General features: G+C 39.6%; 2 protein-coding genes across 7 annotated transcripts; one reads left to right on the top strand and one right to left on the bottom strand.

Moving 5' to 3' along the window:
• Window positions 1–48033: 48033 nt before the first annotated feature.
• kcnq1.1 (potassium voltage-gated channel, KQT-like subfamily, member 1.1) lies at window positions 48034–132346 on the top strand. Of its 6 annotated transcripts, none has more exons than XM_023952475.2 (18): window positions 48034–48261; window positions 48366–48701; window positions 60082–60172; window positions 75173–75299; window positions 75746–75824; window positions 76335–76431; window positions 85755–85895; window positions 91423–91533; window positions 93009–93104; window positions 93276–93392; window positions 96835–96973; window positions 105286–105342; window positions 113696–113825; window positions 119668–119743; window positions 122347–122441; window positions 127082–127128; window positions 127197–127258; window positions 129470–132346. In XM_023952475.2, exons 1-18 carry the CDS (start codon window positions 48233–48235, stop codon window positions 129725–129727), a joined length of 2088 nt encoding a protein of 695 aa, XP_023808243.1. In that variant the 5' UTR covers window positions 48034–48232; the 3' UTR covers window positions 129728–132346. The 6 variants fall into 6 exon arrangements, with proteins under 6 accessions (XP_023808243.1, XP_023808249.1, XP_078801151.1 ...); XM_023952481.2 differs by having other exon boundaries at window positions 127201–127258; window positions 129470–130500; XM_078945025.1 differs by lacking the exon at window positions 105286–105342.
• A 7002-nt stretch (window positions 132347–139348) lies between these two features.
• On the bottom strand, window positions 139349–140339 carry LOC101161382 (cyclin-dependent kinase inhibitor 1B-like). The gene is made up of 2 exons (XM_004066850.4): window positions 139869–140339; window positions 139349–139779 (listed from the first exon to the last, which is right to left on the bottom strand). The coding sequence occupies exons 1-2, from the start codon at window positions 140245–140247 to the stop codon at window positions 139682–139684; spliced, it is 477 nt and encodes a 158-aa protein (XP_004066898.1). The 5' UTR covers window positions 140248–140339; the 3' UTR covers window positions 139349–139681.
• Window positions 140340–144179: the final 3840 nt, after the last annotated feature.

Raw genomic sequence — 144179 nt, 5'->3', positions numbered from 1 at the left:
TGGTCCCATATCGCCATGGATTTTATCACTGGTTTACCCAGTTCTAGGGGTAAGACTGTCATCATGACTGTGGTAGACAGATTTTCTAAATTGGTTCATGCCATACCTCTGCAGAGGTTACCATCAGCCAAGGAACTGGCAGTTTTAGTTTCGCAACATGTGTTCCGTCTGCATGGCCTTCCGCAGAACATAGTCTCGGATCGAGGACCTCAGTTTATAGCCTCTTTTTGGAAGGAGTTCTGTAAATTGTTGGGGGTTAAGGTCAGTTTGAGCTCTGGTTTTCACCCTCAGACCAACGGCCAGGTGGAGAGGTTCAACCAGGATCTCGAGACCACCCTACGGGCAATGTGCTCTAAGAACCCCAACACCTGGTCATCTCAACTACCCTGGGCAGAATACTCTCACAACTCACTCGTCAATACCACTGGTTTTTCACCCTTTCAGGCAGCCTATGGCTATCAACCACCCCTCTTTCCACACCAAGAGCAGACCGCTACTGTTTCGGGTCCTGCAGCATTTGTACGGCGCTGCCGACGAGTCTGGGAAAGTTTTCGACACAAGCTGTTAAGGAACCAGGAGAGGTTTACAGCAGTTGCTAACCGCCGGAGAACTGCTGCTCCCATGTACAAGGTGGGAGATAAAGTATGGCTCTCCTCCACAGACATCCCACTGAAAGGGGGTTCACGTAAGCTCATGCCTCGCTACATCGGACCGTATCCTGTTGTTGGGATCATCAACCCTGTGACCGTCAAGCTTCGTTTGCTACGGACCCTTAGAGTGCACCCGGTCTTTCACGTAAGCAAACTAAAGCCTGCTAGAGACTCTTCCCTACAGCCCGCTCCGGAGCCCCCCCCTGCACTTCGTATTGTGGGTGGCGGTCCGGTTTACACGATCCGGGAGCTCCTTGCCTCCAGAAGAGTGGGTCGGGGCATTCAATATCTGGTGGACTGGGAGGGTTACGGCCCTGCTGACCGTCAGTGGGTGCCGGAGCGCCACGTCCTCGACCCAGATCTGCTTGCCCGTTTCCATCGAGACCACCCTGATCAGCCTTGTCGGGGTCCGTCTGGAAGCCGGACTTTGTGAGGGGGGTTATGTCACGATTGCAGCTGCCTGCTGCGTTCCCCCCCCTCCCTCTGTGTTCTCACCAGGCTTCTCAGCTGTTCCCTATTTTCAATTAGTGTGTTTGGTTATTTAAGCTTCTGTCTTTGTGGTTCTGTTGTCGCAGTGTCCTGTTTAGTCCTGTCTGTTCTCGCTTGGTTTGGAGTATTTTGGTGATTAAACCTTTTGAGTTCCCAAACTCCTTGGATTCGAGTCCTTCCTGCTCCTGGGTCCTTTATGGTTACAAACCGTAACAACAACAGCATAACTTGTACGTCACAATACATTTATCACATGCACAACACTCGCACGTTCTAGGGATGGGCACTTCAATTTTCTTTTTCCGGAAGCCAAATCTTTAGATCCGACTGCTGGGACAGAATCGTCTCTTAACTCTATACAAAGCATTTTTTGTGAGCCTTTATTTTATCAAAACTTTGACAAAAGGTTTGGTTTGTATGCTTTAAACATTGCTTTAATGTGTACTATAATACATGAATGAGAAGAATTGCCTAATTTTTTGCATTTATTCTATTACAAACCGTTCTTTTCTTTAATATTTCAATCAAATGTTGGCACGCAAGTTCTTTTGTTAAGATGACTTTTTGTTGCTTGAGCTTTTCACTTATTTTGTCTCATATTTTTTGGGATCGTTATTAATTTAATAAATGAAATGAATAAGGGTATTTCTCTGTCTGACCGGCAGTCAGCCTCCCGGGGGGCGTGCTCGCTCCAGCTCCATGGGCCTTGCAACAGACTAGCGACCTGTCTAGGATATACCCCGCCTACGCCCAACAGTAGCCGGGACGGCCTTTTGCAGCCCCGCAACCCAGAAAGGGATGCAGCAGGTTAAACATAGGATGGAGTCACTCAACGTGTCACACCCGAAAGCCAAGTCCGTGATTGGTTGGTGCAATGCGGCAACCTCACCAATGTTCAGATATTTGAACTCTCAAACTGCACTGCTGCTGGACTGACACTCAAATCACATCGCAGGGCCTCAGATTACGTCTGAACATTTTGACGAGGAGGCAGAGAGCACGAAGCAAAAAAAAGAAATGGAGAATGAGCTCCAATGATTTTAACCCTATGTGCCATCCTATGACCCCACCCTTACATTGATGTGTTATCCCTGCCTGACAAAGGTGAAGAGGACTTCATGTAATCCATGGACACCAGTGAAAATCACAAATCATTGAAGAAAAAAGGTTCAGAGCACTGTCTAGTGGGTCTAGATGACCCAACTCCCAACGTTAAAGTGCCTAGGATAGCACAAGGGTTACAGTCGACTCTTTCGACTCCCTATCAGGCTGAGATTCTTTGAATCGCTGCTTTCAAGCATGACCCATTTCTAGTTTGTTCCTTTTGTTTTATAAGTTTGTGAGTATAAGGCGTGGATTGCCAAATAACACAAATAGTTACAAAAATGCAACATGTTTTTAAAAAAAAAGTTTTTATGAGAAAACTCAATAAACAAATCTTTTTATAATTGTGGAACAACTTAAAATTCAAATAGATGTGGGGTGGCAACCCACAATGGTGGTGCAGAATAATCCAATGCTGGTGTTTCTCCATAATGAGGGTAATTTTTCCAACAAATCTGTGTCAGTGGGCAGCTCTGTGATCAAAAGCAGCTTGTAAACAGCAGAAAAACAGACAGAGAGGCTGGACTCTTTCAGCCAGAGCACACAAAAACCCCAAGAGCACAAATAATAGCTTGTCACCACAATGGTGCACAGAGGGGCATCTCTGAAAGAAGCGACTCCTTGAACCTTGATAGGCTGCAGCAGCTGAGGCGCGTGCTGGGCTTCAATCCCGAGATGGCAACCACAGAACGCAGAAAATGATCACAAAAATGTGTAAATGAAAAGTGAAAATGTTATGTTATATGACAAATCTTGTGAAATGAAAGTGACCAGCATGAAGCCCTGAAGACATGTATTCTAGAGTCAAATACTCATGTTGGCAATTTTGTCACTAAAATGAGCTTTTGTTTCTTTTAGTGCTAGCATTGCAGCTGAGCATCATCCGAGGCTTTGGGTCCATTGTGCTCATCCTGGGCTATCAGGACGATGATGCAGGAAGCATATCCAAGTGACTTGACCAAACCGACAGAGCCTTCAACATTCAAATGAAAAGTACATTTATTGGAGCTAATTTCTCGTGAAAGGAGATTGTTACAAATGTCGGGCAAAGAGAATCACAAACACACAATGATGTGTTGTGTCGTTGGCGCTCCAAATGTCCTAGCCCTCCAAAATAATTCATCCTTACCCTATTGAGTGCTTTAGTGAACCGTTGGTGACAAATTTGGGCCATGTGATTTGATGATGTTAGTTACATTTTTGTTTGAAATAGAATTCAGGCTAGTTATAAGTTATAAAAAAGTAAAGCTTTTCTTAAAAACACAGTGCTTGTCCTCATATTTCTACCGAGCCCCTAAAGGGCCATTGAAGAAAACAGTAAAAACAAAAAAAAACTGTCTACAAAGAGATTACAGCGTTGCTTGCTTACCGTCACAATTATATGATCTCTGAACGTCATCTTAAACGAGTTTTAAAGTCATGTGGTTTGTTTCGGCCCAGGGGTTACAACACTTTAGAACAAGTTCAGGAAGAATGAAGATCATCGAGTAAACTCTAATAATGTCGGTGGATGCATGCAAAGTGGATTCAAAATGGGCTGTAAATGGACCCCTATGGGTTTCCAAAGGGTCCTAATTATATTTGGCAATTGGATTCTTATGACAAACTAAATTCATTTGGTATATATATTAATGGCTATCAGTAACTGGTGACAAAAACCAAACAATCAAAGTATTGTTTGGTGCAGCATCATTGATAGTACGGAGCCCCTAAAGGGCCATTGAAAAAAAATTTGAGGTAAAAAAAAAAAACTAACTGGTGCGCACATGTTAATAACGGGTGCACACCAGAAAAAACAGAAAAAAATCAAGTTAGCCAGTACTTAGTAACAACTTTTTTTTCTTTTATTTTTTCTTTTTGTCAAATGATTTGAAAATCACAAAAGTATTAAAAAACTGCAAAACCTCCTTTTGGAATTTTTTGGGAATTAAAGTTTGTACATTAAGATTTTAGGTAAATCTAAAAAGTCCTGCCCTTTTTATATCTCCTATCATACCTATACCTCCTATCAGGACTTACTGGAATATTTGGAAAAAACAATTCAGATGGGAGGTTTTGTATTTTGGCCATAGTGCACAACACAATGTGCCTACTATTTACAAAAGAAAAAGTACAAAAATATAGGGTCAAATCATGATCAGCTTAAAGTGAATGAAAAGCGAGATTGTAAATTAGAAAAAAAAATGGAAATCTATAAAATTTACATTTTTTAAACTTGAAGGAAATAATGAAAATTTGAAAAAAAGTTTTTAAAAAGTAACATTAAAAAATATTAAAAATTTGACAAAAATGTCTTTTTTTTTTACTTTTTAAATTTGAAACTTGACTTAAAAAATGAGGGATGACACATGCGGCAAAAAACAGACCAGCTTTTGGAGAAGAAATGACCTCTATCACCAGATATCAATCATGTCCCAGTGGCCAATGGGCTAAAAGTCCCACCCACACGTAAAATGTGCTCAACTCGGAAAATGAAAGGTCTGAATTCAAACTGTAAATAAAAGCCGAAAAGTGAAGAGGGAGGAAACCGAGAAAAGTGAAGTTAAAAATTCAAAACAGCGGTTGTTACAAAAAAAATTTAATTAGGTAACAATTTTATGTTAAAAGTGTTTTTTTAACTCAAGTTTAACATTTTCAAAACTTTAATTACCATTTCAAGTCTAAAATAATTATTTTTTTATTAACAATTTTCCCCCCACTTTTTCAATTTTTTTTCAAATTTCAAATATCTTTGTTTTAAATTGAAAGTTTTATTTATCTAATTTTCAGTATTTCTTTTCTTCAAGATTATAATCTATACTTTTGAGTTTTAAAACTGATTTCAAATAGTCTTATTCTCCCCTTGTTTTCAAATGTTCAATCTGTTTTTTTCTTTTATTTACAGTACAAACCAAAAGTTTGGACACACCTTCCCGTTCATTTGTATGAGAAAGGTATCTCCAAACTTTTGGTCTGTACTGTATTTATTTCAAGCTGATCCTGGTTTAACCCTATAAACCATATTTTAAAGATACAGACGCTATCATTGTCTGTTTCTAATCCCAGTGACAGTGGACTTCAGAAAGAGCAAAGGAAAAAATGGTTTCAGATGGTCTGGCCTATGACATGTGGGTCACCAGCTGTTGGCAGCTTTATCCTTATGTTAGCAGTTCTGTAAGAATGATGGAATAATTGCATGCTCACAAAATCCTTCATTAAACAGCATTAATGGATACATTATTCAATGGTTTGAAGGGTCCTCTGACTGTTATATCTACAGATCTGTAATGTAATCAGCAACCAAGTGCTCTGGCAATGATTGTCTGACACAGACACTCCAACAAAACTTTAGCTTTTGACACAAAGTGCCTTCTCCTTTCAGTACTTTGCATCAGCTTTTTTATTTTTTTGTCTTCACTCATTTGCTGCACTGTGAATCTAAGGTTCACAGAAATTGCAGATCAGACAATAGGTAAAATAAATGCATTCCGTTTCCGTCGTGAGAAGAAAGGAGCAACAGCTTCAGTAAAAATGCTGAACAGCCACTGTGCGAGCCCTCCAGCATGCGATCAACGTGAGATCTAAGCGGTGCTCTTTTCATCACAAGACTAGATCCTAATCTGTCGCAGGGAGCAGAGCAACGCTGAGAGTTGCTACACTCGACTGCAAAACATGCAGATGAGCTACATATGGCTGAGACAGAGAAAATGCATGATGAGGCAGATGGATGCAAACAAATGAATATTTTATCATTAAGATGGCCCCTTTTCAATGACCTCCACAGCAGCACACTTTTTTCATTTTTCTGCTAATGTAAAATGTATTTGATACGCCCGTTTCCGTTCGTGCTAAATATTTTTACACATGCATTCTAATGACCTATAATGCTTGTAGACTTCCTGCCAGATTCAATTTACATTCAATATTTAAGTCCAACCCTGCTGGAAGAGCTCTCTTTGACATCTAAACCCTGGAATGGTGTCAAACATTTACACTTAGGCAAAACTGTAGATTGCAGTCAACGTAACTCAGCTTTTAGTCTTGAACAGTAAAGTAGCTAAAACAGCCTATAATGTAACATTCCTTTGAACCCTTTCCAAACTGTTGCAGTCTCTACTAATGCAGGAATTGCTTACCTTCTAAAAGACAGATAAACACTGAGGAACACTTAACAAGTTGCTGCTGACAGCCCATTTGCAGTGAGTCATAGTTAGATGGACCTTTTAAGGTGCAACCTTGCTCTTTCAATTTGCAGATAAGATTCTAATGGAAAATTTGCGATATGAGACAAAGACTTCACTGAGAAAAGTCACTAAATAAACTGGTTTAAATGGTCTGATATGAGCTTTTTGCCTTTAAAAAGTTAAGCTGAAGCAACCAGAATATAACATTTACAGGATAAAAAAAACTGTAATATCCAAACATGGAAGAACATTTTCAGTACCTTATTTTCCAAACCAAAACACTCACCGGATTCTAAGACGCACTATCATCAAAGGGTCTATTTTTGAAATTATACCATATATATGGCGCAGCGAACTATATGCTAAGATGCATTAAGCGATGCGTCTTAAGGCCCGTACACACCAGGACGAATATTCGCCAGGCGTTATTTGCCAGCGTTTTTCGCCACGTTTTTTGTGTTCACACCCAGGCGATTTTCGCTGACGATGAGCCGAGCGATTGCGAACATGCAATTTCATTCCCTGACATAAGATGGCGCTTAATGTAAAACAGAAATACTCCTGTACACAAGGTGGTGCTGCGCAACTTTACGCTTCTTAAAGTCGCTTTTCACTCAGAAGAAGAGAGCAAGTATTTACGCGCTTGTCAGAATCATACAAAGAAAACATGAATATTTCAAGCTCCAGTAGCTCCAACTGGTGCTTGGTTCGGGGATATTTTAGAATGTCCGTCATTATTTATTCGCGGCAGTGTAGACGCTACTTGGCGTCTATCTTCTTCGCTGGTATATGTGCTCAGAAAGGTAGTTTTGTGTTTGAGCGCCCCTAAGTTGTGTTTTACTGTAACTTCAGAAGCTCCAGACACGTGTGCAAAAGCGCCATTCTCATTGGTCATATAGTTTTCGATGCGGCGCGTCAAACCAAAAAAACGAACCCGAGGCGTTTTTTAAAAAATGACGCTTTTACGCGTGGCGTTTTTCGCGTCGGTGTGCAAACTCACATTGGTGCCCTTTGTTTAGTCACGAGGCGTTTATATATATTATATACATATATATACACATGTATATATATGTATATAATATAAGACACATCAGGCAAGACTTGTCTATATATATATATATATATATATATATATATATATATGTATATATATAAATGAGCTACAAGCTCATATATGGTATATGGTATATTGAGCTATATATTAAAAATTGTTTGGTTGAGACTTTGAACCCGCTTGAAATCCAGATTCTGAGATTTTTTTTCCAACTGAATCTAGTGCTAAATTCGTCTCAACAATTCGTGTATGTTGTCTCAGTCCATATAAGGCGTTGGCTGAGGGGTACGTATCATCATTATTTAACAGAGGGAATCAGTGTTGTGAGGCTACCTGCACTGTACTATAAATCACGTAGTGTTTTGGTTCAGCTACGTTGTTAACAAAGAAATGCTATGGCATCCAGATAAGATGGAATTCATGTTTTTGTCATAGGATTGGGGAAAAGAAATAACATCCACTTAGCCAACAAGTACAGCCAATAGAAGCTCTTCTAAATTATGGTGCTGAAACCCACAAAGCCTTGGGCTAGTTTCTGTGGTGACAGATCCACACAATGAGTCTTCATAAGCAGAAAAATAATCTGACTAGAGAAACAAGTCACTGCCTGTCTGTGTTCACAGGACTCTTATTTTTGCATGCACACTTTATTAAAATAAAATAAAAGTTGATTCAATTTATGTTTTGAAGACATATTTATTGTTTTATGATAGGAAGAGCTGTCAAAAAATGCCAAAATGCAATGGTGCAGGTCTAAATCCCGTTTTTATCATATTATTGTCATATTTCGTGACCTTTCCTTATTTATTTGTTGTCCAGTCTTTAAGGAGGTTTATCTATGTAGGCGGACATTGGCCATTCTGTTTATCTTGCTTATTGATCCACATACATTCTATTCAGTTTGTCTCTTAGCTTTTTGTAATTAAAAACAAAGCATAATTGAAATGAAGGGACAGATGATTGTCTGAATAGGAGTTTTTAAAATGTAGATCTTTTCCTAAGGCCAGACAGGGCATAAATGAGACAAAGGATGTCCTTGTAATATTAAATGACAACACAAAATCTGTGTGTACGTTGACTTTTTTGTGAAAAATTAGAATAGTTTAAAGAACAAATTTGGTGTCAAGTCAGCTATAGATGCACATTTTTTTAATCTTTAAGTTTATTGAACAAAATGTTTTTTCTAGACTGCAGTTTGTCTTCACATCACAAATCGCAGAGACAATAAAGTAAGGGATATTTTAGATTCAGAAAAATCTCATTAGGTCAACCAATATTTTCTCAAGAAATAATTGTTAGAAGTGTTACCACAAATTAGATATTGGGGGTGTCCGAAGTCAAGGGCTGCATCCTTCAACGGTCTCGGCCTTCCCGGGCGACGTTGGCCGGGTCCTTTGTCGAGCGGGTACGCCGGATGTTAATGGCTGTTACTTTGGACAAGTCTAGCCTTTAGACAATTCCAGTCGTTACATCGCCGAATGCCCTGTCGCCTAGCAACCGTGAGTCCCAAACAGAGAGGAGCTGTGAACCAGGCATGGAGCTGAACATTTTCCTGGCCTACTTGATCCAAGTTTTCATCTTGGAGGTGTAAAATGAAAAGGTGCAAGTATCTCCAACTCTGGGTCCAGCTTCACAGTCTGCCATTGTTGTCAGAAAATCGCCGCGTTCGGCCGCAAGGAATTTTGGGATATGGACAGGATAGAAGGATACACCGGACCAATCCATGAAATCAGGAAAAAAGAAGGCCGCGTTTGAAGGAGTCGTTGAGTGTGGACAGCACCTGTCGTGGTGCTGTGACATAAGCAGCCAACAAATGCAGTCCAGGACGAACGCAGCACTCCAATTTGGACACAGCTATAGTCTATAAGGCGTACCATCAATGGATTGTCTATTTTCAAAATGATGTCTTATATAAGGCCCTTTAAGCAAGACAGAAGAGTCAGATTTAACAAATTACAATATCTGTAACTCCCCACATTGTTAGCAACACCAAAAAAAAGAAGACTGCTAAAATAAACATTACTGTGACCACTACAGGTCCCAACTTCAATAGTAACACATACAAAAACACAGTCCAACTCTGTTAGCCACGTTAGCATATTCATAATACGTGTAACTCCCAGCCTTGTTAGCAACACATAAATAGACGGACTGATACAGCTAAAACAAAGGTTACTGTGATTACGCCAACTCCCAACCTTTTAGTAACATGTAAAAAAACAAAGTCCTACAACACAACACATTGGCCGTGTTAGCGTATTTGCAACAACACCTACCATTGTGTTGCAACACGTAAAAAGAAAATATATATTTTAACAAAACACAGTGTATCTCTTAAAATCACTTTGACATCAGTAGCCAAAATTAATCCATATACAGTTTGAGGTGCTCCGGATGTAAAGGCACTTTTACAAGATCATTTTTTGAACCAAATGAAGGCTTATTGTGCGCCCAATGGTGCAGAAAACACAATAATTACCACCCCTCAGTTTTTCCGTTTGAATCTTCAAATTTTATTTCAATCCGGCTTGTTTTTTTTAATCAGATTTCCTTAAAAATACCACATTTTGTTGTGGTTAAACCTTGTTTGCCAGGATTTCTTTTATCCAAAAAGGTGTTTACCCAAACGTCTGCTGAAAAAGAAAGCACTGCTGAATATTCCTCCATGATTCAATTTTGATTTCATTCACATTATTTTGCTATCAACTTTCAGCACGCATGACACATGCCACTGGAGCTACACCATTTCCACCTCTTTTGGATGAAAACATGGTCTCTTGGCAGCCTCCCGAAAAGAACATAACCTCGTGCTACTTTTCAAGTCGCATTATGCAAGTGCCTGCTTGTAAGGCAGCACTAATGTCTGGTTGCTCATGTCCTGTGACTGTCCCTTTCAGGGTTTTCATCTCATATCATTTTCACCTCTCATTTTGGAGAAAGGAAGTCAACACAGGGAGACAGAAGTGTAACTCTCATGTGTTCTGTGGGATCCATTCGTGAAGGTGGAGTCATGTGACGCTGTCGCATCCATTTTGATATCGCATGACCTCACACAGCTGAGGGTCTTGGTATTTGTGTCTGCTGGATGTCAAACTAATGCTAATCCTTCATGATCATTACAATGAGAGCAAAGTAATTGTGCTCTTTGGAAAAGGCATGAATTACTTTATACATTCTGGTCTTTTTATTTGAAAACCTTGTTTATAAAACATTAAAAGAAATGGAATGGAGAAGGAAATGGTTCAAAATATTTTTCAACACTTCACAAATTAATTAAATTAATGTTAATTATTAATGCTCAAAGACCCACTTGGATGAAAAAGCTGTTTTTTGTGTTTGAACATGTTCTTCGGGCATTTTTCCGATGATGAAGGACAACATTTTAAGGTTAAAATGGCATTGGAATTTCTTCTTTCAAATCCCTGTGAATTTGGAGCAGACAAAAAAATACAGTTAAAAAAAAAAAGCACATTTGTGAAGTAGAAAATACATTAAACGGGCTACACGCTTACTCCTACAACACAGACTTTTTGATTTTAGCTAAAAATAATCATAAAGAATAATCTTAATTAAAAGGCCGCTGGGAAGGCTTTGAAAATAGATTAAAACATGATCAGAGAGAGACTTCACATGAGTGGCTAATTAATAACAAAAAAAAACATATTTTAGGCTTTCTACATTGGTTTCCTGTCCATATTTATTATTTCTAAGTCATAACTTTAAGAACAAATAATTACAAATTCATTGTGTTACAGAACATAAACAAATGAAATTGTATTAGTTGTCAAAAGTTCCATTAGCCGTCTGTTCTATTGTCTTATTCTATTCTGTCATGCATTTAGGTGTGTAAAATGTGTTTTTTGCATTTGACCCATTCCCTGGGGGAGCTGGTATCCATTTGGTGGTTCTACCCCCCACACCAACCCTTTCATGCTGAGTGTCATGCAAGGGGGGCATTGGGTCCCGGTTTTACAGTCTTTGACATGGCTCGGCCATGGATTTAAACTTGCAACCTTCCAGGCTTAGAGCGGACCCTCTACCACGAGGCCACAGAGCTAGTTGTGAGACTGAATTGAAATACAGAGAAAATTTAGACAATTAAAAAAGACAAAATTGTCTTGCATTCACATATTTTTTTCCCAAAACATATTATTTTTTTTTTATTTGCTACAGCAGTTAATAGGCCTCCAGAGAAGCCATTGTTTTACTTATTGTTTTTCAATAGATTTTTTGTCATGGTTTGAGTTTGTTATGTCTTGTTTTTCGCTTTAGTTCTTGTTCTGTTTTGTTTGGTTCTGTTTCCTGTTTTATTTTGAAAGGTTTCCTGTCTTGTCTTGTTTATTGAGTTTTACTTCCTTTGGTCCCCATCTGCCCTGATCGTTTTCACCTGTGTCTTGTCTGCCCTGTCTGTATTTAAGTCTTGTCTCTGCCTTCCTCCTGTGCTCGTCCATTACCTTTTGTCATGGTGTTCATGTTTCCATGTTTTTGCCACGCTCATGTTTCCATGTCCCTCGCCACGCCACAGTAAGTTTTTGTTTGTTCTGAAATCCTGCTCTGCAGTGCTTTTTGTTCATTAAACCCCCTAGTCCCTGAACTCCGTGCCTCCGCCTCTGCATCTGGGTCCTACGGGCTCTCGAGCCAACCCCTCATCGTGACATTTTTTAAAGAAAACAAGGAAAGACGGTGATATTATTATGTTTGTTTAAATACTTTTCCATATTTTCAGCAAAATTTATCCGTCCACTCCACATTTTAAGGCCACTGTCATTTTTGGGAAAATGCGGTAAATGTGGAACCTTAAATTTGAAATCTTTAAGATGATATTGTAAGAGGTTAGGAGTGTGAGAACAGAATACCAGTTCATAATTGAAAAGCGATTGCATGCATGAAGAACGCATCTTAAACTTGAAAGCAAATATTCAACATATTTTTCTTTTTTTTTCTTTTTTTTTTTTTTTTTTTTAAACTAGTCCTGTCCAACAGCTGGGCAGACAGATGAGAGCTGAGGGCCTCTTGTGTTGGACATATTTTACTTTAACAAGAGGGGTTATTAATCTTCAGACAAACCAAAGGTATGTCTGAATAAACCCCTTTTGTAATTGAGGCCCAACTTTATTAATTTCAATCATGTCTGAAAATCTTTGGTGTTGGACCGGACGGAAAAGGAAAGAGGGGAAGAAGAGAGAGGGACGTTAGAGAGAGGGGGGGTAGGAGGGTGATAATAGGAGGGGAAGGGGGATAAGACCATGAAGCAGCATAAAGCAACAAGTTTACTGGTTGTTAATCATTATGGTAAGGTTCAAATGTAGAAAAAAAAAAAAAAAAAAAAAAGGGGCGGAGCCTGTCCACACACACACTCAAATGTTATAAACACATCTGCTAGCTGCAAAAATGTCCACCTGTCGACATGTACACAAAACAGATAGTGTTCACACGCATACTTATGCCTTAAAACCTTCTTCTTCTTTCTCTTTCGGCTTTTCCCATCAGGGGTCGCCACAGCGAATCATCCTTTTCCACCTCACTCTATCATGGACATCTTCTACCCTAACATTAGCCAACTTCATGTCCTCTGTCAAAACATCCATGTATCTCCTCTTTGGCCGTCCTCTTGCCCTCCTGCCAGGCAGCTCCATCTCCAACATCCTTCTACCAATATATCCACTATCCCTCCTCTGAACATGTCCAAACCATCTCAGTCTGGCTTCTCTGACTTTGTCGCTGACACAGGCAACATGAGCCGTCCCTCTGATGTACTCGTTCCTTATCCTGTCTAACCTGGTCACTCCTAAGGAGAACCTCAACATCTTCATCTCCGCTACCTCCATCTCAGCCTCTTGTCTCTGTCTCACTGCTACCGTCTCTAACCCATAGAGCAGAGCTGGTCTCACCACTGTCTTGTACACCTTTCCTTTGAGTCTTGCTGGCACTCTTCTGTCACACAACACTCCTGACACTTTCCTCCAACCGCTCCAACCTGCCTGCACTCGCCTCTTCACCTCTTTTCCACAATCCCCATCACACTGAACTGTTGACCCCAAGTACTTAAACTCCTGCACCTTCTTCACCTCAGTCCCCTGTAACCTAACGCTTCTACCTTGATCCCTCTCGTTCAGACACATGTATTCTGTCTTACTACGACTGACCTTCATGCCTCTTCTTTCCAGAGCAAACCTCCACCTCTCTAGCTGTTCCTCCACCTGCTCTCTACTCTCACTGCAAATTACGATGTCATCCGCAAACATCATTGTCCAGGGAGATTCCTGTCTTACCTCGTCTGTCAGCCTGTCCATCAGCATAGCAAACAAAAAAGGACTCAAAGCTGATCCTTGGTGTAGTCCCACCTCCACCTTGAACTCCTCTGTCTGACCTACAGCACATCTCACCACCGTCATACTTCTCTCATACATGTCCTGAACTACTCTGACATACTTTTCTGCCACTCCAGACGACCTCATACAGTACCACAGCTCCTCCCTCGGCACCCTGTCATACGCCTTCTCTAAATCTACGAACACACAATGCAGCTCCTTCTGACCTTCTCTGTACTTTTCCATCAACATTCTCAAAGCAAAAATGGCATCAGTGGTGCTCTTACGGGGCATGAAACCATACTGCTGCTCACAAATCTCCACCTTCTTCCTAAGCCTGGCTTCCACTACTCTTTCCCACAGCTTCATTGTGTGGGTCATCAACTTTATTCCTCTATAGTTGCTGCAGTTCTGCGTGTCACCCTTGTTCTTAAAGATTGGGACCAGAACGCTTCTCCTCCATTCCTCAGGCATCTTCTCACTCTCTAAAATCCTATTGAACAACCTTGTTAGAAATTCCACTGCTGTCTCTCCTAAGCACTTCCATACCTCCACAGGTACGTCATCAGGACCAACGGCCTTTCCGCTCTTCATCCTTTTCAGAGCCTTCCTAACCTCATCCTTTCCAATCTCTTCTACTTCCTGCTCCACAACAACCACATCTTCCTCCCTTCTTTCCCTGTCATTTTCCTCGTTCATCAGCTCCTCAAAATACTCCTTCCATCTTTTCTGTACACTCTCTTGGGTTGTTAGCACCTTTCCATCTCTGTCCTTAATCACCCTTATCTGTTGCACGTCCTTCCCATCTCTGTCTCTCTGTCTGGCTAGCCTGTACAAGTCCTTCTCTCCTTCCTTTGTGTCTAACCTGTCATATAGCTCATCGTAAGCTTTCTGTTTGGCCTTTGCCACCTCTCTCTTCACATATCATACTTATGCCTTAAAACCAACTAGTGTGAAATATTGCAGTCATAAGGGGGACCCGCTCCGCACTCCAGGCAGCCACCCGCCCGGCCCACGGTTGGTCCAGGGAGGAGCGAGACAGGGGCCCGCCGCCCCCCCCCCAGGAGGGGGGAACCCCGGGGAAAAAAGAGGGCCCACAAGGGGTGTTGTAAATATGGCCCGACCAGGCTCGGCCACAGTTGGAAATTTGGCGGGGCCCAGCACTCAGGAGCAAGGACCAGAACCCACCCCCCAGGGACCAGACACCCCCGGCTCAGATGTAATGTGAACCCCCCCACCGCGCGGAGAGAGCACCGCCGGGCCCAGGAAGCCGGCACCCCGGGGACACGGCCGCCGCTGCAATGGGGCCCGTACCCCCCACCAGGGAAGAGGCAGGGGACAGATGGACCCAGGTCCCACCTTCCTTGCAAAATGTGTGTGCGTGTATGTGTGTTTGAAAGGGTGTGTGTGTGTGCATGTGTGTGTGTTTATGTTGGGATGTATATATTGAGGGGGGAGGGGTGTGTGTACTAAGGGGGGTGCGGTTAAAATTGGCGGGTAGGGCACTAAGGGGACATCTCCTGATTACTCACAGTGACGTCCCCTCACCCTCCCCACCAAGGGGCCCTAAATGTCTAAGGTGCGGTTAAAATTGGCGGGTAGGGTGCTAGGAGGACATCCGCTGCTTGCTGGCAGTGATGTCCAAGCACCCCCCCTACCAAGGGCCCTACATGTCTAAGGTGCACAACATAACTGAACAGATAGCTAGTCTGCCCTTTTTTCTATTAGCTGAATTTGCTGCACATTGGGTGTAACGATGCTGTAATTTATGTAGAGCTTTTGATTAAATCTACATTTTCTTCTAATCATAATTAATTATAATCAGTCAAAATCATTTATGCAAACACTTAAAAATCACTAATAATTAAATCTCTTTTTTTTTCTTGATAATCTTTCTTAATTTTGCTTTGAAATGTTCAAAAACATATTTTCTATGGACAAAAAGGGAGAAACAGGAGCACATTTTATGAAGTATGAAGATGAAAGCAATGATAATAATCTACTGATCACAATATTTGATTTTGTTTGCACTTTTGTCCAGCACATGAAAATGACATGCAAAAATAAGAGTAAAGTAACCACAGGTGATGATTACAAAAAACACTCGAGACACATTTCATCAACTAATTCAAAGAGGATACAAGAAAAGCTTTTACTCTAACAAGTCTTAATTTCTACTGAGTGACCCTTTCAACTTGGAGGCAATCCACCTTCAAAGAGAAAAGCGTTCGAAACATCCTGAGAGAACCGGCAAAAGTACAGCTTTTCATCCAAAAATGCTGCATTGTGGGTGTTGAGGGGGAAAAAAAAACCATTTTTGTGGACATTCTTTTAAAGCTTGAATGGAAAATCTCTTGTGGAAATTGGTTATGGGTGACCCTCCACAGATGGTTTCTCACCCAAGCTCGGGTCCTCTACCAGAGGTCTGGGAGCTATAGGGTCCTGCGCAGTATCTTAGCTGTTCCTAGCACTGCGCTTTTCTGGACTGAGAGGTCTGAGGTTTTTCCAGGCATCTGTTATAGCCACTCCTCCAGCTTGGAGGTTACTGCCCCGAGTGCTCCAATTACCACAGGCACCACTGTCACCTTCACTTTCCATGCTTTCTCCAGTTCTTCTCATTGTTTTGATGAAATACAAATAATTTGCTATAATTTGCCATAGTAATTAATCAAATGACACATGTCATAAGAAGCATAGCCATTTTGTTTTTAACTGATGTCCTTTGATCAAAGTTGGCGTTCTAATTGATAAATAATTACATTACACTGAAGTGTTTAATGGAAGATCCGTTTTATTGTTTTTGACACAGCCCACTGGTTAATTTCTTCAAACAAATTAGACTTCGTAACAACCTAATCTTTTTTTTTCTCTCCATAATAAACTGATGGAGCTGAAATTTTAGACAGAGGCACTTCAGTTTTCATAATTTTAAACGAGTTTGGAAACCTTTCGGGTAACAATTCTATTGGGCTCCAAAAATTTGCAATATTGGCTGCTAACAATTTTTTTAAAATACCATTTTCAAAAAGCAAGGTGGCTGATGGTGCAGCGGTAGGGCGGTCGACCCATGTTGTAATATTGCAGGTTCGATTCCCGACTTGCAAGCCCATGAGTCGAAGTGTCCTTGGGCAAGACACTGAACCCCACCTTGCCTCTGGTGGTAGGCGGGCGCCTGTGTTTGGCAGCGGTGCGGCCACCAGTGTGTGAATGTGTGTGTGACTGGGTGAATGGGTCTGTGACTGTAAAGCGCTTTGTCCTTGTAGGAAGAAAGGCGCTATATAAGTATACGCCATTTACCATTTAATCTTGCTTTTTTTCTTTTTTTGGTCAACAATAAAACCATTATCCCTAATAATAAAAATAAATAAACTGCAACGCAATGTAATTACATGAAATGTAATTTTAAAAGTTGTTTTAATCATCTAATGTATTTTATATATGTTTATATATTTTAATACATCACATGTATAAGATCAGCTATTGGAACAAAATGCCAAATTCATGTGGAGACACAGCTCACAACGAAATGAGAAGGGTGCTCAAAAGAGACGTCCAACATAAAAAAAAAAAGGAATTGGTCTGTGTTAAAAAAAATTGTTGTCATTATTTTTTCAAAACTCAAAGGACCACCATATTTTCCAGACTTTAAAAGCCTCCATTTTTTCGAAAGCCAAAGGGTGCATCATAATTTAGAGTACTTCACATATATATATATATGGAATAATTTTGGTTATGATTAAAAAAGCCATATTTCGGGACACATGGCACTTTGTCAAAATATCAGTCAGTTTTTTTACATGTTGCAAACAAACTCGGGTGTTACTGTGAATAAACTAATGGGGCTAACAGGTTGCAGTGTCCGAATTCCCCCCCTAACCTCTATATAGTGCACTATAAAGTGCGTTCACCATTTTGTAGTATTGTCCGAGTCTACAATTCTAAAATCAAGTAGCATGGAAATTTCCCACAAGTCTCTGCAAAAAACCAGTGTGCATCGATGCTCACTAGATCGGCGAATATTTACCCATAAAATGAATTGAAATGTATTTTTTTGACAAACTATCAATGTTTTTATCTTCAGAAGACAGTGGATTCATAAATAATCATCGCAAAACCCTCATTTTAATTAGATTTTAACTTCGTGAAATCGATGACATCATATCCGCCGTTTGAAAAAAACAAAACAAAGTAATGAGCATGGAGTCCGAATAGTTTTTAAAATTCACGACACTACATAGTACCGCACTATATTGTTTTTTAGTAGTCAAGGGTTAGGGCGGGAATTTGGACACAATCTGTGTCTTTTTTACATGATAATTACAGGATTTGAATTTGTCCCACTAATGTTTGATTTAGTGTTGCAAGCAAGCGTGGGGGTTACGTGCATTGTGAATACACTAACACGGCCAACGTGTAGCAGTGCAGGACATTTTTTTTTTAGGTCTTATTAACAATGTTGAGAGTTAGCATAATCACTGTAATGTTTTTCTTAGCTTTACCTGTCTATGCAACAATGACGTAAACACAGTGTGGGTATCTGGTAGTAGACACAGAGGCACTGGGCTGGATCAGAAGTTGTCTGGTTCGACTAAAAGAGTGGAGAAAAAGACTGAAACAGGAATGTATTTGATGGTACCATATACGGGGGGAAAAAACCAAAAATCATCTACACACATAGACTGGCCATTCAATAATTATGTACAACAAAACATAATTCACATTTGTATATGACCGTTCATAGTACGTCAAAACGGCTAAGGTGTCCAACAGAGGGTAATCCAAAGTGTAGGAGGGGAATCGTGTGTGTGGATGTGTGAATAGCTGAGTAACTGAGTAGTGAGGGGACTGGAGAAGAGAAAAGTGGGCGGCTTTAAGAAGCCTCCTACCAGCCCGACCACAGCAGGAGGTGGAGTTCACAGGTAAGGCGGCTGCAGACTAGTTATCCAGAGTTCAGGCTTTAGTTCTGCATCCTGGGCTTTAGCCCACCATCCAAAACACCTGACCTAAATAGAAAAAATAGATCCAAGTCCTATGTGCAAATAAGGATAATAATCCATTCCTAATATCACTAATAAATAAATAATGTTAATTGCATTATAAATAACAGTGTAAACTTCCATATTGTACAATTTTAAATTAGCAAAAGTAGGTCGTGATTAAAATGAATGATGATGACATGTAAAGTTATTCATTAAATAGTTCAAATATCCATTTACGGCCCTTAATGTTGATACACAATGACATTTAAGGCATATCCGGTACTGCCATGACCTTAACGTGCTTGCAGTGCATAAGGTTACATGTTGTAAACAAGTTTGGGTGTTACAGGTTTTGGGAATTTGCTTAAACGGCTAACGTGTAGCACAGTACAAACAAGTTCTAGCCTTGAATTAGTGTAAAAGCAGTTTATAAAAGCTTTCTGACTAACAGAAGTACTGTATCTCCAACTCTTAATGCGCCTCATAATTCAGTGCGCCTTGTTTATGACGCAGGGTTGAAAATGAACCATTCACTGACGGTTCGCTTCATGTTCCAGTGCGCCCTATAGGGAGAAATATACAGCAATACATTTCCATTTTGAAAATAAAGTTTTACAGTTATTAAGGGGGGAAAAAGAGCACAGGACAGGGTAGAATGTCCACAAAAGAGATGTCAAAAGTTAACATGTGGCATTGATCAAAAAAAGTAATATAACAAAATTAATGTCAGCTTGAAAAACCACGTCTGCTTCCATATCAGCTCTTAACTTGTTGTGAAAGCACAAACAATGCAACCATGGGTATGATACGTCTGTCTCCACAAGCTTACCCTGTGGCATTTCCAAGTGTTATGGCTTTATCACCGTTACTTCTATTAACCTCTCTGCTTTGAAAACGGTGACGGCAGCTCTGTGAGCATAAAGTAGAATGATTTTTTTGGTGTGCTCTTCAAATAGAGAAGCAGAATAGTGGCAACAATCCTGCTTCAGGTTTGAGAAATTACATTGTGTGGGCTATTCATGATCCTTTTGAGTTCATGTTTTACTTCGAAGCCCATCGAGACGACTGTTGTGATTTTGGGCTATACAAATAAAATTGAATTGAATTGAATTAAATTGATCTATTGGCGTCTCTCAGTTTTTCGTGTGTTCTGCTAAAAACTCCTATGATATATATTTATCAATGGCAAACATGAACATAGATTGTGCATGCTCCTTTTCCCTTTAAACGGACACAATCTTTTTTTCTCTCCCCACATACTGTAGATGACCAGAGACTACTGATGATGTCATCAAGTGCTAGTAACGTCCAAATTTGAAGACTACTTCTTCCATATCTGTCTGCTTGCAGGGATAAATGTCGTGGTAGGGAAAAGCCATTGGGGTAGGGAACCAATTCAGAATCGGCCAACATGTTGAGGCTGAACACACTTGCACTCCCCTTAAGCTGCAGCTGTCCACCTCTATAACCCTCCATGGGCCCAGAAGACCCAAGAACCAACAGCACCCATACAGGTCAACAACTACATGAATGTATGTGCCTAAAGGCCGCGTCACACAGCTTATGAAATTTTGGTCTTTCATGATACATGTGTGACATTTCTAATGAAAATAATCAAGTGATTCATCATTGCAATGTGATTTATTGATACTTAAGCATTCGTATTGACCTTAAAATATGTTGGTAAGGCATTGATATCTGATAAAAAGTTATGACGATAAATCATGTAATAAACATGGTTACATTGGAACAGCTGTGGGATTATATAAATTTGCTTCCTTCCGCTCCCTTTCCAGCAATCTTTGATTTGATGTCTAAACATCCTAAGTTTGATACGTATTTGTATAACTGCTTGTTTTGTGCATTATTCTTGCTTTATTTACTTGAAATAAACCCTTTCAAATAAAAAAAAATCAAATCAAATATATGTAATTCATAAGCGTTTCTTGTGTTTGTCGTTTGTCAATGTGCACAGATGTGTGTCAAGGGTTTCGGCCAGTGGGTCTTTACAAAAATTAAGTTTTTAAATTTTTGGTCGGTTGAGAATTGTGCAGTTTATGCTTTTTTTAACGTAGTTTATACACAACTATTACATAACTCTAACACAATTGTGCATGATTTTTAAGATGCATACACACCAAACCATTCCATGTATGTCTAACAGACTTTTCACGCATGTTCCACCGATGTACAACTTTTATATCACATATATGGAACTTATTTCATATTAAAATTATGCTATTGATGCACAGATTTTGGGTCACATTTGGCTTTTACGTTGATTTATGTGTTCTTGGCAACTTTTCTCACTTTTTCTTCGTATATTCGTTTATGACCGATTTTAATCCATGCGTTATGCACTAAATGTACATAGTAGCTGTGTCTTACGGCTCAAGTCCCCAACATTTGTTACTCAGACGTTAAACTGTAGTAACCGGCAATTTCATATCTTTGAAAATCTTTTTTCCCTCCCTGTCCTGATTACACAGCTCCATTATTTTTGCTCACAGATCTTTATGCTGAATTCTTTTGAAGGCTGTGAAACTCAGCAATCAGTGATATTACAGTCACAGAGGTGAAACATAAATGATCTTTTATGTCAAGCAGCTTAACGTGTTAATTTGGGTAAATGTAATAGGGTCAAAAATATGAAAAAAATCAGTGGGTTGTTTCTTTTTAATTGCTCCTACCACCCAAAAAGATATGAAATTAAAAATGACCATGTACAGTTTGAAAGCTTCACTTCTGTGCACAACTTTCTCTACAGTTCTTTCACTCTGAGAAAAATGTGTCAAATTAGAGAAAAGTTCTCTTTATTTTTCAACTTTGCAGCCACAGGGATATTTAGCGCCTCTGACTGATATTTTTCTTGACATAAACATACCCAGCATGTACAAAATTCAGCCTGTTTTCTCTCTAAAAGAAAATACTTTTTAGTTTTCTTAAAATTTTTCTAGTACATGACAAATATTCAGTTTAACCAAAGGTGTTGAATTATCACATAAGTCCCTGTTAATTTACTACGGAAACATTTTTGGTTATTACGGAACCAAAAATGGTTCTTGATTGAAAAAAAATGCCCCTTGCTGGTAAAAAAAGTAAAGTTTGTTATAGTAAAATAAACTTCATGAAGCTACTTTTTTAGCTGTATTTTGAATTTTAAAGCCTCGTTTTCACTGAGGTCCAGTCCAGTTCAGTTTTTTCAGCGTTTATGTTATAAAATGGACCAAACAGTACCATTTTCAGGCCGCTGTGGGTTGTCGGTCCATATGGTGAAGCTACGGTTGAAACCGGTTTGATTGGCTGAAGGTCATTACGACAGAAGATGGTGCCAGGAAAATAGCTGGATCTCTCTTCGCCGCCTGCAATCTTCTCTCAAATAACATTAAATGTTTTGTATATATGAAGTACCAAAAGCCCTTACCTTTATCCACCTTTGTCATAGGGATAACAGGTCAATGTAAGCGTTGGGTCATCTGGACCCAATTAGATAGCACTAAGTTTAACAGAAGTGAAATGTCTAAATAACCGTTTTAAATTCTCTGATTTGTTTTTTTCTCTTGTGGTTTAATTAACGTAAACCTAAATGTTACCTACGATTTCCTGTTCACATTCTGATTTGGACCACATTCTGCATCTAAAACAGATTAAAGCAACACCCCTCCTCTTCGTCTCCAAATATTCTTCACGCCATTCAGTGGTGCCTTTAGGCCTCCGGAGGTGATGATGCTAAAGGCAACATCAGAGGCAAAGCAAAGAATCTTAAATCCCAAAGACGTGGAGATGTTCACATTCGCAGCAGAAGCTCTCATTATCAGATGGTTGGTTTGTGTTTCGCTTTGGTTGGATCGAATTATTGTAGCACATTGGAACACAAGGCTCTTCTTTGAAAACACAGTGAGTCATGGTTACTGGAGTCAGTACTTATTCTTTAAAGCATGTTCTCCCTGTAGCTATCTCAGGCATGTTGCTACATTTGCCTGCTTCCTGTCACCTCACTTATAAAAATTTGTTTATTGTTTTTCTTCTGGATTCATTATACATCATTCTCTGGTTTCTGTGTTTTCCTTGTCCTCCTCTTCCCTCTGGCTCCCCCAGCCTCTCATGCAGTTGCTCATATTTCACCTCAGACAGGACCAATATCTGTGATGTTAGGACAGGGAGGGAGAACTTCTGCTCCACAGCACAAGATAAGACAGAAACCCACACAATGCAAATCCTAGAGTGCTGCTCATGTTAGCCGGGCTTGCTCTGGGCTGATGCCCAGCCTTGCTGTTTGCGCTGCCAAACCTTTCATGCATTGTTTCCCTCATTTTCGGTCATGTGAGCAGCATAAAGAGATGCAATCTGTACTGCACTGGGGTTGTAAGTGATGCCTACAAACAGAAAGAATTGTGAGTTCATTTGTAACTGCATGTTTTTCACTTCCTGAATCTAGTGTATATCCATGAATCCCATTTGGCCTCAGCTATCTGGATATACTAAGCTGCTATCGTGTGTCATCTAGACAGTCTACGGCTAAAATGAGCTATTTTTGTACCCGTGTTTACCCAGAATTCTTTGATCAATATTTCTACTTTACACTGCAGATTTCAGCTACAAGCACTGTCCTACACTCAGACTAACATTGTCAACACTTTTCTTTTGTTATTGGTTGGTTAACCTTGTGATTACCATACTTTTCGCACTATGGGGTGCACCAAATTATAAGGCAAACCATCAATAAATGGTCAATTTTTGAACTTGTGTAATATATAAGGCGCATTAAGCGAGACAAAAAAAGTCACAGATAAGTCTGACAGTTAGACTTTATTCACTGCGTTCACAGTAATGCTAGAAGTTGTTTGTAACACGCTACACGTTAGCCGTGTTCAATACCTGAAACTCCCAACCTTGTTTGCAACATGTAAAAAACCGCCTCATACCTCTAAAACAAACATTATACTGTGATTGCACTAACTCACAACCTTGTTAGTAACACGTAAAAAAAAAACACAAGTTATAAGTGTAGCCAAGTGTTAAATAACAGGTCAGACACAAGCAGCTCCAAAATAATGTGGGTTTTTTATTTGCCGACTATTCCAAAGAAAAGTTACAGCATTAATTATGGCTTGATTTGGATGTGCAGCAAAAAACAAAACGCAAAATGGAACAAATAAGGAAAATCCCCAACAAGACAACAGCAGTGGCTTTATTCTAAAATGAAACACAATAGAGGCCACTGATCATTTACAGGTTGACAATATTATGCAAACACTCAATGTCATAACAATAAAAAAAACTCAAACACACAGAAAAATGATGGCAAAAGGGCGGCTCCTAACGGGCCTCACCCACAAGCAAGCTTGAACAACGTTGTCTCCCCTCTGTGCAGAACACGCGTAGGAAAATTACACGTTGTGGACAAAAGCTAAAATTGAACAGTCCCTGAACAGATGAATGTGGAAATTCAAAATCAAACTCACGGCGTGCCGCTATGAATCTAGTGTTAGTGTTAGCCGCTTAAGCGAATTAACAGTGCCTGTAACACCCAACCATGTTTGCATCATGTAAAAAAAAAGACATTAATGTGACTACGGTAACTAAAAGAACCCACAGTTCGACATGCTACACGTTAGCTGCGTTAGCCAGGTTAGCATATTTAAAATAACACCCAACTTTGTTTCTCAACTCTTTAAAAAAATAGACATTTTAACAGAGCGCCGAGCACTTCTCAAGATCGCTTCATATTATCAAACACAACCAGAATTAATACAAATGGGTCGCTCTGTTGCATTTAGCCAATCATTAAGACTTTTTTAAGTGCAGCTTAAAAATACAGTAAACCTTTACAATATAAAGGGTTTATTTACTATAACACTGATGGATTTTCTTTTAGGTTATAGTCTTAATTTTCAATTTTGTTTTCTTTTATCTTTACAAATGGACCAATTTATTAGTGTAAAATCCTTCTGATTAAATAAAAGACTAAAGTCTCAAAAATTAAATGAATCTAAAGGCTTGGATGACTTCCACATGTCTTCAACCACTTTACTATGAAATCAAAGTTGTTGTTTCTGGACCCAAGCTCCTTGGGGATTTTCCAGCTGTCCTAAATATCTTACTGGATTGCATTACTCTGCAGTCATGTTTAATAATGAGAACATGACTTTTATTACACAAGTAAATCTAGTTTGTAATATTGCCTTCTTGTATGATGCAACTAAAATAAGAAACATCCTATTTAAAAACTGGTCCATTAATTTGATATTTATAAATGAAACAGGTTTTTTTTTTCTTTACCAGGCTGAACAATCTTTTTTTGGTTTGTACAAAATACTTTGGCCATAATTCTGATGAGATAAGATTCTGTTTCAGCAATTTTCCTTCTCTCTTTACTGCCTGGTAAAAGTACAGTATTCTTGTGCTAACATACAGTGGGGCAAAAAAGTATCTAGTCAGCCACCAATGGTGCAAGTTCTCCCACTTAAAAAGATGAGAGAGGCCTGGCATTTTCATAAGTAACTAGAAGAGACAAAATGAGGAAACAATCCAGAAACTCCCATTTTCTGATTTCTAAAGAATTTATACAGGAGGCAGACTTCTCCATCTTTAAAACCTAGACCTACTTTTTTAAATAAATGATATTCCTGCAGATAAGCCACTTTAGGCTTTGATAGCTTAGTATCATTTTAGGAAGAACTGCTTCCTTCAGTCTTCAGGGTCTCCAGTTGCATTCAATATTCTGTCCGTCTTGTCTCATAATAGTTGTTCCAGTGTTTTTGTCTTCTCCCTTACTCCAATCATAATCATGTCCATCTTTTTTGGAGAAAAGCACAGCATTTTTATCAGACGTTTTCCGGTCAGAATTTCTTTTAGCATGTCTCCTATCTGTTACCTGAAAGAAACCATGAAAGAGTTGTCAATTTTACCATTTTGATCCCAGAGATGTCGTCGGCGACACCTAAATAATACACGCTCTTTGACCCACAACCCCCTGTCAACGTAGAAAAAATTGCTTTTCATATTAACTTTGCATTGATATGTAGCATTTTGCTATTGCTGAGTATTGCATAAAGGCGTAAAACCACTTTTGTTCACTTCAAGATTATATTAATTGCGTACATCATTAAAGCGTTATGATAGTCGAAAGATTTTCTACACTGGAGCTTAAGCTCTGGTGTTAAAGGGTTAAAATGTCATTTCTTACCATATTGTTTGTTAAAACCTGTTACAATTTTGATTTTCTTTGAAATGTATTTGTGTTTACTGAATCACCATGTACCACTGAATGTGTAAGCTCTAAATCTTGATGTCAAAATGAAGTGACAACCATTAAAACTACAGAAAACTCTCATAACATAAAAAAAGATTTTTGCATTCTAAACCAAATTACATCAAGCCTTAAAAAAGAGCAGGGCTCCAGACTGCGACCAAATGGTCGCATTTTGCGACCAAAATTTGAGAGTGTGCGACTGAATTTTACATCCAGCCGCACATGTGCTACCAGTTAATTTGCCTCTCCCACCCTCCGTATTTTTTATACAGTAAACGTGGAAGGGGCACGTCAATGATCAATGAAATGAGCAATGAAATAATCAATGAGACGCGAGCGCACACGCACACAGACACACACACTCGCACACATACTCATGAGACTCGAGCACACACTCACGTTTCATTGAGTGATGCCTGAGGCGACCAATGCGTGTGAGAAGAATAGGGAATGGCCACTGTAAGTGGCTAAAATGCGTGGAGGGGGAGGGGCCTAGAGATGATTGACCGCGCATCAGAAGGAAACGGAGACAAATATCATCACAACCTGATATGTGCGTGCGTCTGAGCTATGAACAAGCGAACTATTGATTCGTTCTTCCGACCTGCAGCTAGTGTACAAGTGCCAGAGTCTACAGCAGGGGTCTCAAACTCACGAAGCAAACCACGGTTCCCATGCACAGCTGTTACGGCAGCACAACGTTCCTGCGGGAGATGGTCAGCTGGGGAGCATAAATGTCACACACCTACATGCGAGGGCTTGAACTTTAAAAACGTGCGAGCAATAACACGCTTTAGTCTTAGACACACTTAAAACACGTGGGGAAAATGCAACGATAGACGTGTTTAAGATGAACCAGCGCCGCACCTGGATGGTTGGGGTGACGGGGGTGGGGGGGGCATGAAGGCGAAGCTAAAGCGAGACTGAAGGAGAACAGGAAGTTGTAGTCTTTAACATTCAATTTAGTTTTAATATGCCTCTCCCCCTTAGTATGACCTGTGATATTACATCTTTTATAATTATTTTATTGTTTTGTAATGGATGTAGCCTTTTTTTAATCAATTGGTATTTTAAATTATTTTAATTGAACACTGAACTACAAAACCCCATCAGGACACGTCCCATAATGCACTGTTTTGTAGTCTGTAGGGCAGCTTTCAGTCAGTTCAGTACTAAATTTCCAGCTGCGTTCGCTCAGGTTGGGGTCTTGCTTCCGCCCCTTTCTCGTGATATTTTTGTTTTGATTGACAGGTGATGTTAGAGCAAAAACAAAAATATACGTCTCACACCAGGTGATCTGTGCAGCGTTGCGTCCAACTGGGTGATCTCAAACACGCTTATTGTGCATCTTGGCTGCACTTATTTGGTGCCGCCAACATGAATTTCCATCCCCTAATGTTTACATACATTTAAGTATTGTTTGTAACTGTGAAATGACCGAAAGGTTACTACGGTAATCACTTTGTTACTAAAAACTTTCTAAATGCATGGTATTTTGTTTACTATTTGTACTGTCGTGACAGCGATGGTGCTGTCAGTTTACCGTGTTGTTGCATCTTCAAAAGTGCAGAATAAAATGTGACACTGAATTAGAAACAGCACATTGTAATTTCTGCATCTATTCTTAAAGTATTTATTCGTAATACAGTGGTAATTAGTAGATTTGGTTAGCATGTTGATTTACGGTATGCGCCCCTAAATTTTCTGGTTGTGCCCCTAAAATTATCAGTTGGGGGCCACTGTGCTCCTAGTAAAAAAAGTTAGGCTGGAGCCCTGAAGAGTAAAAGTTTAAAATTCTGTTTTATATAACATGTTAAGGATTGAAAATAAGAAATAACACATCATGATATAAATTACAAAACTGAACAGTGTTTTGAACTGAAATAAGATCAAATTTAAATCCGATATAAATATTAACATACTAAAACTTTCAAACCTCAGTGCTCTAATACAAGCATATCAGTATTTGTGCATAGAGTCACAAACATTTTTATTTCTTATCTCTCAAGCCTCTTAGCCTGTTTGTTTAAAGCTTTGACCAGCAAACAAATGCGCTGAGTTCTGCATCGTCCTAAAAACTCTCCTGCTCACCAATAAAATAATCCATTAAAAGTGATAGCTTTATGTCCTTGGACTTTTATTTATTTGTAGAGCTGCGCTTTGACTTGACAAAGAAATACTATGAACTTTCTTCTTATAAAAGCAATGTAAAGTATGGTGAGAATGTTCGATAGAATTAATTAATCATTTTTAAATGATTGAGCTGAGGCTGCTCTCCCTGCTGTTCTTCCTTTTTTCACAGAGATGCTTTAATCTATAAAGATTTTAGGTAACGCTTTCTTTGGGAAAAATTACTTTGTGCTGTTCGTAAATGTTTTTTGTTTGTTCACTTTGGGTAGCAGCGATTGGCAGCAAACAAAAAAAAGAACATAAAAATAACTCAAATAAAAACTAACCAAAACTAGACCCAGTGGGTTCTGTAGGATTAAAATAAAACAATTATTATGTGTTGAACATCTGCAAACGTTAAATACACACTAATGCTATGTCTGAATTCCTTCACTACTCACTTTATAGTGCACTTTAAATATAGTGCGTTCGCCATTTTTCCAGTGCTGTCCGGATCTACACTTCCAAAATCGAGTGCCCTAGAAGTCTCTCTGAAAAATCAGTGTTCATCAATGCTCAATAGATTGGCGAATATAGACCACAATGCATTGCATTTGAACAATTTTGGCAAATAACATGTATTTAAATGTATTTTTTTAAATAAAAAGTTAACGTAACACAGGGGATTTATGGCATGGTCATGGCAAAACGCTCATATCAATGAGAGTTTTTCTTCGTAAAATCGATGACGTCATCTTCGCCTTATAAAAAATAAATAAATAAATAAAAAGTAGTGATGTCGAAATTGCTTTTATAACCAGGGCACTACATTGTCCCGCACTATGTAGTTTTTTAGTAGTTAAGGAGTAAGGTGGGAATTCGGATATAGCATAACTCATCACATACACCTATTCCCTACTGCTCTGCCCTCTATTATATTTATATATATATATATATATATATATATATATATATATATATATATATATATATATATATATATACATATGCTGATCGTCCCGATGGGTTAAACAAAAGCATCAGTTCAGAGAGAGAGTTCACCTCTTACCGGTTATTTTTGTCCAGATGATGAATCCAAAGGTTGTTTTAAACAATGAGTTTTATCACTAGAGGAGACACGCCCGCTTGGGAAGCCTGGCCGACGGTGGCGGAGCGTGACGCCATCTTAGTGAGGTCGACGACGCCCACATGACAATGATTTCTATTGCTTTTAGTGGTGTCTAGGTAGCTTTTATATACTATATATATTTTTACATTTATATATATTTATACATATATGTAAATATATTATATTTATATATATATATATTATATATATAGATACATCATTTGTTGTTGTTAAAAAATAGAAACAGGCAGCCTTAAAAGCTCAAACTTTAATGAAAATGCATTGTTGCAGGACTTCTTACGAAGAAAAAAATAATTTCAAAGAGTTTTTAAAAATAATTTCTAAACATTTAGAAATTTTATACCCCTTTGACATGTAATTTAAATTATTTAGAAAAACCCAACAATGAGTCAATCTTCTTCTTCCACTTTCGGCTTCTCCCATCAGGGGTCGCCACAGCGAACGAGTCGCATGGTAAATTTGGCAATGTTTTTTACGCCGGATGCCCTTCCTGACGCAACCTTCTCAAACCGGGCTTGGAACCGGCAGAGGTAGAGAAGGGAACAGGGAGCAGCCCGGAGTCGAACCCGGGTTTCACGGACGGAAGGCGCCGCAAACCAGCACGAGCTAAACTGGCTCCCATAGAGTCAATAATAATAATAATAATAACAAATCAATAGTAAGTCAATACAAACAATAAATAAATAATAAGCCAATAAATAATAATAACAATAAGTCTATTAATAATAACAATAAGTCTATTAATAATAACAATAAGTCTATTAATAATAATAATAATAATAATAATAATAATAATAATAATAATAATAATAATAATAATAATAATAATAAAATAAATATTCAAAAGAAGTCCAAAAGTGAACAATAGATTTACCCTAAAAAAGCAACAACTACAACAATAAAGAAAAACAATAGATTTATACTGATTCATGTGAGTGATCAATTTGGTATAACACAGATGGTATGGTGTTGGGTTTCAAGCAAACAGTCTGGCCTCTTATCAAAATGTGTTTCCACAAATGTTTCTAACATACCCAGACTGTATTGCTAGTTGGTACCACAGTTATCCATCTGGGTTAGATCTTTTTATTGCTAAGATACGCTTTTTCCTTTAGTCTGAATCCATTGGAAACCTGCAAGAAAAGTTCAGACACTGAGTCAGAAATGTATAAATCTATATTACTATAATAGCCTAGTATGCTGTATACAAGTTTAGCAAAATAAAATGTACATTTATGTCAAAAGCAAATTATATGAACATCATGCAGCATGTTGATAACAGCTCTGCAGCAGCATGCATGTCAACATGTGTATGATTAATGAAGCCCCTGCAGCATTAAAAGAAAAAAAAATTAGTACTTACCTGTGAAATGATATACCTTCCTCCTGCATGGACTCAGTGCTCTGATTTTGGCAGTTGAAACCCGCAAAGTTAACTGGTATTATGCAAAAAATGTGTTCACATGCATGCACTGCAGTAGTAACTTGACCTCACCAAGATGGCGGTGCTCTCCTCCCATGAGGAACCACGTGATGTCTTCTCTAGTGATATAACTCATTGGTTTTAAAGATCCCGGTGCAGTGATACAGAAGATTTGAGATAGGTGACCGGAACTTCTTTTTGGGGCCTGCAGTTATCACGTTTTAACGCACACCCAGCAGCCAATCAGAATCCAGTATTCACCCTGACCATGGTATTAATTATTTTAATTTTTGTTTACTGTACTTTTTAAATGAAGAAAGAACTCAAAGAAACAGGCCTTTTTATAATGAGCTTGAAAAGGAGACAGCAGCACGGTGCATTAAACTGTCATCATCACCCCACGAGAATCAACTGAACAATATATGGTTAAAAAGTGACAAGAGAGGAGAAATTCCTCCGCTTTTATGTTTTGTGAGCTTAGCAGAGCTTGACAAACGATGCAACATCCTGCCGTTTGTGTAAATTTTCTAACTGCTGTCTTTTGTCAAGAAAGCTCAACTTTGCAGTTCTGAAGGAGAGAAAAGGATGAGACTGCAGAAGAAAGTGAGGATAATCTGCACATTTCAGCAGCTCTGGAGCTTACTTAGTCATTTTTAATTTGTGTGTTTTTGTTTCTGCTTCAGACAGTTCTCTTGTCACCTCCTTTTTGCCTGTTATCTTTTAGTCTTTGTAATCTTTTAGTTTTCTTTTCATTTTAGCTGAAGTATTATTTTCTGTTTGGAATATATCAGAGTTTATCACCAATACAGGTGAGATAATGAAAGTGTACATTTTTAAAGGTGTGATGGATAAATTTAACATTTTGTACATGTAACCGCAACTATTGAGAAGCTACTCGGGGAAAAAGTATTGGTTTTAGAATTTGTGATTTTTAACATCATTGCCACTGACTGACTCGCAAAGGTGGCATTTCCCTTTTGCTTGCACATTTTCTACTAGAATATTGGTAAAATTTAAAGCCTAATTCTCTGGCTCAAGCTGAACTGTCATGGTTTGAGTTTGTTTTGTCTTGGTTTTTGCTTTAGTTCTTGTTCTGTCTTGTTTGGTTCTGTTTCCTGTTTTATTTTGAAAGGGTTTCTGTCTTGTCATGTCTTGAGTTGTACTTCCTTGGTCCCCATCTCCCCTGATCGTGTTCACCTGTGTCTTGTCTGCCCTGTTTGTATATAAGTCTTGTCTCTCCCTTCCTCTTGTGCTGGTCCATTAACGTCTTCATGTGTCCTCGTCCCTTCATGCCATGTTCCATGTTTCTCGCCATGCCACAGTAAGCTTTGTTTTGTTTTGATTCCTGCTCTGCAGCGCCTTTTGTTTGTTTAATAAACCCCCTAGCCTTGGAACCGTTTGCCTCCCGCCTCTGCGTCTGGGTCCCACCTGCTCTCCTGCCCCCATACCAGGGGTCGGCAACCCATGGCTCCGGAGCCACATGTGGCTCTTTCATCCATCTGTTGTGGCTCCCTGTGACTTTGGAAAATAATGAGTATTTTATAATAATTAAATTTTATTTTAGTTTTTTCATTTTTCATGGCATTTCAAAGACGCTGGCTCCGCACGAAGCGCGAGCCACGTAAAAAACAGCTTCCTAAATGAGCTCGTATTTATCGGGCGAGACCTGCAGTGCTTATAGCAGGAAGACACACGCGGGGCGGCTTCAATAAACACTCCGATCTTCTGCCGGGAACTTGACGTACCGCGGGGCAGAGACTGATGACAGCCTCAGAGTTCGCGCTAGCGTTGCCAGATAGAGTCACAGGTTTCCAGCCGAAAACTCATCTGAAAACCGCCAGACCCAGCCAAAAACCGCCCAAAACAGCTTTTGTTGATGTTTTTTTTTTTCCGTACTGGACTGATAAAATAAAAGATTTTTCTAAATAAAAGAAAGTTCAGACTGATAATAAAATTTGTACAATATTGAATATTTCTTCAGCGGGCCGCCTTCTTCCATTCATTTGCTTAACCCGCTCTATCCCCGCTATAACCTGCGTCCGGCTCTTTCATCCTTGTGCTGCGCTGGAGCGCCCCGACTATCGTGTCATCCTGCTATGACTGTATTTTGTGCTCTCTGTGTAGGACACACTGAGGAGCGCGGGGAAACCACTCTCAGCTGCAGAGAATGTGAACAGGTGAACAGGTAGAGAGGAAAAGCAGGTAGAGAGGCGGAGGAGGGGCTTTGGCTTCAGACTCTGTCAGAGAGATGCAAACACGGGCGTCAGATTGAGACGCAGCTTTCACTGCGGGAGTTGAAGCAGAGACTTTCTCTGGGATGATTTTATGAACTCAAACATGGAAACATGATTACCATGCAGAACTCTTCAAAACAATAAACCTGATCTCTGCACATTCTCCGTGTCTACCATGCATTGATGCACACATCGCTCCATGCAGCGATAAGACCAGAACTAGTAGCTCATCCAACACGCGGCCGCAGTATCATCCTTTAAAGAACATAGTGTGCATTTGCAGCGATGTATGCTTCAGACGATGTCCGATTGGCCAATCTACATGTCAATCAAGTCCCGTACTTCTCAGTGACGACTTTGGTGGATTTTAAAGAAGTACTTTTTTTTTTTAAATCTTTTCTTGCCCGCGATCTACACTTATGTCATTGAAGATCCACCGGTGGATCGCGATCGACGTAATAAGCACCTTTGAATAATATATACATGTATAATATATATAATGATGTAAAAACGGGTTGTGGCTCCGGGTGCTTTCTTTTTTATTAGGGGAGGTCCCAAATGGCTCTTTGAGGAAAAAAGGTTGCCGACCCCTGCCCCATACCCTGACATGAACAACACAATGCGACATATGAACACATTAGGAATATGGGCGTGGCTAGCAAAAAACTTGCTTTGCCAAGGAAATCCCAAAATTTACTTTTACCAATTCCAAAAGAAAAAGGACAAACGCTTTCTCTGAACTCCCACCCTAACCCCTAACTTGTGATAGATTATATTGTGTGGGACTATGTAGTGCCCTGGATTTTAAAAGGAATTTGGACACCATGCTCTTTTTTTTTTTTTTTAACGACAGATATGACTTCATCGATTTTGTGAAGTTAAAATCTAATTAAATTAAGTATTTTGTGACGATCATTTACTGAATTCTGGAGATTAAAACATTGGTGGTTAATTTAAAAAAATTCATTTAAATAAAAAATATTCACAAAAATTGTTCAAACTCTATGCATTGTGGTCCATATTTGCCAATCTAGTGAGGATCGATGTACACTGGATTTTTGCAGAGACCTCAGCGCACTCAATTTTGGAATTGTAGATTCCAATACAATACAAAATGGTGAACAAACTATATATTGCACTATGTAGTGAGTAGTGAAGGAATTCTGAGACAGTCATATACCTGTTTTTTGCCCCCAGGTGATCAAAAAAAAATGGTTGCTATGGAGATAAATCCAACAAAAAAGCTGCCATTTTGAAATAAGTGGTTTTTTTCTTCTTAAATTTGTCACATGCATTTCTGACCAGGGTGGCAGAGGGAGAGAGTGAGGGGCGTGTAGCCGCCGCTTAGCTTGTGAGGGCGGGTCAAAATGGCGAGGGTAGCGCCTGCGGGCCATACAACGGCAGCTTTAATTTAAATTCTATTTTAGGAGATAAATAAAGTGGCAAACTATTATTAACCACCAAAAGGTTCAATTTTTTTGTACAAAAAAGTCCGAATGTTTGATTAGCTTGATGCTCATTTGAATAGCAAAAACTGATTTATCATGAGAGAAAAGCTCTTTATTCCAGTTCTTTAAGAAGTCTAGAAACACAGTTTGTATATGCTTCCCAGCACTCAAACCCCCTTCCTTTTCACATTAGCGGAACACACAGCCTGACACAAATATGCTTTCACAGTTTCCATCTCTCTCCTGATAGTATCGTGAATGAAAGTCTGCCCTTGTTACCTTTCTGGAGGGCTGGAACAGCACATGCAGCACTGTGAGCAAAAGGCACCCTGAGGACACAACAGCGGCAATTACACTTAACTCCAGGCATCTGAGTGACAAGGGGACCGACTCAGAAATAACCTGTAGCACAGAGCTATGTTAGGTGCTAAAATCCTTGCCTGATGGGACTATCAAGGCATCGGGGCAGCACAACAACCGAGCTGGGTTACTGTTTTGAGGCAAAATGATTCGAATTGAGATGTTTCAGAGGATTTGACACATACAGTGAGAGACTTACGAAGACTCGGGACTTTAACTGAATACGACGACGTTGAAACACGAACTGTTAGTTCCACCCCCACACGGGTCCGACTGTGTGGCGAGATACAAGAACGGCTTTTTTTATGTCACAGAGATGTTTAAATTTAAAAGATTTGGGCTGTGAAAGTATGACCAAATCTAGGATCGTATTCATGTGTGTTGATTCTGCAGCATAAATTATATATTTGTTTCCCTCTGTGGCAAATCTTTGTGTGGTTAATGACTCAGAAAAGCATGTTTTATGAATGCTTATTTACTACTTAATCTTAAATGAAGTTCAGATTTATTTAAATACGCCTTAGCTCGCTGGAGATTGAAAATCAATTTAATGGCTGTGGCAGAATTGACTCCACATCGAATGTACCTTAGGAAAAAAAAAGCTCTCCGTGTTGCTGCATGCAAAAGAGATGCATTACGGGGAAAAAATTGCACCTATTTGTAACCTAATAAAAAAATGCTCCATCAAATATGCCAGCGTCTTATTGCACATGATCAAAACTTCAAACAACACACCCAGATATGCCAAATGTTTACAAGCTTCCATAATGCCTAGGGTGGTTATAAGCTCCTTTGTTCAGCCTATACAGTTACAAATATTGTGTTTGTCACAGCTGCTTCTGTGTCAGTCTCATCCCCCTGTTTTGCTTTGTGCGTCTTTGTTTATGTCTCTTTTTCAGAGGCTGACATTTCCCACCTGTCTGCCAGCCACCTTCAGTGTGTTTTCAACAGTGCCTGTCTCCCCGTACAGCTGGTGCTCCTCTTTGCTGCTGTGTCTCAATCACTCATTGCATGCTAATTCCAAATGCGTTTGGAGTACAGATCCACTTGGGACACCTTTGATTTAAAAGAATCCCCCCAAAAAGACAGGATTTTTTTTTTGGTCTGTATGTAATGTGAGCATGCTCTTTCATTTCCATTTGGCTTGATCTTTGTAGTTTTCATTCTTTTTGAGTAAATGCTCGAGTCCTGTGTGTAAACAGAGCTGCGAGCTAAACTGGGATACATTGATCACTAGCGCAAACCTTGGTGACCCGCATGAAACAATAATCTGCAAATGAAACGTGACTGATAACAGCACAGGCTATTTTCCCTTTCGATTGGAGGAACAGGTTCCAAATCCTCACATGTCAACATTGCAGATGACTGGGAGCATCCCCGTAGGTCACGGTTTACCATTTTCCGAATGAATACTTCCTGGTGGAAAATGCGACTTGACAGTGACTTAGGTCAACTCCCCTGTTCTCTGCAGAGGCTGCTAAAAGAAACATGATAATCATTTAATAGCAACAGGGTGGTTTCTATAATAAGCATTTATTTTACCTCGTAGTTTTAAAAAGTATTACCCTTGTAAAACCGTATTTTCCGCCTTGCAAGCCAAACTTTAAAGTGACTAACTTAAAAGTGAAGTTTTTCTTTTTCTCTCAACTTGTCCTGTCACTTGTCCTTTTACTTTTACAACAGGGGTTATGAATCTTTTGAAACACAAGGTGTATATTTGAATAAACCCCTTTTGTAATTTATACTAAACTTTATTCATATTAATAATAACAGTTTTTTGTTGAGCCGGAGGGAAAAGAAAAGGAGGGAAGAAGAGAAAGGGATGTTAGAGAGAGGGGGGGTTGGAGGGTGATTATAAAAGGTGGGGCGTAAAATAATAAAGATTTTAAAGAAATTGTTGCCTTATTCGTTGCTGGAAGTTTATATTCATTACGGTCAGGTTTAGATGTATAACAATTCTAAAAGGGGCGGGGCCTGTCTACACACACTCAAATGTTACAGACTAACCTTTTGGCTCCAATAATGTTCATATACAGATAGGTAAACATGGACATAAAACAACTAACGTTCACACACGTTCACAACTATTTATGCAAAGGTGAGCTAACACCTGTGCTCGAGTGAGTGTTTGTGTTCTTCTAAGGGGAATGATAGAATGTAAAAGAAAGAGGGAGAGTGATCAGTCATCCCCACACAAAGACACCCGCAGCAGCAGCAGCAGCAAGGACCCCACCAACACCCGCACGGTAGCAGATAGAGAACAACTGCACGCCAGGCATTCACACCTGCGACCAGGGCCAGGCCCAGTAGGACTGCCTTAAGTTTATTAAAAGAAATGTAAAATTTAAAAATGATAGTGCACCTTTCAATCCAATGTGCGTTATATGTGGACTAATTGTGTCCTCAGTAGTGGTGTTTACTAATGACCAAGGGCCTCATTTATAAAACTTTGCGTAGGATTTGCGTCAGAAGTGGCGTACGGATGAAACATAGGACGTGCGTACGCACAGAAATATTCGGATTTATTAAACCGTGCGCACGCACATCCTACGCATCTTTCCCTTTATAAATCACAACCGATTCTAAATGCAGCGCAGCTTTAGCGGCTACATGACACGCCCATAGTTGCCCATAAATAGTCCGTGAAACGCCCACAAATTAATATTCATGGATTGCTAAATCATGGCAAACACAGAGAGGAAATCAAAAAAACGTAACTTCACTCAATGTGAAGTAGAAGTTATCGTTGGTGAGGTGGAAAAGAGGATAAAACGTTGTTTGGAGGGCACAGTGTGGGCATTACTAATGCCAAAAAGGCACGTGAGCGGCAAACAGTGGCAGACGCCGAAAATGCTGTAGCCTCACAACCTCGGACCGTGGCCGAAATAAAAAAGAAATGAAAGAAATGATCGGACATCAAAGTCGAGGCAAAAAAACGTCTAGCGCTGCATCGGCAGAGTGTGTCCGCCACGGGGGGGGGGGGGGGGGGGACCGGAGCTGACCCCTCTTGATGAGAAACTGGCCGCTATTATTGGGGAATCCCTATTAAGTCCCCCTTGGCCTCAGTCACCTGACTGAGACGGAGGGGACGCCGACGCGCCAGGGTCAGGGTGACACAGGTAAGAGAAATAATTCAAATGAATGCAGTCAAGTCACATGTATGCAGGCTACACAATTACAGATTATTAATATAGAACAATTTTATTTTAGTTGCTGGGTGTTCCAGCGGGGCCAGTGGCTACGATGCTGCAGCTGAGCAGCCGTCTGGACCCAGCGTCTCCACGGCACGCGGCTCTCAACCCTCCAGCAGTGGACGTGTCCTCACCGATGCAGTCCTTGAAATGCAGAGGGAAGTCATTAGTTCAATCAGAGAGGTGGCCAAGGAGTTGGGCGAAATCAAGATCGCCCTGACTGAAATAAACTGCACGATGAGGGAATTCTTAAATAAATAATATTTTCCACACCTTTTTTCTTTACAAGCGACGCATCACTTCCAAGCGCTGGCGCACAGCAGTAGCAAATGGCTCAAATGCGTGGGGATGGGGTTCAGGGTCGGGGCCAACACAGCAATCAGCGCCAGGGGGTAGAGGCACGTTTTTAAGCTATGCCACATTGTGTAGCACAGCACATGCCAGCACGATTTGGCACACACTGTCACTTTCACGTGTTTCTTCCATCTGCCGACGGTGTCGCCATTTCTCATTTCACCCGTTTTTGTGCGTACGCCTGGGTCAGAGCTTGCGTGGAGGACCGCACATTTTCCCGTCAAGTTTGCTTTTTATAAATCTCAACTATTGCGTAGAGAGTGGCGTACGCCTTCTTTTGTGCGTACGCAACGTTTATAAATGAGGCCCCTGGTGATTTTGAGGGATACACGCCGCTCTGACAAGATGTAAATCTGTTTTGTTTTTTTTATCAGCTGCAAACAAGGTCTGATGTTATTCGCTATGTCCGAATTCCCACCCTAACCCCTAGAGCAGGGGTGGCGAACACGCGGCTCTCGAGCCGCATGCGGCTCTTGGACAATGAGCGTGCGGCTCTTTGCGTCTCGTCATATTTTCCATATACTGTGCCTCATTTCATAATTTTTTTTCCCTCTCAAACCACACTCAAACCATCAGAGGGTATTAAAAATAAATAATTAATAATACAAGTAATTTGGCAGTGTGTGTGTTTGATTCTGCTCCCGACACATATGTGACCGCCAATCATTTGCGCGGGTTACGCCCACTGCCGGAACACAGATACAGATTTATGTGCGTGCAGACCGTTACCCTCATGGTCAAAATGGTAAAGTATACAGATAAACACAGGATGTTTCTGGAAGAACGGGAAGATTCTTACTTTTTACTGAACAGAATGGCAACTCACTATGTTTATCATTATGAGCTTTTGGAAGCAGTAACATTGGTCATGGCAGAAAAGAACAAAACGTATCCCGGAGAAAATGAAAAACTTCCTGATCTGACACAAATTGTCTCCTTTATTAACAAGTTGAAGCTTTTCAAAGTGCACATTCAAAACGGCAATCATCCCACTCTCCTACTTTGTGGAGCTCACAGCAGAATGCTGCAATTAGAATGAATGAAGCGCAGAACGTGACGCTGCTTGCACAACTGGACGGAAACGACCGCAGATCCCTTTTCTCATGGATCCTTTAATGCCGAGACTGACTCCCTGAGATCCCTGCTGGTCACTGAGGAGGCAGCGAGAGAACCGGAGATAAATGAGCAGAAATCTCTCTGAAAGAAGGCCCTGTTATAATTTAGAGAACAGATATCGGTCCGTTCTGACCGACACCACTCAGGTAAAGGAGCTGATCAGAGAGGCCGCAACTGGCCTGGGGCTTAGCCCCGCCTTCTGCCCCTAAGACTCATGGGAAGGGGGGGGGATTTCCGGGTAAAACCATGAGCCAGGTAGCTGTTAGCAGAATTCAGGTGCATGCCGTTTGGCCGAATGAGCGTGTATTGAAGTGTGAGCAGGGAGGCGAGGACGTTAATGACGCACTCAGTTAAATTATGACTCAACACTTGTTGGAATATTACTCCTTAGTATAAACTGATACATTGCAATGTATTAATATTTTATAAATTATTTGCTTTTGATGCAAATGTCAGTCATACAATTTTGAATAAAAAACATATAAAAGCAAGATATTCTATTGAAGGTCAAAATTAATTTAAGTTGCACACAACTGAAATGTAATGTCTTTAATGTGTTCACTATGAATATGACTTACAGACACCAGAAGGATGCTCTGTCCAGATGTTTTTTTTGTATTTGTTGGTGTAAGTATCATTGAAAGAGGAATGTTGAGACACAAGAATTAACAGTTAAATGCTGTTGGATAAACGATTAAATATTCAATTTTATCATCATAAATCTGACTTCAGAGGAGTCACATTCTCACCGGCATCAACCTTACTGCCCGTCACTGAGTAGTTGTGCGTCAGAGAGAGGCAGAGAAAAGAGTGAGATGAAGAGAGAGAGTGTGTGTATGAAATGAGAGAGAGGTCCCTGTGTGTGTGGAAGGGGTATCTGACCTCTAGGGTAGTCTCTGTGTTAACTCTGGCTAAGCTGCATTGATGTGTGTTGAGGGTGGACACTTTCCTTGAAATAAACACAAGTACAATACTGCTGTTCTGTTGTAGGGAGAGGAGTGTGTTATGGACAATAATACGACTTTAATTGCGTGTGTGTGTGTGTGTGTGTGTGCGTCTTGGCAGGTCAGTGTGTAGTGTGGCTCTTTGACTCTCACAGTGAAAAAATTCGGCTCTTGGTGTCAAACTTGTTCGCCACCCTGGACTTAGACTTACTGGACTTATCTCTGACTCATTTGACCCATTTAATGTGTTTTATATATGACATTGTTTTGAAAATAAACCATTCAATGACGGTGCACCTTATAATCCGGTCTACCTTATAGTGCAGAAAATACAGTAGTTCATATTTTGGAAAAGATTTAACTTTAGCATGTCTTATTTTTGACAATTTTAGATATTTAATGGTTAACAAGAGTAGCCTTTGAAGGTTCATGTGAAAATAACAGATTTTACCATAGAGGTAGCAATCCGTCGGCTCATTCTGCCCTTCACAGGGGGGATATATGGAGGCAATGTTCCAGCAGTTGGTATTTACTCAGGATGATCCAGAGAAGATAATGGGCTTTTACTTCCTGGCTGAGACAGCGCAGCGGCCTGTAATTTAGCTTTTAAGGAAGAACAAACAATAGTATTTTTGCTATTAAGCACTGATACATAGAAAAACAGATTAAGGCTAAAGTTAAACAAACAAACAAAACAAAAAGAGGCAGCAACGGAAAAAGAATAAATAAATACCAAGACCCAAATTGATATTTGTCTTTGTCACAAACTTTGCACTCAGAGGCAGTTGCACAAGGTTCAGCTGTTTCTACAGAACATGTGCTGATGTCTTTCCAGAGCAGACTCTGACCCGGTGGTTTTCCCAGTCAGTCAGAATCTGGTATGGGATCTCAAACTTCCTTGTCCAGCATATTTGTGAGGAATATAAACACACAAGGGGAAATGATTCTATCCAACATGACTGAACAAACAAACTCTCAGTGAGCTTATTAGTGAAAAAATGCCCACAATGAACTATGAGTTTGACTTGCTTATTTTGTAATAGATAACCCAATTAAATATGATAAAGAGTCTCAAGTATGTGCGTCACTGAGCTGCTGCTGTTCTGCTCACATTCACTGTGGCCCAATTCAGGAGCTGCATGCTTTCAAGTCTGTGTTGTCAGAGCAGAAATTACAAGATTTTTGCTTGTTTTTAAAGAGTTCTTGACTCCAAACTAAAAATTTGTGCTGGTTTTTCCCCACTTATAAAGGCTTTTTAGCAGATCTTAAGAACGGTGTTCATTCACCTCTGGTAAAATCATCCAAAAATGATGTCATTGGGTCATTGGTCAATTGTTTGTTCTATTGATTTATAGCTATTGAATAATAAAAAGACATACTCAGCTTTTAAGTTTTCAAAGATGAACACTTTACGTAGATAATTTTCTATAGAAACTCCAGAGTGCGTTGATGTGTTCAGTTAAACATTTCTCAATCCTTTGGCCTTTCCAGGTATTTTTTTAAGTGCTTCATTGATTAGTTGTAGCTCCTAGAAGTTTCACAGACGTTCTTGAAACGATCGTAAGAATCAATTTTGTTTAAGCATGGAATACAGCATCAAAAATAAAAACATTTTTAAGTGACAAACCTTGGGATCGACTGTCACATTTCAATGGACCCATTCAACAAATTAAAATGAACTTTCAATATCAGCAAAATAGCAAATAATGTATGTAAGTTGTAAAAGGCCAGAGAAGTTCTTTGAAAAGGACTGGAACTCAAAATAGACATAAATGGACAGAAGGACCATCTTACAACATATGGATGTTGGTGCCACTTAGCTGAGAAAATAAGGACTTACAAAAGTCACCATGACACTAACAATGTACTAAAAAAACCCAATTAAGGTAAAGATAGCTTCACAATTGTGATTCAACACAACACTAATAAAACACACAAAGAAACAGGTCAAAAAGAATATATTGGTACAACTAAAAAGGACTAAATGAATGTTAAACTAAGATGTGTCCCTTGAAGACCCACTACCAGGAAAATTGTGTTTTTAACTTGTTCTTGTGAAAATTTGGTTATAATGGAGGACATATACTAAGAAAATTGACCTTTAAATTGCATGTATGGGTATTTTTTATAAAAATTGTTGTGAATAGTGAGCAGACGAAAAAAATGCAGTTTGAAAAAGATCATTTTTGCAATGTAGAAAATACACTGGGCGGACCACATGCTCCGCTCCATTCTGATACATCCACTTGATGTCCCCATGTCCAAGAATGTCTTTGTTTTCCACGTCAGTGCGGACTGGACAGCTTCAATATGGCTCGCTGTTTTTTTGTAATAGGTTGGGGATGTGAGGGGTTGTAAGCTAGCAGGAGCGAGTGTAGACAGATGGCTGACAGGAAGTGGGGGCGGGCTTGCTCCATGTCAACTGTCCCCAACACTCCTTAGAGCTGAACTCCTGCTGCTCTGCAGAAACTAGTTCCTAGAAAACGACAAAACGACAGAGTTGGGTTTTTAGGCTAAAAAATGCATAATAATAATAATAAAAACACTGGAAATGCGTTTACAATGGAACAAAAGATGATTCAAGTGGACCAGTTGTTATGCCCTCTTGAAAGGTGATGCAAAGTTGATACATTATTTGGCAGCGTGGTGTGTATAGGAAAAACACAGACAATCATCCCAAAGGTAAAGGCAATAGCATCATCTTTGACAGCTCGATGTTCTATAACTGCAGCTGCACTTTCAGAAGGTCAACAGGCCTTTATCCAACTTTTAATTAAAAGCTTTTGTTTTTTTTAAATGTCCCCTAAACCTATCTTTACCAGTAATTCTCATCATATATGTCTTTTCTCTGCATAGAAGGTACATTTAACTGTAGGAAGTGGTATTCACCAGCAAGAGTCCATTAATGTGGCACTTAATACCTAACCGGCAACAGATCCTGTCATCATATGGAAGCCACTTGACTCCTATTAAAATCTGCTGCGGGGGACTTGTTTCCTCTCGTCTTGTCTACCTCAGCCAAGGTCATGGGGAGGACTTTCACAGCACAACCTTGTTGCACTATGTTAGCTTCCTGAAGGTAGACTGAAGGCAGTGGTTGAAAAAAAACATGTAACCTGATCACACTAAAAGCAGGGATCAGGTTCAAGTCTGTGGACAGATTGGTGTGTTCTGTCTCAGAGGTTATTGTTTTGGACTGTCAATAGTGGACAAAAGAGACAGATAGGACAGTGCATGTAAACTTAATGCAGGACAGCTGCTCCACCTAAATATTTTCCATTTCTGCAGAATTGCTTCTGCAATGTTAAAGTCCTACTGCTGTTTTTGTTTTTTGTTTTTTAAAAAGGAAGGAAAAATAATTGTATTAACAGACTTAGCATAGCTTGATGTAGTTTCTACGGTGGCCCTAAAGTGCAAATTAAATCAACAAATCACTTAATGCAATAAAATATACAAAGATCACAATGACAATTAAAAAAAGAAAACAAATCAAGTAAAAACAAAATTCCAGAAATCCAAGCAAAATTCCCAAATAATGAAATGAAATAAAAATGAAACGTTTCACAAAATAAAAGTTATTCGCAGACATAAAATGTTGCAAAAAAGAAACAATAAGAAACCGGAAAAGGTAGGTATTTTGTGACATTACTGATTTGATGATGACGTTTGAGTTTTGATGTTAATGTTTTTTCAAAAGTGTCCTTAATGTCTAATAAAAGTTTTCTGATTATTACGGAGCAGCTTCAGTATCATTTCATGCCAAAAAACGTTTGAATGAAATGAGGGACAAACTTCATCATCCATTCAGGGATGTTTCATTTTGATTTCTGGAAATTACTTTTTATTTATTTTTTTCACGGTAAACCGGAAAAGGTAAGTACTATGGGACCAGTGACATGTGGTGAGGTTCACGGCTGGTAAGGCATTGATGTCATCAGTCAGATTGACCAACATATAAACCCTACAGAGTCACTTATTCATCATCTGATTGGCAACAGTCAAAGTGTGTTGTTTAATTTTTTTTTTTTTTTTAAACTTGTCCTGTCCAACAGCTGGGCAGACAGATGACAGCTGAAGGCCTCTTGTGTTGGACATATTTTACTTTTACAACAGGGGTTATGAATCTCCTGAAATACCAGAGGTATGTCTGAATAAACCCCTTTTGTAATCGAGGCCAAACTTTATTCATTTTAATTGTTTTTTAAATTATTTTGTGTTGGACTGGATGGAAAAAGAAAGAAGGGAAGAAGAGAGAGGGATGTTAGAAAAGGGGGGGATAGGAGGGTGATCATAAGAGGGGGGAGGGGGGTAAAACCATGAAGCAGCATAAAGCAACAAGCTACTGGATGTTTATCATTACTGTAAGGTTCAGATAGAATACAAATCTCAAAGGGGCGGGGCCTGTCCACACACACACTCAAATGTTATAAACACACCTGTTAACTGCAAAAATGTCCACATGCCAACATGTACACAATACAGATATTGTTCACACACGCATACTTATGCCTTCAAGCCAACTAGTGTGAGATATTTCATTCAATCACGCAAACTATTAGTGCAAACGTGAGCTAACACCTGTGCTCAGTTGAGTGTATATGTTCTTCTAAAATGGATGATGGAATGTGAAAAGAAGGAGGGGGAGTGACCAGCCACCCCCACACCAAGACCTCCGCCGCAGCAGCCGCGGCAGCCAGAAGCCCTCAACGCCACGCGTTGAGGGCAGCCCCCCCGCAGCGCCAGGAGGGCCCAACGCCGGGCCCCACCCAAGAGGGGTGCCCACAGCCCCAGACGAGCACCTCATCACCACCCAGGGGGTCTGGGCATCCCCCTGCCCCAACCCCAGGTACGAGCCAGGACCCCTAAGGGAGACCCGCTCCGCGCTCCAGGCAGCCATCCACCAGGCCCACGGTTGGTCCAGAAAGGTGCAAGACAGGGGCCAGCCGCCCCCGCCCAGGAGGGGGGCACCCCATGGAGAAGGGGGCCCACAAGGGTTGTTGTAGACATGGCCCGACCAGGCTTGGCCACAGATGGAAATTGGCTAGGCCCAGCACCCGGCGGCAAGGACCAGAAACCCACCCCACAGGGACACAGACACCCCCGGCTCGGGTGTGATATGATCCCCGGCTTCTGGCCTTGCCAGAAAGCTCAGGGATCCCTCTCCCTGCGTGGGGAAAGCACCGCCGGGCCCAGGAAACCGGCACCCGGGGGACACGGCCGCCGTTGCCAAGGGCCCCGCACGCCCCACCAGGGATGGGGTAGGGGACAGATGGTCCAAGGTCCCACCTCCTTTGCAAAATGACTGTGTCCGTGTGTGTTAGTGAGGGTGTGTGTGTGCATGTGTGTGTGTTTATGTTGGAATGTATATTTTGAGGGGGGAAGGGTGTGTGTACAAAGGGGGTGCAGTTAAAATTGGCGGGTAGGGCAATGAGGGGACATTGCCTGATTACTCACAGTGATGTCCCATCACCTCCCCACCAAGGGGCCCTAAATGTCTAAGGTGCAGTTAAGATTGGCGGGTAGGGTGCTAAAAGGACATCTGCTGCTTGCTGGCAGTGATGTCCAAGCACCCCCCAAGGGCCTTACATGTCTAAGGTGCAAATAAAACCGAGAGAGGGGGGTCCATTCCATACGGCAACCATGGGAGGGGGACCACTGCCAAGTACCCCCCCCCCCCAGGTGCAACGCAGGCTAAACCCCCCACCCCCTCACCCTAATATGAGATTATATATGAGGAAAGGGGTAAGTTGGGGACAGCTGGTAGACTGTACCCCGGTGGTCAAACAGCCCCCCCCAGCAACGCGCCCAGGACCCCCAGCCCCGGGGCCCCATTCCCGAGGCGCCGACGCCCCAGGCCCAGCACCACCCACCCCACACAGAGACAGAGAGAGAGGAGCCAGAAAGCGCTGCCCCCCCGGAGCAAGCCCAGGCCCCCACCCCCAAGCGCCGGCCCTGGGAGAGCTCTGGTCAGGCCTCTTGTGTTGTTTAAAATTTAATTTCAACGGTTTTCTTGCGCTTACAAACTGTAGCAAAAAAAGTTAAAGTACCATTAGAAATGCGTTCTCCTCGTTTGACCAATCCCCTAGGGGAGCGGTGAGCTGCAGACACAGCTGGTCTCAGAAAGCATTTGGTGAATTAACCCCACCAATCTAACCCCTTAATGCTGAGTGTCAAGCAGGGAGGCATTTGGTCCCAATTTCACAGTCTCTTGTATGACTCGGCCTGGATTTGAACTTATGACCTTCCAGTCCCAGGGTAGACACTCTACCACAAGGTCACTGAGCTTACCAAAGTTATTATTATTATTTACTTATTTTGACTAATAAGAAAAAAAACATGATGACCTGTTTGTAGAAGTTTTACTTTTATTCCGTTTTTCAAAGTCTCTGTCTCCATGGAGATCACTACCAGTGACGTGTCTCCACAAATTCCTGAGTTTAGACACGAAATCCTCCATTTAGAAAATGATGCTAAGCAATATTAAAGAACAAGTGGACGGCTGCACTTGACTTGCTACCACTAACTATTATTATTTTTTTAGCCGCGTTGTCACATTCTCTGGGATCGCCAGCGCCCTCTGCCTTGAGGCACGCGAACTGCGAGCCTCACCTAATGTGCATTTTTAGCAGAAAAAAAAGCCAGAACAGTAAAGTGGGCGGGGGCACGGGCAGCTGGTGCCTCACCTGCCGCTCTCTCGTGTATTTCAACAGGACATTTGTAAAATCACTACTTTTTTATTTGTTTTACTAAAGAAACATTGAAAACCCACATAGAAAAGAAGTAATCATAAAATAGACAGGTCTAAAAAAATCCTATTTGAGTTTTATTTTTTTAATAAAAAAATATATTTTTTTATTGTATTTATGTATTTTTTAAGCTATATAAGCTCCACTGACTGCCCGTCACTGTGTAGGACATCACTGATAGGATGATGACATGTCCACCATTTTAACTGAAAGTTAATTGGCATGAAGCGATAGTCCTTACTGATCATAAAACCTGCAATAGTATGCAGACATTGAAGACACATTAATGAAACCTAAAGGTCAAACATCGATGTTCCACAATTACCTTTTTTGGTTTCTTATTGTGTTTCATTTTGTAACATTTTATTTTGATTTCTGGAAATTACTTGTTTTGTGAAATGTGTCGTTTTTATTTCGTTTTGGAATTGTGTTTTGATTTCTGTAAAAAATTAAATAAAAATTAGTGTTTAAAATGTCATGTTTTTCTGAAATGAGTATTTTTTTTCCTCTAATTGTTGTGATCTTTAATGTGTTTTTGCATCTAGTGATTCATTAGTATTATTTGTACCTCAGGGCCACCGTGCATGTCACAATAAAATGGTTTAAAAGTGAACTGAAAAATGTGAATTGAGTGCGCATGCCCCTGTTATTTTAATATTAACTCTGCAATAATCTATGGGCTACTTAAAGCATATGGAATAGGCTTATATTTCTCTCAGCACATAATCAAATTAACAGGGTCATGAATGAATATTGTAACTTTATACAGTTCTGACCCTGCATATTTTAACTCAGACATGACAGAACTTGTCTGCACAGTTATTTCAAGCTGCAAATAGGACCATGCAAATCCATATTAAGGGGCTCAATGCATTTTGAAAAGAAAAGAATTAGTGCAAAGCTCGTAGCATGAAGAGCTTCATCCTCTGAGGGTTTTTTTTTTTTTTTAAAGCAGTTCCGTTAAAGCCTGAGCAGCTGGCTGGCTGCTCGCACCGCCTCACGACCGCTCTGCCGGCTGGTAAGAGCGAGGTAAAGGGTGTTCATTTAAAGACTGAGCCTCGCCGTGTCCTCAACTACTCAGACAGGCGGAAACCTGGAGTTGGAGAAAGCATTTGAGGCCACCGCGCGCATTAACATGCAAGCTCTGGTTTGATGCGTCTCGGCCGGGCGCGCGACAGAAGGTGAGCGCACATGGACAAACATTTGTCAGCCAGAGTCGGTGACCTATAAGTAATTAGAAAAGTTGGCAGAAGAAAAATTCAAAAGTTTTTCCACTCCCTCTCAGGAGGACACGAGGACGTTTTCTGCTTTTGGCGCGTGGAAGAAGACCACCGGACCTGGAGCTGGCGCAAGCTCCCTATAGCGCGCGTGATCCGGAGACACCTGTGGAAAAAGAGGACTTTCACCATAGAGACGAGATGCAAGTGGATGGAATCCCCCCCATTTGTGCACCCCCAGCTCAGGTCCACCCCTACCCATCCCATCCCCGGATGTCGGTGCGGATGTCGGTGTACAGCACCGGGGTCCGTCCCGTCCTCACCCGCACGTACATCCAAGGACGCGTGTACAACTTTCTGGAGAGGCCGACTGGCTGGAGATGCTTCGTGTATCACTTCACAGTGTGAGTTTTTGGTTTTTAACTTTCAGAATCATCCTGATCCGTGGGGTATTCAAGGGCATAATTGCAACTAAACCCTAATAAAAACGAAGGGAGGGGGGGGATTAATTGTTCTCACAAAGCCCTGGAAGTCCTCAACAAACACCGTTAATCCTGAAAATTTGGAAAGATTCTGTTCAGACATCCGGAGTCCCCCACAGAGCCATTTTAATATCATTTTAGTCTAACAACATCAAATAAAATAAACAAATATGCATAATTCAGTGGGGCATTATGGGAATCTCAAAGAAACTCCCCACATGGGAGCACTAAAGCAATATTAGTTATCTTTTACAGTCTGCTTTGACAGAAATAGCCCCAAATGTTGTGTCTTTATTTGTGCTCTGCTTGTATGTTTTTTTTTCTAAAAAAGACATCCCTCTTTATCACTTCACACTATTTGATTTTGTAGGAAAACGCCCCCCCCCCCCCCCCCCTCCCTTTGGAAACTCATAGATTAGGAGATCCATACTGGAAAGTTCAGGCACGCTTCAGGAATGTAGGATGGGACTTTCCAGAAGTGTGCTGTCGGTCCCCACTTGCTGTCATTGATAGCAGGCAGCCAAACTTGGCAGGGTGCATGTTCAGAGGGGGGAGCAAGCGTTGACCCTGCGGTGTCAGAGGGGACACGGATGGACAGAGCCTGTCAGAGCTGGTTTGATTCTCAGCGTCTCTAAGGGAACATGAACAAAGCTAATGCAACACCAGCATAATAGGATTCCATAAATAACCTGCAGAATGTACTTTAGGTCGGAAAGGCCTTGTTATGATTACAGAACAATCTGTGTTTTATCATATAGCTTATTATGGGCTACTTGACTTGGCATCAGAAAGGCTTAATTTATTCTTATTTCAATTACAGAATTGTGTGCACTATAGGATTAAAAGGTTCACCGAACTGTAAGGTGCATTAAGCTAGACAAGAGTCTGACTGTATTAACTGCATTCGACTACGCTAACTCACGACACATTTTGACACCGCTGCACGTTAGCCACGTTAAGAGCATTAGCCGTGATAGCGTATTCACAATACTTATAAATCCCAAACTTGTTAGTAAAGAACAAAAACAAAAAATAAATAAAAAATTTTTTTTAAAAAGTAACGCGTAGTGCTGGAAATGTTCTTGTTTCTATTTTATTTTATTTTTATTTTATTTTTAATGTTTTTTCTTCTCTCTTGTTTCTGTTTATTTTTCTCAAAATAACAATAAAAAATGTTAATACTAAAAAGTAACGCGTAAAAAACAAAGCCAGTTCGGCACCGCTACATGTTAATCCTATTAGAAGCTTGTGCAATGCGCTACTGGGCCGTTTTGATGATATCACAACGGCTCATTAATTCAAACCGAGCATCTTCGCGACAGTTTGATTGACAGCGATTTAAAAGGAGAAAAATTCAGAAATGCAAAAATGAAATTATTTTTATTGCATTTGTTCTCTTTTATAGGAAAACTTCCACACATAAAGGTCAAAAACTAAAAAAAACATGCCAAAAGAACAGAACATTACAAGAACCAAGAAAACAGCTGAAAAACAAACCAAAACAAAGGGCACAATCCTCGCAATGTTGGCAAAAGGCTACCCTGGGTAAATAAAGCTCACTAATACAGTTTTGATTCTCAAGGCCAACTGACGCACGCATACAAGGCAGAGGTTAAGCAAAGAAGATGTTCTACTTCCCTTTACATGATTGGCATGAGTGAGAGACACTTTGATTGCTTATTTTGAATCATTGCGTGAAAATGAAAACTTCAAATGTAAAGTATAATAGAACTGTGCCCATTAAAGTTTCTTTGCTTTTGATTCAAAACATGAAACTGTCTGAGTTAGAAAAACAAGCATGGCCTTATCACTGAAACAGAGCTTAAACATCACAGGGACCTTATCAGCCTCTTCTGTTTGTACGTGTTTGGGCACACTTGCAAATGTACGTCACTTTGCTGACACAGCGTACTTGAGGGATTACGTTGGATTATGAGAAACTATTGAATTTACCTCGAAACAAACTTCATATTAATGTGGCTTTAAGATTATGTTACAAGTCTTTTTATCTTGACTAAGCTTCTTATTTCTATATGAATCTTTTTTCATTTTCTTTGGGGGGGAGGGGGCTTTTTCTCCTTTATCTCTATGCTTGCTTGGATTTTCTGTGCTACAATTCACTGCAGCATTTTGGTCAGCAGCTGCATGGATCTGTCCCACATGCTGCTTATAGATGTTTACACTAGGAGAGTTAAAAAAAAAATAATTACAAGTTTTTTGGCTTTGTTCTACTAAGCCGAACATATTTTTCCTCAGAGTTGAAGATAGATTCAGCCACTGAAGTTTTAATAATTTAAAAAGTAAATAAAAGACAGCAAACATGGTGTTGACTCGTCCAGGTACTGCAGGTTTTTGGGTTTTCCGGGTCGTAGATAAGAGTAGGTGCATCTAAAAGGGAGCGGAGGTGTGTCTTGCAGTTCCCCTCGAAACTCATACGACCAACCCTTGTGCTGTCTTGTGGGGTCCAGATGACCCCACCCTTACATTGACGTGTTATCCCTACCATGATAAAGGTAAAGAGTATTTCATGTAATCCATGGACACCAGTGAAGATCACAAATCATTGCACTGTCTTGTGGGGTCTAGATGACCCCCCTCAGAACGTTAACATGCCTTGGATAAAACAAAAGTTACGGGAAGACATAAAAATGGATTGTACCTTTGGCGTGCGTGTGGTAAGTGTATTGTAAAATATTTGTGAGGTTAATGTAAGTTGATCGCACTTATGACCTACATGTGATGCTGTCTTACTCTCGTTAGTAAGATGCACGGACTAGCCACCTACTGACCGCGCGCAAATGTTGCACGCAGGGCTAAACCCGACTGAAAGTCTTCAAAGTGGCTATTGTCCTGTAGGTGGCAGTAAAGCTGCCTAACTACAACTCTTTTTAGGATTTTAGAAATAAAGGGGAGGTTTGACATTGGTCTATAGTTGGCCAAGTTACCAGGATCTAAACTGGGCTTTTTCAGAAGAGGTTTAACAACTGCATATTTAAAAGACTGTGGCACGTAACCCATTTCCAGAAATGTATTTATTATCGTTAGTATGGAATCATTAATTAGGGGGAAGGTTTCTTTAAAAAGTCTAGTGGGAATTGGGTCTAACAGACAAGTTGAGGATTTGGAGGACGTAATAACTGATATTATTTCCGCTTGATCCACAGCAGTGAAGCAGTCTAATTTTACAGAGGTTTCTATGGATCCCTCCACTTCTACCACTTCAACCTGCTCTGGGCTGATAGTAGGAATAACTTGTGAATAACTATGTCTAAAATTTGAGATTTTACTATCGAAAAATGTAAGAAAATCATCAGAGCTGAGAGAAACAGGAACACGTGGTTCTACTAAGCTCTGACTGCGAGTTAATCTTGCAATAGTACTTCAAATAAATCTTGGATTATTTCCATTCTCTGATATTAAGGTTGCAAAGTACTGGGTTTTAGCTCTATGCATAGCTTTTTTTAATTTAATAGGCTATGTTTCCAGGTATTCAGCGTCTGCTCAGAACCGAAGCGGCGCCATTCTTTTTCCAACTTACTGGTTAGCCCTGGCAGCGCGGGCCACGGTACAGGTAACGACCTGGCTAGCCGGCTTAGCTTCCACTGTGCAGAGCCACGCTTCTAACTGCTCTAGCCTGGCCTCCAAGTCTAACACAAGACTACAGTTAACACACCTACCGCTATCTTCATTAAAGGAGGCAGGATCCTCACTAAACATATGGCACATGGGGCAGGAGAGAGGGGGAAAGACGGAAGGAGTGGTAATCATGCTAGGTTCAGTGGTAATCATGCTAGGTTTCTAAGCTAAGGCTAGCAGTGTTTAGCTAAAGAGAAGTAGTTTATTTAGCAAACTGAGAAAAGTGAACAGCAAGCGGTTAACAGTAGTGTATTCACTTCTAAAAGGTGCTAGATGTGAATGTAAATATTAAACCAAATAACACTTAATAAGTAAGCAATAGTAGTCAGGCTAATGCCAAACAAGACAGCAACAGTCAAACACGACCAGCACTGGATTACACTCACCCGGAATGACGTCACAGGAAATGTTAGGTTGGGGCTGTAAGCTAGTGGAAGAGTGTGTGCGCAGAGAGCTCTCAGTAATGGGTGATGGGAAAGGAGAGTGGGGTTGTTTCACACCAATGGTCCCGTCCTCAACTCAGAGGTGAATTTCTAATGAACTACTACCGTTCTGCAGAAAAAATATGTCCTAGATATGGAAACTTTTAAATAACGTTCTTAAAAACAGCCTAATCATATTTCAAAGATCACTAGGAACACTTTTGCAATACTGATTCAAATGTTTTTTTTCAAAGACTTTTTTATAAATTTGATGCCACCACATAACCACCAGTTCTTATCATCTCCTGCTTTACGTCTGCAAGTGAACGGCTTATCAATAGAAGATAGAAGAATGCTTTGAGCTTTTGTTTAAAGTTCAGTTTTGTGTTTTTTTATTTTTTCCTTTGGTTACTTTCCCCAACGCCACAGCACACAGAGCCGACATTACCTGTGGATTTGTAGGTAAGGGGAGAGAAATTTGCCTGTGTTAGCGCTGCGGGAAGAGACGAGCGGAACCTTCTTGGAAGTATAAATGGTGACGCCCAGGAGTACTTCTGCTAAACAGAATGTTTTCACTCGCTGACATTTCAGACGTCTCGAAATAATTTAAGCTTCTCTGACAAATTGCAACCATTAGAGTGCCTGATGTGCAGTTGTGTCCCTTTTGATCTTCTTTTTAACCACCTCTGTCACATTTACACTTAAATTCATACAAATTATCTTACGTCTCAACAGGTAATTTGATTTGGGGGGTTTTTTGGCAATTTTTTTGCCATTTGCCTACCAGGTGACAAACTGACATCAGTTTTCACTGGCAACATAATGAAGGTGTCCTTCTGAAAAACTCCAGTTGTTTTGTTTCCTCGCTTAAATCTTTCAGAGAAGACCACCTGCTTTGGTAGTGTTATACACCACTCCTCAGTCAGTCCCCCTCAGTCTTTTATCTGTGTTGACGTGTGTGCGCATTCATGTCTCTGTGTGTGCATGTGTGTTAGCCTAAAGGGAGTTATTTGGATTCCTGGCCAGACTTCAATAAACCCGTGCTGTAACATTGACTGATAAGGGTCTTCATGGAACTGGAGACTTTAACTCTTCTTACACAAATGTTCCACCTAGTCAGTACATACAGAAAAATATGGCTGGAAATCGAAGCATTAGTACTAGATGGTAGTTAGGAAACTTCTTGTACCTTGCTAGATCTATTTGTTACGAACAACAGTCTGACATAAAACCTTTAATTGTGTGTGCTAACAGTTAGATTTCCGCAAAGTTTACGTACTAAAAGGGACAGAGCCACAATCCAATTTGCTATTTAGAAAAAAATCTAAGAATCAAACAGAATAGATCTTTGCTCAGAAAATGCAGAAATGTATTCAATGTAATGATCAATTTTAACCTAAAGCCATGTTAAGTTGCTTTCACTGTCAGTTCATCCCACAGCACCAGTTCTGCTTACCAAAAGCGGCCCACTAGGCCTCAATAAGATGGTAATATATATATACAATTAAAAAAAACAAAAACGCCCCTCTCACCCTCCGCGGGTGGTTTCTCCTCCAAGCTCGGGTCCTCTACCAGAGGCCTGGGAGCTTGAGGGTCCTGCACAGTATCTTAGCTGTTCCTAGCACTGCGCTTTTCTGGACTGAGAGGTCTGAGGTCTTTCCAGGTATCCATTGTAGCCACTCCTCCAGCTTGGGGGTTACTGCCCCGAGTGCTCCAATTACCACAGGCACCACTGTCACCTTCACTTTCCATGCTTTCTCCAGTTCTTCTCTGAGTCCCTGGTATTTCTCCAGTTTCTCATGTTCCTGATGTTCCCATCGCTTGGCACTGCCACATCCACCACAACGGCTTTCCTCTGTTCTTTATCCACCACTACAATGTCTGGTTAGTTCGCCATTACCATCCTATAAGTCTGGATCTGGAAGTCCCACAGGATCTTTGCCCTCTCATTCTCTACCACCTTCGGAGGTGTTTCCCATTTTGACCTTGGGGTTTCCAGTTCATATTCTGCACACATGTTCCTGTATATTATTCCAGCCACTTGATTGTGGCGCTCCATGTATGCTTTCCCTGCAAGCATCTTACACCCTGCAGTTATGTGCTGGATTGTTTCAGGCGCTTCTGTGCACAGCCTACACCTTGGGTCTTGTCTGGTGTGGTAGATCTGAGCCTCTATTGCTCTAGTGCTCAGGGCTTGTTCCTGGGCTGCCAGGATGAGCGCTTCGGTGCTGTCCTTTAGGCCAGCCCTTTCTAGCCATTGGTAGGACTTCTTGATATCAGCCACTTCAGTTATGGTCCGGTGGTACATCCCATGCAGGGGTTTGTCCTCCCATGAGGATCTGTCCTCCAGCACTGTATCCTCTGCTCTCCATTGCCTGAGACATTCACTGAGCACACATTGTCAGTTGGGGCCTTGAGCTTGATGTACTCATGCATCTTGGATGTTTCATCCTGGATAGTGGCTTCTACGCTCACTAGTCCTCTGCCTCCTTCCTTGCGGCTAGCATACAGTCTCAGGGTGCTGGATTTTGGGTGGAACCCTCCATGCATGGTTAGGAGCTTTCGTGTTTTAACATCCGTGGTCTGTATCTCTTCCTTTGGCCATCTTATTATTCCTGCAGGGTATCTGATAACTGGCAGTGTGTAGCTGTTTATTGCCCGGGTCTTATTTTTGTCATTGAGCTGGCTTCTCAGGACTTGCCTTGCTCGTTGGAGTTATTTAGCTGTTGCAGCTTTCCTTGTTGCCTGCTCCAGGTTGCCATTTGCCTGTGGAATTCCAAGGTACTTGTAACTGTTCTCGATGTCTGCTATTGTTCCTTCTGGGAGTGAGACCCCTCCTGTATGGACTACCTTGCCTCTCTTTGTCACCATCTCTCGAGCCCGAATGACATCCCAATGTCAGTACTGTAGATCCTGGTGGTGTGGATCAGGGAGTCAGTGTCACGCTCGCTCTTAGCATATAGCTTGATGTTATCCATGTAGAGGAGGTGACTGATGTTGGCCCCATTTCTGAGTCGGTATCCATAGCCAGTCTTGGTGATTATTTGACTGAGGGGGTTGAGACCTATGCAGAACAGCAGTGGAGACAGAGCATCACCTTGGTATATCCCACATTTGATTGACACTTGTGCAAGTGGCTTCCCATTGGCTTCAAGGGTGGTTTTCCACAGCTTCATTGAGTTTCCTATGAAGGCTCTTAGAGTCCTGTTGATGTTGTACAGCTCCAAGCATTCATTGATCCATGTGTGTGGCATTGAGTCATAGGCCTTCTTGTAATCAATCATTCCATCATCATTACATGCAGAGAATGTGGAATGAATGGATGCTTCGAAACCCAATTATATATATATATATATATATATATATATATGCAGGGCCAGACAGAGTTCAGACCTGGATCACTCAAATGTTTGCTGTATGTGATTAAATATTTCTCATCCGAACACGAACTCTGTACTACTAGTACTGGTCTGCAGTCTAAAGTAAAATTACACACATCAGCAAATAAAATGACATTAGACGGACATACGGACGGACGCGTACTTTAAGTACATCTCGAACAAGTTCAGACAAACAACTGGGAATACACACACATTTCGAGAAGTTGACTGTTGTTATGCAGCTGTAATTATGTTCAGTATTAATTTTATTTTGTTTTGTATGCGCCTCAGGTAATAAAATACAGAGTCCCATGATCACATCAGATGTTTTGACTTTTCTTATTGTATTAAGCCACATCTTCCAAAATAAATAGTTTTTTCCAGCATCAACCTTTCAGCAAAACTTTATATATGTAGCTATAATTTCAGCTTAACTTAATGGACTAAACCACAATTTAAATAAGGTCGCAAGCTGAGAGTGGCTTATGACTTTGATTACAGTTTCTTCTGCTCTGCCATCACTTTCCTCCAATATCAAATAAAAGTGAATTGAAAAAAAGAGGGAGCCAGATTACCATGCTGTGCGCTGACCTTTTTTTGTCATTACAACGTAAAGCATGAAAACTGGATTTTAAAGAACGAATATGAGGCTAAGAAGATATCTGTTGATTTTATCTAATTGGTAGGCATGATCATAAAAAAAAGTGTCCAATTTATAAAGTGAAAAAAACTTGGAGTTGCTTGAACAATGTTTCTGCTTACTTCAAAGCAATGATTGTTGTATTAGTATTTTGACCTCAATCTTAAACTGTAGAAGGAACATCCTTTGTGTTTCCTGATGTCTGCACTGTGCTGTAAGGTTAGCGTTTTTTCACATTAAGCACTGAATTTGGTGTGTTTGTGGAGAAAATAAACAGAAATCAGAAAATAACCTGAAAATAATCTTTGATTTTCTTTGGTACAAGCATCAAATTTGGCATTGGTGGACCTTAGGATCTTTCTGAAAAGTATGTTAACCATGGGAAAATCCAAGATTTTAAAAAATACATAATTATATACCGTAAATTCCGGACTACAAAGCGCTCCCGATTATTAGCCGCACCCACCCATTTTCACGTGTTTAACTAATTTTATACATACACAAGCCGCGTCGGGGTACAAGCCGCATGAATTAGGCAACATTGTCATCCTGACGGATCACTTCCTGACTCAGAGTGTAAGCGTGATTTATTAGCACACAGTGGGTGGAGTCATTTTTGCCTCAGGCTCATGTCTTTGAGTTTATCTGCATCTGCCAAACAGTATGCACCTCTATTCTGTTCACAAGTTCCTCAGTTATGGTTTTTATTTTTATTATTTTTTTTTAACTTATTGACAATCTAGGTATCACACATAAAATTACAAACAGTAACCATATAATCAACATTACATCCCTCAGTTATGATGAGGAAATTTACATCCCCGATCCCCCATTTCCCATGAGTCTTAGGGGCTAAAGGCGGGGCCAACGCCCGGCTCGCCATTCTGTTGTACGTGTTTAAGAATGAGCAGCAGTGCATGGAGGGGTGAACGGGTAAAGCTCTCCTTCCGCTTGTGTCGCGGCAGCGTTATGGGAGTAACAGGGCTGTTTAAAAAACACGCTAGTAAAATAAAGCAGCGACGACTGAAAAGCGCGCGCCTCAGCGCGATACGCGCGCCTCAGCGCGATACGCGCGCCTCCTCGCGGCGCGTGGGTCAGAAGTTTCCTTCCACAACAAACACTTGCTCCGCGGACGCCTCGAGTAAGCCCTGGCTGCAGCCTGCAGAATGGCTCGACGCCTCCGCGCTCCCGCGCGCTCCTTGTCTCCCCTTCCTATCTACTCCGACAGCTCTGGCCAGCGCGGCTACAGGGAGGAGCACTTCGTCCCCATTGCGCCGGTGAACGGAGCAAATCGTGTCTGTGCAGAGCAATCGGACTTAATACTGTACGTTTTGTGTATGAGGGGCGGATGCGTTGTTACGTGTGGGAGCCTTCAGACTGCCATCGGCCCCGCAGCTCACACGACACGCAGTCTCCAGCTCACACGGAGGCTGTGAGCGTTTCAATGCAAATCTCTGCTCAGTCCTTAGAAACCGTTAACACGACCACGTCAATTTGTGTTTCCAGTCGTGTCCCGACAAAATAAAGGCTGATATTATTGCCACATATTTACGTGCAGCCAGCCGAGTCACTATGACTCAGAGGTAAATGCACTCCTGAGCATGCGCTGTTCTCTCCGTCACGCAGCTGACCGGCTTTTCCAAACCCGTTGGTGATTTTTTCACGCTGCTTTTAACGATTGCTTTTAACTTGAAAGCTTCATCATATTGTAGCGGCGATCACGTGCACGTTGGGTCTAATGGCACACCAAAGGATTCTGGGATGCGGCTGGACATGCGTGTTTCGTTTTGTTGAACCATGACTGAAGTGTCTAAGACCTGAAGTGAGGTCCATGCTGTTTGGCTGCTCAGAGGTGTGTTGAAAAACAAATGACTTGTGTTTGATGTTAGAGAATTCAAACCATTCACTGTGTCCAAAAATACGTACACGGCGGCCGCCAATAAAATCCAATAATTAGCTGCGTCACTGAATAAGCCGCAGGACTGTAAGCGCAGGAAAAAAGTAGTGGCTTGTAGTCCGGAAATTACGGTAATTTAATAGTATTCTAATCTTACCCCTCAAGTTCAAAGGCCATATTTTTGAGATTGGGGCAATTAGACATTGATTATTTTTGAAACAATTGAGTTTATGGGCGCCATCTTTACAAATGGTTGCCAATTTGGATTTTTCTCTCGACAGGAGAAAGAGGGGATCCTAAAGTACATCCGTGCCAAATGTGGTGCTTGTACCACAAAACACATGAAATTGTCTTAAAAATCAACCTAACCGGCGCTGCTATGGGACTGCTGTCCCCAGATTAAAATAAAAACATGTCACATCCCGATTTTTGCATTTTAAATCAAGCTGATAAATAAAGCAAATTATCATATTTTACCCACTTTAAGGCACAGTTGAAAATATATATATCTTTTTTTAAATCAGAAACACGACCTAATAATCCCGGATTCCTTCTGCTTGTGTTTAATAATGTTAAAGTGATTTTGAGAGCTACACAGTGCTCTATAAAAACGTTTGATGGAATTGTTATTGTGAATATGCCAATACAGCAGATGAGACAGAGACAGTAGATAGATAAATACTTTATTGATCCCTAGGGAAATTACATGGAAGTCTTTTGCTCCATGCACCCATCAATTCATTCACAAAGATTAAAGCACACATTAGAGTAATTAATAAATAAGGAATATGTTAAAATCTAATAAATAACCTGATAAAATCAGTAAAAAGGGAATAAAAAGTAATGAGACATTAAGTGTGCCATGCCCCGTCCAGCAGCATTAAACAGTCTAATCCGACTGTGTTGGGGTGTCCGACTGTGTTATCTTTTTTCACATGTTACAAACAAGGTTGGGAGTTACAGGTATTGTGAATACGCGGCTAAAGCGTGTAGCGTGTTACAAGCAAGTTGTAGAGTTACTGTGAACAGTTAATAAAGTCTGACTGACGGACATTGTCTCGCTTAATGCCCCTTTTAGTTTGATGTGCCTTATATCATTTCAAAAATAGACCATTAATTGACGGTGTGCCTTATACAGTGAAGCCTATAGAGCGGAAAATAGAGCACAGTGTGAGGAGGACTATAAAAAACTGATTTGTTGGCCTACTAAAGGCTGTGGAATGTCTTGAAGCCACAAGGGGTGCTAGCTAAACAAAACTTTTGATGAGTTAATTATCACACACATAAAGTTCCCATCCTGATAAATGTTCTGCTTTTATTCTTCCAGGTTTCTTATAGTTCTGGCTTGTCTGATCCTAAGCGTCCTCTCAACCATCGACCAGTTCCAGGCTCTGGCTCACACAACTCTCTTTTGGGTGGTAAGAACAATATTTAACCAATTCAGAATTTTGGGATAATTATATTCAGTGATTTCTGTAGATGATATAGGATTAAACCTGTGTCAAAAAGTAAATTTTTATTTAGAGAGGCAAAACCAGAGGTGCAACTGGAATCACCTGTAAAATGTGGCTTAAACTCCCACTCCAATCATCTATTGATCCCTTTTCACAACATTCCCAGTGGTCTTTCCATTACATAAATGCAGTTTTTATCCAAGTCAAAGAAATTCGTTTCTGCAGAGCGCCAATAGTTCATCAGAAACTGGCCTCTGAGTAGGACTGTTTGGGCAGAGTACTTTCCATCAGCCATCTGTTTACAGGCTCTCTCACTAGCTTACGGCCCTTCACAACCCAACAAAAATGGTGACCATTATTGGGGCTTTGCAGCCGTACAGTTTTGATCCAGATTCCAGCACAGACAAGGAAAACAAAGACGTACATGGATCTATTTTTCTGCAAGTGGATGTATTTGAATGGAGTGGAGCAAGGAGCTGGTGGCCCGCCGATTATAGCTTCTAAGTTACAACCACAACCTTTTTCAAACGGCATTTTGTCCTCTGCTCCTTATTCAAAATGATTCCATTAAAGAAATACTCAGAAATACACATTTTTTATCTAATTTAATATATGTATGTCCTCCATCATGAGAAAAATGCCACAAGTATATAATAAAAACACAGCAACAAACAAGATACCGTAATTTTTGGACTGCTGAGCGTACCTGATTATAAGCCGCACCCATGACATTTTTAAAGGATAAACCATTTTGTACATACCCAAGGCACACCTGTCTATAAGCCGCATGCGCCCACATTGAAAGATTTGTTGTAGAATGAGGATGTGTATGTGCTGAAACTGCGCACATGTGTAAGAAGGAGGAGGGATTACGCGCAGTGGAAGTGTAATTGGGGGGGGGGCGTTCATGGTATGATATACAGAGTGAAAGGGAACTGTAATAAAGGAATGTTTCCCCCAGAAGAAGATCAATGACTCTTTATTAACCCAATCTGGAGGCTCTGAGGGTCCGAACGGGGAAGTGAACAACCGTAGGAAGATCTGCCTTCGGGGGAGAGGATCTCCCCTGCATTTCCTGTCCACCGTCAGAAAGAAAAAAAATAATCGCAGGAAAGGTTATTTACTCAGGAATGACGGTACACAGCAAGAGTTTTCAAAGTTTTAATAATATACCTGAGTTTTTCTTTCCAAACACTGCCTGTGACACGGCAGTAACACGGCAGCAATATGGTAGTAACAGCACTCACACCTACCTGTAAAAGTCACTGAGAGCAGTAGTAACTTATGGGTGCAGAGGCAAGCACTGCGCAGAGGCAAGCGCTGCGCAGAGACAAGCGCTGCGCAGAGACAATCGCTGCGCAGAGACAAGCGCTGCGCAGACAAGCGCTGCGCAGAGACAATCGCTGCGCAGAGACAAGCGCTGCGCAGAGGCGCGCGTGCCAGAAGTTTTCCTCCACAACAGTGACACATTGACTTTGAACGGCTACTAGCCCTGTTCAAGAGCAACGGTGTCCCCGTCTGATTAGTTACCATTTGCGTCCCAACCGGTACTGGAAATAACAGCGGTTTTCGACTACGGTCTGAAGCCTGAGGTTGGAATGTAACGCATGGAAATCTTCCTCCTCAGTGTCGGATTGGAATAGCGTCAAATATTCTTCGCCACACACTCACTCTCTCAGTGTCTCCTTCGTGGTCGCTGTCAGTGTCACTCTCATCCCGAAGAAAATTCACTCCTGAGCTTGCGCTGTCCTCTCCGTCACGCAGCAGACCGGCTTTTCCAAACCCGTTGGTGATGGTGGATTTTTTTCACACTGCTTTTAACGATTGGTTTTAACTTGAAAGCTGCGTCATATGCATTTCTTCTTGCATTTTCTATAATGAGGGTCTGCTCGTACTATTCATTCACAAAGCAGGAGTTAACATTAAACTTAGGTCTTCCTCGACACATATACCGTATTACCCCTGTCTCACTCTTACCCTTTCTGCGCGAGCGCCCCTAGCGGCCGCTAGAAAAAATGCATTAAAAAGAAGAAAAAAAATGCATAAATTAGCTGGATCATTAAATAAGCCGCAGGGTTGAAAGCGTGTGACAAAAGTAGCGTCTTATAATCTGGAAATTACGGTAACTTTCATTGGAGTGGATCTTTGATGGATATAAAGAGAAATAATTATTGTGCTCAAAATAACTACGGCTAATGTTATAGCTTGTGAATATAGTAGTTTATATCTCTAGTCTGATATAAATTTAGAAAAGTATCAAAAAAAACAGACTTATTATCCTTTTAATTAGCAAGGATCTGTGGTTATTCTAATGGTTACTGGTTTAATGCTAAACTAATTTTATGGGGCAACTCAATGAAATGAGATGGAGTCTATTTCCAGAAGCAGTTCTCTTTGAAGTTACTCTAAAAAACCAAAACCTTCTCAACCAATTTCTGCATAGAAAAGTAAAGTGCATTCGCTGCTGTTTGGTATAAAGAAGGAAACGGTTCCGCTGTCTTTTGCAGCTAAACCCATGCTTCTACAGCCTCTTAATGAAACCCAGATGACGTAGCACTGCTCCTTCTTAGCAGAATAGTAGATAGCTTTCTGGTTGGAGGTACAACCAGATTAAGGAGAAGGACTTCTGTACCACATTAGCAAGTTTTCTAGTACAAAATAAAAGCACGAGGTCTTTATTAATGCATTCACAAATCCTTGTAAAAAAAAAAAAAAAAGGTTAGTGCATCAACAACAAACAAAGAAGTAAATGGCACGAAGACAGTTTCGTTAGTGTCCTCATGAAAAGCATCGCTTCAGATTTGAAGGTTAAAGCTTTCACTGGTACTTCATGTCTTTCAGGCATTCAGATATCCTTTAAAATCGACCGTGCATTTTGCATCTGCCTTTTGTTGTCTCACATTCAAAATCGTGTAATAACACAAACGCAGAATGCATCTCAGCAACCCTCATGTAAAGAGAGAATTTTCTTCTCCCCAAACCCTCCAGCTTTATTTGAGGTGGGAGTTTGTTCAGCACTGTGTTTGTCCTTTCTGTATTCACTATGATTGTGTCTTCAAATCTCCAATGATCTCTTGTAGTTGTTCATAAAAATAGGTTGTATTTGTTAAAGAAGACTTACAGAAGAGCAATAACGTTTTCATATTTGAACACTTTTCAGGAAACCATTCATTGTGTACACATATATAAATTTACAAGTAACATTTTTTTTACTGAAAAAGATTGTTTGCATAAGTCAGTAAAACTGTTGGCGAGATCTTTATTCATATTCCTTACTTCACAAATATGTATTTACATTAAAAAACTTTGCATTAGCTAGTTCTATCTTTCCATTTTGCACTATAGAGCATGTTACATGAGGATACATAGTCATCTACATTGACCAGACATTCAGTTATAATGTTGTAGTATTTTATGAAGTTTAGGAATTCAAGCACACACAAATATGCATTCCTGCCAATATGCATGGCTTATTAGGCATTGATATCATGAGCACAGGATAAAGATCTTCCTGATCTTCCTGATGATAATATGTTACACTTCTAGAGACGTTTAAGCTCATAAATATGTTGAAATTTGTATAAATGCCTTATACTGCAGGCCATCTATCATTCGCTTAGTGTTGTAACAACAATATGACGAAAGAACAGCAATACCGCATCGGCATGGCAGCGAAAGCAGAGATGCTTGTTGATTGAAGGAGACTCATGTTTGAAGCAAAGAATGAATTCTTGTTGGGACAGAGCAAAGGAAATGAACAAAGAGGAGAAACATAGATACTGTATCTGTTGGATCCAGGATTGATGGTAGATCACATCTTTGAACCCCATTTTGTGTAAAATGGTGTCTATGGCAAATGGCCTAAAGTTGATAGCTCTTTACTACCTTCTTCGAAGGCCCAAAGTGCTTTACAGTCACAGACCCATTCACACACTGATGGCGGCTCCACTGCCGAACATGTGCCCCTACCCATAACCACCAGAAGCAATGTGGGGTCCAGTGTCTTGCCCAAGGACATTTCGACACACGACTGGACAGGTTCCAGACCTGCTTTATTCTGAACAGAGGTCAACCACTCCACCTCTGCACCACGGCCATTCTTGTGTAGAGCATATGTTATAGACATGTTGATCTTCAGTCAATCACATTGTTAGTGCAGAATGAAGTAGAAACATTTCTCTTATAATAAACGTAAAGAAAAAGGCTTCCACATCACCTCCCAACTGACATCACGTCACTCTGAAGCCCAGCCCAGGCAGCTGCGGCTCATCTCACAGAACCCAGCTGGGCTCAGACCACTCATGCTACATGGAACTGCCTTCCCATAGGTCCTTTACTCACAGGAATTACTACCATAAGGGCAAAGTGTTATATTATTTGGGCGGCACTCAAGCCCTTGTTCCTCGACAGTCCAATCCACAGAAATAGACAACCGTATTTTCCCGGCTATAAAGCGCACCTTTGTACAAGCCGCAACTACCCAATTACTAGTTTCTTGCATACATAGGCCGCATCAGTGAACAAGCCGCATGTTGATACCACCATGATCAGCTTGATGCTGACGGTCTCACTGTAGGAAGAGTCAGCATTGCGTTAGCTCATGCACTTGAACATTACCACTTCTGCCAAACAGCATGCCACTTCTGTTCACAGGTTCCTCAGTTATGTTTTTTGTGTAGTAAATAACAGTAATCATATAATCAACATTACATCCCTCAGTTATGATGAGGAAATTTACCCCTGCAATTCCCCACTTCCCATGACTCTTAGGGGCTTAAGGCGGGGCTAACCCCCAGGTCGCCACACTGTTGTGCGTGTTTAAGAAGGAGCAGCAGTGGAAGGAGTGGAGAACGGGAGAGCAGCTCTCCTTCCTTCCGCCTGTGTCGCGGCAGCAATATGGTGGTAACAGGGGCTGGTTAAAAAAACAGACCATTTAAAGACAGCAGCGGCGACTTAAAAGCGCGCGCCTCAACACGATACGCGCGCCTCTGCGCCAGAAGTTTCTTTCCACAACAGTGACACACTGTTGCTCCGCGGACGCATCTCCGCTCTGCCCTTTCCCCACAGGCTCCTTGTCTTTCCCTCATCAGGAATTGGGTTTCAGAGCCCTGGGCTCTGAAACCCAATTCCTGATGAGGGGTTGGTCTCCATTCCACTCTAACGTTACCCATGATGGGAAATGGCATGCTGGTGTCCGTCTGGTGTTCTTCACTTAGTTAACTGCGTTTACAGTAACTATAGAACTTGTTTGGAACGTGCTGCACATTAGCCATGTTTGAGGCGTTAGCCATGTTAGAGTATTGACAATAGCTGTAACTCCCAACCTTGTTAGTAGCACTTGAAAAAAACACGATCCGACCCGAAGCGTATTCACAATAGTGCTTAATGTTGTTTGCAACTTGTAAATACAACAGACAGTTTGACAGAGCACTGTGTGCCTCTTAGAATCGCTTCGACATCAGTAACCACAGTGAATCCATAAATAGGACAACCCGGATGTTGCCATTTTTTGAAAAAATATGGGCTTTTCAGTGCGACTTTACAGTGCTGAAAATACAGTCCTTAAAAGTATTAATGAGTTATTAAATCTTTGGTTTACAAAAATAAACATTTTTATTTATATGAAATGTTTAGCCTCAAATACAAAAGGGGTTTATACAAATATACACCTCGTGTTTCTAAAGATTCATAATCTCTCAGTGAAATCTGTCGAACACAAGAGGCTTTGTTTGGTCAGCTGATGGACAAGACATTTTAACTCTATATGTCTCAGATATTTTATTGAATTTAAAAGTTTGATATTTGTCAGTATCGCTACATCATAGAAAGCCCATTTTGTTGCAAATGGATTTCCTTAGATGGGTTCAGTCTCTGGAGAGGTATAATCTTCTTAGCTTTGATAATGAATAATTAATACTTGCAACTGAACCTTTAAAAGTCCCAGACATTCATCTTTTCTATCCTCCCTCCCAAAGGAACTGTTTTGTGTTTGTGCTTTGCAGTTTAGAGATTCCTCTGACCCTGCCACCCTTTAGCTCTCTCCACCTCCACACAGCAGCAGCCTCTTCTCTGTTGTGTCTCTTTCTTCTTGCACACTCAAGGTTAACAGAGACCAACCACTCTGTTCTTCACTTAGAGATGTACTTCTGACTGACAGTGTTAATAGTTGTCTGTATGACCACATGATTGACAGTCTGCCCACAGCATTCAAAAGTGTTTGCTTTCACTTACTGGAAAAACATCAGGAAAAACAGTTTAAAGTAAAGCGACATTTATTTCATCCTGGATCAATTTCCAAAACCCATGCTTTTTCAGAGACTTTATTTATTATTTTACTGATGTAGAAATTGAGTTTCTCATGAAGGATATATATATATATATATACCGTATCTTCCGGACTATAAGTCGCACTTTTTTTTCATAGTTTGGCAAGGGGTGCGACTTATACTCCGCAGCGACTTATATTAGAAATAAATTGAAATAAATACATTGTTAACCCTCCTGTTATGTTCATTTGTGAGGAACAGAGATGATGTTCCTGGGTCAATTTGATGTTTGAGGTATGTTAAGTGTTAAGAGGATGTTAAGTGACTCAGAGAATCAGCAAACTTTTTTTTACAGTAAGATCTTGAAGGCTAACAACATAATATTCTATTTTCCAATGATTTCATAGATTCAGAAATGCAATAAAAGTGAAAACTGTTTCTACAAATACAGGATGAAAACAGAGTTTTAGTTAGCCAATGATGCTTCATGAAAAGAATAAATAAATAAGTTTGAGAAAAAATTACTGTGAAATTATGAGATAAACAGTCTGCTATGATTGTTTCATATAAGGTTGTGAAAGTTAAAATGCGACTTATAGTCCAGTGCGACTTATCTGTGTTTTTTTCTACTTTATAATGCATTTTTGGGCTGGTGCGACTTATACTTCGGTGCGACTTATAGTCCAGAAAATACGGTATATCTTCAAGAAAATCCTGGGAAGAGGTACATGGGATAATTGACAAAAACTAAATTTGATGGAAATTAAATTTCAAACAGTGTATTGTTAGAATCACAACTCCATGTGTTGGAATATTTTGAAGAATGATGACTTTATTGTCTTCTTAATGGTTTCTATAATAAAACATACAAGAAGTGCCTAAAATTTCAGAAAGAAATCTGAAAAAAAGTAAAAAGAAGGAATTGTTCTCTATAAGTGACTCATAAATAAGCTTAAAGGGAGACTTTAGGTAAAGATTTAGTTAAAAAAAAGCTGTTGTCCACTAGATTATTGTTAAAAATTTATTTCACCTTGAGGACGAACAAACAATAGCTATAATTACTAAGAATAACTACAAAGAACTGCAAATGTTTTAAAGAAATATCGCAAAATTGTAAAGAAGAACACTACATTTTTTACTGTAGTTTTGGCACTAAGACACACCACCAAAGAATGACCTATTTTCGCTCGAGAAGCGGTTGCTTTGGGTCAACACTGCTGCCTGAGTGAGCTCAGATCCCCCAGGCGGGACCCGCACAGCCGGGATCAGGCACCGTGGCAGGACGACTGGGTCAGACGGGGCGGTTCCCTCACGCTTCCAATCAAAGAGGCATACCGGGCCTCAATAAGCACTCCTGGGTGCCGGAGTGGTCCTCCGCCAGGGACTTGATGCGCCGCGGGGAAGGCAGCGGCTTTCTGATGACAGGAAGAATTCTTTTTCCATATTGGCTTTGCGCTGACATGTTAAAACCGCTTTTGTCTGTTTTCATCACCTGACTGATGTGGATTGTGTAATCACTTCATCAATGTAAAATGTACAGTGTGGCAAAAAGTCAGCCACCAATTGTGCAAGTTGTCCCACTAAAAAAGATGAGAGAGGCGTGTCATTTTCATCATAGGTATAGCTAAACTATGAGAGACAAAATGAGGGGAAAAATCCAGAGAATCACATTGTCTGGTTTTTTAATTGATTTGCCAATTATGATGGAAAATAAGTATTTGTTCACGTATTTGTTCACGTAGAAAACAAGCAAGATCTGACCTTTAACTTCTTCTAAGAGGATCCTCTGTCCTCCACTCATTACCTGTGTAAATGGCACCTGTTTGAACTGGTTATCTATAAAAGACAACTGTCCACAACATCAGTCACTATGGGCAAGACCAAACAGCTGTTTAAGGACACCAGAAGCAAAATTGTTGACCTGCACCATGCTGGGAAGACGGAATCTGCAATAAGTAAGGAGCTTGGTGAAAAAATCAACTGTGGAAGCAACTATTAGGAAATGGAAGACTTTCAAGACCACTGATAATCTCCCTCCATCTGGGGCTCCCTGCAAGGTCTCACCCCGTGGGGTCAAAATGATCACAAGAACGGTGAGCAAAAATCCAAGAACCTCATGGGGACCTAGTGAATGACCTGCATAGAGCTGGAACCAAAGTAATAAAGGCTACATCAGTAACACTCTACGCCACCAGGGACTCAAACCCCAGGGCCAGACATGTCCCCCTGCTAAAGCCAGTACATGTGCAGGTCTGTCTAAAGTTTGCTTGAGAACATTTGGATGATCCAGAAGAGGATGGAAAGACTGTCCTATGGTCAGATGAAACCAAAATAGAACTTTTGGTAAGAACTGTACTTGCCGTGCTTGGAGGAGAGAGAATTCTGAGTTGTATTCAAAGAACACCATACCTACTGTAAAGCGTGGGGGTGGAAACATCATGATTTAGAACTGTTCTTTAACAAAAGGAATATGAAGACTAATCCTTGTAAAGGAAAGCATGAATTAGTCCATGTCTCATCAGATTTTAAGTGAAAAGCCCCTTCCATCAGCAAGGGCATTGAAGATGAAACTCTGCATCTTTCAGCATGACAATGATCCCAAAAACACTGGCTGGGTAATGAAGGAGTGGCTTCCTAAGAAGCATTTCAAGGTCATGGAGTGGGCTAGCCAGTATCCAAATCTCAACGTTTGAAAGTCCGTGTTGCCCAGTGACAGCCCAAAAACATCACTGCTCTAGAGGAGATCTGCATGGAGGAATGGGCCAAAATACTAAACCAGCAACAGTTTGTGAAAAACTTGTGAAGACTTACAGAAAATGTTTGACAGCTGTCATTACCAACATAGGGTATATAACAAAATAGTTGAGTTGGACTTTTGTTTTTGATTTAAAAAAATATATTTTCCACCATAATTTAAAAAGAAAATATTTAAAAAATCAGACAATGTGATTTTTGGAATTTTCATTCTCATTTTGTCTCTCATAGTTGAGATATACCTATGATGAACATTACAGGCCTCTCTCATCTTTGTAAGAGGGAGAACTTGTAGCTGACTAAATACTTTTTTTGCCCCACTTCAGCATATCAGGGCAAGGCTGCTTCTCTCCACTTCAGAATCTGTTGGAGTGACGCTTGCACACGCAAACTTCAGACATCAGATTTTGCGTATAAACTATGTAAAATATGCCTAAACTGGGGAATTCACAACCGACCAAAAAATTTGAACAGCTCAGAAACAAATTTACTTAAAGACGCGTTGGCAGAAACTCTCGACGGACATCTGCACACATCGACAAATGACGAACGCAAGAAACACTTATGAATTACGTATATCACGCATGTATCACGAAAAACCGACATTTCATTCGTAAACATGTGTTTGGACTATGGATGTTAGGCTAGGGACACTTGGACCAATGTGTTGTATGTTTAAGAACACGCATTCTTGAATGTGAGTTTAGTCCACGTCGTTCACCCTGAGCACTTTTCTTCTTTTTTCAACAGTTTACTAAATATGCATGGAGGAAGAGGAAGAGATTGGAAGAGGCTTGGTGTGAAATGTTTAAGCGGTGCGAATCTTGTGAATCTTGTTCCAGGCCTTTTTTTTTCAACAGCTCTATTCCGATATATAAGAGTTGGTGACATTGAATTCCAACCAGGCAGAAGCCGCAAATATTTCTCCTCCATGATCAATATACAGACAATTGGGACTTGCATAGAATAAAAGGAACAGCGTCCATAAATAAATATAAATATAAATAAAAATGAAATCTGTGTCGCTGATTGGTCAAAGTTCAACCTGGTTTAACTTTGACAAGTCTTCAAGGGCAATTTGGAGCTCAAAAACGGTCATAAAAACATTGGTAGCTATGTGTAAACGTGAGAGTTGCGAACACAGAAGTCGGAAATGGGTCTTTCTGTGCATTTACAGACTTTTTTTTAGAAATAAAAAGGTGTTGTCAAGGGCTATGTGAACATAGCTTCAGATCTGCTTCCACTGCTTCCAAAGAATGTGATATGCGTTAAAGTCATACATTTGTACATCTGCCACATTCAGGTGACACTCAAATCAATTTAGAGGTTCAAAGGCACACTGTAGATAATCTGCAGTTTGGCATGGAATACTATTATGAGTCATTGTTATTTATCTGCATATGCCCTCTTACTCACATCATTAATTTTCTCAGCTAAATAGAGTTTAATTTCCCATCAGTGCTGCAAACATCTGTTATGTAAGTTAGCAGGCCAAAAACCAATGAAAAGCAATTTAGAAAAAGACAATTAAACAAATTATTCCTGTAAGTCCTTGCTTAGCTGGAAAATACCTGATATGCACCAGATTTAAAAATGTTGATATTTTCTTAATGTTGTTGTGTTTTTTTTCTATTATTTTAAAGCACAAATGTTCTGTGAGTATAACGAAAAACCTGAAAAAGTAACATCTTTAACTTTTATCAAGGTTTACAGGTGCACATATTTATAACCCAGTATTCCAGTTATTAATATATCATCTATATCATAATTTTTGCTTACATCGGTGTTTCTTCTCTAAAAATGTTTCAAATAAATCAAAGGAGAAATTTAGTAATTCCCATCTGGATCATCTATCTAGGTACTTTAGAGTTTGCTCATTCATCAGTCATCACATTATATTTTTTTACTGGTTACACTGAGTCTTCCTTGCGTTCGTTTCACAACCATCAGTTAGTTTATATTGTCTCTGTTGCGTCTCCGGTCTGTCTCCACTGGCTTCCGAAGGAGTGGTTTATCCTGCCATCCCCGCGTTGCATAGTTCATTTAAAATTTTGGCTTACATGCCCTCTCCTTCCTCACTGTGTCTTTGTAAGATGCATGCTTTGTGTTTTGTACTTCCAAAATTAAACTTTGCGAACATAGACGCCAATGTTATCTGCAGTGTTAACATGTTTTATGGCATCAGCACATCACCTTAAGGCAGCAGTGGCTCAAGTGGTAGAGCAGGTCTACCAATGACCGAAGGGTTGGCGCTTCAATCCCTGGTCCCCCCTGCTGTTGTTGTGTCATTGGGCAAAACACTTTTCTTTTCCAGAACCCTGAGCTAGACATAGAGACCAAAAATAATGCATGTTTAAAAAGAAAGAACTGAAAACTGTATATATTAATAGACTGAAAGTAATAAAAATTATGTAATTTGTCACCGCATTTCAAATTAAGGCACCCTATGATGGGGAAGCAAAGTATTTATGAGGCTTAAGCAACTAGAAGTCTCCACACGCACACACACATCTTTATTCTGTGTGCATGGCGCACAGATGCAAAATTAAATTAAACTCATAACACAGTTAGTTGAAGAACACACAGCAACTGTTTTTACAAACTTTAATGCAGACACAACTTCACCTTTCCGATGAATATTCCTGTAATAAAATGTTTGAATAATGAAGAGCCTTATTTAGATTTTAGCCGCCTCATTTGTTCAATTAAATGCAATTTTAAGCTTAATTTTTTTTCCATATATGTCCTCCATCATCAGAAAAGTGTGAAAAACACCAAAAACTCAATTTGAGTCTTTAATGCAGCAGCTTTTGATGTGATGTTGGAGCATCACTGGCTGTCAGTTACTTTACTGTTGAAGGAGCTCAAACAGTAGTTTGTCATCCAAAAACTCAAATCTGTAAAGATGCGTTCACACCGCCGTCATGCAGCCATACCCAATGAAAAGTAAAGAAATGTAATAACTGCGCAATTCTGGATTCCACATTTAAAATGTTCTCATTGGTGTGTAGCTACGCAAGTTTCCATGACCGTTCTCAGGCCCGACGTACAAAACAGGTGGACGGACATTGAACGTTAAGTTAAACTTTGAGCAATCAGGAACTCAGATTTGTCCCCTTTAATTCACAAAACTGGTCATGAAGGAGAAATTAATAATAGCTGTTTGTTTTTCAGTGGGTTCCTGTGACACCATGTTGTGAAAGAAAAAACCCGGAAACAAGATTCACAAGATTTACACCGCTTTTTACACCAAACCTCTTCCAACTGTAGGTGGCGGACACACACTAGTAAACAGTAGAAAAGGAAAAAGAAGAAGGAGAAGCCCTTCCCTGATTGCCCAGTGTAATCACAATGGGCTAAATGCATGTTTAACCCTTGTGCTATCCTAGGCACTTTAAGATTGGGAGTGGGGTCATCTAGACCCACTAGACAGTGCGCTGAACCTTCTTTCTTCAATGATTTGTGATCTTCTCTGGTGTCCATGGATTACATGAAATCCTCTTCACCTTTATCCGCCTTTGTCATGGTAGGAATAACACGTCAATGTAAGGGTGGGGTCATTTTGACCCCACAAGATAGCACAAAGGTTAAACCAGTTACAATATCAATGCTGCTGCTGGTGATGCCAGAGACTTAAAGAGCTGGAATCATGTCCTACATTTTTCCTGTGGAAGGCCAAAATAATCAAACTAATGTTTGCTATGCTCTCCAATATTCTCTACAAAGGCTGTTGCTGCTGCCTGCTTGGTTTAGCTTTAGTAGTATTGATTGGTTAGCCAGCTGCGGTGTTACTAAACGATCAAACGTCCCTGCGGCTTGAAGGTCACACTGACAGAGCCGCGTGCTGGAGAAATTGTTTGGAGAAATGACGTTGTAAATCTTTTCACAGACATGCAAAAGATTCCTTTAAACATCAAAAGCATTTCACGCATCATTGAGTTATTCCTGCAGCTTCCCTTTTATTTATGTATTTATTTTATTGTGTGGATACGATGTTTTAGCTAGTGCTGTCATGTGATTTTGACTTTACAATAACTCACAGTGTAACAGATAACTTTTGCATATTTCTTCCTGTACAATTTATATATTTTTTATATATATATATTTTTTTACAATTACTTTGATTTTATATTCTGTTTTCTTTTAAGGTTACAATGCTATGGTAACACACACATTTCTCACGTGTGGGATCAATGAAGTAATTCTGATTCTGATTCATTTTTGGAGTGATTAATGAGATGTAATTAATTAATCCCCAAACAATTTTTTATTTAAAATTTAACTAATAATTTCTGTGAATAGTCTTTTTTTGAAATTTTGCTTCATTATCTGAACAAAACCAAGAGCTTAGAGATGCACTTTCCCTCTGCATTGATGCTTTGTTTACCTTCTCCTGATGTTAGGGGTTGGGGTTTCTTTATATTGATTTTTGTTTTCCATCTTGTTTCTGTCATGTTTGAGTTCTGTTTCCTGTTTTATTTTGAAAGGTTTACTGTTATGTCATGGTTTAGAGTTTTACTTCCCTGGTTCCAATCTGTCCTGATCGTTGTCACCTGTGTTCTTATCAGTCCTATATAAGTCTTGTCTCTGCCTTCCTCTTGGGCTGGTCCATTAACGTCTCTTCCCTGACTCCCTTCTGCCATGTGTTCATGTTATGCCCACAGTAAGTTTAGTTTTGTTTTCCTGATCTGCAGCGCTTTTTGTTAGTTGAATAAATCCCTTGCCCTAGTACCGTGTCTCTGCATTTCGGGTCATTCAGGCTCATCAGCCCTCCCTACCTGACACCTGATGATCGGCATTTATAGCTCTTTCCTCCACTGCTGCAGAACAAGGTCGGATCACACGCGGTAGTTATTTCCATAACAACACGTCGCTTTGCGCTTTCTGGGAAAATTATTTAATCTTTAAAAAATTAACAAGAAGAAAATACTAATAATTGAATATTTCTGTCTTTCTTAAGCGATCACGGTCAAGGTCGTCATTTCATTTCTAAAAGCAGACACCTCGTCGAGCTCCATCCATCTATAGTTAGAGATGTTAAGAATAAGATTAACGCAATTTAAAAAAAAATAAAAAAAGCTAATTTGTCTGTAATTAATTTATCCCGAATAACCCTTGTTCTATCTTTTGTTGGGAGTTGGGTCATCTAGACCCCACTAGACAGTGCGCTGAACCTTTTTTCTTCAATGATTTGTGATCTTCACTGGTGTCCATGGATTACATGAAATCTTTCCACCTTTATCCACCTTTGTCATGGTAGGGAGAACACGTCAATGTAAGGGGTGGGGTCATCTGGACACCACAAGATGGCACAAGGAATAACCTGATCATCTGACACCCCTAATTTTAGCTTAGGCAAGCGTTAAATATGGAGGTAAATGATATTGCAAAACATTTTTAACCTTTCTGCTCACACAGAACCTCATTACCTGTTTGAGCAACCTGTGATATTTAAAGAGTAATTCTGATCTAAAAGGGCTTCATCTTGACAGTTTACGAGCTTTAAAAGACTAATAAGAAATGCAATGAGTGACTAATGCTCAGGTAATTCATTAGTTATGTAAGAGGTAATTATGCGAGATCCTTCTTAGAAATTTTTGATGTTGAAAATCTTAGAGCTTTTGTTTAAAGTGAACACAACAGTGTATAAATCCATTTTTTAGGTTCATTGGTCATAATCTCGGCAGTAGCTTCTGAATCATACAGCTCATCAATGATGTGGCACACATTCAAAACTGAAAAATGCTTTGCCTGCTGAAGGACAATCAATGATCCTTAATGAACTGTGAGGACATGATGAGGTTTGTGTGAGCGGCTGTGTAGGACAGGTGCATATTTCATTTACCCACAATTTTTTTTGTTTTTTTTTTGTTTCATAAATTGAAACAAACTCATACATGGGATTGCCTTATCTTGCTGTCACTCCGTCTGTTTCATCTATCAGGAAATCGTCCTTGTGGTGTTCTTTGGCGTGGAGTATTTCATCCGCCTCTGGTCTGCAGGCTGCCGCAGTAAATATGTTGGCATCTGGGGCCGACTGCGCTTCGCCAGGAAGCCTATATCCATTATAGGTGGGTAACACAACCTTCAGGCGCACACATTCCTGTACACAATCGGTAGACGTCTCACTCCCCCACCCACCCACTCACTTATTTCTTAAACAGTAACCGTAATATACCCTGAGCTTTGTCCCAGAATGAGATGCCTAAGACAAATTCGCCATGAAATTAAAACTGTCACTGCAATATTTTTCTACCCTCTGTTATTTTTCTTTTCTTAAAATTGGAACTCCCAGGTGCATTTTCTGTGAATATGAAGCATAGAATATTAATGTTGTTTTTGACTAGCAAGCAAATTGATTAATGCATTAATTTTGATAATTTTCTGATAGAACACCTTTCCACCTGTACGCATTCCTCTTCCAGCTTTTCCCCCTCTTTCTTTGGGCTGTACTGAGACTGTTGCAGTTTCCAGTTGGGTTGTGTTGCTAATAAAATGTCATTCTCTGTCAGTGCAGACTTAATTGTAGTTGTTGCCTCAATAATTGTGCTCTCGGTGGGCTCCAAAGGTCAGGTCTTTGCAACCTCTGCTGTGAGGTAAGACGCAGACGCACCACACAAATGTTTAGAAAATATATGTTCAAAGCTGCTGGATGTGACTTCATTTAATGGGAAGTTATTCCCATTTAATCGCTTTAATGCTTCTGTTACAGAATGAAATCCAAGAGAAGGTTTTAAAATGTTCTTTATTCTTTTAAATATTGGCATTTTTGAAAAATACTATTATACCCAGTTGGACTGTATTCAGTCAGAAACTAATTGGATTAAAATGGCAATATTTAATTGAGTTGGCTTATTTTCTAGATTTTAAATTAAACGTGTTTTTTTTAAGATGACATTTGATTGTTTGGCACACTGGATACGTTGATTTGGTGTGGCAAGCGTGTCCCGCGATAAACCTCGTCTTGAAACTCATCCAGTGCCTTTGACTTTAATGGCTCAGCGTGTGCTACGTGTAGATTTCCACACACCTTGTTTTTCCTTCTGCATGCCAGCAGTACGTGCATTTGAGTTATGTTCAGCACGGGGGAACATTTTGTGTTTTAGGGGGATCCGCTTCCTGCAGATTTTGCGCATGCTCCACGTCGACAGGCAGGGCGGAACCTGGCGTCTCCTGGGTTCTGTTGTCTTCATTCATCGGCAGGTATACACTGACAGCCTCAAATGCCCGTTACACTGCTTGTCCGCCGCCATCACCGCCTTCACATTCTAATTAGTAAGTCAGAGGCTCCCCGTCTGGGCAGAAGTGGGCTCTCGTCATCTTTTATTTTTTTCTATGCAGCTCAGTGTAAATAGAGAGTTTGGAAATCAAAGTACAATACACAGCTTAAAGACTATTCAGAGGAGAAGCATGGGAAACATAAGGCTGGCTATTTAATGAGGATTATTTCTTCCTTCCAAGATGTTATTCAGCTGAGACACAAAGGTGGCTGTGATTATTCCCTGTGGCAGTTGCCTGTAATGTCCATATAAAACGAAAGAGTGATGAAGGTTTGGATCCATGTGAGGCTGCCTGCTGTGTTTCCTTGTCTTGGCCTTGGCTGATAACTATGTTGCCAGTAGTTGGTCATCAGGAACCGGCGATCTCTGCTGTTGAGCGATTTCTGACCTCTGGTGAAGGTTATCAAACATCAGGTGCAGTTCAAGCTGGCATGAGAAAGTTATTATGTGTCACTGCTGGCAGTACCAGCTGGGGAATCTGTTATATTGTACCTTATTTTTTTGGAATCAAATTTCCTAAAGCACCCACACATTGAGAAGAAACTTCCATCTTTAAACCAAGCCATTTGTATCATATTTGATACACATCTCTAAGACCCCTAGGCATAATAGTACAACATTTGTTGTGTGGATTTCATCAATATTGTTTAAATGACATCCTAATCCCCCCCCCAAAAAAAAATATTCTGTGATGTAGTGGGCTTTATGGGGTTAAGAACAACTGATAGCAGAGCTATGTGGAGCAGAGCAATACATGAAAAAAAGTGTTTCCAAAAGTTACAATCCATGACTTGTTGTATAATAACATCAATATGAGCACAATTTGTGAAAAAGTTGCAAGTCAAGAAGACAAAAGAATATTCTGTTTGCAGAGTTTTCTCTTTGGCCCTCAGGCCAAACCCTGTGATGTCCAAAACAAAAACAAAGAGGACATTTTTGGAGGTTTTTCCTTTGAATTGTCTTTAAAAAATAAACCTAACCACAGACATATTTATACGACGGAGTATTAGGGCCACCAAAAAAAAAAAAATTGAGCCACCAAAAAAAAAAAAAAAGTAAATTTACGAGATTTTATCTCGTAAATTTAGGAGATAAAAACTCGTAAATTTACGACTTTTTATCTCATAAATTTACGACTTAAAATCTCATAAATTTACGAGAAAAAAGTCGTAGATTAAGGAAAAAACACCGAAGTTGTCCGTTTATCGGAGCCTAGCTTGAAGATGAAGTATGTGGAGCCTTTTGTGAAGCTTCATTTCCGGATTATTATAGGTCTAAAACAAAGAGATTCTGAACCTTTTGGCGACTCAAAATCAGATTATTTTCCGTGTAGCAGTCTTTCCGGGGTTCAGTGTCAGTAAAGCGGAGTTTAATATGTAAAATAAGGAGCTCAGAGACACGTTTGGGTGTAGACAATCGCTGCAGCCTTTATTCTCCTTTTCATTCACATATCCTGAAGTTCATTTGTCTCATTACGTCATGAACCTGTCATCCCAACACCAATGCGGAAGTAAACAGTGTTACAAACGCCCCCTCCTGCAGATGAAATGTCCCGTTTCAGCATAAAACAATATAGAGGAATGAAAATAGTGTTTTATATTAGCTTTGGAACGTTGAAAATGCCCCAAAAAAAAAGTGCTCCTCCTTTTGAGTGACGGAAGCGTCACACAGACGTAGAGTCTTGTCTTTGGTGGAGGAAGAAAGGATTCAAGCGAACAGCTGCAGGGACACCGACGACGGCTTCATCGGGCTGCAGAGATCCTGCAAACCAACCATCAATAAATACAACTTTAATGAATCGTAAATCAAACAAATGACCTTCCAGACATTTGGAACGTTATCAATAAACATTCAGCTCACCTGTTCAACAAAGTTTAGTCGGTCTTCTCTGCGGCTGCACGGCGTTCACCTGCTGCTCTGCATGCTCACTTCCACTGTAATCTCCTAAAATTACGAGTTTTTTTCTCCTAAATTTACGAGTTTTTATCTCCTAAATTTACGAGATAAAATCTCGTAATTTTACTCTTTTTTTTTTTTTTTTTTTTTTTTTTTTTTTTTTTTTTTTTTTTTTTTTTTTTTTTTTTTTGTGGCCCTAATACTCCGTCGTATATTTAAAAATGGATTTAAGGTATTTTTTATGACTTCAGAGAACTACTGTAACAAAGAAGTGGAGCAGTATTGTTAGGACCCCCCCCCCCCTTTAAAAAAAAAAGTGTCTGACACAGTAAAAGGAAAAAGTATATCCACTAACAAAACTAAAACATGTTTTTAAGATATGTTGTTCACAAGACCTGTGGCTTGGCAACTGGTTTGTGACCAAATGTGAATTAATTTAGTGATTTTTACATTTTCCCACAAAATGGAGATGGGGGGGGGGGGGCAACTGTAGTTCAACCTATCTTCACAAAAGTTTACACACACCACCAGGTTGAATCAGCAACCACAACCAAAGTTTATTGATCTTCGACCTCGGAAAGAGGCCCCCCATTTTGACAAAAAAAACTAAAAACAAAATCACTTTCAGTCCTATAAATTTCAACTTTATATACTTCAACCTATTTTTCAATTATTTTTTTTACATTAACAAAAAATTGTATGGCTTGAAAGCTAAATAAAAAGAAGATATGTGAAGATTCAACAGAAAACTTTATGAAATGAGAAAAAACAAGAAGTGCAGCCAGTGAGAAGTGACTATGTGGAGGTTGGAGGTGAGAGCAGTTAGAGGCAGGACTGCATGTACTGCCTGCAAGCCCTCTTGGAACTGGTGGCTTGTTTAAGTAAACACAACATAATGATGTCTGCTGTGTGGAAATGAGTTGTGGTTAGGTTCCTTTCCAGTAGGCATCGACTTGGCCAAACTGTATTTGTGGAAAGAACCGGACTGAGAAGCATAGTCTTCCTGTATATGAAAGGTATTTGATATTAATTATATGCCTTGCAAAATCTAGTTATGAAACGCCTAATATGTGAAGAAGTTTAAGTTACCACAACAAATGAGTTATTTTTGTAGGGAAAGAGTGGGGGGGGGAAAAAACAATATTTCAACTGACTACAGAATGAACAAAACAAGAAGAGATTTCAATTCACATCATGTTTCCTCCACTATCAAATACCTTTTTGCTATGCACTCAGGATAGTGGAGAATGACCGGTCAGTATTGATGCAGACTGCTTGATGGTTTCAGCACCCAATTCCGCTCACACTCTCCAGCTCGGCTGGCACGGTGCCTCATGTAATGTTCCTTCACACAGACACAAATGGAGTCTAAAGAGAGAGCATGAGTGCCTGACTGACTCAGGAAAAGGTCTTGTTAAATTCAATTCTGATTAAAGGCACAGAAAATAATGTGTTTCAAAGAGGTGCTGTCACCATGACAACTCTGTATTGATGGATTATCTTGATAACATTGCACCTGTTTTAAGTGCAAATTACCTATATTATCCTGTAATGCAGCTCTAAAAGCAGCTCTTTTTTAATTTATTAACTTATTTATTAACTTATCAGACTGTTACTGAACAATAAAGGACTGTTTTTCATGAAATCACAATACCTTTAACTCCCAAACCTGTTCGCAAAACAGACACAAAACACCACTAAAACAAATGTTACTGTAAGTACACTAACTTCCAGCCTTGTTAGTAAAACAGAATTCTTAATTCTGTCTGATAAAAGCTAGGAAACGCATAATGATAAATCATGTAATAAAATAGTTACGGTAGAACTGCGGTGGGATTACATAAATTCACTTCCTTCCACTCCCTTTCAAGCAATATTTATTAATGTCTAATTATCCTAAGGTTGATTCGTTATTGCATGAATGTATAAACTCCACCGTACTTTTTAGGAGGGTAGGTGTGTGCAAAATTTAGTGAATTTTGGTTTATGTGACATAGAAAACAGGAAGTAAGAAAGAAGAAGTTCGTAAACAATGTGGTTCCGGGATTTTGCGGGTTATAATATTCCATATATAAGAAGCTCCGGATTGTTGTCTTTGTAAAAAAAAAAAAAAAAAAAAAAAAAGTTCTTTAAGTGCACCTTATATTGTGAAAAATACGGTATTGTGTTCCCCTAAAAAATTCCCAGTTTATTTACCTAAACTGCATGAGTTTTATAGTAACTGGAGTTTCATTCCCTCCGATCAGTATTCAGTGCTGTAAACAGCATTTAAATTCACACCGGGTAAAGTTAAAGCGCGTGTGGCTTGTAAGTACAATTTGGACATCAATTTCTGGCTTGTTCACAAGCAGATTGGAAGCACACGTTGCTGGAATGAGATTCCCAGTTTGAAACATGAGAGACGACCCCCCCCCCCCCCCCCCTTAACCTTTGAAAGCCGCTCAGGGAGAGTCACATTTATGCCCAAGAATCCTGCAATTAAAAGTTTTCAAGCAGCTACAGTTTGTTTTAGGTAGAGATATTTTACAGTATTAAAGGTTCGACTTAGCGTGCTCTCAAAGATGGCAAAATAGTTTCAGACAAGCCGAGGGCAAAAGGCTTGTTCGTACATTAAAGGAGTGCAATTATAGTAGGACACAATAAGAATAGGGGGCAATTATTCCTTCAAGGCAGATCAGAGGCAACAGCATGTTGAAACAGGAATAATATGGAATAAAAAAGGCAAATGTTGGTATATCTATTTTTGGCACATTAAAATGCATAGTAGCCCCTCTGTTTTAACCCTTTGCTGTTATTGTCATTTCTTTTTTGGTGCTGTTCAAGTCAGTTGCTCCAAATTTGCCTTTCCTGTCGGCAAAAGTCATAGCAGAGGTTGGGAACACCATTACGATTCAGGTTGTTTCTCTGGTTCCGAAATGTTATGTGTCTTCTAAATGAGGTTAGCCACCTATCTGAATATATTCAGCAAGTGCCTTTCATCTGTAGATTTTCTTTTATATGTATTTTTTCTTCATGAAACAGACATATTCCTAGATGACAATGCCAGAATTTATTAGACTCAAATAGTGATGGAGATATTCAGGGAGCGTGAGACATCATTTTCATATAGACAGGCCACCAGAGACCCCACACCTTAACCCCGTTTACATTTTTCCAGGTGAGCTGCACTAGACTTTTGCCAAGCAGACTTTACCCAGCTTTGGTACGAGATCTTTGAAAACGTTTACTGAACCTTTTATTTTGAATTTGACATTCAAATACTGAAAGTTAGTTTCATGCAAATCATGACTGTGACTTAAAAACAGAGTAAGGGTAGTTAAATTAGCATCTGGTGGCTGAACTAAGCATAGAACAAAACTAAAACAGACTACAAACTTAACCAAATGAGAATCAAATCAAATCAAACTTTATTTGTAAAGCAATTTTCTGTTGTTTTTTTTTTCCTTTTTATGTGTCCCTGTGTTTGTGTAAGTCATTTTCAACAATGACTGTTTTTTTTATCCTGATTTTATTTTACATATTTTTGTAAAACAAAAGACGGACAGCTAAGGACAAATGAGGCAAACTAGAAATTGCTAAAAGCATCACGATAAAGACATGGGACTGCTGTTCGTATCACAGCAATGTTTTTATATCAATCCTTATTTAATACGGTAATTGGTAAATTCATTGTAAAAAAATAAAAGTAGTTTAAATTCACATAAAAACTATTTCCAAATTGAGTTCTGAATGCACTTCATCTCCCAGCTACCCCAGAGCTCACTTCCTGGATGCCGCACGCCTGACTTTCATTTACAATCACTCACAGTACACCTAAGCACTGCACTTAGCCTCACTCAGTGTGAAGGACTGTTTGTGCCACGCTGCCTGCATCACAGAGCGTTATATTTGAACCCAATCTTCTGTCTCCTGACCCTCTTTTATTTCTGACTCCGTTTGCCTGCCGTCTGCCCCGACTCTTACCTGGATCTCGAATACCCCTGTTACTTCTGGCGCTCCCATGCTCATGATTGACCTCTGCCTGCCTGCCTGACACTGAATTAGCTTTGGGGACTTTTCGCTGAGCTAATAAACTTGCTGCATGTGGATCCAACCATCTGCCTGTTTTGTGACAGTAAAAATCTGGAAAACACATTTTTCTAAATGACAAAAACAAGAACAGTGTTTTTCAACTTTTTTTTTTTTTTTGAGCTGAGGTCCACTTTTTTCTTGATTAAAAAATCATAAGGCACATCAGCAACCAAAATGTTTTTTTTGTTTGTTTTTTTTAAAAAAAGGGAAACTCTGTAGTCTGTATTAATGATGTACAGTCCCTCCAGGATCTTGCGTCTTTTTTGAAATAGTTGCGTCACAAAGTACTTGAAGTTGTGGATGTTTTTCTTAAAAGTTGCAATAGTTTTTAACAATTTTTAATTAAAGACTGCATCAATTTTAAAGCTGGCATTTTTCCCTCCAGTTTATTAAAATGTACACAAATATATAAAAACGCTTGTCATTGTCCTTTAAAAATGGGATTTTTTCCCATTCTTTTTCTCATGTTTGTGCAAGACCACGTATAAATTTAAAACAGTTCTATAATCGCAGCATGCCTTATAAATTTTACACGGAAAAATTAAGATTATATTCATTTTTATAAACCAAATTGTGACTGGAGAAAAAAGTTAGCATACCACAGGAGGTTTTATTGGTTTTTCATTTAGTATAAATACACAAGTCAATTTTAACATAAATGTTTTTGTATTTTTGGTGAAAAACTAAAACCATTATTCAAGTACTTTTAGCATGGTTTTAGTTTAAAGGTGTCTTTTGGCCACTAAACCTTAATCCTGTTTCTTTTATTTTGTTATAACTCATGTGTAAACTTAACTTCAAATTTCTGATGGAAGACAGGAACCAAACATTGGAATCTTTGGTTGACAATAATTATTTGGTGTTCCAACACAAACCTTGACGGAGAAAGAAACTGCTTACCTCTGATTTCATCGTAGATTTGAAAACTGTTAGAGCACACTGTTGGATATTTGCCTTTTGTTGTGCTTAATGACAGTTAACAGTGGCGCTGTAATCTATACTGTCACATTTACCCAATGAATCATGGGAGATGTAGTGCAGGAACGGTGGCGCTGATGCCGGACAGATTTTTGTCTGAGTGATTTTGTTATTTTCTACACTTTTTACACGGTCAGGAAGCTGCACCGCTAAACACCATCCTTGCTTGTTATTTCTGTTAAAGTTGGAGACTTTATTAACCATTTTGACACAAGGAAGTGAGGACGTAAACACTTTGGAGGGCCAAATTAAGGGGATTTGGTCCAGACCAACGAATTTTCCAGACTGAATACACCCCAACCCGCAAACATTGCATGATTTTACCTTATTGCTAAATGACTAACAAGTGGGAGTCAGAAGTATTTAGTGGCCAACTGTGATGCTAATTTTCAAAATTTGAAACGTAATTCTTAGTATAATTATTTGTTGGTGTACAATATTGTGGCCATTAGCACTCATTGATTATTACATGTACATCGCATGAATTACAGTACACTTTAGGATGCTGTAAAAAAAGTTCTCTGGTCTCAATAAAAAATGTATGTGTCTAATAGCCTGTTTTTCTGGCCATACGAGTACAGAATAGCAACAAAAAAAAACGTTTGGAATAAATTCAGCTCCCTTGAGTGTTAGCACATTGCAGAACGAGAGAAGACTGCCAGCTGCTAAAACAGGAAGGTAGTTGACTCTCTTACAGGCTGTGGTGAACCAAAAATTGTTCTGATATGCATGAATATCTCAGAAACATGATTTATTATTTTTGACTCGACCTGAGCAGCCTGCAGAAGACAGTAGTGCTGAGCAGAGTGGTAATGCTCCATCTCCAACTGGCAGTGATGCAAACATGACACCAACAGGGAAAAGGTATAATGTTCACTGTGCATCCTGTTTCACAGTCCAACAGGGGGACTCGGAAACTGGCACAAGCGCCAACCAGTGAATTTATATGAAAACACGGTGGAGCCAGTTTGACTGTGTTGTTGGCATCTGAGCCAGACCTGCTGCTCAGCCCTGTGCTCAGGGAGGGCAGTGAAGAAAAAAGTCAAACAATTGGTCTCAGCACACTGAAAGTACTTATCTCAGTCCAGATTTCTTTTCTTTATCTCCTTTATGGTTCCAGCTGAAAATGTCCCTGCATTTTTTTTTCTGTTTTGGTGTGGTTCACACACACACACATTAGCTTTTTGATAATCATTTAATCATTTAATCCCAGCGGTCTTTTAATTAGGATTGTACTGTTTTTTAGCCAAAATTGAAAATCTGTGTTTTCTAGAACATGGTTTCCACAGTAGCTTTTTTTGGGAAATGAATATTCTAAGACAGGGGAGTCAAACTCATTTTCAGAGGGCCACATCAGCATAGTGGTTGTCCTCAAAGGGCCAGATATAACGTATACATGTAACTAAATGTAATGAAAAATAAATGTAACTACTCCTTAATTTTAAATATCTCGTTTATTTATTATAACTTTTTAAAGTGACAATTACAGTTGCATAGAAAACATATATTTGCTTGTTACTCTAGCATATATCCTTTTAAATTTGATTCTGTCACGTTAGGTTATATGGACAATCCGATATTTCAAGTCCAATTCCCCCTAGATATGAATAAATACACACCAATTTTTATTTTAAGTTAATTAAAAACATTTATGTTCTGCTGGCCATATAAAATGACATGGCAGGCCACTTTAGGCCTGCGGGCCTTGTGTTTGACACATGTGCTCAAAGAGGTGGATGGAACTGTTGGCACGGAGCAAGCTTGTTCCCACTTCCCATCATACACCTGTAAACACACCATTCAGCTATCTTACAACCCCTCACACCTTAAACATTACATGGAAATGGCAAGCAATATTTTATCTATTTAGCTGTACAGTATAGAGCTATATGTCATGCTGAATAAGGAAAACCAAAACGCACATGGCTCTAGTCGTCTACAAGTGGATGAATTGGAATGGAGCGAGGCAGAGAGCTCATGGCCCATCCACTGTAGCTTCTACATCACAGCTACAAGTTTTTTCAAACTGAATTTTCTAATCACAACAATTTGAATAAAGAAAAACTCAGAAATGTAATTTTATGCTTAATAATCCTTAATCATGTCCTCGATCATGAGAAAAATCTTACACGAATAAGTTAAAAACACAATTTTCATCGGAATGGGTCTTTAAATAAACTGATTCTAAAAAATTTCAGATACATTTTCTCTAAAATCCACACTCTGTACGAACATTCACACAGAAAGTCCTTACATGTCGTTTAAAATAACTTGAGTTTTAAATCTGCATCTTCATTTTAGGAGCTGATCACAACTCTGTACATTGGATTTCTGAGCCTGATCTTCTCCTCATACTTCGTCTACCTGGCAGAGAAGGATGCCGTGGACAGCAGTGGCGCCACTGAGTTTGGGAACTATGCTGATGCTCTGTGGTGGGGAGTGGTAAGACTGCATTAAGTGTTTTCATGGAGACTATTTATGTTGTTCACACATTTATCTGGGCCTTTTTCTTTAAAACACAACTTTTGATCTTTTTTTAAAGCATTTCCAGTGGTCTTATAATTGTGATTAAGGCATATTTAACCAACATCCAAAAACGTCTTGTTTTCTAGGACATAGTTTCTGTAGAGCGGCAGTAGTTCATCAGAGCCTGAGTTGCGGAGCAGGAAGCTTGTGGTCTGCCCAGCGGATTTTCTACGTCACAAATATGCTCCTTTTCTTTTTTTTCTGCTCCTGATTCACAAAGATTTGAATAAAAAAATACTCAGAACATACAATACTAATGTAATTTTATGCTATTCATAGGAGATTATCACCTTCCACTGCATTTTGTCACTTTTTCTTTTTTTAATCAGTGTATCCCCTGTAGTTTACTTCTCGAGCATTAGTTAAATCCCCTCATTCACATTTTTTAAAATAATTTTTATATAAAAGGGTAGAACAGCTGACATATTATTTTTTTTTTACAAGGAAGGTAATAAAAGGCAAGCTTTGATTAACATGCAATCCTAATCAATGCACTTACTGCATACTGCATGTCCTTTCTCTGTTTCAATCATAGCATGTACAGTCGGGACCATAAATATTTAGGATAGAGACACAGTCTTTCTAATTTTGTTTCTGTACATTTTGTTTCTGTACATTAAATTAGAAAAAATGTGTCTCTGTCCAAATGTGTATGGTCCTGACTGTAAGTCTTTTACCTTTTTGTTCATATGTGTGCACACTGTGACAGCCTGTATCGGCTGCACTTCTCCTGGATATTTTAACAGGATGTGCAAAACCAATAAAAGGATGAGCGCATGTGACTGGGTGAGGATTTTACAGCTAATTTAGTTTTTTCCATCCATTAACAATGTTGTGCCATCCCCCGTTTTCTTTCTCTAACTTTGTTTTCATATTTATTACAGAGGAATGTTCAGAAAATAGAAATATTCTTGTGTGAAATCTGAATCGGACATCTTCTGGTTTGAAGAAAACTGAAACAAGCTTTCTTAACACGCATACTGGAAGTTTGGCAGTGAGATTTTCACCAAAGCAGATTTTCTTCATTAAACAAAAACTCTACCGTGTTTAGAAGCACCTGAAAGCTTTAATTTTATTAAAAAACAAAAACAAACAACAGTACCCCTAATAATCCAGAGTGCCTTGTAAATGGATCAATTATGATTGTGCTTACGATATCGAAGCAATTGTGAGAGGTACCCGGTGCTCTGTCAAAATGTTTGGTTGGATGTTATTGTGAATATGCTAATGCAGGGGTGTCAGACTGTGTGTTTTTTACGCGTTACTAGGTTGAAATTTAGTGTATTGACGGTAAAGTTTGTTTTATCATTCTTTGTGTGTTGCAAACAAGGTTAGGAGTTACAGGTATTGTTCTTACGCTAACGCCGCTAGCACTTCCAACATGGCTATTTTTTTAGATGTAACAAACAAGTTTGTTACATGTAGAAAAAATTGTAAATGCACTAACGAGGCTAACGCTTTCAACATGGCAAACGTGTAGCTGTGTCAGACTTGTTTTTGTTTTTTGTTTTTGTTTGGCGTGACTAACAAGGTTGTTTGTTAGCATAGTCGTAGTAACGCTTGTTTTATCTGCATCAGTCGGATTTTTCACGTATTGCAAACAAGGTTGGGAGTTGCAAGTGTTGTAAATACGCTAATGCCTAATGCTTCCAATATGGCTAACGTGTAGCGTGTTTCTGACAAGTTCAAAGGTTACTAAGAAGTCAATTAACTAAGTCTGAAAGACGTATTACTGATTCTTTTGTGTCGCTTAATGCGCCTTACAAATGACACTATTTTGAAAATAGACCATTCACTGACGGTGCGCACAATCGTGAGAAAAACACTGAATTATGATTATTGTTTGTTTTTTATTTAGCCTCCGAAACACATTTTTATGAAAAATACCGGATGAGTTTGTGTTCTCTCATATTCTTCTGCCTTTACACATAATCATTTTTTTCTACTGCTGTGAAGCTTTCAAATTTTTACTTGCTCGACTGTATTAATGATTGTGGAAGCTAAGCCTGCACAATAAATCGTAAATTTATTGTTATCGCAATATCAAGCAGTGCAATACGCATATCGCAAAATTCCGCAATAAATGACAATCCTAAATTTGCTAAAACAATCTTGTGGCAGCTTGAATTATTAAAAAAGATTTAAATAAATCCCTTTATGCATTTGACCAATCGGATGGATCTTTTATGCGAGATGCCTGCCTCCAGACTAGGGTCAATTAGATTGTAATTTAAGTTATGTTGACTCTTGTTTAGATTAAATTGTTGCAATGAAATGCAAATTATGTTTTGGTTGTTTTGCTATTTGTTCATGCATCGCAAGTTATATCATCATCGCAATATTATTTTACTAATATCGCAAATCGCGAGTTTTCCTCATAGTGTTCAGACCTAGTGGATGCCTCTTTCAAGGCCACTGGCCAGCGAGCAGTCGTACACCCTAAGCGGAGCACCAAGCCAGAAACACACAAAGATGAACAACACAGAAAGCCATGCATTTCGTACCCACTCACAGAGACAGTTAAGGCTCATGAAATAAAAACGTGCATATTTCTAGACTGTGGGTGGACATTGGCCTGGCCACACAGAGCAAAAAGAGAAGCTAAGTAAGAAAAAAGCCTCTGAATTTCTGTCAGAACCCACTTGGTGACAAAGTGCTACTTTTTTGATAACAGGTTTTTTGTTGTTTTATCAGGACAAATTATTAAAGCTAAAAAAGGATAAAGCAGTAAAATTGACAAACTGCTGTTACTCCTATCATTTAGTGAGCTTTGTTGTTTCTGATGACTCTCTTAAAGACCCACATCAATGAAAATTGTGGGGGTTTTTCGTGGCATTTTTTCTCATGATGGGGGAAATATGTAAAGGAAATAAGCGCAAAATTAAATTTCTGAAGATTTCTTTACTCAAATCGCTGTGAATCAGGAGCAGATGAAAAAATTCCATTTAAGAAAAACAGCATATTTGTGACATAGAAAATACCTTGGGGGAGCCGCATGGTCCCTGCTTTGTGTCAACAGAAGCAACTCAGAAGTGATTTCTGATGAACGTCTGCTGTTCTGCAGAAACTATGTCGTAGAAACTGCATAATCATAGTTTAAAGACTTTGACAATACATCAAAAGATGATGGGAGCAGGTCTGTAACAAACTTTTCTTTCCAGGTTAACTAATTTAAAAACATATCACAGCATAAGGTGTGTTCACCAATTTTTAAAACCATTTGCTACCATTTAATTATTAGTATTATTTAAGCAACATCCTAAGTTCTGTGCCAAAACAGGAAAACGCATTTTTAGAGCTGCGTGTTAAAAACTGAGAGGTCAAAAATAGACTATTTTATCTGCTCCACTGCCGTTACTGTGTGAAAACCCCTGGGCAGATTCAGTGGGTTGCTAATACATCTGGCAAAACAAGTAGAAAAGAGACTACGGGATAAACTTGGGCTGCTTCAGGGACTCTGATATTAAAAACACACTTCCCCAGCAGTATCAACACCTTTTTGCAATACTTGGAGCTCACTTTTTTCAACTATTTACACATTATATATATGTATCATGTTTTTTATTTGTGGTGGATGTACTCTCACACATAGGCAGTCTGTTTTGGTAACTGTCTGTATGTGAAGATCTTTATGAGTACCAACAAAGAAGGGAGATCTTTGCTGTAGCTGCAGATACTCAGAATTCATCAAAGAGGAGAAGAGGTGCCTTAAAAGACGAAAATTACAAATGATTTCAAAGTAACTACTTTAATAATAACTACTTTATCCCTGATGTGTTTTTGTCAAAAAGCAGGACTATTATCAACCAGGGTTGTTGCAGTTTCACCCAAATGACTGCTTTTTGAAATTTGTGATCTTTTGAAATGTGTGTTTTCACCACCTACTTTCAGTTTGCTGAAAGCAGAATGATGTTGAGTTTGCAGTAATAAAGAAGCAAAAAAAAATCTTTCCAATGCGACTTGAACACCATGTTGCATGTTTTTGGTCATCCGTGAATTGTGCCCTTCTTGATGCTTCATGTAAACCATGCAATGGGGGGAGCATGAGCGCTGACCACGGAGCCAGCAGCGCTCAAGAAACCCATGCCACAGGAAAACACTGTTGCCTTAGTGGGCTCGGATCCATCGGGTAGGCCCTGTGGAGGCACGCGGGGCGATCCGGGCCTCAATAAACACTCCGGCGGGCCGGAGTGGTCTTCTGCCGGGGACTTGACGTGCCGTGGCAAGTAGCGACTTTCTGATGAAAGACAACATTTGAGCTCAGTGTATTTGAACACTGTTCACCCTGCCAGGGGCCTGTCAGTGTTGTTCGAAGGATAAGTGTGCTACTTGCGCATCCATTGTGCGCAGCCTGGCTGTTGGAAATGACAAGTAGATTGTAGTTTGTTTGAACATCTTATGAGCTTTACGTATGTATCACCTGCACACCCCGTGTGTAAAGCATTTGCACATGGTCAGTACAGAGCTGGTATGCACACCTTTCTGATACGACGGCATCACTCATACATTATAGGTGTGTGTAACATCCATTATATTTACAAGCACTTCACGACAACTGTGCATTCCATTTTCCTGACATTCTTTAAAGCAGTGTTTTTCAACCAGTGTGCCGCGGCACACTAGTGTGCCGTGGGAGATGGTCAAGTGCGCCGTGGAGAAATTGCCCTCATTCACTGATCTAAAAATATTTTCCATCTCCAGGAAATCAGCTCTTTGTTCATCCAAACAGGCCCTGATAAAACACTAAGTAGTTAGGAATATAAAAGATCTTAAAATTACTTTTTCTTTGTGTTTATTTAATTCTATTAAAGACATTTTGAGAAGAATCACGGTACCGCGATTCAGCTTGTTTTTTTTTTTGTTTTTTTTTTTGTTTTGTTTTTTACCGCGATTTAGCTGCAGCTATAAGTGTGTAAGGAAAAGTCCCGCCCCTTTAACTGTCTCCGCCAATCATTCTTGAAGGCTTAATCACATGTCATCAGTCTGACCAATCAGAAGTGGTTAAAGTCTTCACTTCCTTGTTCTTAATCCTGCTGATAAAGTCGCTCAGTTCTAACAAAAATACCAGCTAAAGCTCAACTTCCTGCTTTTTCTGCCACAATTATCACAAAATAAATCCACGTGAGATTGCGCGGGGGGGGGGGGGGGGGGGGGGGCTGTCGATCAATACAGACCATGAATTTTTGCTTTTTTTTTTTTTTGGATGCTGGTGTGCCGCGGGATTTTTTTCAGGGTTAAAGTGTGCCGTGGCTCAAAAAAGGTTGAAAAACACTGCTTTAAGGTGACAAGACTGCAGATTCTGTCTACAACCCTCTATGACCCCAGACAACCCAAAAACCTGCAGCACCCGTATGGATCAACCCCCAACTGAATGCATGTAACTAAGGCATTAGCAAACTGAGGTTTTGTGTTTGACTGACACAACTGTCATTGTCTTCCAAAGGTGACAGTGACCACGATTGGCTATGGAGACAAAGTGCCACAAACCTGGATTGGAAAAACCATCGCGTCCTGTTTCTCAGTGTTTGCCATCTCCTTCTTTGCCCTCCCCGCAGTAAGTCAATAAAAATCATTACTGTCAACTGGTAAAAGAACTGAGCAAGGTTTAATTATAAATTATCTGTTTCTGCCACATAACTCTTAATGTTTACACAAGAGAGAACCGCAATTAATAAGTTGCATGATAGGTTGCATTGAGCACATAGAGAAGTGTATGCTGCTTTGCATTGAGCACTCCACACTCTGATTTTAAAAGTGACACATTTTTAAATAGAAAAAATAAGAATATCCTAATGTTTTTAATGCCTTTGAACCACAGACAATTGATCAAAGCATAAGGCATAAGTATTGTGACAAAAAAATTGAGTACGAGTTAAAAACACACAACTGTCAGTCAGAAACGCTTTGACAGTCACACTGTCGGGTGATGACAAGTAAACAGATCGAGTCAAACTAATTGAAATGCGATGAATGTTCACAGGTGTTGTTTCTCCCCACAGCTCACCAGTCACCACACTACAGACATGCCAATCAAGTCATTTTTGTTTCTCAGCATTTCAGTTTTTACCCAGCAGTACAGAATACACCAAATGACTTAGAGATTTAGTTATTTATTAAGTAAGGGTTAATGACATAGAAGCCTGAACCATCCGACGCGAAGCATAGGATGGTTCAGACTGATAATGCTGATAACGCACACTTCGAAGGCCATTAACTCGCTTATACCATGGTCACTTACAAAAAGAAATAAATATTCAACCAGTTTTTAGTACTTTATTCTTGTTATTTTTTCGGTTTGGATCGCTTTTTGTGAAAAAAGCGGGCTATTTGTTGCGTGGTGCTCAGCCGGAGCGGACCTTGAGTGCAGCGGAATGGGAAAGCGATATCTATTCTGATCGTCACGATGGGTTATATAAAGCATCAGTCCAGAGAGAAAGTTTACCTCTTACCGCTTGTTTTTGTTTGTTTTGAAGTGTTAGCCTCTTTAAAAGCCTAAACAATGTTAGGAGCGATAGCCATGTTAGAAGTCTAAGCCAATTTAAAGAAAGCTACTTTAGTGTATTTATAGTACCTGTAACTCCCAACCCTATTTATGACACAGACAGACAGAACAAACGTTACTGTGACTATGTTAATGTTACTGATAAGGTGTTATCATATCAAATAACAGTTGAAAAAGCACAATCCGAAACCGCGACATGTTAGCATATTTACAATAACACCTGACCAAACATTTTGACTTGGCACTTCTCAAACTGCTTTGACCCCTGTTTGTACAACAAGACACGGTGCTCTAGATTATAAGGTGCGCAATTTTTGTGTGAAAAAAATATTTATATTATTATTATTATATTGCGGGAAATACAGTCCTGTTTTACTTTAAAATTAGCCAAGCAAAGAGCTATTTCATCATTACTGTTGGTTTATTAGTAGTGAATATTAAGCACCAATTTCTCCACAGTAATTAGCTTGTCTTCCTCTGTTCATCTGAACTAAGAAAAATCTATTCTGTTGTGTTGTTGTTGACAGGGAATCTTAGGTTCAGGGTTTGCCCTGAAGGTGCAGCAGAAGCAAAGACAGAAACACTTCAACAGACAAATCCCTGCAGCTGCTTGCCTCATTCAGGTATTTGAAAACTCTTCCGAAACAACCTGACTAAAGCTGGAGGGGGGATTGAAGTGTTTCAGAGTCTCACTCATATAAATGAGAGTGTGCAATCATCTTTCTCTTCCTCCTGCATGACATTCAGTATGACCTATCCGGATCTTGATCTCTCATCTTCACACCCCCCTTCAGACAGCGTGGAGGTGCTTTGCAGTGGAGAACTTTGATTCTGCTACCTTCAAGATGTTTTTACGAAAAAGAGCCCATGTCCCAGTCTCCACTCCATCCAGCCCCAAGTCCAAAAAATCGGTTTGTGAATATTTAATATTTATATGCTCTAGTTTTAGGTACTCCGAGGTTCAATCGGTTTCTAAATCCTATTATGCAAATGTTTTTTATTCATGATAGTTCAAGTTTGAAGTAGGGATGGGTACCGTGCCCCGGTATTGAACCAGCCCCGGGACCACATTCTTCAAGACCGCATATCGTTAAGATCTGAACGGTTCTGCTATCGGTACTGGAGAAGTTACTTTTTCTTTTTTCTTTTTTTTGTGTCCCACAAGCGTCATCTGCCATATTTAACTCACCAAATCATTCAATTTTCCGTTAATTAATGATGATATTAATTTCGGCATTCTCGTTGAAGCGGAGAGCTCTGTCTGTCTATTTGTGTGCAAGGGGGGCGGGGCTGTTGTTCAGACAGCACGCGCCGCGCGCGCACACACACAAGACAAGGCAGCGCTCACAGTCAGTGGCGATCTCGTAGGGGACACGTGAGCGCCCTAAACTAAGAACACCTGTTTCTGCGTAAAATTAATGAAGTTTTGCATCAAGGAGTCGCTACCATCCTGTCACCTTGATGCTACGATGACCATATGGCATATGTTGCGCTGTTTGTGTAGAACACGCTGGGGCTGCGTGTTCTACACAAAACAAACAGGTAGAGAGGCGGGGCTTGGATTCACGGCTTATGATTCCAGACCCGTGACAAACTATCAGCTGCTTCCTAATACTTAATAATAATTAATGACTAATGATAGTTGTCATCCGTAAAATTAATATAATTTATTGGGTTTACTGTTACTTATTTAAACAAAAATAAATAAATAGGAAGGAGTCTGCATCAAATTGAATTTGTTTCCATCATCTCACTTAATCCTAACTCTGGTGTTTGACAGACAGAAAAGTCTTTTCAAGGTTGTGGAAAATGGACAAAAGATCAAAGGAAACATCACGCTCATAAAGAATAAAAATAATTAGATTAAATAATTAAAATGAATATCCTGTCTGGAAAATTATCATGTATATAAAGTAAAATTTTTTGTTAAAAAAAACAGTGTTGTTGCATAATGAGGAAATAAAATACTTTATGTTCTTAATTTGTTATGTATTATTTTTCGTCCTCAAAAAGTATCGATAAGAGTACCGTTAAAATACCGGATCGATAAGCAGTATCGATAAGAGAAGTAGTACCGTTAAAACCTTAACGATACCCATCCCTTTGAAGTTTGAAGTCTACCATATTTTCTGGAGTATAAGTTTCACCAGAGTATGAGTTGCAAAAGCAAAGAAGAAAAAACGTATTTAAGGCGCTGCGAAGTAAGTTGCACTTTTTTTTTTTTTTTTTTTTTTTAAATTTTTAAGTAAGTTGCACTTTTGAATAAATCCCCCAAACACCGTGTAATGCTGCGTCCACATCAAACACATCGAATTTGCATCTTTTTTTACGTGCATCAAAGTCGCGTTCTTATGGCAAGCGAAAAGGATCGTAAATCGCCAGGAAAAGCAATGTAAAGGACGGCGTATTATCCATTAAAAATGCACATTTTTAAAGTAACACATAAATGAAATGAATCTTGTGTTGTTCCAGGGCGGGCATAAAAAGCAGCGTGTAAACACGCCGTTTGTCACATACAGGCGTAAAAAATGCTGTTATATTTCAATAAAAAAGGCTAAGGCTGAGAGCTTGGTACAGCTCTCTGCTAAGGCCTAGTAATTAAAACAGCCTGACAACTCTTTGTTTTTTACTCATGCTGAAATTGTGAGTTTGACCCGATGACTTACACAGCGTTGTTTTTGTGTTTGTTATCTTTCTCTTTTGCTGGTATTTAGCGACGGTATTAATTTATTTGCAGTTAGTATTTCTATTTTAAACAACGGTGTTTAATCACCTAAATGCAACACTATATATTGTTGTCGTTACATACAATGAAAATCCTAACAATGTGTGATAAAATGAAGACAACACGTCGTTTTCTCTGGTTTTTATTTTTCATATATTGGTAACAGGAAAAGAGGGGAAATGAGCGCTTTTTACTTCGAGGAGATGCGCCGGGCTGTTAGCCGCTTTTGCCGATAATAATGTGTCTGTGTTGACAGAGTTAATAAAGTGTCAGTAAGTGGCGCTGTATCCTCATAAGTAGCTGTATCATTTATATGTAGCTGTGAAAGAAAAAAACCTGCAGCGAGATTCACGGGTGGATTTGCACCACTTTGATATTTCGCCACTTACTGACGCTTTACTGCCAAAAGCAGCTAGCACCCCGAGATATCTCCTCACGTTAAAACGCCATCCTCAACTATTTCCTGTTGCCAATATATGAAAAATAAAAATCATCAAACATGAACAAACGACTGCAAGCCGTGTTGTTTTCCTTCTACCACACATTATGATTTTCATTGTCTGTAATGAAAACAAATTATACAATACATGATAAATATTTTTATCAATAATTACTTGGTTTATCTTTTTTAGCAGAGCTGCGTGTGCACGATGCTGTAATCAAAAGCCAGTTGGAAATGTTTGTTACCTTCAAATGTTTGACTTTTAAGGCGGCTTATACAAAGATTTGAGCAGTTACTATTGAAAAATACAGTATGAATGACTTGTAAAGGATGAATATGTGTCTATTCTGGCCACTGTTCACTTGTATTGTTGGGGTTTTAATATTCTGGTGGTTGTTATCCAAGTTCCCATGTCAGTAAAGGCACGGAGCCGGAAGCTTCCAGCCTCATCATTCTGACTGGTCCTTCATCTAAGCCCCACCCCCACACGCCAGAAAGGGCCAAAAGTTTCAAACGTGAAACTTTCAGATCCCAAACAAAACAACAACAAAAAGAGTTGAAAGTGACAAAAACAATTTGAAACTGAAATTTTGAGTTTTGAAACTTAAAATCAGAAAATTTGAGGCTGAAAATAATTTTGTTTACATTAGAATTGCAATAGCATTGCACGTTATATTAGAATTTAACGTGTATCTGTGTGATAAAATCCTTGAATGGGATCTTAACAATTCAGGAAATCTTTGACAAGTGGAAAGCTGAGAAATGACAGTGAGATGACTGGCAGCAACATATGAAATATTTCATATTTTTTGCTGTTTGATTGTCAGACCGTGGCTTACAGAGTGTAAAAAATTTCAAATGTTAATCATGCCTTGAATAGGTTTTCCTGGAACTCTTGCTGAAGTTATAGAAAGTTATACATATGTCAATGTCAAATTTCTATATAGAAGTGAATATCTTTTGAATACGTCATTTTTCACATAAATAAATGTGCAGTATGTTTTTATATATTGGAAAGCTCAGGTTTTTCCATGTTTGAAAGGGCAAACATTTCCTTTCTGAAGGACTAAGAAGACAGAAAGGCCTTATTTCTGACAGGGTTAACTATGTTTTTCTTCCTGCTGTGTCACTTGAATGTCAGAAAAGCAAGTCTTACTGAGCTGCTCTGTTTTCATTTCTGGTGCAGGTGAAGACAAAGAGGAAGTTGAAGAGCATTGACAAGGACAATGGACCAGCTTCTCCCACAATGCCAGGCGTCACCCATGACCCTGTGTTTGACAGCGGGAGGGAGCTGAGTTCAGATGTTTACAGCAGTGTTGGCACAGGTACTCAAACAGGAAAAAACAAAAACCCTTCCAGACTCCTGAGGCTTCAGATACAGGAACAGTTGCTGTAATTGAAATCTTTCTGCTTTGATGTTTTTATGAGAACTGTATTTTTTAGACTAGAAGTCCCTCTGGAGTGTAAGTCCCAGGTGCCAAAAAATGTAAAATGAGGAAACAAATATGATATATATATATATATAAGTCACACTTTTGGAAGAAATGTATTTAACAAGATACCGAAACAAGAATGGACATTTCATCTTGAAAGGCAAATCATGTAGACGGAATAGGAAACAATAGACTAAATATATACACAGTTCAATACTCTACACATTGATGCTTATGTAGCTTCATGAAACTTAGAAATCTAGTAAAGAATTATTCAGATAACCAGATCATAAAGGACATGCTAACTAGTCAACTAAACTCTTTACATAACATCACACCACTAAATCTGTTGAATAATTCATCTTCTGTGACGCCAAGCCTGCCGTAGGACTGAGTGGCGCTTCTTTTACTGCGCTGCTGTCAGTAGAAAATACTAATGTACACCTACACACAACCCTCTAGCGGTTGTTGCTATTGTTTTAATGCGATTTTTACTCCAAAAAAATAAAGTAATACCGTAGTTGTTTTTTTCTTAATAGAAGTCTATAAGATCAGTGTTGGGGGTAACGGATTTACAAAGTAACAAAATACTGTAGTTTTGTTACTTTTGTTAGTAACACAGTAACGTAAGGAATTACAGTTCAAATATTGGTACTTAATTACAATCACCGGACTATAGAAACCCTCGATACTTTGTTACATATGTTTTGTGGGCTCCGAAATTTTCTCTCGGTTAAATGAATAGATACGGAGGTTAATTTAAAGGCTGATGTTATTCACGCACGTATCGCACGTGACCAGCACAAAAAGAGATGGAAATTCATGCTGGTCACACGGAATACACGCAGCCAAGATGCGCATTGCTCCATTGCCCGCACATATTTAAAATCAAACTTAAAGTAAAGTCCCATTAGCTGTCCTTCACTTAGGTGTATGAAATGTGTTCTCCGCATGTGATCCATCCCCCGGAGTAACGCTGAGCTGCAGGAACAGCTGCGCTCAGGAACTTTTTGGGGGTTTAACCCTAACCGCAACCCGTAATCCTAACCTTAACTATTCCGCTAAGTCTTTGCGGCCAAAAAAATGGCTGCATATATTTCAAAAATCCCGCGCGACTGGGCACTTTCTAATTAAAAGAAAACAGAGTTACTGGCGCTTACGTGCGCGCACATCCACACAGATTTGGGGATCGGTCAAAGTACAGACATGCCCTCACTGCTACAGTCACGTTGCTTTCCAAACTGGCTCAAAGGTGAGACGAAAAGAGATGCTGCAAGGACTCCTCTGAGCCTTGAGGAGCAGCAGCTGAGCAGAGACCCGATTTTTCAGGATTGTAAATGAAACGACTCTGAAGTCGGCTCTTTGGTGTGAAAGACAAGAGCCAACTCTTTCCTGGGAGTCGTCATTTTCTAAAATAATGAACCCTTTCTTACTTTGTTTTTCTCTCAAAGCTGCATATGACTGCATCTCTGGTCAGTATGAGTTAGCATTCAATGCGCTCTGCAGAGAGGGTGGGGGGTAGTTTGGTAGACTCACAGGAGTGCAGAATTGTTGACAAAAGGCAGACGTAGATAGAAATGTGAAACTAATTGTAATAGAAAAACTAAAGTCAGAGAGAATGAACATGGAGGCATTAAATAGTTCTTTGTGTTTTCAAGAGAAAGGCTTAATTTCAGATTTGATGAGTATAGGCGTAACAAGTTCATCTCATTTTGAGCAATGGCATAGACCACGAAACTTACTTTTTGTCATTTCTCACACTGTTGTCTGAATTCTAATGAAGCCAGGTTATGTCTTAAACCAGGTTCATACTTTGCATGAGGTCATTGCTTTAAAAATAAAGTTAAATGAAAGATGAGACAATTTTGTTCATGCAAACTGTTTTTCCTTTGATATTCTGTATATGATAGGAAAAAAGTAAAGTAACGAGTAGTCCAGTTACTAGGTAAGATAAATCAATTACTTTTTAAAAGTAATTTACCCAACACTGTATGATTTTGTCTTCTTGGAGCTAGCGGGTACTTCCTGTTTGGAATGCCAGGGGGGAGGGGTCAATTATACAGTCAATAAGAAAGACCAAAGCATCATCTGTAAATCTGTTTACAATATTAGGGACGTTATAGTATGTTGGTGTCTTATGTAATTATCTGTGCTTATGTGAGGATATTAATTGGAGAAAATCAAATATTATAATTATGACATGAAGAAAAGCGTTTCTCCTCCACAGCAGAGCCTGACACGGAACACCTTTGCAGTAGAGAGCAACAACCCTACTCCTCCAAATGCCCCCACAATTGGAGGGACAGGGAGAAGCCATAGGGGTAGGGGAAGAATTCAGATTTGGCAAAAGACTTTTTCTAAAGTTTGTTAGCTTGTTAGCACGTGGTTTATAGTATGGTTTCCTGAATAATTGTTCATATGTTGCCCTAATATACTAAATTCCCCCTGTTGTTCATGAAGCTAAATAAGCATCAATGTGTTACGGTAGTGAAGCGTGCAGATATTCAGTCTATTATTATTTATTCCGCTAAAATTTTTTGCCTATCAAGATGAAATATCCGTTCTTGTCCCATATTTTGTTAAATAAGTTTCTCCCAAAAGTGCGACTTATATTCTGTCATTAGAAGTTATAAACTGATCAATCAGATGCCTCAATAAAAATAGGTGGTCTCATTTTGAATGCTCGAAATGTTTGACAGATTCTCCCGCGCCCGCTTTCAAGTGCTAGGCATGTGGACTAGAGGTAAGATCTTAAACCCGTGCCCGAGTCAGAACCCGACCCGACCCGGTCGGGCACTAAATGACAATCATTACCTTCGGGTCGGTTCGGGCCGGGCTTCTCTCTCGCTGACTTTTTTAATAAATATATTTTAATGGCTGCAAAGAAGCTCCTTAGGCGCGCGGTTTTTAAACAGCTCTTTATTAATGCTGTATGTCAGAACGGTTACCGCACGAACTGAAAGGCACAGCCAGCTTCTTACTCAGAGGGAGAACGTTCACCGAGCGCACACACAGGTAGACCCCGCCCCCTTTATCCCACCAGTCACCAGCCCACCGTTGATTGACATACACTGTGGTCCAGCAACTGGCAGAAAGAGGGGGGCGCCGGCCACCCGCAGATCTGCGCACGTGTCGTGAATGTAATCTTCCCTCCGCAAGCCCGCATCTATTTTGTTTATTTTGTTTATTTCTCCGCGTAATGAAGCAAGTGCGCATCAAGATCTTTCTTTCACACTCTTTGTCTGGCCTCTTATTCTGTGTTCCAGCGTTATTTCTTTGTGCAAATGCATTTATCATGATCATAAAAATATGTAGACGTTTTAACCTTAAGAAATCTTGCGTTTTTTTCTGCCAAAAATACTAGGGATAAATAGATATTTCGGGTTTGCTTCGGGCTCGGGCCTGCAAATCAAGTTAATTGGTCGGGTTCGGACCGGGTTCGGCTTTAATGCCCGCGGGCCTGTGTCGGGTCGGGCTGGATTTTTTAGGCCCGATCTTACCTCTAGTGTGGAGTTCCAAAACAAAGTGAAAGTGGTTGCCATAGAAATGATTACTAAGGCCAACTTGGACCAATCGCTGCAAACTGACAATTTCTAGTTCCAACATGGGGATGTAAGTACCACGAAAAAACGTGGCGACTGAATTGATTTCACTTTGTTGGAAAAGTCATTTTCTATGGTGATGTCCAGTTTTACTATACAGTGAATGGTCTTTCTGCAAGTTTCTCAAACCTTTATTTACATGGATGATAGTCGTTCACAGCTTATTTTGACATTCAGTTTAGATTTTGTGCTGGTTGACAAGATTATAGTCACGTCCCAAATTATGCAGAAGATGAAACTAGAAACCTTCAATTCAAGTTCTGTTTTTTTTTTGTCTACCTTTTTTTGAAAAACATTTCAAGATGGTATGAGCTTTGTGAGATGTATACTCTTCAGTCACCAAAAAGGCGAGCACTGTAAACAATCAGAGTTGACTCAGCTGTTTTTAGTTTTTTTTGTAACACCAATTTTTTTAGAACCCTAAAAATTTGCTAATACATCAAATCATATCTGACCAGGTAATTGTTGTTATCCAGTTCTTCTGAGCCCAAGCAGATTTTACACTTCAAATAAAAGATCCCCTTTTTAACAACTGCCAACTGTCAGACACCCCTATGCTGCAGTCGAGGTGTTCAGGTCCACTGGACCCAAGTAATATAATTGTGTGTTTTTATGCTATTCCCACAGACCCCTATACATGTCATCCTTCGTAACCTAAGCAATTAATTTTCTCACACTTTGTCCTAGCTGCAAATTTGGGATGGGACGAGGGGCATTTCAAAGGGACCCAGCAGCCAAAGGCTAAACTATTTTTGGGGGCACCTGCAACTTTCGATCATCATTTCCCCCACAATGCACCACCATTAATTTCTGACTTCTAAAAATATAATTTGACACTATATAGGAAGGTATCACTGTAAGGAGCTTATTAAAACAGTTAAAAAACTAAATCAAGGTTGATATAAGTTTAAAAAATGATTACATATGTTTATGGATTCAGGTCACCCCAGTAGATTTATCTCTTCTTCCAATTCAAATTTGTTTCCTTTCTAAACATTTTCTACAAAATTTATATCAAATCAGAGTTTGGCATAGTTTGAAAAATAAGAAGAAATGCTCTGATACTCCATTGCCAAAAAAAGAATGGTAGCAGTAAGTCCCAGGACCGGCCTATCAACAGCCAGCAAGTCAAGAAATTAGGATGTCAAAATAAAGTGGAATAGAATGTTCTTCTTGCCCAAGTAATGAGCCGCCCCGCATGTCTGCCAGTGTCACAAGGATTTTCATCATTCTGGGTAACGACCAGCAGCAACAAAAGCTCCCCGATGTGTGTGGAGCCGAGATAGACTGCAGGAAATAAAGCAGGAGCAAAAAACTACATGTGCTGCACACAGACTCACAAACACATGGCCAGGTCCTGACGCCACGTCAGGACTCTGTCTTTATCAGCTTTCATGTTGGGCAGCTCTTCAATTTTTAATTGTGTAAAAAAAAAAAAAGGAAGAAACATTGAAAAGGATGAAAGATGCTGATTGATTTCTACTATTTTGTGTTAAGGTGTTGATGATATTATAAATGCTTTTTTATTTTCTGTCTCAAGTGCTTAAATTTCCACTTCGATCACCTTTTGATCTATTATAAAAGCTTTCCCAGTGGTCCTTTTAATTGAGATTGTCATTTTTAAAGTAAAAAAAAAAGATGTTGCTTTCTAGGTCATAGTTCCTGCTAAGTGACAGTAGTTGTGGGCGGGACTGTTGGCGCGGAACTACCACGCCCCTCTCATGTGTTGAGAGCTCTCTGTTTACACAAGGGGGTCTGCAACCTTTAACACTGGAACAGCTATTGGGGTCTTACTGACCGAAACTCAGCGAGAGCCATAAATTACCACTTAACATTTTAAGAAAAATGTTTAATGTTTAAGTTTATTGATGTTTATGTGGCCATTTAAGCTATTCCTTTGTAAAATGTTTGATTTTAAGGTTGATTTTCTTTCTGTTTGTCCTCCATCCTCACAAAAACACCACAAGAACACATTAAAAACACCATTTTCGTCAAAGTAAGTCTTTAAGCTTTTGTATCTATTCAGTGTGTAGGAAAAACATCTTTTTTCTCACCCACTGCTCCACAATCTGGGATGTGCCATCCATGCATGTCTAAATGGAACAAAACGCTGATGTCAGCATTTTTTGATTAGCATATTTGCACCTCCAAGCAGTAAAAACAGGTATATCTAATAAATTAGCCAGTGTGCGCTCTTGATGAGGAATTGCAAGTGAGGCTGTTTATGGCTCGACTCCCCATCGACTCCCCTGCCTGCTGCTCTCTTATGTGAAATGTGCCATTTTACATGATTTCTTCTGAGACTGAGTTCTGAGAACTACCAGAAACAACACATGCCATGTTGCAACTGAGGATTCCTTTAATTTGGAATTTTATGCCTCCACTGTTCCTTTTTTTTGTTAGGGAGCTGTGAAACAGCAGCTATTTGCCACAGTGTTGCATCACTTTTGTTTTGTTGGAAGAAATCACGCAAAAAAAAAAATGGTTGCTGCAGTTTTGAAAATGAAATGTTTTCAAGTCTTTATGATGTCCCGCAGCAGTTCTGGACCTGGACTGTTTTTACAATTCTTTTTTTACTGTACCTTTGAGCAAAACATTTGACACATGCTCAAAAACTCACCAAAATCTGCATGCCCCCCAGTACCTGGGGAAAATGAATCTTTCACCTGTAGGGAATGACCTCTAGGTGATGATGACATCACTGCGGAAAAAACGGCCAGAAAAATGAATGGCGTCACAATTTTGATAGAGCTCGCTTTTTTTTTTGTTTTTAATCAAGTAATGAAACGAAAACACGTGTTGGGGAACATATCCAACGGATTGAAATTATTATGGGATAGCTCCTACAGTTCTGCAGCCATTTTGTGGCTAAGTATGAGATTTTCCCAATTTTGTACAAGATGGTGAAAAACGTTTGTTTGAGCGGTTTTTAAAAGAAGTGCGCACACAAACCATGTTAAGTCTACTACCACAACCGAAGTTCTGTTGACCTTTGACTTTGGGAAGAGGCCGCCATCTAGGAACCCCCCTGTTCCCGAAAATGTACCTTTAGAACAAACTCCTCTTAGAGATTCGATCTATCGCCTTCATACTCATCGAGCATCATTGGAAAGTCACTCAGAAAAAAACATGTTGGTCTTTACTGTAATATTTAAAAAATTGAACACATGACTTGTTGGCTTAAGCTGAATGCAATGATACGACATACAATGAGAACATATTAGGAATGTGGGCATGGTTCACAAAAACCTTCGTTGCCATGAAAATTGAAAAAAATACTTTTGCTGATTCTTCTAAAATCTACATAGACCTGTTCGTCACCCCCAGGCCACAAAACCTAAAATAGTTTCTATGGAGATAAAACGAACAGAAAAGCTGCCATTTTGAAAAACGTCTTTTTATTCATTAATTTCTTTCATGCATGGGGTAGAGGGCAAAAGCGGGTGGCCCCTGTGGCCCATACAACGCTGCTCGGGCCTTTAATTATTATTATTTTTTTTGGACATAATGTGTTAGTGGGTGTTAGCAGATGGAATAAAATTTGTATTTCTTTCTTAAAGGTTCATTTTATTCTCTCCGTCTAATATTTTAATATGTTTCTTAATAACATGAGTGCCCATTTAAAAGAGTGATGTAGGGTCTGATGTTCTCAGATCTCTAGTTTTCTGTTTAGGATTTCTTCAAACAACAAATCTTAGCCTTTTATTGGCATCAGTGCATTCAGGACATTAATGGGTTTTCAGATCACGGGTGTACAATAAAGGGGTTCTGAAAGGACAGTGTGTTTGAAAGGAAAAATACTTTTAGCATGTCCATAACACATCTAATTGGATGGGCCTCTTTGTTGTGGCAAATTATATAACTTCTTATTTTTCTTTTGCAACACATGTTAACATTAAAAGCTGCTGCTGAGATGGCTGACTGCAGCAGAGCCACCGACATTCAGACAGTTTTGCTCTGCAGTCTGTTCTCTTGCAGAACAGCTGTATTTAAAATGTCCTACTTGGACAGACTGATAGAAATGATGCGCCGTCTCCCGTCATCTTTTACTGTGATTCAGTGTTGGGTTTGAAGCTAAACTGAGGCTGCACATCTGTCATCTGCATAAAGCATTCTGTGCTCCTCATATATTGAACTGAGCTGACACATGTGGTGTGGGCTCGTATTGACTAACTGCAGTGATGTCCTCAGCTGCTCACGGTTGTCAGGTAACATTGACCTTTTAGATTTTTGTAGGACCTGCCTTTAAATTGTTGTCCTTGGAGCTTGAAGAGTCACTTTTTAGGAACTGAAGATGTCAACAACAAAAATCCAAGAAACTTCTATTTGACTTTTTTTTCCCATTTGAATTGATATTTTGGAAAGGGCTCTTATGGGATTTATTCAACCTTTTTCGTGCTACAGTCTTGCTCTTCTCTCACTCAGCAGTCTGTTTTCTGTTATTCTCAACATTTTTTTAGTGCTGTCCGCTTTATCATTCTCTTTTTAAAGCATGAGACCATTTTTTTGTTTTTTGTTTTTTAATGGGGACCTGTTCTAAAATTGCAAAGGTTTTAGCTCTGTGTTCATGGTTGTTTTTGTGCTCTCCCTTGTCTGTTCCAGATTGCCAGCAGTCGTGGACATCTCTGTCTTCCTTTCAGTTAAGCTCATCACCTGCAGGTAACTTCATCCACAGAGGAGCTATTTTGGTTGTTCTCTGCTCTTCTGTCACATGGCTTAAAGTCCCCTCTCCAAAAAGCGTCCCCAGTGGTCTTTGAATCACGATTGTGCCGTTTTTTTTGCCAACATTAAATAAATCCTTCTCTTGGACATAGTTTCTGCAGAGCGTCAGGAGTTCATTAGGAATTCACCTCCGAGTTGTGGGTGGGACTGTTGGCGCAGAGGAACTCCACCCCCCTTCCAGTTCATCACTGAGAGCTCTCTGTTTACACTGCCCTTTCAGCCCTTCACACCTCCAACTTAACATTACCTGTGCAAAAAAAAAATGTCGAGCAATGTTGGAGCTATCCAGCCTCTTTTTCAAACAGCAGTTTTTCATCTTCTTCTGATTTACAACGATTGGAATAAAGAAATCCTCGGAAATGCAATTTTAAGCATAATTTTCTTCATATTTTAAATTCAACTGTATTTATATAGCACTTTTCCAAAAAAAACATAACACAAAGTGCTTCACACAAAAATAAATAAATAAAATAAAAACAAGCACCAAAATTCAAATAGAGCCCCCACCCCTTTCACACCTCCCACCACCTAACTGGTGGAGAGAGACAAAGGGGGAACATTTATATATGTTCTCTATCATCAGAAAGAAGCCACAAGAACATCTTAATAACAGCAAAAACAGCATTTCCTTCTGAGTGGGTCTTTAACTTCTCAAGTCCTGCTTTGAACGCAGACTAGCTGATCAAACATTTTCAGTCTCTGTTCCATTTAAATGACAGGGCAGTGTATTTGGTATTCCTTCACAGGCCGTCTTCGGTGCTCTGTACTTGATCATTTCTCTGTTTGACAGAGGATGCCGTTTTACATCCCTGCAAGCCAACAGCAGAAATCGGGACCATTCTGCTTGAAGTCACTTCACACCTTTCTTTTTCAACACATCGGATTTCAGAACCTGCTCTATCACACTTGTCTAACTGCTGTCATTTCTAAACACTTGAGGTTTGGATAATCTGCAACATTTCTGGAAGCTCTGCAGAAAATGGGCTTTTCTTGGTTAACATAACGCTCGAGTTTCTATTTTACACAAACGTCTGCCAACAAGTGAGCAAAAACTGAAATATAACTTGGCATAGGGGCTCCTTTACATCACAAAGGAGTCAAGCGCATACTCACAGTGGGGCTTCTCTTAAGTACAGCATTGTCTGAACACACTGACACCATTAATAAATACGAGCAAAACACTAAATGTGTCAAGAATTTTGAATGCGCTTGTGGAATTTTCCGTAAAAGAAGCAAACATCAGCTTAAATGGATTGCATTTTGTTTTGAAAAACCTGAATATTTTGTCAGGTGCTTTTAACTTTAAAAAGTAACCATTGGGAATCGCAAAATGAATTTACTGAGACATGATAAATGAAAACTGTTAGAATTAGTTAGAACTCCAGTTAGAAGAAAACTATACTTTCAGTCAATTTCCCCTAAATTAAATATTGAAACTGTTAGCAAACACTTCTTAAAATCATCATTGGTACAGGAGGGTAAGCTGTTAATTAGAGGCTACCGTGTGACTGTGTTAACGTGCATTGGAGGAACTTGGTTACTGCATATCTATGTGCAGCAGACAGAATTGCTTCATGCAGCAACAGAAGCCTCAGTCTGAAGCTGTAGCCCGCCACACCCGCTTGATCTGCTGCAGTATCCTGAAACTTTTCAGTACGGTCGCTGCTGTCCGTTTACGGCGGCTGGATGACTCAGTTGGCCTCGTGTTGGACAGGCCCATGGGAAACCAGGATTCGTTTCCCAGGGGGCAAGATGAGCTCCAATGTGGGTCCGTAGGCAAGACAAGGTAGCCACAAGGGGGACCATGTCTGGGTCTCCTAGTCCCAGTCCCCAGTCCCCCCGAATAACATACAGGGTTGTGTCAGGAAGGGAGGGGGCAGGTGTAAAAATCTCTGCCAAAACCAAATCCGTGAAAGCTGATCATGGTTGGTGGTTTTCAATTAAATCATCTGATATATGCAGATGATGTAGTTGTTTTTAGCCCCAGCAGCTCCGGATTGCCACAACATTTAAACGTTGGTTCTGAATTTGGTTTGAAAAATGATATTTTGTACAAATCCAGTAAAAGTGCCGTAATGATTTGTCGTAAAAAAGGATGTTACATTAATTTTCCTGCTTTTAAATGTTCTGATTCTGAGCTTGACGTCTGTCACAAAGTGAAATATCTTTATCATATCATCAATGATAAACTTTCAGATCAGAATGAGAATCAACTTTATTGGCCAAGTACAGTTCATGTACAAGGAATTTGGCTTCGGTGGCTCGTGCTCTCGTGCAAACTAGAAAGATATGAAAAAAGTTTAAAGGAGTAAAACAGGAGAGGGTAAAAAAATAAAAAGAAAGTACTATGAGGTAGATATAGGAATATTTAAACACAACTAGATAAAAAAATGCAACGGTAAAGGTAAAAATGTAGCAGAAGTTCTAGTAGTAAATGATGATGATGATGATGATATCCTCAGACAACGGTGTATTTTCTGTGCTCAGGCTGACATGCTTGCACGCAGGTTTTATTCATGTTCTGACAATCTTAAAATTTCTTGTATTAACAACTAACTGCACACCATCATTTTAACTTTCACCAATGTAAGGTACAGCACTTTTAGATACCAGTCTCCTATTTGGAGGTTTTGGTATGGTCGCCTTTTTTAATCCTTTCAAATTTTTTAGTCGGCAATGGCTTTTGTCTTTTTTTTTATTTATTTATGATACCTGTTAACTTTGTCATTGTTTTTTATACTTGTACTATCATAAATGCTTTTATTTTTAGTTGTATTATTTAGTGTTTTATTTGTTTTGTGTTTCTTGTGGCAAATGGAGTAATAATGTAATAATAAGCGTCATCATTAGGATCCGTTGTGGCGACTTCTGAAGGAATGTGCCGAAAAGCACTGCTTTTCCCTTTACCTGAATGTTTCTAAATGTGGTTTAAGTACGTTTGTACTGGCTTCAAAAGGTTACACATTTTTAGAGAGGAAAAAAACAACACAAATGTTTTTTAAAAATCAATGATTTAGAACATGATCAGCTTGTAGAGTGAATTTGGCTGAGAACATCTCAACTAGAGCCAATGATAAAAGGAAAAGCCAATGTTTGGTTTGTTTTTCAGTTCATTTCATAAAGTAGAAGGATTCACCTAGCAACACAATAGAATCATGTATAAGTGTTCAAAATGTTGTTGTTCTCCTCGACATATCTCGACATATCCCCCAACGGGAATCAGCTACCAAACAGATGGTTTGGCAGAGATTTTTACATCGGATGCCTTTCCTGACACAACTCTGTATTTTTATCCGGGCTGGGGACCGGCACAGGAAGACTCAAACTGGGGTCTCCTTGTGGCCATAGGCAGTAGCGCGAAGGGTCGTACCCAAGGACCCACACTGGGTGAAGCTCCTGAGCCATCCAGCAGTAACATTTTGCAGGGGGCAGAGCGGGGCGAGGGGGAAACTGTTGCAGCATGGGCAGGCAACAGCCACACGCAGGGGGGCAGGGGAGACGATTAAAATACATTTGAAAACACATTTTTTAGCTTCTTCCATTTACTTCTGCTTTGCTTAAGTGACTTTTGCAGGAAAAAACGGAATAAATCACAAAGAATATTAGCATAAAACAAAGAAATCCTGAATGCTTTACCAGACTACTGAAATTAGTAACATTGTGTAAAAAAAAAAAAGGGTTATTGTTCTGCTAGACAAAAAGCCAAAGGAACAACACAAAGATGGATATTATGTGTTAGAATAAAGTAATAAAAACTCATTACAAAAAATAGCGTTTCAGCTCACTGAAGCCACTAAATGTTTTATAGTGGAACCCTAATTGCCAGCAGTTAAAAAATAATAGCTATTTGAATCACAAAATGCTTGAAGTGACAGATAAGCAAACATCGTTGCTTCAATTGTTTGCTTCCCTAATGTTTGGGATGATGTATGACATGTACGTTAGAGGATTATTCACTGCTGGTGAATGATGGCGTCCTCCTTCCTCTGCATAAGTACATAGGGACACAGGACAAAGTGTGTTTGCTTCAGTTCTGTGGTAAAGAACAGGGGGACAGAGTTTAATGAGAAGGTGCTGAGTTGCACACATCAGAATAGGCACATAAGAGAACACTTAAATCCATTTTCAAGGAAATAGTAAAGATGTTCGGACAGATGGTTTACGTAAGGTTCACCCTGAGCTGTGGATGCTTGGTCACATTTTCAAACTGTGCTGGATGACGGTGTAAAAAGTACTCTACTATCTGGACTATGCGGACCTTTATATAAGCTGCATCCGCATTATAAAATATATATATATATATATATATATATATATATATATATATATATATATATATATATATATATATATATATATATATATATATATATATATATATATATATATATATATATATATATATATATATATATATATATATATATATATATAAATAAATAAATAAATAAATAAATAAATAAATAAATAAATAAATAAATAAATAAATAAATAAATAAATAAATAAATAAATAAATAAATAAATAAATAAATAAATAAATAAATAAAGCTGCACCGGGCTATAAGCCACAGAAATCTATGTTGAAAATTAGAGATTTACTGCATGTTCAAAACGATTTCGTACATGTATGTACCTGAACAGATTCTTTCCAAATAGTACCTTCTGACAGGGCAGCAACTTTGTTGATTAAAACGGAACAGAACTAAGAGAAAAATAGTATTTATTTACCTTCGTTTCTCCTGTATTTGGAACCACAAGTCAATTTAATTACCAGATAGGTATTTGTCGTGCGTGTTCTATCTGCTCAGGAAAAAGTAACCTACACTATTCGTCTTTGCATTGATATTTCATCTGTCTTATTTTTGATTCGAATTTTAATTCGATTCTTCGATTCTTTGATTCTAATTCCGGTTAGAGCGCCCAGAAAAATCTACAGAATATCTGCACCTTTTTCAGAAGCGGCATGGTTCAAAAACAAGGAAAAAAGTAGCAGCTTGTATTCAAGAAAATACAGTAGAAAGATTATCCAGTTATATATCTGTAGAGCAAAATATTTGCAGTTATTTTATTTTTTATATTTTTTTGCATACATGTACTCAGGTGCGAATTTTTGTGTGATTTAAAAAAATAAATAAATAAATAGCAACAACCACTAGAGGGCATTGTTTGTGCATTAGAATTTGCTACTGACAGCATCGTAGAAGAAGAAGCTTATTCTTCTTAGTCTTAAACTACGTTGATCACCTGGCTCGGCAGTGTGCTTTCAAGTGTCCACTTTCAATGAAAAGTCTATACACATGCATGTTTTGGGCTTTCATGTTCACGCATCTCTATTCTGTTTGTTTTTTCCGGTATTTTTCAGGCTTTACGTACAAAACGTGGGACCAATAAACGTGCATTGAAAGTTGTACCAAGTCCAAACTTTCCTTTAAACTATCAGGAACCCAGGTTTTGTAGTGACGTCCCTTTTATTTACGAATGTGCCAACAGAATCCTGAAAATTGATCATGGAAGAGAAACAAATATTTGCGGTTTGTGTCCGGTCCCGAATTCTATGACACCAAGTTTTTCATACATGCCTGGAGCAAAATTATTTCGATTTATACCGCTTTAACATGTCACACCGGCTGCATGGTGGTGCAGTGGTTAGCGTTCTGGTTAGGTTTAAGTCCCGGCTGGGGGACCTGAAACAGAACATCAAGGGGGGACCTTTCTGTGTGGACTTTGCATGTTCTTCCCGTGCATGCGTACTTTCTCCACGGACTCCGGCCAAAAACATGCTTTGTGGGTTAATTGGTTTCTTTAAATTGTCCATAGGAGTGAATGTGAGTGTGCATGGGTGTGTAATTGTGGCCCTGTGACAGACTGGCGACCTGTTCAGGGTGTTACCTGCCATCACCCACAAGTTCCCGGGATAGGCTTTGGCAGCCCTGTGAAATTCCCGAAAGGGAAAAAACGGCTTTGGAAGATGAATGAATAAATGAACATTTCACACCAGATCTCTTCCAACGGCAGCCAAGCACTAGTATCATCGGGTAGCGACAGTCCAGTGTGTAAACACCATATCCTAAATGCATGTGCAACAATGCACGTTTAACGCGTTGAAGATGCATTTCATTGATCCAAAGTGACAGAGACGATGAAGAATTCAACAGATTTAGTCATTTAAAGTGGTATGAAGAGTTTAGTTGACGTGTTAGCGTGTTCATTGCGGTTATCAGAATAATTGTTCAAATGTTGCACAAACATAATAGATTCCCCTAATTTCAAGAAGTAAAATAAGTGTTATGGTAGTGAAACGTGCAGATATTCCATCTATAAACTATATCTAATCTGTTATTATAAATTTCCCTTCAAGATTAAATGTTTGTTTTTGTTTTTTGTGAAATAAATGTCTCCCAAAAGTGCAACATATTTTTAATTTTTTTTTCTTCCTTGTTATGCATTTTTTGGAAACTGTGAATGATACTCTGGTGGAGCTTGCAGGCTGATAAACACGGTAGTTGAGCCTCTTAAACATTCTAGGAGTTTCAGAAGAATGAGACGAGAGCAAAGGAGACCAATCATTAAACACAAAGAGCTGTTTTTCCTCCAAAATCTGTGAATGTAGTCTTAGAGTGAGGATTAGACTCCATCAGTATCTCTGTAGACCAGCTTTATTGTGATGCTCAGCCTTCTGGGAAGGTCCCTGAGAAAAACAGCATTGAAACATCATTCTGGGAAATATCTGTTTAAAGGATTTTTTTCTTCTTCTTTTTGGTGAAGAACAAATACTTTTATGGTGGTTTGTCTTTTGTTGTGGGAGTTACATTCTAAAAATAACATGCAAAAAGTAGGATTACAGGTGTTTTAAGGCGGTAAAAACCCTCACTACACACTTTTCTCACACAGACATTAGGAATTTCAAACTTTTTTCTTGTTTAAACTTTTAAAGTTCAAACCGTCGCAGAAAAATGAGTTTAGTATTTTAGGTTGAAAACAAACATTTGATGGTCATTAAGGATTTATGCATTTGCGGCAAACGGAACATATTCCATACAGTAGACACAGCACAAAGGAGATTGATTGACATGGCCAACAGCCAATCAGAGCGCAGAGTACAGTGTGATGTTTAAAAAAACAAAACAAAATTATTAAATTGTTATTTTTTAGTTAAATATTTTTAACTAAAAAAATATTATTTTTTAATTAAATATTTTTAACTAAAAAAATATTATTTTTTAGTTAAATATTTTTAACTAAAAAATATCTGAAACAGTGAGACTGTGAGGGAACATTACATTCATTTAGATGTCACTAATTTCCATTAACAGAGGATTTCAACCTACAACACACATTCCCACTCTACATTTAGTTATTTAGCAAAGGGTTTTACAAAATAGGTATATGAAAAAACTTTACCCCAGATTTGTTGGAGGCAGATGCCGAGGCCTAAATAGGAACGTTTCATTACAAATAAGATAAAAAGCTTTTCATTTTATGAGAATAACAATAAAAGTCCACACGTTTTTTAGTAAACAGTGCATGGATTTTTTTTCTCTTGATATAAAAAAACTGATGGTCCCACACAAATGGTACCTGCAGGAAAAATTTGTGATCATGTGCAAAAGAAATCTGTAGGAAATGATGGAAAAAGAGCAGATTCTAAAACTGCTTACATTGGAGTTACAGACCCACTCCAATAAAAATTCTGTTTTAGGTGGTGATGGAGAACTTAGATAAAAAAAAATGCACTTTGAAAAAGGGTTGTATTTTTACAAGCCCCTGCCCTGCTCTGCTCCATTCTGATGCATCCAGAGCATTTTGTGTTACCGGTAACGTCAGGTTGGGGGTGCGAGGCTAGCGAGAGAGTGTAAACATAGAGCTCTCAGCAACTAGGGGAAGGGGAGACAGGTTTACTCCACACCAACAGTCCAGCCCATAAGTCAGAGAAAATATATCCTATATTTCATTTCACCTTTTTCCGTTTTGTCCCTTACGTGGTCACGGGGCTGCTGGAGCCTATCCCGCCCACTTGTGGGCGAAGGCAGGGGACACCCTGGACATGTCGCCAATCTGTCGCAGGGCAATATATACTATAGCTTTTTAGATTTTGGCTAAATATATTATAATCCTTATCAAAAGACCACTGGGAACGGATCGGGTGATCTTTAAATTCAAAAATGTTGCCTGAAGTTGTTTTAGAGCCGGTAAAATTTTATCTCAGCTCATTTCAAAGCAAAGAATTAACGTCATGTTACTTATTGAAATGACATATGTGTGTTTGCGGTTGTTTTTTTTTCGGCGCAGTTAAGAGAAACGCCGGCATCTTGGATGTCCACTCCATGACCCCCATCCGGAGAAACTGCAGCTTTGCAGACGACCTGGAGCTGGAGTCTGAACGAGACACTGAACTGTCTCCTGCCAGCTCAATATCACAGTGAGTTTACTGCTGATGAAATGCAATGAAGTTGCATTACACACAAATGGAGCATTAAACACTCTATTTATGGGCACAAATGCGGCAAGTAAATTTTAATGAGAAGGCGCGAGAAGGTCTGCATGCATCTTCTGCTATTTGTAATTAACCTTTCTAATGTGCCAAACCCAGAGGGCTCATGACTCTCTAATAAGGAGACTGGCTCGTGCTTTTGGAGGCTTTTGTACAGCCGGAGTCTGAGGCTGATATGAGGAAATGAGTGTTAAGTAACTGCAGTGTAATGTAAGTGCACAGTAAGTGAAACAAATGGAGCGACAGTTCTGACCCGTGGGACTTGCTTTCTAAACGACGGTGTAATGATGCGGAGTGAGAGCGGCATGCGGCGGCACTTTGGCGAAGACGACTGCTCCACTGACTTCAGACGATGCGAGCAGCTGCTCTCACGGAGCGAGGCCACATCAAATACCAGCATCATGGATTCTGCTCAGCATGACATTCACACCAATCTTTGACAGATTTATTGATGAGCTTCTTTTTTGGGGGGGGACTGGAGAATTTTCATATTATTTACAGCTAAATGACAAACATCCCCAAGCTCACTTTCCTGTTATACTATTCCACAATGAACAGGAATCTGAACACACCCAAACTTTTGACTTTTTGAGAGAATTAAAACAAAAAGGTGCAGAAAAATTCATTTAAATATGTGAGAAGAACAAAATTCAGCCTAATTTGTCAATGCGTTGATAATTTAGATGAGAGGTGCTCACAACTGTTCATCATGTGAGCTACAACTTTTCATTTGTACCGTATTTTTCTGCGTACTAGTCATGTTTTCTTTTTTTACATAGTTTGGCCGTAGGGCGACTTATACAGAGGCGCCACTGAAGCCGGGTTTATGCTTCACAGCGATCAGCCATCGCAACTTTGTTGCGACTGTCTGCGATAACTGCGCTGAACTTCTGGGTGGCTTTTATGCTGTTCAAGCGATGCGATTGTCTCCTGCGTTGATTTTAAACATGAAGGACAGCTCGTTCAGACACTGGCTGCATCCGTAAACCCGCAGGTAGACGATGAGGCAGAGGAGAAAGTGGTGTGTTCGTCCACTAAACAGAAGCAGACAATACAGAGGTGAAAAAATTTAAATTAGAAAATGAGGTAAATTGTATTCCGTAGTGCTACAAGATATGAGATGTAATATATCTTTCCAGTAACTTGCTCTATACGCGACCAGTACCGGTGGTTTGGAATTACGCTTATACTTATTTAAGTATAAATTACATTTTAGGTGTACCACTTCTTGAAAAGAGTGATGGAAAATGAGGCTCATTAGCAGCTAAAATCACCGTCAGAAGTCGGTCACTGAACTCTCACGTCTTTAGTTTAGGAGGAAGAAAATCTTCATATCCATTAGCAGAGTGTAGCTCTTAAGGCCCGTACACACCGGGACGAATTTCGCGCGCGATATTCGCCGACGTTTAACGCCTCGTGACTAAACAAAGGGCACCAATGTGAGTGTGCACACCGACGCGAAAAATGCAACGCGTAAAAGCGTCATTTTAAAAAAACGCTTCGGGTTCGTTTTTTTGGTTTGACGCACCGCGTCAAAAACTATTCGACCAATGAGAATGGCGCTTTTGCACACGTGTCTGGAGCTTCTGAAGTTACAGTAAAACACAACTTGGGGGCGCTCAAACACAAAACTGTCTTGCTGAGCACACATACGTCACGGCGAAGAAGATATACGCCAAGTAGCGTCTACACTGCCGCGAAGAAATAAGACGAAGAAGATGCACTCACTGACAGACATTCTAAAATATCCCCGAAAACCCTCATGATACATTTTCAGCTCTTGTACCAGTCGATAAAACTCCCCAAGTTCTTCCCTTCTCGTAACTATGGGATGTACCCAAAATCGACGTCTTTCCGCCGTCTTTCATCATTCTACAGAACAATAATTTCTTCATCACTGGAACTGGAGCTGGAGCTACTGGTGCTGGAAATATTCATGTTTTCTTTGTTTGATTCTGACAAGGGCATAAATACTTGCTCTCTTCTTCTGAGTGAAAAGCGACTTTAAGAAGCGTAAAGTTGCGCAGCACCACCTTGTGTACAGGGGTATTTCTGTTTTACATTAAGCACCATTTAATGTCAGGGAATGAAATTGCATGTTCACTCGGCTCATCGTCAGCGAAAATCGCCTGGGTGTGAACACAAAAAATGTGGCGAAAAACGCTGGCGAATATTCGTCCCGGTGTGTACGGGCCTTTAGTGTAGCATAGCAGGCATGTGGAATGACGTATGTAGCAGAGGATCTTTGATTGGTCGCCCTACATACAAATGTTGTACTTAATGATTTGATGACAGTTTTTTTTAATAGATTCTTTTTTCATTTTTGTTTTATTTTTTATTTTTGGTGGCCTACAATCTACCCAGACTTCCTGTTCCTACTACAGACTTCCTACCCCTGATCTAGACCATCATCACCTCATTAAAAAACACAATAACATATTTACTTTATTCATTGAGAAACTTCATCCGGTGTGGGCCTTGAGGTGGGTCTTTGGGCAAGACCTTTCGCGGTACTGCCTGACTATTTACCCACAGAAGGGCCCAAGTCTAGGTTGGTCCCCAGCCCGGAAAATAAAATACAGGGTTGTGTCAGGAAGGATGTAAAAAATGTAAAAATAAATAAATAAATAAAGACCAGCAACATTATTCATTGAGGAGGAAGAGCAAAATGTGTTTTTGTGTCTGTGTTTGTGTGTGAGAGAGAACATGTTAAACACAACTGAAACATCAGAAGACCACTTGAATGCATCGATTACATAATTGCTGAAGAATCAAGGTTACTTCCTTGTTCCTGGAGAACGTTTATATGACAAGAAAACTGTTAGTTAGACAAAGCTTTAAAGAAAAAAAATAAAAACCTTTTGGAGCATATCCACTAATTATAGATTTATGAACCTACTAAAGGGAAACGCTGGATAAGTTCAAAGCGAGTCAGCGATTCTGTGTCTGACCTCAAAATGAACTAGGCCGTTTCAGTTTCTTTTTAAAATCTTGTGATAGCACAGCTTTATGTTTGTTTCTCTCTTTTTAATCCGGTCTACAAGCTTCCAACACTGGTTTAAATATAAGAACAGCTCCCTGAAGGTTGTGTAGTTTCCTTTCTGGAAAGTGAGTTTTAACAAAGTGAGGCTACAATTCCATTTAAGTTCCTTTTTGTGAAGCACAACAAAAGCCACCTCAATGTACTATACAATGAAGTTATGAAAAATAGATGTATTTACTGATAGGGACAATTGAAGTCCTTCAGAGATTTCCAAACAGCCTGTAGGCATCAGATTTCTGTTGTAATTCCTCACACTGAGCAGGCATTTACGCTCCCTCAGATGTTAGAATCCCTCTAGTTGTTGTGATGCGTTCACACCGAACGCAATTCGCGACGTCAAATGCACGTCGGCCAAATTCTCTGCTCGCCGCCTGTCCAAAAAGTGTTCATGGCTCGAAGCCCCAGACGCATGTGGGAGGAGCTACTGCCAAATGTTTTTAGCATGATCACTACATAAAGCGGTGTCTGTGCATATTTCATTCACACTGCATGAAAGACACGGACGATGTTTCTTCTAAAGGGCTCCACTAAAACATCCATGTCTGAGTTCATGAGATCACTCACAGACTCTCCCAGGATGATGAACTGCACTCCCGCTGCGAGGGCTGCGTCTGAACGACGGCCGCTTCCGCTGTGTTTCCGTCTCTCTGCGACTCCGTTTAAAGGCTCACTGTCCCGCATTAACCCAAGAGGGGAAAAATAAAAACAAGAAGAAATCTTGAGGATCTTTTTATTATTGTCTCAATGAAAACAAGAAAAATGGTATATAGTTCAGGCTGCCTCCCCGAAGCGCAGCAGCTCTCTGTCTGGCCGCCTGAGGCCGGCACGGCGAGTGCGTTTGCTGCAGCTCCATGGGCCCTGCGACAATCTATCTGGGACAGGGGTCATCAACCCTATTCAAGGTTTTAAGAAAAGCCCACGTTTTATGCTCTTTTGCATATAATTCGTGACACAATGAAACTTTTAAATATTAAGATTGTCAAGAGGTAAATGTATTTGTAGTGCAGCATCTATGGGGAGACACCAGAATTACAGGGAAAATTAAACATTAATAGGGATTATCAATATGATTTCTAGTATTCCAGATTGACAAACCAGATTAAACAGTTTAACAGGCTGTAGTTTGCCCATCCCTGGTGTAGTGTTGTAAAATCACCAACATGTCTGTATGTAGCATGTTACAAACAAGTTCTAGAGATACTGTGAATGGTGTTAATAAAGTCTGACTCTTTTGTCTCGCCTAATGCGCTTCATACAGTAGTTCGGTGTCCCTTATATACAGAGCTCTAAATTTACAACCGCTCCCCTGACAAACACGAGAAAAACTTCAGTTTGGCGGGTAGAAAAACAGTCCCAGTTGCCACTTTGGCAGGTGAGACTTTGTTCATCAGCTCTGACAGGGGACTCAAACTCTCAACAGCGTCTGCTTCCTCCCCACTCGGCTACCACAAACAATCAACCCAGAGTCTGTTTAAACATTTAATTCTGACTTTATTGCACAGATTTAATCATCACATTTGCCACAGCAGGAGGTGCATTCATGGAATCTCTAGCATTTGCTCACACTGACCTCAACACGTCATGCTCCATGTCATTGTAACTTTTTGAAATGACTTAAATTCACAACTGCAACACAATGATCTGCAAGAACACACACAATAATGCAAAATGTTGCACATTTTTCAATAAACTGTATGCATGTTTTTCTAGACATGACACTTTTGGAAAAAATAAAAGAAAAATTCTAAATAATTAGTTTTGATTTTGTGAGAGAATAATCATCAACCCAAACTTAATAAACGAGAATGAGCGTCTTTAAAATTCATAAATTATGTAATGTTTTGCTAGTAGAAATCAAATTTGGTTGGTAGGCTTTGATGTTACCGGCCACCCCCGGCTCGTAACCCAAGGAGTTGATTTAGTGCCCTGCTAATATGTGACAGAAATTCAAAAATAGACAGTTCTTTAATGGTGCACCACATAATCTGTGCACCCTACAGTGTGTAACATATGTTTTTTTTGCCTTTTTGCTTTTTTTTTTTTTTTTTTTGTCATTTCAGTACAATATTCCTTTCATCTTTGAAACCATATAGCTGCTCGGCATTCTGTGTGAATTTGACCCAATGTAGTCTAAAAAAAGAACCTTTCCTTTGCCTTTTGAAGGTACACAACAGATCTGTCTCCGCAGAAGCTCTGGGATTTCCTAACTCACTCATTTGCTGCTTTTTCAGAGTAAATGACCATGATAAGTAACTGCTATTCAACAGTTCTCAGAACCTAATAATTGAGGCTAAATGCCTCAAAATCACTCAGTTCTCTGTGTGTTTTCAAAAGACTCCCCTAAAAAAATACAATAAAAGATTGGGCTTCATTTCTCTTACCATCCGTCACCGTGGCAACATCCACAGAAAGACAAGTCGGAAGGCAGAAGCTTTGATGTAGACTGAGCAGTAATTGTGAAGCAGAGACATGCTAAGTGTTTTCCTCTAAAGTGATGAGAGTTTGAGTATAAAAGCCGTGTCAGCCATTTTTTGATGGAGCTGCAATTTTTCAAAGCAATATAGGACTCTCAGATGATTGCTTTTTCTTAAAATATTTTCACAGGGTCATCTCCTTTTTGTGTGCTGCATCTCTTTCTTTTTTTACCTATTTTTTTTTTATACCAAAAAATTGCACTGCCTTTTAGAAAACTATTGTGAAAAGATTTTTGCTACAATCTCTCCACAGTTTAACAGAGTCTCACCGAAAAGCCATCCGAGTGGTCCAGAGAATGCGTTATTTTGTGGCCAAGAGAAAATTCCAGGTAACTATATATTTTCAAAACAAAAAAGCATTGTTAGGTCATATTTTGGAGGGAATAGGTAATGCTTTTCGTCACATGCATCGTACAGGGGTCGTGCTGCAGGTTTCTGGGCTGTCAGGGCCCGAAGAAGGTCATAGTTGTTCTCCTGAGGGTTGTAAATGTATGGCGTTTGGTAAATGTATTGTAAAGTATTTCTAGGGATTTAAAGGGTTGAAAAATTTGTAAAAATCCTTACACCTCACCTACGTCACGCTTACTTGAGCCTTAGTCACATGCATCCTTGCGGGCATTAACACGCACAGGGGCGGCTGGTTTTTGGGTTGCCCGTGCCCAATGAGGTTCGCAGAAAGGAAGCGGCCACCTTAAGGTACGACATGAAAATGGAATACACTTTTGTCGTGCATGTGGAAATGTACGGAGAGGTATTTGTGAGGCTAACGTAAGGTTGTACGCACTTTTGAAGTACGGGTAATGCTGTTGTACAGTGACCACGTGTAAATGCTGCATGCACAGGCTGTGCACAAGATGTGCACCGATTGGCTAATTTGCTCATTTCTAACAGCCAGATTCCACACAAGGGCTGTGCACTGTGCGCACACATAACACGTACCTTTCACTAGAACAGTGCTAACAGACTCCCTGCGTAGCGCATAGGATTCAGAGGTTTGAAAATCTTTTTAAAATACGAATGAGGTGCCTGTGTCGTCATCTTTACTCACCTTTACGTGTTGTTTAAGTGTTTGCTATAACCAGTGACCCACAGCATTGAAAAAAATATGCATGAACCTTCACTTCCTATCTTAAAATTATGTCCAGGTCACCTGCACACAGGTTTGCCCATTTTTCACTCCCAGATGCCCCATGTCCACCAGTCAGGGCAGTCGTGACTAAGGCACTTTAGTAAGTGAAATAATAGGTTTTTGTTATTGATTAGAGTTCAAGAACCCAGATGCAGAAAAAGGCTTGGGCACAAAAGGAGAAGTAGAAGCTTGTTTAATGACAGTATGGCATTGCATGGATGCCATTAATTAAACGAGTGTAAAGATAACTGAGCGAGTGTATTCAGTAACTGAGTGAGCGAATCTTACATTTTACAACTGGACAGTTGCAACCCTAACTGAGCGGCGCTCCTGCGCGCTCGCTGGGTTTGCACACAGTGTTCAGGGGGTGTGTTTGTCACTTGGGGGCGATAACCTTTCTGGTTGATCTGATTGGCCGAAATTTGTATGACAAATCTGGCGAGGCAGCGGGGCTTTCATTTTTTTAGAGGCTTTGATTAAAAAAAAAAAGGCACAAAAAAACCCTCTGCACTCTCTTGCCGCTCCCAAGTGATGAAAACACCCCCTGAACACTGCGCGCAAACCCGGCGAGCGCAGGAGCGCCGCTCATTTAAGATGGCAACCATGCAGTCGTAAAATATCAAATTCGCTCACTCAGTTCCTGAATACACTCACTCAGTTATCTTTGCCCTTGTTCAATTAATGGCAGCCATGGATCAGTAAATCAAAACTAAGGAGCAGCGTGTGCAACATGAATTGATAACTAAACAGCACACAGAATGCCCCCACTCTGTGAAATGAAACCTAAAAAGGCAGACAACTTAATCAAATAACAGGGTGCAGCTGTGAACACCTCCAGCAGGAAGCACAGGTGAGTGGGCGGGGCAACAAGGAAAAGCCACACAAGCCTGCACAAGCTTAGGAAGAGGAAACCAAGAACAAAACGAGCAGAGCGTGTCAGTTTTTTGGGTTTTTTTATCATTTAAGGCAGAAAATTTCACAATTACAAACTCTAAACTAGAAAAATGCGTTTTTTTAATACTTAAAAGATTGGAAATGATCTAGTAAGGAAAAGGGCTGTAGAGAAAAAGTGGGTGCTGACACTTTGAGTGTTGCTTAGACTGATAAAACAGAATTATGAGATGAAATAAGCTGCAGTGCTTTTAGCATCCCTGGTCCCAAGAGTCAATGTATCTTAGAGTTAAAACACTCCTAGGCTTGGATCAACATTAAATTCCTCTATTTAAACTGGCAAAAGCTTAAGCATGTTTGACATAAAAACCTTATGGCAGCCATTTATGACAAATCCTGGGCCGAATATACGGCAGACTTTGAAATTGTATAACATAAGCCACTGAAAGAGCAGGAGGGAAGTTGAGACTGAGAGCCCTGCAGAGACAATCTGCAGCTTAAAACATTGATGTGCTACAGCAGCGTGGGTGATGGTGGATTGTTACCAAAGTGTCCAAACTGTCAGGCTGAAAGCAAGCCGAACATTTGTAGCATCAGCGGTGCAAAGGTAGCGTTGGAGCGGCTGAATTAAACATCCTCAACGTGGTTGTTTTATCAGATGTGTAACAGTTGTGCTACGTGACGGAAATGTTCAACATTGAAGAGTAACGAGTTAGTGTTTGGCTGGAAACCTCACCTCTGTAAGCACACAGATGCAGAAAGGGAAACGGCACCTCTGCAATGTCTTGATGGAGCATCAGAACAAAAATAAAGACTGCCAAGAGAAACTGGATGAAAGCTCTTGTGTTTAACAAGAGCACTATAATGGGATGCAATATTAATTTGACCTTGTGATTTTTCTTTCTCCTGCAGCAAGCCCGAAAGCCATATGATGTGCGGGACGTGATCGAACAATACTCTCAAGGTCACGTCAACCTCATGGTGAGGATCAAGGAGCTTCAGAGAAGGTGCTTTTTTTTCTTATTCCTTTAAATGACATCCCCCCCGAGTATATTATGGTGGTAATACAGAAAGTTTGGTTTTACGGAAGCTGGCTCAACAAAACAACAAAAAGGATCAGAAGGTGAAGATGAAAACTGTGTTTTTGGTGTTTCTAACGTTCATTTTTTCTGCTAACGTAGAACGTGTATTAAGAAAATTAATCTTAAATTGCCTTTTTTTTGTATTTTTTGTCCAAATTGTTGTAAATCAGAAGCAAACCTAATAAATGTGGTTGAAAAAGAGCTTCTTTGTGATGTGGAAAATATGCCACAAGCAAAAAGGAGGGGAAGAGGGGGCGGGGTTGCTGCGTGTCACCAGTCCCAACAAACATTTTAGGGAAGACTTTTTACTGCGGCTCTCCACAAACTACAGTTTGTCCTAGGAAACGACACAGGTTTTTTGATTTTGGATAAAAACTGCATAATCATAGTTAAATGACCCCAGGGAAAGCTTTGAAAAAGATGATCAGCGCTGGACTTTAAAGGGCCTATACCATGCTATTCTTAAGTCTTTTATAGTAAACAATATCTATTTATATGTATTTGGCACACAAATATTAGCTATTGTCGTGAGGGTTTTTTTTTCCTACCCAGAAGTAAGACTCCACGATCTCTGAGCCATCTCCTTTCTCTCCTTGTGGGTGCCGCTCATATCTCCGTCATCTTGGAGTCGGCCTCAGCAGCGTGTCTGTGTTTCACCAACAAAAACAAACGTGTGTACTAGAGCTGATATTGTGGGACAAAATCCCCCGGTGGCCGCGTCGCAAATGAATACAATTACAATGCAGTATTCTTTATTAACAAAGAACAGTAACAACTTACTACTACCTATCTAACTAATGAACTAACTACATAGGTGTTGTAGAATGACTATGTGTATGTGTAATACCTAATTTCACAGGGGTATGCGGCCACATAACCCCCCCACACACACTAACACACAGACATGAATGCACATAATAAAACATCCCATCCACCCCTCCTAAGGCTATCTAAACACCCACACAACACTTTTATTGTTTAAATGTATAAATCTCATTACTTATCTGATTGGATATGACGAAGCAGAACATGTTTGTGAGCCATTTTCAACCGTATATTGCCTCAATGATTCCCCAAATTTGTGTGGTGAAGGCCATTCAGAAGGATCTTCTGAGTAATGCCTGGCCCCAGCCTTCTCCTCTGTACCTCTCTGTTCATCAGCTGATCATCTCTCTTTCTTTCTATCATCATCATCTAAAACCTCTCTCCTCATTCTTCTCTGTTGGGACTGACTTGTCATATATGTTTGCACTTGTTTTTTCAAAATGGTTTAAACCAGAATGAGCATCTAGGTTTTTCTGACTTTAATAGTTGAATTATTCCTACCTGAAGTCATCTTTGCTCTCTTTGGTATCAGATGCATCACCAGCCTCATGTCTGTCTCCTTCACCTCTTGCCTGTGTTCTTCTCCACTAAACCATACCGCCAAGCGACGGTAATTTTATGTTTAAGATAAATTTTGCTAATGCATGTTTTTTTTTAAATTAAGAATATCTATTTGAAAATGACTGACTTGGTATGAACTGGCTTTGCCCTGAACGTCCACCATAAGACCAGCCTGTTTCTTTCCTCCATCTGTCCTGATTCTTTTTCTCTACTCTCGTCTTTCTCTCCATCCTCACAGCTATATGATGTAAACTTTATGTTAGAAAAATTTTAAAAGAATACAGTGACTAAACTATATATAAAAATAGAAACGTTTTTAGTTTAAAATTATATATGTGTTGGAAATCAGTTAGTGGTGTAATAGAATAAAATATATTTCTGTAATGTTGTCAAACATCTCTAAATGTTCACCTAAAATCCAAAATGTGGTTCACCCAAAGTGATATTAAAAGCAAAAGGCTGTAAACCAAACAGTCCCTCAAAATGACTATTTTATCAATATAAAAGAAACAAAAACCACATCTAACCCACCATCACACATATTTCTCCCTACTCCTGCCCATAGGAGCAGCTTTTATCATCATGTAGTGCTGTAACAGTCATAGGATAAAAACGTTTTCAGTGTTTTGGTACATCTAGTTAAAGAAATTATGTCTGTCTGAAACAAAATCAGCACAAAAAGATCCTTTATTTTTTCTTTATGATTATTGATGCTGTAAATCCTGCTCAGTACAGCTGCAAAGCATTTGTGACCATTTTACTACAGTAGCTTTAACCTGAATGTTTTCAAGCCTGTTTTTAACACTGCTAACATATCTGCTGTCTCTCAACCATTTAAAGAAACTTTTCTTCATCCTCACCACATCTTTGTCAATCTTGTGTTTTCTGTTTTGAGCCCCAGATTGTTTTTTCTTTTGCCTCTCCGTTCAAAGCACGCTGTCATCAGATGATCACACAATTCAAATGAAAACAATCAGACGCGCACGTCTCCACGACAGCGCACTACAGCACGTTGGATTGCGCTCTCTGTACAAGACCCGAGGGGGGGAGGCGCGGCTGTGGCGGGGGCACCAGATCAGTTACGATGTGCTTCGGTTACTGATTATATCAACGTCTGTGAAATAAAAAAATACGGACTATAAAGAATTTTCACCACTTCGGTTTGGGCCCCCTTTGGACGGCGCCTCTATGCCACGCATATGCTGCACACCCACTTTTTGCGCCCTTTTGTGTTAGGGCGCTGCCTGTGTAGGAGGAAGGAGCCCACACAAGTGTGTTGGGGGTGCTTGTTGATTGTTCTGCAGCGGACCGCTCTCGAGCTGCATGCAAGGCTTCACCTGTGCTCTCTGGTACAGACATCTTCTCAGAATATATTATTGCCCAGTAATAAACAGACTGCAGACACTGTCACCTTTCCGGCCATGAAACCTGACACCCATGAAGAACGCGGGGCAGGAGGCTCTGCCTTTGTTTATAGAGACACGTAACATTGCGCTGCGCAAAATAGTTCCCAAATAAAACATGTAGTGATATTCATTGCATTGAGTGTTAGCCTGGGGGGGGGTGGGGGTGGGGGGTGCTGGCAGGGCAGACTCCTCCTGGAAGGGGCGGTTCCTCACTTTCCTACGTCACAATGTGAGAACCCGCTCGTTCTCATGGACTGGGAGGGGCTGGTGCTCAGAGTTTTTTGTGAAGGATGAACATCATAAATACACTTAAAGGCTCAAATACGTGATTTTGCATGATATAGGCTTTTTAAACTTTGCAACTTTGAAAGATGTAAATGCACATTTGACTATTTAAAGTCTTCCATGCAAAGAAAACAAATTGTACTAGGTTCAAAGTACCTTTAAATGAAATTGAAGCCATGAGTGGTGCTACTGGCCTTCGCCACTCCCCCAATACCCCCATTTTACCTGCAATTCACTGGTTGAGATGCTACTTCAGGCCCCTTACTCTCCCCCTCTGCCTCGCTGCTCTGAGCTTCATGTGACAGATTTTTTATTATTTTTCTTTTCTGGTTTTGTTTTTAACTGTAAAGCACAAGTATGAGAAGCGCTTTTTTATAAATAAAGTTTATTATCATTAATTAAGTTTATTTAAAAAATGCTTTTCAAAATGAAAGCTTTCCTGTTTCTTTTAGCTCCATAGCAACCATTGTGTTTTTTGTTTGCCTAGGGGTGACGGACAGGTTTATGTATTTTTTAGAAGAACTGGTAAAAGTTAACTTTGGGATTTCCTTAGCAACAGAGGTTTTTGTCAACCATGCCAAACCTTATCCATTAAATACAACTTTGATGATGGCTGTTGACTTCACTTGGTGGTAAGTGGGTCAAATTTTGGGAAGATCACTCAAACAAAAGTTTTCTTTTCTTACATTGTATTAAAATATGAAAATAGCCAAATTTCAAACTGTACTTCAATATGGCCACCACGACGTAGCTCCTGTGGCCATATCATAACTCAAAATCCCCCTTTGAAAACCCCGGAAATGCCTGTTTTGGTTTCAATAATAAATATCGAAATATTTTTGTTTGTTTTTTTATCTGCATAAGAGATTTTGTGGGGCGGCCGTGGTGCAGGGGTAGGGCGGTCGACCCATGATCGTAAAATTCCAGGTTCAATTCCCGCCTTGCACGCTCATGAGTCGATGTGTCCTTGGGCAAGACACCGAACCCCACCTTGCCTCTGGTGGGAGGTTGGCGCCAGTGTTCGGCAGCGGAGCTGTCAACAGTGTGTGAATGTAAAGCACTTTGGGCCTTGTAGGTAGAAAAGCGCTATATAAGTATAACCCATTACCAAGAGATTTTGTTCCCCCTCTCTTTGTTTTTGACTGTTTCAAATTATTGCGAGTTTTCAAGCATGCAACAGATTTAATTTTTTACTCAAACCTGCAACAAGAAAGAAGATTTGCGCACTCTAGAGCTCTAAATATTCTCAAACAAAATGAGGTCTTAATTTATACATATCAAAAGTCTTTGGTTATTACATATTTTGTGTTGAATCCATGCAGGATTTATCATGCATTTACATGTTTTCAGCACCCTTGAAGGATATTAGATTCAATAATGGTAATTTATTTTAGAAACTCTAGCTGGTACCAAAGGTTCCTGAGGACTGAAAACATTAGATGTAATTAAAGAGGGATTCATTTCTGACTTCATCATTGTTTTTCTCAGGCTGGACCAGTCTTTAGGGAAGATGACTCTGTTTCAGACAGGAACAGGTAATGAATCCCACCACTTCATCACTGTGACACGATCTGCAGACCTAATGCCTGTGCTTTCCATGAAGACAGAGCGAGAGACAAAGGCAACAATTCTATTGGATCCAGACTCAACAGGATGGAGGACAAGGTGAGACTGAAAGTGACGCTCACTCTCCTTCAGTTTTCATTCATGTCATGTATAGAATTTTTTTTTTATTCTGAAAGTAAAAGGTTTTTCTTAAAAACCCACTCTGATCATCTTTTGGTCTATTTTAAAAAGCATTCCCAGTGCTCTTTTCATTTTAATTTGCAGTTTTTAGCCAAAATCTAAGAAAATAGTTTCTGCAGAGCAGCAGGAGTTTATTAGAAATCCACCTCTGAAATGTGGGGTCGGACGCTAAGCGACCCCGCCCCCCTTCCCCTCTCTGTTGCTAAGAACTTGTCTCACCAAGCATATTTGCCATGATACAAATAATCCCTTTTTTAATCTGAATTTAATTGTCTGCTCCTAATTCACAATGATTTGATTAAAGACAAAAACTCAGATAAGCAATGTTAAGCTTACTTGTCTTACTAAATATCCTCCATCTTGAGAAAAATGCTACAATAACATGTCAAAAACACAATTTTTAGCGGAAAGGGTATTTAAAGAAATTTGAGAGGATAAAAAAAAAAAAACAATACATAAAGGCAGCATTTGCCATTTCCTTATGACAAACTATATTTATGCTTTACCAGAGATTGAGGTTGGTCCCTGTAAACATACGTCTGTAACCACTATATTTGATCTGTATATTATAACAAAGAAATTTGTTTAAAATTTAAATTAAAAAGTTTACAAGGCTGTTGCTGCTTCTTGAACAAGTAAATAATGGATAATTCCAGAGGACACATCCTGTGTCCTCCATTGAGGACACATCCTGTGTCCTCAATGGAGGACACAGGATGGTTGCTTCAGTGAAGACCATTAATGTTTAGAATCAATACCTCATAGGGCATTATGCTGCCTGTCCCATGCTCACTTATAAAAGAAATAAATATCAAATCAATTATTAGCACTTTAATCTAGTCATTTTTTTCGTTCAAATGACTTTTCACATGGAGCAATCCATGCGTTGTCGTGTGACGCGTTGTCATGGTAACGGCTGCCGAGCCTGCACCGACCTTGCACTGCTGCAGTGAAGGAAAGTGACTTATATACACTATACATTGTGTTAACCGATACAAAGCAGCATTTCAGAGGGAAAGTTCACCGCTTACCACTTTTTTTTGTCCAGATGGTAAAGCAAACATTTGTTATAAAGAAATAAAGTCTACAAGTAGCTTCCTAGATCACTTTTATTGCAAGAAATATCTACCATTCACTCTAAGCAGTAAGAGTGTTTAAACAGTTTCTTTCATTGATTCTTAACCAAATTATTAAAAAACAGGCATTCACTCTGTATCAAGCATTAAGAAAAGCAAGAAAAAGAGGCAGGCAAGGAACTATTTAAAATTCAAGGCAACATTTCCGTTGATGTCAACATTTGATAGAGATCCTGGCATGTCCATCATTGAGTCATTTAAAGGACAGAGATCTTTTCTATTATCCTGCTGTTGTGATAAACTGTGAAATAATGGGTGTCAACCAATGTTCCATGGCTCTGGTGTTCCAACTGGCGTTTAGGCCAGCGCAATAATACAGATCATTTAGGTTATGTGACCAGAACTTATTTTTTAGTTAGTCTATTATCAGTTTTTATTGGACACCCTGCAGCCAATCAGGATTAAGAATTTATGTGGATCATGGTATAAATGACTTTAGATTTTGTGAGCAAACTCAACCATGTCACATTGTGTAGCTCTAAAGCCACGGATGCACCGGCCATGTGATGTGTTCAAGGTGCTAAACGTGCATTGTTGAACACAAGTAGAGCCCATAGTGTTCACAATGGACACTCAGAGATTTTCTTTTTCTACTGGTTACTAGCGCACCTCCGCCGCCACAGTTGAAGAGGTTTGGTGGGAAATGTCGTGGCCGTCAAAATCTGAGGAATCTTGCTCCAGACTTTTTTTTCACATCTCTATTCTGATAAATATATATATTAAATTCTCCTCCATGATCAATTTTCCAACGATTGACTGATCCGTGAATTAAAGGAGGTCACTTGGTAAAGGTTCAACTTTTTAAGTTTTTTTACGTAGAGCCTGAAAGGGGTCGTAAAAACTTGAGTAGCTTCACATGAACGAGAGAGTTTTGAACACAGAAGCCCAAAACGTGCACGTGTGTTTGTTTACGTGAATTTTTCCTTTTGACCCCACGTGCTGAGGGAACATGGCTTCAAAGCCTTCTCTCCGATTTCTGCTTTGCCTTCTTCAGATCTCTCACATGGACCAGACTTTGACCCTCATCATGGAGTCCCTCACCTTCCTGCTTGACCAGAGGGAATCAGGCGGCGGGGAAAGTAGGGGCAGGTCGAGGCCCCGCCTTAAACGGACGGGTAACGTTCTACCCAATCAGGAAAGCCTACCAACCTACGAGCAGCTGTCTTCCTCCCCATCGCCGCTTTCAAACACAACCGGCCCAGCGATGGACCCTCCCTGCTGCTTGACTGCCAGTCAGGATGAGAGCTGCTGAGACTTGAATACAAGCACTTTCTCTTGTATCTGTTTGATATCATGGAATGTGTCTATTTATCCACCTTCTTTAATACCGAGCTGCCAAAGCTTTGCTGAATGTAGAGTACGCTGATCAGAGCATTTGGGTCAGCAAGGCTACGAGCAGCAAAACATGCTGTGGAATTTGTTTTCATTATGGGTTTTTATTGTATATTGAGTTTTATACTCAAAAATATTTCAAGAAAATGCCAAACACACTGCACTGTGCTGCTGTTTTTCTATGCAAAAGTTTTGACAACTCCGGTGCAAAACTTTGAGTTGGGGTCATTCACGTTTTCCACAGGCAGAATGCTGAACATGATTATAACTAGAGTAACTAGATTACTTTTTTTTTTCCTTTCATGGTTTCAAAATAACATGAAACCAAAAGCATAGGGATTACACATTCAATAATCACCAACACCCTCTTTTGACAAGAATCCCAACTTGTGAAAATTCGTTTGACAAAAACTTGTCAGTTTTCTGTGAGGTTTTACAGCAAACTTTCTCTTTGATGAGGTTTTGCTTTTTGTAAAACCAATTTCCAATCATTTTTGCACCTTTCCCCAAGGACTTTTTAGAGGTTTTTTTTAAGGTGTTTTATTGAGCTTTCAATGATAACCTTCATCTCAGACCTCTATCCGCCAAAGATTATTCTCTCTACAAAGAAAAGGATTTCTTCATCACAGCTAATGAAAGCAATTTTTGCCTCCTCTTGAAACTTTCCAACCAAATAAATATGACAAAATGTTATTTTGATGAACTTTTATGTTAATCATTTTTACACTACTCAGCATTAACAGCAAACCCTCTTGTCAGTCTTGCATCGTTAACCCTACATAAACATTTGTACCATATTTTATACACTCATTTCTAAGGCCCCTATCCCATCAGAATGATCCAAACTTTCCATAACCCTTGTGCTATCCTAGGCACTTTAACAGGAACCTTTTTTCTTCAATGATTTGTGATCTTCACTGGTGTCCATGGATTACATGCAATCTTTCCACCTTTATCCACCTTTTTTATGGTAGGGAGAACACGTCAATGTAAGGGTGGGGTCATAAGATAGCACAAGGGTAAAAAACGCCACTGTATGTACCTTGGTCCTTGGTTTTCCGTCCTGTAGTTCATCATTAGTCCACTGGGGGACAGTAGAAGGTATTTTTTTGCTCATTTCATAATGGCTGCCTCCGTAACACTTGTGGCGGGAACATGTAGCTGCACTTTATGGTGACAATAACTCAACAAGGGTTATTAATTTTTTTTAAATGACCACTTGCTGAGTTGAAAGAATGCTTTCGTTTGTTGATAATTAGTTCTTGGAATGTGTGGATCAAATTTGAGACAGCAGGTAAATAAGGTGCTTTTTTCATGAAGAATCATGTCAATATTTTTGCATTATTTTTACATTTAACAAATATTTTTGTGAGGAAAAAAAGCCAAATCATTTATCATAATTGACACTATAACTCATAAAAATAGTTTTTTTTTTTTTGAATAGCATCATAATCCAAAAAATTGACTTAATGTCAATTCTTTGATGTGATGAGCTTTACCAGGTTCAGCATAAATACAATCATTTAAATGCAGACTAAACACCTACATGAAAGCACTTTCCTGTCTTCTTATAGACTCTCTGACTCCCAAGGTGCTCAGCAACAGTTTGAAGAGTTTAAAGGTTGACATTTCAATCATTGTCAGCTAACAAGCTGCAGTTCATGTTAAGGTTTTGGCGGTTTCTATAGAACTTGACCAAAGTTCTACAGGTTCATTACAGAACAAAGATGAATGACTATTGCATTGCAAAAAAAAAAAGTTTTTTTTAAATAAAAATTCCAATGCATGTGCATCGTTATAGGTATCAAGTTTTAGCTGTTAAAAATATATGTAAATAAATAAACATATCCAATAATATAGCCTACGATTGTATTCTAAGTCATGATATGGAGTGCTATAAGTTGGTACATCTACATTGGGGGCAATTTCCAGTCATGTCATGTCCCTATTGCACCTTGATTTTGTTTATCACTTGTGCTATCCTAGGCACTTTAACATTGGGAGTGGGGTCATTTAGACCCCACAAAACAGTGCACTGAACCTTTTTTCGTCAATGATTTGTGATCTTCACTGGTGTCCATGGATTACATAAAATCCTCTTCACCTTTATCCACCTTTGTCATGGTAGAGATGACACGTCAATGTAAGGATCGGGTCATCTGGACCCCATAGGATAGCACAGGGGTTATATATATATTTCAATTTCCGTGGATCCAGTCATACATGTTTTTGTTCAACATCTATTTTCAATTTGACATAAATGTATGTATTAATGTGTAGAACCTAGTGCCTTATATTCAACTATTTCTAAACCCACTAATGTTTGGGTAAAAATCCTTCAGTGGTCTTTGTTTATTTTACTTTTTTTTTGTTCAGAAGAATATCTCTATTGCAATAAAGGATTATGCTAATTACTCTCTAGTGCCTTTAAGGGAGCCTCTAACTTGAAAGTCAAATAATCCCTTTTATGATCTGAAGTTTTTGTTTCTTTTGCTGTTAGTTTAGTCAAAGAAAGATTAAAGTTCTGCCTTAAAATCAAGAGTTAATTGCTAACTGTTTTTTTAAAGGATGAATTTGCATTTGAAGAATCAAATTTGAAGATCATGGTAGTGTTGGCATTAGCTGCAGAATAAATTTTCACTTTAGGAATCCTAAAGGAGGGAGTGACTATTTTATATGTTCTGTGGCTTATGAAAAGAGCTGAAGCCGTGTTTTTAACATCAATGACCTCTACATGGCAGATGGTGACCTTTCCACTGCTGACCACCAGTGGGGTGTCCATACATTCCTTAACAGGAGTGTCCAAGAAGGATCAAGTGAACATCTGCCTTTGGTAACTGCAACAATGGGACAGCAAAGTGTGCTGAGGGTGTTTGGCCTTTGTGAGGACCAGGATGTGGGTGAGGGGGAGACTCACACTGCCTTTAACGGACAGAAGATTTCAAGATGTCACTGTGAATCTTCCTTTGTAAAAATGAGACCTACAGACCAGATGTTTCTTAAAAATCAACCACCGCAATAGTAGAACATTTAATATAGCCATGGCTGCATGGATAGATTTAATCCATTCTACCTTAAAAACATAAACTTCTGGGGCGTTTTTTCCAGCCTTCTCAGTCCCTAAATAGATTGGGCTGCAGGTTCTTTAACAGACATCCATTTAGAGCAGGCACGTCCAAAGTCCGGTCAGAGGGCTAAATGAGGCCCATGTTTACATTTCCTCCAACCCACAAGCACTGTTCATAAAATCACTAATATGCAGCCCTCAGCATTTTCTAAAAAATTGTGTCTACAATTTCTTGATTGAATGAAATATGTTGGAAGCCTGTGGCGATACACTCCGTGACGCTTTGTTGCTCATTTCTAAAACGTCAACTGTAAATAAAAGCAAAGTTGACAGTGAGAGACACCACTTCAATGACAATTGGAAATTGGTGTTCAGTGAAATATGAAACAACTGTGTCTGCCTAATATGCCAAGTGACAGTGGCTGTAAGCTGCTAACTTACAACCTAACAGTTAATGAACGATGCATACAAATTGATAGTAGTTATGGCAAAAACATATTCAGGTGTATTTGTTTTCCGTGTGAATACATGAAACGTATGCCATTACATTTAAAATGTTTATGAAATAGTTCATTTGGATTAAATTTTATTAAAATCATTCAAAGAATGTTAGGCAGAAAACATTTTCACTTCCTCAAATCTTTGCAAAAAGTTTGGACACCTGTGGTTTGGAGAGTTTTCCTCTCCATTGTTGTTCTTTGTCTCTTCAAAACAGGAAGTACACAAAAAATTACTTTAAAGTAATTTTTTCTCACTGAATTAGGCCAAATATTGTTATCCAAGTCAAACAATCCATTTCAAATCTCATCTCAAAGTATCGGAAGAATCATGATGTGGAATTTTTGGAATGACTAGGATTCAAACAATTGGTGGATTTTTTTTATGCATAAACTTGAGTCAGTCTAGGTTGAGATTTAGTCTAAAAATATGGTGGTTTTTTTTACATTTACAGTCCATAAACACAACAAAAATGACATAAGATTATACCCCACCCCCCATCCCCGGCCGCCAAAAAAAAAGTCATAAAACAGCAAAACCAACAATAGTAAATCTCAAAAGGTTAAATAACATTAGACACAACATTTTGGAAACTACAAAGATGAAGTGCTACAACAGAACATACCATTTAGTCTCTAGAGGGCAAACAAAATCTCCCAATCATGGCTTTTTTAAGACAGCAACATGACGAAATATGAACCCAGAGCATCAGCCAATGCATCAAACCAAGGCAGAAAGAAGTAAGTGGGTTCAGCCATGATAAATTGTGGCAGAGGACAACTAGTCCCAGGAGAAAGTTTGGGAAACTAAGAGAAGAAAAATGAGTGGATGTTGGCAGTTATCATCAACACTGAATCCAACTCTGCCCAAATCCATACTATCCTACTGTGGTAACTGATGCACAGGCTGCACACAAAAAAGAAGAGAAGGGTCTGGAGCTGGGGCTGGATCATTAGAAGAAAAACAATAGATAGATAGAGAGAGAGAGAGAAAAATTTTAATCAATAACTTATTTAAAGGGCCTAGATCATTCAAAGTCAATTTTTTGAGCTTTTAAGTGTATTATCACATCAATTCATCCCAAAGAGAAACACCAAAGCGGTATATTGATCCATTCCCGCATTTCTGAGTATTCCTCACTCTCCCACGAGAACAAGTGGGTCCTCACATGCATGCGTATGAACGTAAGGAACCGCACCTTCCAGGAAGAGTCTGCAACGTCAGCTCCACCCCCAGTTACAGTTTTTCTCAGTCGCTTTGGTACAATTCTCAGATCAGAATTGAAGTTTGCAAATACGTGTGTGCATTTCTCAAAACAATTTGTACAAACAGCAAAACACTATGGATTTCTTGCAAAAGCCTGTAACTTGCTCAAAATCTTTAGTTCATCTCTCAAAACTAAGTCTTTATGTCATTGAACATGTCAGTGCCATCAGAATGTCAAGTCCTTGTGTCATTGTCTAAGAACAAGACAGTGAAATAACTTGGTCTTGTTGTCAATATAACTGTACTTTAGAGGGAGGTTCTGATGTAAACTATGGCTAAAGTTTTGATGACAATTATTGTAAAATGTAAGTTACACATTTTTTGCTTGATTGCAAGAGACTGGACAAGATTCACATTTACACTTTTATTGTTCATATTGTAATTTGTTGACAGACCATGTCATACCAACATAGAAAAAACCCACTGCAAACAGTAACACAAAGGGGAAAAAAAAGATAGGACAATATTCTGTCCAACAGTACAGGCAGTGCAGTAGGAATTGGTGTGGTCTTCCTACACCTCTTGTCGTTCCTGTATGTTAGGCCACAAATTCTCATCCACATCACAGCGAATATCCTATCTTGCAATGCAGCGAAATATTTTTGTCACATTATGACAACTTGGTCAACCATTTTGCAGTTAATGACTTATACGATGAACTAGTGACTAGGTGTTTTGAGGAGTAAGACTGTTGCACAGTGAACTATATAATACATTTTGATCAACATGACATAAACAGTTGATAATGCAGCAAAGAGCAGAGAATTGTACATTATCATTTGCATGGATGTACCAAAGCAATTGCAACTTCTTCAAAGAAGTGAGAAACTGCTTACATGATGTGCACAAGTGACATCATGATGTGAGGATTGAACAAATAGTTTTGGGAATTTCATTCTGATCTGAGAATTGTACTAAAGCGACTGAGAAAAACTGTAACACACACACACACACACTTTCTCCACAGAGCTAGTGGTTATCAGCTAAACGCTTTCCTTTTATATGCACAATATGCACAAGCATCTTTGCAAGAGTTTTGTTGTTTGTTTTCATGAGTGAAACTCTGACACGCTGCCAAGGCCGGCTCTAGCCTTTGTGCTATCCTATGACCCCACCCTAACATTGATGTGTTCTCCCTACCATGACAAAGGTGGTTAAAGGTGGAAAGATTTCATGTGAATCTATAGACACCAGTGAAGATCACAAATCATTGAAGAAAAAAGGTTCAGCGCACTGTCAAGTGGGTCTAGATGACCCAACTCCCAATGGTAAAGTGCCTAGGATAGCACAAGGCTTACATTGAGGTCATGAAATGGGCGTGTTTTTTGGAATAATGCAAGATATTCTGTGAATTATTTTATTGTGACTCAGCCTTCATTATAGTAGAAATTGTCCCAAAATAAATGAATGAATGAATTGCCTTGATTGTCACCGCAACAAGTACAAGTTTAATTATTTTTTTCAAACAATCTTGTTTTAGGGTTATGTTAGGCTTTGTTACATTACGTCTTATTTTGTTATATGACACTACATTATATTATTCATTCATTCATTTTCTAAGCCCTATGTGTTCCTTTTAGGGTCCGGGAGCTGCCAATGTCTATCCCGGCCAGTCGTGGTAGAGGGCAGGGGACATCCTGGACAGTTCGCCAGTCTGTTGCAGGGCCACAAATCACACATCATTCACACCTAGGGACAATTTAGAGTAACTAATTAACCATAAAGCCCATGTTTTTGGACGATGGGACTCTACACAGAGGTGGTCCCCCATTGGTGTTCTGTTTTGTTTAGGTCAGGAACCAGGGGCCTTCTTGCTGTGAGGCAAGAACGCTAACCACTGTTATTATATTATATTATATTATATTATATTATATTATATTATATTATATTATATTATATTATATTATATTATATTATATTATATTATATTATATTATATTATATTATATTATATTATTCCTATTCACACTTTCTGAGCTCTGTGAAAGCTGCCATATTGGCTTCATTGGTTCACACCCCTGAAGAGTCAGAAGTAGGATGTTGTCTCGTCTCTGAACAAGTCCACGGTGTGCTGCTCTCATATTGTGGACGTTAATTGGAAACTATGGAACCTTCTGGACCCAGAGGAAAGTTTGATCATTGACTGAAACATCACACTAACCGTGCCTTTGAAGCAGTGCAGTATTGATTGCTTTTTTTTTCCCTTTCTTCTCTTGCATGTCAGTATGAACCAGTTTCCTCACAGGTTGTACATTTGTGTGTGTTTGTGAGTGTGTTTGTGTTAGAGAAGAACAGTATTAGGGAATCAGCCAGGAATAAGAATAAACATCAGCAGGATTGGTTTGGGCATTAGTGCTTTGACAATGAAAAGTGACAAAGAGGGAAGAAAACCGAGAAGAGTCTTAAAGCAGTGGGGGTGAAAGGGGGTGTTTGGTTGGGGGCTATTGATTTGTAGGTGAATTAGATGGCACACTCTGCTTTGTGACCATTGTCCTGCTCTCTGGCCAGATGGCCCCTTTAAATTCTTCAGAAGTGAAGCTGCAACACAGTGGGAGTGAATGCACTGTTGTGAGATTGAGCCTCCCTAATGGGCTAATTTGAAAATTACAATTCATGTTAATGGATATAATTTTAGGCTTGACAGCACATTTTTTATGACAGTGATTAGGAAATATCTCATAATGTGCCCTGGAAAATGTAATTATTCTCAAACGAATTTCTTCCTTTGGTTGCTAAACTTTCAGCTCCAATTGAGTTTGCTCTTACTTCTAAGAGACACTGATTAACCCAGCCATCTGTAGCTGAGACACAGTAATACTTTCTAGAACTTGTAATGAAAACTACAATGTTGGAGCCACCCACACACCGGGCATTTGATGCACGTTCAAGACCGCAGGTTTTTAAATGTGCGTTTAGCCCGTACTGTTCACACTAGACAAACAGGGAGGGGCTTCTTTTTCTATTGTTCACTAGTCCATGTCTGCCACCTACACTTGGAAGAGGGTTGGTGCGAGACGTCAAAGTGGTGAATCTTGCTCCATTATTAATTTTTCATCCATGATTATTTTTCAAACGGTTGATATTTCAATGATTTGAAAGGTACGTCATCCATACGTCACTACCAAATCTAAGACCCTGATTGGGCAAAGTTCATCCTGGTTTAACTTTTGACACACGTTCAGTGGGCATGCGTTTTGTATGTAGAGCCCGAAAACAGTTGTAAAGACTTCCATAGATACTGTATGCGTCAACGTGAGAGTTCTGAAACCCAAAATGTGCGTTTAGACTTTTCATTGGAAGTGGCTACTTGAATGCATGTTGTGGAAGGGTGAATTGATGTTAGGCTTCTGACTGTAAACCCTTATTATACCATGGTTTGGGTAAATACTCCATTCTGATTGGCTGCTGGGTGTAGATTAAAAAGTGATATATCACGCCTGTAAATAGAGGTTCCAGTCACGTCGTGTAAATGTTCTATATCATTACACTGACTCCTTTAAAACATACTTTAGCTTCATCATCTGCACAAAAACAAGCGGTGATGGGTGAACTGTTTTTCTGAAATCGATGCTATATGTAACCCATCGAGACGATCAGCATTCCTATCGCTTTCCTACATAACACCACGTATCAAATGCTCCTTTTTTTGTAAAACAAAAAAAAAGGGATCAAACCTGAAAAGAACAACCAGAATAAAGTACTAAAAATTGACTGAATTCTTTTGTAATTGACATGGAAAGGCCCTATGAAGTGTCCATTATCATAAAAGAATGCACTCTTTGCATCGAACAGTTCAGTCTTTCAGTCTGTAAGTTTCTTTGTAAATTTACAAGTTGTGTCACTAAAATGTTTAAACTTGCCATGTTCCTGTGTTTCCTATGCACTGTGATTAATAAACAAAGGGTCACAAAAATGCAGTCAATGCACCATTCATGTCCTGCACTTCGTCTGTGCTTTACCCGTGCCTGCACGGCTCACAATAAAAGCCAGTGAGGTGAACTTTATTGATCCCTGCAGGGAAATCAAACAGCATCTAGATTGTGGAATTGAATGAGAGACTCTCCTCACTCGCCTCCTTCATGATGTGTCATAAACCATGTTCACTAATAACAGATTATCTGTGGTTATGACTTCATGGTTGGGTCATTTACGTTTGATCAAATGAATTATGCAATAAAGCCAGATATTTCAGATAAATCAAAGTAAAAATTCAAATGTGCTCATATAAGGGTTCATTAATTAAGGATGCCGATGCAGGGTGCATTTAAAACCTAGGATTGGACTGATGGACCTAAGAAATGCTTTTATTTAACATTACTCATAAGGTGCTACCAATAACTTGGTGATTGATTTGATTTTTTATTTATTTATTGGTTTATTTCAAGCAATAGAATAATGAAATACTACAATAAAAAATACAAATTAAGTGAACCAAGCACAACGTGTTTCTGTCAGCTGTTTTATCTAAACGTGTCATCGATTTTTATGTATAATAGACTTGCTGACCTTTCTGTGAAAAACATGATTTTTTTTAAATCTCCATGTTATTCTCTCTCTATATCTATTTATTATCTCTCTCTATCTCTTTCTATCTAATTAATTATTAAGGTTTAAAACAAAAAGTATTTCAGAACTGATAGCAAATTTTAAAGAAACGTGACAATTCGATTAACTCTGTTTATTAAACATAACAAAATTTCAAATATGAAAAGTATTGACACACATACAACAAAAAGTGCCTTTATCTAAAAAAAGGTAAAATCCAGCAAAACTCATCTTGATAATCTATTGCCCTTTTTCAAAATGTTTTACCTGTAAATTAACAGCAAAATAAGCCAAAATCACGTAAACCTATTAAAATATTAAATGAAATTAAGTTTATTATTTGTATAAATAGAATAAATACATATTTCCAGAAGATTTTCGATTTTAAATTAGAAAACAGAAAATGAAATGAAAATTAAATTGTAAAAACAAAAATGTGTGCAACAATATTTCATAAGATAGTTCATAAAACAGTTCATAAGAAGAGTCCATTCATATTTATCTCATTGTCCTGCGTTGAACTGTTTCCTTGGAAGATGGTTGGAATGGTCTCAGGATGCTCTTTGCTTCTGTTTTCTTCCTCTTCTGGAAAAAATCTGCCCCCCAAAACAAGCAAAAACAGGATTTAAAATCACATTTTCTCCACAGTTATTCTGCCGGAAACGCGGCACAGTGTGGGTTTTACCTGTGATGCGCGCGTCGGCCTTGCGCTTGGCTCCAGGTTTGGAAAGGGGCCTCCTCTTCCTCCTCCTCTGGACGGGCGTTTTCTCCTCCGCACATTTGTTGGAGATGTTGAAGCAGTTCTCCTGGTTGGTGTCTGCGCTCTTCTCTCCGCCGCTTGGGCAGGTGAGGGAATCTCTGTAGAGCGCAGGAGCGCGGTCTGCAGGTGTGTCCTCCCACTGGAACCCGCCGGGCAGAGGTGTCCCCGCCTGAAAGTCAAAGTTCCAGCGCTGGCTGTCCCGCTCCGTCATCTCCCGGAGCTCCTGCTGTAAATCCTGGCGCAGCTGCTCGTGATCCACGGGGCCAAAGAGACTCCTGCACGCAGACTTTTTTGTGCGTTCCATCCTCCTGTCTATTTGTGATGCGGATGCTGTGGGGCCATTTAAAGGCTGCAGAGCACAACATGTGCACAATGGTTGGAGTCATCTGATTGGCTGCAGGTCTCTCAATGGGTGGGCGTCTATTGTGGGATGACTGAAAGCTCCACAGCCTCATCCTCTGTGCGCTAAAGTCTGACCTCAATTCAAAAAGACAATCACAGTGACCGACAGCTGTTGATGCACAGACTGGACGTTTCATAGCAGCAAGTAAAAAGAAAGTTCAGCCAAAAAAAAAAGAAGGATATCAATGTGATTGCTGGTGTATTACCACATGACAACCGGCAGTGCACAGATGCGGAAGCATGTAAGGATGTTAGTGGCTTCTTGCGGCTGCTGGAGTCGGAACTGATTCAAACCAATTTATCCCCCTCATGTGTGGGTGGTCGTGTCCTCTTCCAGAGGCATGAGAGAGCCTGAGGGGTTCCACGCATCATCTAAGCCCTTCTTCTGGACAGACTGATATGATTACCACTGACTGTTGCCTTCACCCCTGACATCTTTTTAACTTCCTTTCAACCCTTGGTATTTGTCATTTTTCACATTTCCAGCTTTGTGATGTTGCTGTTGCTCGCGTTTATCTGTCTGTGCTGTTTTATTCTGGAGTTGTCAGGATGTTTGCTATCATCATTTCTTTTATGTTAGCCAACAAGTCCTGAAAGCTCCTTTGCAACAGATTTTCTTCCATTAAATGCCTTTTTTTTATGAAAATTGTGTTTTTGGTGTTTTTAATATGTTCTTGTGGCATTTTTCTTAAAGATGGATAACGTGTTTTTAGAAAATTAAGCTCAAAATTGCACTTTGAAGTATTTCTTTATTCAAATTGTTGTAAATTATGAGCAGATAAACAAATGCCATTGTGAAGAGCTTGTAGCTGCGATATTGAATCTACAACCAGAAGGCAACAAGCTTCCTGCTCCGCTCCGTTCTGTTGTCCACTTGTGAACAAATAGATCCATGTCCACGTCTTTGTTTTCCTCATCTGAGCTGGAATCTGGATCAGAAACTGCACGCCTGGAATATTGCTCACCATTTTTGTTTTATTGGTAATGTTCAGTTGGGAGTGTGAGATACTGTAAGCTAGGGGAAAGCGTGTAAACAGATGGATGATGGGAAGTGGGTTACTCCAGGCCAACAGTCTGCCCACAACTCAGAGGTGGATTTCTGATGAACTACTGCTGCTCTGTGGGTTAAAATCTGGCCAAAAAGGCCATAATCAGGATAAAAAAAAGTCCACTGGGAACACTTGTATTATACATCAGAAGATGATCAGAGTGGGGCAGACAAAAAATGGTTTGATACTAACAGATGTAACACTAAATATATCATATTTTTAAGCTGATATGGAACATTATTGTTGAATAAATACTGTTTTAGCTTGCCCTGCATCCCATTATGAACAAAGAAAATCAAGTGCATCAATTTGTTTATTTAAGCCGAAACTGAAAGCTCTTTTGTACAGATTTCAATGTATTCCCTATGACACTGCATATTTAGATTACAGTACAGGTGCATCTCATTAAAGCTAATTCAGAGTAGTGGCTTTTCATTGGGGCGACCGTGGGATAGTTTTCGGCAGTCGGCCTCCGATCGGAATATTGGGCAAGACACTGAACCCCACCTTGCCTCTGGTGGAAGGTTGGCGTCAGTGTTCAGCAGCGGAGCCGCCATCAGTGTGTGAATTGGTGAATGGGACTTTGACTGTAATGCGCTTTGGGCCTTCGAAGAAGATAGAAAGGCGCTATCTAAGTATACGCCATCTACCGTTACAAAAGAGTCACGTGACCAACAGCTCTGCCCAGGCAGAAAGTTTGCATCCTTCTCTTAACTCACTGGGGTTACTGTCCCAGTTACTGTTGGACAGAGGAAGGATAGAACCTGGACAGGTCACCAGCCTGTCGCAGGGGCCCATGGGGCTGGAGCGATTGCACTGGCTATGCCGGGCGGCCCCTTGGCGGCTGGCTGGGCGGCAGACAGAGAGCCGCTGTGGGATGGGGAGGCAGCCTGCTTGGGCCTCCTAAATCTTATATTTTTTATTCATTTCATCGAGATATTATTATCTCGATGAAACAATAATACAAAGACCCTCTAATTGTTTATAGTTTTTCCCTCTCAAACTAATGTGGGTCACCAAGACACGGAAGTAGCGGCAGAAAGGGGCTTTTGCAGTCGGACTGAGGCCCACTACACTGCGAGAGACTCTGAATGATCTCACGAACTCAGATATAGACCCTTTAAAGCGATTAATTGATTAAGCTGAGATGCAGCTTAGACATTAGGTTGCATAAGCTTCAAAACCTAATGACAGTTGGGGATCTAACGTGTGTTGGTGCATAGAACAGCCTCAAAATCACAGCACAGCTTGTTGTGGTCTATGCTGGATGAATCAATCAGCTGCTTATTTACCTCCATCTCAAAGTCACATCTCCAATTCTGCCTCGAGTAACTTTTGGTCTGAATCTAGTTGCAGCACAATCCTATTGCCTTATGTGCTTGGTATAAAGGATGCAACTGGGACTGCTATTGTTACACAGAAGACAGTAACTGTCCAACACAACTGTGTTCCATAATGAGGCAAAGTGGAGATCAAATGCAACAAGAAAAAGAGCATCCCTGCATTTATTCTCAATATCTTATAGACCCATCTTTTCCAATGGCACTGATACTTCTGCAGCCAAATAGCTTACACTTACTACAAGATGTTTTTTTGAATGTCTGTATTTATATTTAGACACATGAGCTTCCAGCATAGGTAAAATAGTTTTTTAAAATTGACAGTATTTTCCACACTATAAGGCACACTTAAAAGTCTTTTTTTTTTTTTTAAAACAACTGCGTCTTATCATCCAGAGCATTTTCTTCTGGTTTAATTCTGGTTACAATGGCAAAGTGATTTAGAGAGGTACACAGAGCCAATGTTTCATTGGGTGTTAATGTAAATACACTAATGCGGCAAACGAGTAGCATTGTCAGACTGTACTTTTTTACGTGTTACTAACAAGGTTAGGAGTCAGTGCGATCACAGTAATGTCTGTCATGCTTGACCGGAGAAAGGTAGTTTGCCCTCTCTGGGTGGGTGGAGTGCTCCTTCCTCAGGTTAAGGTGTTTAAGTATCTTCTTTTGCGAGGGAAGATTCCAGCTTTGGATTGACACTCAGATTGGTGCGGCGTATTCGGTCACCGTACCGGTCCGTTGTGGTAAAGAGAGAACTGAGTCAGAAAACAAAGCTCTCAATTTACTTCTCGACCTTTTTTCCAATACTCACCTATAGTCATGAGCTCTGGGTCATGACCGAAAGAAAAAGAACCTGAATACAAGCAGCTGAAATGAGCTTCCTCTGTAGGGTGGGTGGGTGCTCCCTTGCAGACAGGGTGAGGAGTTTGGTCACTAGGCCTGCACAATAAATTGCAAATTTATCCATTGCCATGTCAAGCTGTGCAAAATGCATATCGCATATGACAGCAAAAATTGCAATAAATCTTTACCTTAAATGTGCTAAAGCTATCTATGGTGCTCTGAAGTATTTAACGAATCAGATAAATCCATTTATGCATTTGACCAATCAGACGGATGCCTTCACATTGTTGATCCATGATCAACATTGCGATGATGATATAACTTGCAATACATGAACAAATAGCAAAACAACCAAAAACATCATTTACATTTGACTGTTAGAGTTTAATTGAAATAAGAGTCAACATATGAGGGTCATTTGGAGTTTAATTTAAGTTATGTTGACTCCGTCAGTTTGTTATGTATCCCTTGTGCTATCCTATGGGGTCCAGATGACCCCACCCTTACATTGACGTGTTCTCCCTACCATGACAAAGGTGGATAAAGGTGAAGAAGATTTCATGTAATCCATGGACACCAGTGAAGATTACAAATCATTGAAG

This window comes from Oryzias latipes, chromosome 3 (genome assembly GCF_053564925.1).
Source record: "Oryzias latipes strain Hd-rR chromosome 3, Olatipes_Hd-rR_3.1".
Taxonomy (NCBI): Eukaryota; Metazoa; Chordata; class Actinopteri; order Beloniformes; family Adrianichthyidae; genus Oryzias; species Oryzias latipes.
This window is presented reverse-complemented; position numbering and strand designations above follow the sequence as displayed.

Coding starts and splice junctions, on each gene's coding strand:
- kcnq1.1 (XM_023952475.2), top strand. CDS start 48,233: ATGCGTCTCGGCCGGGCGCGCGACAGAAG. Junction 75,300..75,745: donor GAAGCCTATATCCATTATAG/GTGGGTAACACA, acceptor CTGTCAGTGCAG/ACTTAATTGTAGTTGTTGCC. Junction 96,974..105,285: donor TTACAGCAGTGTTGGCACAG/GTACTCAAACAG, acceptor TGTCTGTTCCAG/ATTGCCAGCAGTCGTGGACA.
- LOC101161382 (XM_004066850.4), bottom strand. CDS start 140,247: ATGGAACGCACAAAAAAGTCTGCGTGCAGGAGTCTCTTTGGCCCCGTG. Junction 139,780..139,868: donor GGCCGACGCGCGCATCACAG/GTAAAACCCACA, acceptor TTTGGGGGGCAG/ATTTTTTCCAGAAGAGGAAG.